Raw genomic sequence first — 142670 nt, forward strand, 5'->3', positions numbered from 1 at the left:
CACGCCTGCACTCTCTTCTCCCCCTCCACTTTTCTCCTCCCTCATCTCTGTCTTCATTCTCTCCTTCCATGTCTCTCTCTCTCTTTCACTTGAACATAAGCGCAAGGTACACAACGCCCGCCCATCTTCCCTTCCCACCCCCAACTTCGACTCCCCCTCCACCCCCCTCCCCCACATACACACACAGCCCTTCACTCCTTGCATTATCTTTCCCGGAAATTGCATTTCCAGCACAGCCAGGGCCCCATTATGAAGAGGGAGCGACATGCTGTAACCTTTTTAAAAAGCCATTAGTGATGCACCTGCCCCTCCCCCTACCCCCCCTCCCTCCTTCACAGAACCCACCCTTTAGACCCCCACCAACCCTCACCCTTCATACATCGCCCCCCCTCTCCTTTTTTCACCCTCCCTGACCCCTCCCCACCCTTATGGCAGCTGTAATGTTATTAGGCCGTTTCTACAGCCATTACCCGGCCAGCTCCGCACTCCCAAGCTGAACGTGGAGCAGATGCAGAGGGAGCAGCGCAGGGCAACGGGTGCAGCGATAAGTGTGCAAAGGGTCGGGTGTAGAGGAGGGTTTGGAGAGAGGGGATGGGTGGATGGGTGGATGGACGGAGGTGAGGGTGAATAAAATTGAGCGCATGCAGTAGAAAAGATAGGAATGTGAGCACGAGAGGCGAAGGGAGTGCAATCGATAGAGGTAAACAATGAACTGTCTACCCCCCCCCCGCCATCCCTGCTCCCTCTTTCAGCCCCCTTATCTAAACACAAACAGCAACTGTACCAGCAGACCTGGGTATCACACTCCGCACGCACAAACATGTAAACAGACACAGCACAACCGACACACAGGAGCAGCAGCTCGATACGATGAAGGAGCACCATTGTTGTTGCACCGTCATGTACTGTTGTAGCTGTGGACCACACTGGTTGCATTATCGTCCAATTAGAATGCAGAGACGAGTCAAGGAGGGCAGTAAAGAGGGAAGTGGAGTGCCATGGAGCGGTGGAGAGACAGAGAGAGAGGCTTGAGACAAGCCAGGCACACAGACAGACACTAAATCCAATTGCATGGGCAGGTTCCAGGAAGCGGATAGTGAGCGATAGAGGAGGAGGTGAAGTCTTTTTTCCCCCTTCCTCTTCTTCCTCTTCTTCTTCTTCTTCTTCTTCTGTGTAACACACAGCAGAGTGTGCGAGTCCCGATGCAGCAGCTGTAGCTTAACTGTACTGTGCGAGCCTACACAATACACTTCAGCAAGGCTCAGCCCACTGACTGACTGTCAATGTGATGGAGGTGCCGCACTACACCGAGGCATCGGAGGGAAACCCAGAGGACACAGATCCATAAAAACAACCCACTATATATTTTATGCTTCTGCCCACTTCATAAAATCCCACTATGACACAGGAGGATGTTCATTAAAGTAATTATTGGCACGGCGACGGCGCAGAGCAGGCCGTTCTTGCGAGGTGACTGCAGTGAATGTTTATTAGAATATCCCATAAGTCTATATATTCACGCTGTTAATGTGATCCTAATGCTTAGCAACATATCGATCAAAACTGCATGAGATGTTGAAGTAGGTTTAAATGATGGCCGGAGCTGGCAGTAAGGTTTGTAATCCTCCCCCATACAAGTCCCCTGTGTCTACTGGATGGTAACAGGGCTTGATTCACCTCACAGTAAGCCACTGAAGGCACCATCCTCCCCACTCTATCTATCTATCTATCTATCTATCTATCTATCTATCTATCTATCTATCTATCTATCTATCTATCTATCTATCTATCTATCTATCTAAACAAGGCAATAATGTAGCATTAAAGCAGTGGTGGAAGAAATACTGTATATCGAGTAAAATCTGTGACCACAGTTTAAAAATGTTTCATGTTTTCCTGCATTCAGTCTTACTCAAAGCAGCAGTCTGGCATTTTGTGAGATGTACTTATTCACTTTGTTGAGGTAGGTGAGAATATTGATACAACTATGAAATATGAAGCTACAGCCAGAAGCTGGTTAGCTTGGTTTAGCATAAAGGCTACAGCTAGCCATGGTTCTGTGTAAAGGTAATAAAATCCACATTTCAGCACCTCTAAAGTTTTCTAATCGTCATAAAAAACGATATGAAGGGCTGATTGAATAATAAGTTACAAAAAGACAATATTATTTAGAAGAATCTGCTGTGTAGTCTGGTGGTACAGATAGCGGATACTTCTGTAGTGCTTGCCAAACGGCAGCAGGATGAACCAGCTGTGGCTGGGACAGGTATTGTATTTTCGCATCCTTTGCTGAAGCTCACTAATTAACATGTTCTAATGTGTTTAATCCAAAGAAAAAGGTGCGTACTTAACGAGAAGTTGTGGTCTTAAGTGGAGGTTATGAGCCGGTAGACGGATTTTGCTACCTTCAGACAGAGCTGGGCTCGCTTTGCCCCCTGCTGATTGTAAGCTACCAGCTAACGCTAACCAGCTCCTGGCTGTTGCTTCATATTTAATGCGCTGACGAGAGAGTGCTATCAATCCTCTCATCTAACTCTCAGCAAGAAAACAAATACATCTATCTATCTATCTATCTATCTATCTATCTATCTATCTATCTATCTATCTATCTATCTATTTTCTGTTGCTTTTTCTGTCTCTCTCCACCTAACCCCATCAACCCCATCCTCCCTTCCTCTCTCTTCTTCTCTCTCCAGACACTGACACCAAATCCCACAACAGACGCCCTGCTGATCGATACCATGACATCATCAGGCGTGGACATCATCAGTGGGCTGTGGGCGAGGTGCTGACCTGAAAAACACACACACACACACACATGCAGTAGGACCCGAGGGGCCGAGCCGAGCTGAGCTTCCCATCCCGGCCCGTATCACCCCCGCCTGCCTGCCAACACCGCTGCTGTAGTAAATCTGACTGATGACAGGCCCAGGACCTCGTTCACACACACGTAAACACACGGACAAACGGCGAGCTAATAGTCAATGAGGACATTCCCCTTGAGTGAGCTGCTGAGAGGAGACCGGGCTGATGGGTGGAAGTGCAGTCAAGACAAAGCACTGCACTCTGGGACAGCTAAACCGCACTGCAGCTGTCATATTTGCACTACTTCACCCCACTTATGAGGATAAATGAAGAACAAGCGTATCGTAATCCTGATTGTGCGTGAAGCATTGAGTAGCACTACAGCACCCTCTCCCCCGGTCCACCTCACTACGAAACCTTTTCGTTCCAGGCTCGACTGACTGACTGAAGAGAGTGATTGACTGACAGACCTGCTTATTGTCTGCCGAGGCCTGGACGATACATGTACATGTGGTTTTATGTCGGTGCTACTCGTCTGAAGCTGCCACCGGCTTTACAGCCAGCTGGGAGGCTCCGGTCTGAAGCTGGACAGCCAGGATCAAAGAGCAGAGGAGGAGTCAATATCCACAAAGCTGAAAACACCTCCCAGTCTGCTTAAGACAGCTGCAAACGGCAAAATCGCTCAGTGTTTATGGCCGTGGGCTCTGCAGTGCGTTTCAGCCTTCAGACAGACAGACGGACTGACAGAGATGGGGCGGAGGTGGTGAGCTGTGATTTCTTTGATGGAATAGAAACATCTGTAAAACGTTGTAAATATTGGTGCATTTGTCTGTCACTGTGAGTTGCCCCTGGCGCTGTGATTGTGTGGAAGCTTGGCCTGTCACGTATCTGAAGGATGAGGCTACAATCTTGGAGCAATATAGTTTGACATCCAGGACTCCTAGAAGAAAATACTGAAAAAATTGGCAATGTTTTAAATTACAGCCCACAAAGGACCATGTAAATATGTTGTACGTACAGGGTACAAATGAGATGCTTACTGGGAACCTATTGGTGGGTAAAAGGCAGTAAGAGGGTATCAAATTTGTGTTTAGGAATACTTTTCTAATTATATAGTACATATTGAGTGATAACAGATAACAGGGGACCAATAGGCTTATATCTCCTTTTACAATATCTGTGTCATGAAAAGGAGCCAAACTATATATGGCACTTTTGTGAAAAAAAAAAAATGATAATATGAATTTTAATACATCACACACCTCAAAGTGGGGATACCTTGCCACACTACTTACTGCATGTTGTCCAATAAACCACAATGCCGTTTGCAGTGAAAGTATACATATTCAGCTCGATACCAGTTCACTTGGATGCACCACAAAAGTATGCTAATGGTCTGCATTACATCACGCTGTAACCACCGCTGAAGAAAGTCTCTTACCCACTCCCCAGCCCACTCTCCCCAGTCCTCCCACTTACCCCACCAACTTTACAGAAGGGCCAAAAATAATACGAAATATTCACGTAATGCACGGATGTGCATCCGTGCAGCTCATAGACAGTATACGTGCATACAGAGCGCCAACACACTCTACACATGTATTCGCCCACATACGCTGTACATCTAAGTGTTTATAGTGTCTATGGAGGAAAAAGTCATCCTTTTTGCATATATCTGCATGCAAGTGCAAATGCACAACAGAAAGCCCCTGTATGAAGCTACAGCGTCTGTATATACTGTACATCCAAAACCATACGTATATTCCTGTTTCTGTTTTTATGTTTTGCATATCATATAGATATAGATATATATTCTATATTCTACCTATTTCAAAGCTACAGCTATGGAAGCGCCCTTCCTTCTAAATTGAGCCTATTGTTGTTCCCCAGCACATATCATTTTAATGTTACCATAACTAATTTCATTGCAATATGATCCTGGTTACCTGGTTTTGACAATTTATCCTGTCTTGCTACTTAATATGACTGAGTTACAGTGATTTAAAAAAACCCTGAGACTGTAATTTACTTCCAGGTCCCTCTTAAATACAAACTTTTTACCTCCTAACTCAAACAAAAAATGATCTTTTCTGTCTTTTCCTCCTGGACTAGAACATTTATTTCCCCGTTGAAACAGAAACAATCTCAGGAGAAGTCAGAGCTGAGGCTGCTCTTGAGGACTGATATACTGTCAGATATACCTTCATACAGTATTTGTGGAAACTCTTTAACTAGTTGAGGGAGGAAATGCTTGATTTATTCAGCAGGTAATTCATCTATTTTCAAAGCTATTTCAGTGAGCAAAATACACAAAGTGTACCTCAGCTCATTTGAAATTATATTCAAATATGTTTCTGCCAACCAGGAAATGTATTCATTACATGTCTGCGCCCTGCCTATTTTTCCAACCACATTTTCGCTCGTCTGAGTGTGAGACGCCACTCGGATGTAATGGACAATTCAAAAACAGTTATGTGAAGATTGTTTTTTTGGTTTTGATTGGATAAGCCCCCTTTTGAATCATGCAATCATTGGTCATGTTTGTTGATATGTCAGTACCCGACTGAGCAGACTGGACACCAACTGTCACTGTTTGCATTCAAAATATTTACCAACCACATGGCCATAAAACTCAGACTTAGATCATAATGCAGTTAGGAAAAATTCTACCTCAAATTAATGTTTATTACAAGACCTTAAGGGAGCTGCGACAAATTCTGTCATAGATATTCTCTTGTTTCTGCTCTTTGTTTCTTGGGGCTGACATGAGGAGCAACTACATTCCTTTCTGGATTTAATTTAATCGTGTAGCACAATTACAGCAACGATTCGATGCTGATTTTTCAGATGTGATGTGACAGACAAGGTGTCAATTCACTCTTTCACTCATTTGATTGCCCAAATTGACTCAACTGACCAATTGATTCAATCAATTACAATTGATCAAAGTGACTCAGGTTAGATGGACTGGAAACCCCAGACGTGAACGTGTGTTGGCGCTGGTTTAAACACATGTCCTGTCGAGGCTGGAACCTGTTCAGTGGGGTAATGGATGGATGGAGGGTGAGGGCTTGTGTTATTAATCATTTTTGAGCCAATCAATACAGCAAACTCTTGAATCAAGTTTTCCAGCATCTGAATTTGTGACGAAAAAAGACCCTTCCTCCAACAACAATCGTCCAATCATAGCCAACGGCATAGCAGACCTCCACATGCTAAAACAATATGCATGGGGCTATAATATAAGTGATACTCTTTATGTAGAGCTTTATGTAAGCATTGTTTTTTTAAGCCTTTCCAAAACCCAAAGTGCAACATAAAGAGAGTGGAGCGGATAAAACTGTGCATTTGTCTACTTTATGAAAAGCTGTAATAATTAGCATCTTTGGCTAACAAGCTTGTTAATTATAGTAGTAACTGAGCATTGCTGCATGCTGTATTATTTTGTGGAGTTCAAAAAGAGCTTCTTCGCAACAAGCAACTGTTACTTACCCGTGCAAGTGTGGATGCTAACAGAGTCCAGCGTAACGTTAGCAGTTACCCTTAGTCCTCATGGTGAAGTGCTTTGGCTTGTAAAAGTAAACCATAGTGTTTGACAGTTATTGTAGGCCTTTCTGAAGTATTCCTGTTTCTTCTGCATGGATCATTAACTGATGCACAGTTTTTGCCGGGGAAATGTAGCTTAGCGTCAGTCCTTTCGCACGATATCATGTACGTAGCCATCATGTGCATATTTAACCCCTGCTTTGTATTCTTGTTTAAAAACCGGTCAGCTGGAAACATTGAAAAGTCAGTCAGAAACCCTTTTCAAGCAACTCTCAGAGCTAACGTTAACATAGCTAGCTGTAGCTAGCTCAATTAGCTGGCTCACAGATGATAAAATCTACTTGCGACATCACCGGCTGGAAGTGGGGACTCAAGGACCCATTGCTAAAATGACTACGAATTTCTATTGTGCACCTGCCACCATTATGATGACAAACTTACACAAGGCATAGCAGCAGTAGCCTAAATAAGGGGGGCCGGACTTAGCAGACTGTCAGCGGAGGCTGGCGTTGCTTCGGTATGCGGAGCGACTGTATCTCTTGATGTAGCGGGGTGCCATTTCAGCATGTCACCCACAGCCTGCTGCCGGACCAGATGAGACCAGGCAGCAGAAGCGAGTGGAAAGCAGCGGGGTGTATCACACCTCTCCTCCAGCTCGAATCCACGGACTCCCCATGTGTCCTTATATGTACAGTAGCGTGTAATGTATGTGCCTTTCACTTTAATCTCCCCTGTCACTTCAGCCTGGGGCAGACTTGGAGGAAAGGGAGATTTCTATTCGCAATTCGTCTCCTGTGAGAGGGCTCCTTTTCTATTTTCCTGTCCCGTCCATCCCTCCTGCCATCCCATATTCATGTCGTCCAGAGAGGAAGGTACAGGGGCGCGACCCCTTCCTTATTCCCCTCTCTTACTCAAACATTGCACATTCAGAGTGTGTGGTGCAACAGAGTGAAGTAGGCCCATTGAGCCGAGTTGCTCCTCCCCGCATGAATGTGTACGTTTGGAGTGAATTGAGCTTGACTTTGAGTCCCCACGACCCAGCGCCCCCACCCCATCCCCACCACCACCTCCTCCTCCTCACCCACCCTCCCCTTCCATAGCAGGTGGCGCCACTGGCAGCGGGGCAGAGAGAGGGCTTTGATTCCTAAGCCAGTGGGCTCAGTGCATATTCAAACTAGGGCCTTTTGTTTGTGTTGCTGCGAGGCCCGAGTCAGACTTGCATGCAGAGAATACAAATCAGACCTTTGACAGGAGCAGTTAACCTGCCGCTAAATATAGCTGCCCTGGGTCTGAAAGAGATGGAGGGAGCACGGGGAGAGGGAGAGAGATGGAGGGAGCACATAGGGCGGGAGCGATGTAGAGAGCGAACAAAGAGAGAGATGAGGTAGGGCGAAGAGAGAAGTGAGCACAGAACATATACAGGAAGCCTTTCTTTCCCTCCGTATCCTTTGGTTTTCAGTACAAAAGAGAATACGGCGGCTATAGACGGAGCTGAAAAGTATCTACAGAAATCGCTGCTGAGCGGCGCGTTGACGCATGCAAAGCCAGCTGTGATGTGTGTGTTGAGTGGGGGGGGGGGGGGGGGGGGGGCAAAAGAGAGAATAAATAAAAAACACAGAGCGCCTGAGAGTGGGGAGCATGGCGGGGGGAGAGTGGCAAATGAAAGATAGGGAGAGTCTGTTTAATAAAGCAGCAATCTTGAGGGAGCGAGGGTGAGGGAGAGAAGGAGAGGGAATGAGAAATGTGCTCATACCACAGGGATCTGAGCAGACTGCAAAAGAGGGGCAGAGACAGACACAAGAAATTAGAGGCCCGAAGAGCCGGGAAGCGGGACGGGGCGCAGGACTTCCAGGCCGGGACCGCCGGGGTCACCTCGGCTCCAGAGTGACCTCAGAGCGCTGCCTCGCGTGGTCAGAAACGGCCGTGTTGTTCCACGTCGCGCACATGCACAGTATGCTCGTGATGAAGAATCGAACAACCGATTGAGTGATTGACAGGCAGCATGCAGCAGTGTTATGTAATGCTACAGCTGTATCAGCCGCAGAGTGATAGATGGTCAGATACAGGGTGTGTGTGTGTGTGTGTGTGTGTGTGTGTGTGTGTGTGTGTGTGCTCTTTCCGCCTGGCCTTTCTAAGATATAAAGTAAATCCGCCTTCAGTGTCAGCCCAGCGAAGCCCTGCATCCTGATACTGTTTGACAAATAATAAAACCATGATGAATGGTGGCGCAGTCTCACAACATGCCCATCTCGTCAGCTATACTCAGCTATTATGCAATGATGGAGCAACACCACCACCACCACTACTACTACTACTACTACTACTACTGGAGTATACTACCTCTACTTCCACTGCTACCCAGGGAGCTGAGCTGTGTAATCCCCGGGCGGATAAGGCGAGGTTTGGGGAGATTTGGGAAGCAGAGATCCCGCTGAAGCTGCCAGTCCTCTTGCTGTGGAAATTCAGCGGCTGGAAATCCCATGGGATTGGATTAGGATGGATATAGAGCCAGTCACTGAGAAGTTGCTGTCAGGGAGCTGCAATGCTCACAGTGGGCCACAGTACACACACACACACACAGATTGTGCTCTTGAATGGGCAGGCGGTGAGACTTCCTTTACTTGTGCATCAGGCAGTAATGCACTTACCGTCTGTCCATCAGCTCCTATTATGCGCTGCTGATGAAAAAAAAAACAGGTTTTTAAGGGAAGAGAAAGAAGCTCGACGGGCCTAAATTTTATGCACAATGATGATTTTTGTAGCGAGGGAGGCGGGGCCCGGAATTAATAACAGAAAATGTCGATCATTCCGCCCAGAATTTAAATGCGGGACCATCTGTAATTTTGAAAAGTTAATTAGCCTAACGCGCAACGCGGTCATGTTCAGGGCAAACGGCTCCGGAGCAGAGCTCTCCAGGCAGCCTGCCACTGCCTAATGAGTGTCTCCCGGTGTGCAGGTTTATCATTTGAACACTTTGGTGAAGGTTACATTTGAATAATTTCCAAGCCTTAGTTAGAGACTATTGTTTAATGTCCTTATTACAGCCTAATGGAATTAAGACACTGAGACAAAGGAGAAAACTGAGGCTGCACAAAGTCCTAGTGACCAAAAAAAAATCCATTTCCATTTAGCCTTACTACTTTTATTATTATTCTTTATTATTATGAGTCTTCCGCCTAATGAATCCCTCAGCATCCGAGCTGTCACCACATCCTGATCAGTGTGCAGCACCATCACCGCGATGCGAGAGCCCGAATCCGCTTCTTCTCCGTGAATCCCGAGCCGTTGAGTCGCCTCCGCCGCGCCCCTTTGACCACGCTTGATTCGCAACAATGGGAGGACAGGAGGGAGAGAGAGAGGGGGGAGACAGTGAGAGGGAGGGAGGGAGGGAGGGAGAGAGAGAGAGAGGAAGAGAGAGATGAGGGCACAAGCAGAGCCAGAGACTCCAGGATCTGAAGGGAGGATAAAGGGTGGAGAGTGTCTGCCTCTCGGATGTTTTTTTCTCCCCGTTTTACCTTCATTTTTTCCTGACGAGGGAGAGGCTTTTTCATGGGGGGGAGGTGGAGGGGAGTGTGCATGGGGGGGAGAAAGAGAAAAAGAGAGAGTTAGAGAGGGGGCGTTTCCACCCCTCAGTGTGATTTCCAGATATTGCCAATACACTGCCGTCGACTTGAGTGCATGAGGAGGAATTGACAGACTTCCAACAAAGGGGTGAGTATGGAATAAATCCTCCAGAGATGCTGCCGCCTCTGCCGCTGCTGCCATTCTTCTCATAATCCGTTTGACTTAAATGCTGTGTAATAGAATTAATGCAGAGCCGCAAGTCACGCAAAAATGTGTGGCCAATATGGCCACAGAGCTCTGTGGGAAGCTGTCAGCGGTGTCAGGTGGGCTCCTTCACATGTTTGACCACCGCGCAGAGCGGAGCGGCGTCTCCGTGCGGGCGGCGCGGCGCGGCGGCGGCGGCGCGGCGGCGGCGCGAGGAGCGCTCGCTGTGTTCGAGTCGCATTGAAAAGCCAGCAGCAGTGTCGAGGCACAACCTCGCCAGACCATGCCTCTCTTTATTCTGGCCCTCGCGTAGTATTTTCCCAACTTGCTCCTAAGCTTTTACTTCCTGTCTTTTTTTTTTAATATCTCCGCAAGACTGAAGTAAGATGAAAGAGTTTGACGTGACTCCGCTTGTTGCTCGCGTTTGCGATCACTTCCCTCCGCGTTCGCAGTGAACGGCCTGCGCTGTGCTGCAGATGTGAGTGACTTTCTTCTCCGTTTCCAGCGAAGCTAAGGAAATTCAAAGCACTTTGAGGAGCAGAGGGCTGCCGGGGGATGCAGTGTGTTTGGGCTGAGGCTGATCTGTCGTCAGAGTTGTGTCTCAATGAAATCCAGCTTTATCTGATGTGGCGAGGCCAGCACGAGGCTGGTGTATTTGTGGACGTGCGTCTACTTCAGGCTCTCGGGCCTTCATTTGACATTCTCTTTTATGTTCCTCAGCAATCTCGTGTAAGTTTTTGCCGTTGGTCTCTATGTGGGCTAAACACTGCACTTCAACTCCTCACATTGGTGAGGCAGAGGAGCTGCTGGCACACAGTCCTCCTATAATGTGATGTCCTCTTCAATTGATTGGCCTCAGCTCACTTCAATGAAATATTCAAGCTCTCTCCTATAGATCCCCCCCTGTGAGTTGTGCAATTCAATAATCAGTGAATTATCATTTCAGGCTGTATCAAAGCAAATTCCGCCCAAAGCTTCTAATCAATTGAATTCATGTGTTGTGTGCTGTATTTAGAGCAGTTCAATTGGGAGCTTTTGGCAGCTTGTGTGTGTGTGTTTGTGAGAGTATGTGGCAGCGTGACGCACCCGTGCATGCTCCTGTGTGTGTGTGCATCTGTGTGCCATAAAGAAAGAACATCAATTTGAATGAGTGTGTGTGTGTGTGTGTGCGCGCACATGAGCCTCCCTGCCTGCCTCTCAGCGTGCATGTGCTCAGCCCCTCAGGCACGTTGGCAAGCATGAACTCCCTGAACTCAATCCTTGTCCATTAAATTCCTATTGATCAAGCAGCAGAGAGAGACATAAAGTTCCATCTCCTCGGTTTCATGTGGGCTCGGCTCGGAGCTAGCTCTCCGTCTTTTAGGCTCTCTACCCCCTGTAAAGAGGCGAGGGGAGGAAAAAAGGAGAGGCAAAGAAGAGATGTCGAGGAGGAGGAAATAGGGGGTGAAAAAAAAAAAGATTGGCTGAAGCCTTGGGAATCCATTAGGGGAGATGGATGAAGAGGGGAAAGAGGAATGAGCTAACAGTTGATTACTAAATTGTACTCAGTGCTTGGGCGCATGTGACTGCACATGTATGTGCATGTGTGTGTGTGTGTGTGTGTGTGTGTGCTTGAATGTGATTGTAAGCGTTTCCTTTTGTGTACATACACGTGTCCATTTGTTTGTGTGTCTGTGCTTTTGCGCAATGCCCATACATGCGTGTGTGAGTATGTACTTTAAGTGTGTGTGTGTGTGTGTGTGTGCGTGTGTGTGTGTGTGTGAACAGGGGAGACTTCCATTTAGTAACGCAGCAAAGCGGCACATATCTCTCCAGTGGGAGCTGTCCTTGGTTCTGATCCGTGGCCCTGCACTCCTCCTCCTGCTACCCACCACCCACTTCCAACACACACATACATGTACACACACGCTCTCACACACGCCCCACTCCATCCCCAATCATTCCCTTCCTGCACCCCCCTCACCTCCCCACTGTTGATTGACATCCACATGCTCTCCATTTGGCTCAGTAAGGGCTGTGTGTGTGTGTGTGTTGTGTGTGTGCGTGTGTGTATACATGCTTGCATTTCAGTTTGTGTGACTGGTGGAGGGTGTTTTTTTTTTCGGGCGGTGCGGGGGAGGGACTGGGCCATCCTCAGAGGGCCTTGAGCAGAGAGGATGCTGGGTAAAAAAAAGAAAGAAGAAGAAGCAAGGAGCGAGAGGAGGAAAAACAAAACATCTGTGTGGTAATTGGGCTCCCCTTAGTATTGTAACGCATACATTGACATCTGTTTGATAATTGGCTACCCTGGCTCCTCGGCGTGTGTCATGCTAAATGCCGGTTTGGTGGAAAAGAGGAGAAAGAAAGGAATGAGGAGGGGTGGCGTGTGTGTGTCGGGGGTGTTGGCGTACACATGCATTTGTGAATTTGTGTGCCTCTATACCAATGGGGGAAGGGATGCTTAGATTTGTTAGTATTGTGAAAGCTCCACAGGTCTCTTGTGCATTTACCGCCATTGTCTCTTTCATAAAAGAAGGCCCTACCTACAGTACGCACGGCTCTGAGCGGAGGTGTGCATGAGTTCACAGCCTGCATTTAGCCCGACAGATCAAAAAATATAAGTGCTAAAGTGTCAAGTGATTGTTTACAGCCTCTTGTGCTCAGCCTCTGGGGTTTGCTAGCGCGGTGATTTGAGCCACAGACCCAGAAGCGATATTAGCTGCTTCCGCAATTTGTTCAGAGCTTTAGAGGGGAGAGGCCGTCAAATTGCATAGATAAATATGTTGAATAATTGATGCGGCGCATAGTGGGGAGCTGTTTGGGAGCACACTAGAGATTGCCGGTGATGCCTGTGCAGCCTCGCAGACAGTCTGTCTGTTTTAGCGTGTTCTATCCTCACAGGATCTCAACATTACAACGCTTACTCTTATCCTGATACCCTGAGATGCTCAGATCTGCACAATCAATCCTCAATGTGCGGGTCCAAGCTGTGGGTTTATAAAGGGTTTGTGATCTGAATTTTTACATCATCCTTTAAGTCTCCTCTCCCCAAGAAAGCACTTGTATCAATAGAATTAATGTTTAAAACTCCTTTCCTGGACCTTTGCGTCATCAGACATGAGGGTTTAAGCTGCTACTTAAAAAAACTAATTCCTAGTAATACCTTATAATACCTACCTATTCCATAATCCTGCAGATCTATACAAGAGTGTCAGAGCTTATAGTAATGGGTGAAGGATTAATTTGGGGATTTCTCTTAGATGACACTCGGGAGGTGGCCGACTGAGTCAGAGGAGACCGACTGGACAGGCCACCAGGACAGTTAAGAGCTGAGATGTTAAGTCCTGCAGGAACTGAGGCGTAGGGGAGTTGCTCTTCCTCGCTCCATCTCCCTCCCTAATGTTGTCTAATGTGAGAGCTTATGGCGAGTGGAAGAGGAAGAAAGAGTTGTTAAGACACAGGGATTTGAGATCTCAGGGCCTCGCAACCACAAGGGTACTATCAGGCTACAACCTCCTGTGAAGAAGCCTAACATTTTCAAACCAGCCGTTTTCTGTCTTCCTGCCTTTTCATCCTTTCCTCCACATCCATCTCTTTGAAAAAGTGTGGTATTTCACATGCAGAGGTGTTTAGAATAATAGCAGGAATCACTCCTTTCATGTAGTCTCTTTTCAGTGCAGAGGAGCGCGCGGCGGTGTTCTCCACCGTTTGATTCCAGGGCCTTGAAGATGCGAGGGCAGAGGGATGTGAAGACTGCTTATCTCTTCCTGACACAGCCAATCATGTCGTAGAGTGACAGTCCGAACCCAGATGATACCCCCCCCGCCCCGTCTCTTTTTCTCCCTCACACACAAACACTCCCTCCTGCTCTCTATCCATTTCTTCTCTTGAAATTACACCCCCCCTCCTCCACCCCCCATTCTGTTCCATGACATTTCCCTTATTTCTGTCTCTCCTCAGCTGCCTTTTCTTCCTCTCACTCGGATGCTGTCACGTCGCCTTCCTCCGTCCTTTTCCATCTCCCTCGTACACATAAAAACACACGCATGCACGCACCGCCTCCGAGTCTGCCTCCTCTTCCCGTTCACTGCCTCCTCCTCTGTATCTTTTTGCTCTGCTTTCTCCTTCCCTTTCTCCTGCGCTCTCTCATGTGTGCAGCATGGGGGCTCGAGCTCGCAGCACTGCGGGGGCAGCCCTCACTCCCTCAGATGTATGCGTGCGACTGTGGCGCTCACTGATAAACACGGGGACGGGGATGGTAAAGCTCACATCTCCCACTTTCTCACTTGCGCTCAGTCAGGGGTTCCAAAGCGTTGGGGCAGAAAAAAAAAAATCTAAAACTTTATTGCACCCTAGTGTGTGATGACAAAATGACTATTCATGTGAGCGCGGCAGTCCATCACATTCGCTCTCGGCTTTTTCTCTCATTGCTCGCCTGCTGCTGACTGCAGATACAGTTGGTGTGGCAGAAGAAATAGTGAGGAGAGAATATTTACAACATCGGAAACGGCAGGTTCATTGTCGCATTGTCGCTGACGAGAGATATTAACACTAATAGGAGAGGACTTCTGTACAATACAGAACACAGCACTTATATAGACGGTTAAAAATGATTTACTCTCCTTTTTATTTATGATTAATGGCTCAGTGTTCGTGAGTCATTTTCCTCTCCTAAAGCAAATGCAACTTTAAATACGTCCACGCAGTGGCTACAGACGGCAGCCTTGCCCCAGTGAAGATGTGGTATTGCTTGGCTTGAAGCTGAATCGATCAGCCGATTGACGGAAAAATTATCAGAAATTACTTTCAGCATCGATTAATTGTTTCAACCCCTTTCAATTCCCCGAACACGTTCCAGTTCCTGCCTCACAAACGAGAGGATTTGCTGCTTTTCTTTGTCATATATCTATATATTCTAAACGTGTTGTCTCTGCATTTTTTGGCCAAACGAAAAATGATGACATTTTTAGGCATCACCTTGGACTCGGGGAGGTTGCAGCGGGCATTTCTGAGTATTTGAAAGAATATTTTCAGAGACAATTAATTGATTAATAGAAAAGGTAATGTGCAGATGAATCAATAATAAAATAATCATTAGTTGCAGCCCTATTTATTTAATGAATCAGTCCCAAAAGAGTTGTGTTCTTTCTCTTTTTCTTGCAGGACCTGGACAGTTTCAGCAGCTTATGAAATCCCCACCCTTCCCTCCAGCTCTCTCCTGCTGTATAGCGTTGAACAGAGAAAGGGGGGGGATGGGAGACGAGAGTGAGCGAGAGAGAGGAGAGAAGGTGGAGGGGAGTGAGGTGGCGTGACCGTTTGCTCCCGTCTCGACCACGGGTATTCTTGGGTTGATAATACAGATGTCGATGTTATTGCTTGAGAATACGCGTAGCTGAGCGGAAGCCATCATCGTCGACGACAAATGGATGTTAGTGTGCACCCTCCTCCGGGCACAAACTTGATGTGAAGAGCATCCATGGTGATGGTAATCCTCTCCTAAAGTCCTGGTCCTGAGACTCGCCCTGTTCCTCCACCCAGCATCCTCTTGGCCTCTGCAGGAAGTAAGATCCTTCCAAGCATGCATCACACACCTTTTTAGCTCTGATTGTTCATCCGCTTGACAGATGCCCTTATCAGAGTGCGTGGTGAGGAGGGGAATCCAATAAGTGCACATGGCGGAGGGGTGGGGAGACGGGGGTGTGCAGGGGGTTTGGTTGAGGGGGGGAGGCTGGGTCCCCGATGGCAGCAAGACATGACTCTGCACGACAGGACAGAAGGTCCAGCAGTCGCACTAGCTCCTGTGGCTCGCCGTGTATAAGGTCACAGTCAAAGAGCAAATCCAATATCCAGACAGGCTGGCGGGCAAACAGGCTTGCAGGCAGGTAGGGGCAGAGGCAGGAACGCATTTAGAAAGTCAGAGATAAATCTCAGTCCACTCTCAGCTGTTCTCCAAGCTGCCTGGAGGAGGGGCGGGAAGAGAAGGAGACAGAATAACAGACAGGGACAATAAGACAGACACACTGGTTGCAGCAGTCAAGTACAGCATCAGTGAGGAGAACGTGAGGAAAGGCTGTCTGCATCCAGCGGTGGAAAGTAACTAAGTACATTTACTCAACGTCTCTACTTAAGATACAGTTTCGGAAGTAAGATATGATAAGATGATCCTGTATGAATCCCACAGAGGGCTAATTTGCAGCGTTACAGCAGCAAAGGGGATAGTGTAATAGTGAGAAGCAACAGTAAGAAAAAAGCAAGATATAATCCATAAAGAAACAATATAATAAGTAAAAATAATTAAAACAAGGCAGTGGTTGAGTTCACATTATTGCACATGGGAAATATTGATATTATAGATATTATATAGTGTACACTGATATTACACATGAGTGAACTTGTCAGTTTTGGTGTGTGTGGTCTGCTGGGAGCGGTGTTGATTGTAAGTCAGACGGCAGACTCCTTCACACACTGTGGGTGAATCCGCCTGTCACCGAAGGGGCTGCCCAGTGCTGTCAGTGTCCCGCATGGTTCGTTTGTTGGTTATTTATTTTCGTTTCCGTTAATTAATTTTCAGACATTCTCCTTGTGATTGTATCAACTGTCAGACAAATACAACCACAGAGGAAAGACATTGCAATTAAAAACAGACATTTAACAACAAAGCGCTGTGCAAAAGCATCACCAAAAATCAAGACCTGCAAGTGACATACACCTCATTTCACCAGGGTTTGTTTATCAGAGCTATACTAGAAGGTATGAAGGCTCTCCAATCTCCAATGTTTTTGGAATAAATATATATCAAATGACAATGTGAAAGCAGTGTGACAATATGGAGGAGTTATTCTGTAGTAAAGAACCAACAGAGAATGAATCTCCCCTCAGCTTTACGGAGCTTTGTAGCAACTTTCAGCTCATTGTTTAGCTGTCTGACCCACAACTTTACTGTTTTAGTTTACTCCCACTGCTCATATAGTGTTGATTTCAAAGGAAAAGCTCTAAAAACCCACTGTGCACTACCTGTCCAACACCAAACACCAAACAGACAATTAGCTGCTGAACACAGTGGAGCATTAAGCAGCTAAAGAGCCACATATTTCCCTCAGGAGTTGGTAGAGACCAAAAACAGAGCTAAAAGAGAGTGAAAATTGGACTAACATTCGCCAGGTGACACAAACACGACACCAAATGAACAATAATATTCCTCCGTAACTGCTTGACGTGTAAATCAACAAGTTCACCATATCAACTTAAACCGTGACAATATGTCAGTGTTGTGTTTACAACGAATATCTGCTGTTCTGAAGGAGCCAAAGAAATCCGTTGTCGCGGGTTTAAAGTTTAAAGTGCAGTGAGATCCGACCTTTCAGTTTTCGTCATTATAGGATTTTTGACAACTAAAAATTCTCTTTTGATACTGATGTATACAACAAACAATTCAAAATATAGGCTATGGAAAACATACAGAGAAATTTAACAAACGCGTGCTAAACTGTCTGTGCTAAAGAGTCTATGTTCTTATTAGATTGCAAAAAAATTCGTTGAAAGGTTTGCAGTACAGTGCTGCAGTAAAATGCCACTTGCACTCTGACACATTAATAATAAACAACCCATAGTGTATTATAATATACGTCACATTTTAAAAGGCACAAGTAGTTTTATTTTTGGTACTTCAAGTATATTTTGCTGATTTAATTCTGTACTTTCAGTCAAATAAAATTTGGAACTTGTTTAGTAAGTGGAGTGTTTTTACACTGTGGTGTTGCTACTTTTACAAAAGTAAAGGATCTGATCACATCTTCCATTACTGTCTGGATCAAATCACCAATCAAGTCGCTGTTTTAAGAGCTGTAATGTTGGTTAAGTACACTAATAAATTCACTATTTCCTTGAAAAGATATTCGTTATTTTTGTGTTTTACTTGCCCCGTCTGTGTCACTCTGTGGGGTGGCCAAAATTGTCAATTTCCCCACACTGGTATAGTTTTCAGGGCACTGGATCATATTAGTGTTATTGTAATGGGGTGTAATAAGATTATTCAAATCCCTCTATTTCACAGTGGGCGAATGGGATGCTGGGGCTCATCCATGTAAAAGGGCCCTTTGACAGAAACTGTGTCTATGTGCTAAACCCTGGAAATTCCCAGCCAAGAGGATTCTCCACGCCACTCCCCAGAGACTGCACTCACATCAGCGCCACTGTCTCTCTGTCACTGTGCATGTGTTTGTGCGTATGTCTGCGCATGGGTGCATGTGCAATTTTTCTGTCTCTTCTTCCACACAGCAATTAAAGATCCAATTGATTTCCCTGCCTACACTGATTACCTGCTTCACTAGTTTGGTTTTTCTATGATAGTATCTGATTAATACTGAGACTATATACAGGGAGCTGACACAGTAGCATGAACACCTCACATTATAATACAACAATGGCCTCAAAAATAGCCATTTATAGAGCTGAAACAATTACTCAATTAATCCATTAGCAATCTACAAAAAATGTGCATCAACTATTTCGATAATCGGTTAACTTTAGTTTAGTAGGAAGTAATTTTCAATGGAAAACATCAAACACGTGCTCGTTCCAGCCTTTCAAAAGTGAGATTTCCTGTTTTATTGTCTTATGTGATAGGAAGCTGAATTTATTTGGTTTTAGAGTTGATGTTTGCACGAACAATACGTTTGAAAGAAGTCGTCTTTCGCTCTTAGAGCTTGAGTCAGACATTTTTCAAACAATTTTTCTGGCATTATATAACAAAATGATCAACAAAGTGTTTGCCAGATTAATCAATAATAAAAATAATCATGAGCTGCAGCCCCAGCCATTTATTACAAAAAAAATGTGTGTTTTTTATTAAATATTGAATTGCATTGTATTCTACAGGTCCAGTGTATATATTGTATCCATTCCTTGTACATTCAGCTGTTCTCAAGACATCTTATTCAAAACCACAAAAGAAAAGTCAGGGGGTCATTCGAGTCAATTGGAGTCATCATCTGGGAACCATGATTTTCTGCACATCATGTTGTGCCAGTCCATTGAGTAGATTTTGAGATATTTCACAGGATGGATGAAAACTGTTGGCACAACAGGAAAAGTCAACTATTGTATGGACTTCCAAACAATCCATACAACAGTTGATGAGCTATTTCAGTAAAAGCCAGTAGTGTCAACCTGCTGGTGGTGATAGAGGAAGTCAGGAGAAAACCGAGAATTCATCCTCTGGTGACCATGAATATTCATACAACATTTCATCTTTATCTGTTTAGTAGTCGTTGCAATATTTCTGTCTGGCCCACAGCAGCCGACCAACAAACCAGTTTAACCATTACTAAATACACACGTGGCTGAAATACATTTCAATTTCTAGTATATCAGTAAAGATCTGAGGAAAGCATTTCTAGCATCTGTTTCCACAGAATATTATGTTGTTCCAATGCACAGCTGACCTGCCTACACTGTATATCTACACTACTGTATAATCAGTAACACTGCCTACATGCCCAACACTGGAATCACCTATATTTCTTCATTCTTCATTTCCCACAGGGCTGACGATGATGAGCATGATTAATCTGCTGTCTTTTCTGTACAATAGCAGGCTGCCTCACAACAGGAATGCAGCAAAACATGGCCGACAAACGGTCCGGCACCTTACATCTAGGAGAGAGCTGACATCAAAGCAACCCCTGTCAGAATCAAGCTGGTCAACTGAAGTCTTTTCTCCTCTGCTCTGACCCACCGTCCTCTTCCTCAACCCTCCTCCTCCCCCTCGCCTCCATCCAAGCTGCCCCCCCCTACACTTCTGTCTGTAATAACCACAGCACTAAAGCAAACAGAGACAATAGACTCTGAATGAATAAGTACGTCTTGGTTTTGGCCACACGGTGATAGCGGTAATTTCCCCCTCGATGGGTCACTCCATTACAATTACCCTGTAATATTTATCCAGACAAACAAAAGGCCTGATGCCTGCGGGAGTGGCTGCAGGGATTGGATGGATAGATGGATGGAGAGAGAAAGGATGCTGCAGGTATAGGAGGGTGGATATGGAGGGGAGGTGGGGAGGTGGAGGGACGAGGGAGGAAATCACAGTGCAATAAGAGCCCTCTCATTAGGGCCTGTCTTTATCACTGTGCAGCTCCTATGAGACGTGGCAGATGAGAGGAGGGAACAGAAGGCCAGGAGGAGAGCGGAGCTCAGATTAGGATCCTTATTGCTACGATAATCACTGTTTGTCATCCAATGCGCACGTTTCACACCTGTGGTAAATGCAGATGGGTTAGTTACTTAGTTAGAGCCAGGGTCGTATCACTCTGTGTGTGTGTGTGTGTGTGTGTGTGTGTGTGTGTGTACGTGTGTACGTGTGTGTCCATGCATTTGTGTGTTTGTGAAGGAAAAAAAAAGATAACAGTTTATGTATGCACTATTTGTGTGCATGTGAGAGCGAGCGAAAGAGTGTGAGAGGAACAGTGATACAATGTGTGTGTGTTTGCATATGTGTGTATTTCTGGTGCATGGAGGGCGCGCACGTGAACGCAAGTGCAGACGCATTTAGAATGAACAAATAGATAAAGATAGAATTAAATAAATAAGTAACAATCACATGCATTGCTCTCGGTGCCTGGCAACCGGATCTCTCGGTTGCCTTGGAAACAGTTGCTACAGAATGTGAGGTGATTGGCAACCGTGACAACGAGGAGGGAATAACATTTGACCCCGCTTGCTGACGAGGGGTGTGTGTGTGGGGGGGGCAGAGGGGAGAAAAAGAGAGATAGAGAGAATAGTAGATAGAAGATGGTATCAGATAGAGCGTATTTAGAAATTCATCCTCTGAAGCCGCTTCACTCTCACTCCTTCCTCAACACACACAATCTCTTCCCCCTGGCTCACACACACACACACACACACACACACACACACGCTCTTATTCGCACTGATACTGTTACACCATGCATTCAGACACGCATGCACGCACACACGCACGCACAGCTCAATGCTTTAACATACCAGTAGTCGTGCCAGCCCAAACTCACACTCTGCCACCCACCACCATAGCACACACACACACACACACACACACACACACACACACAGTCATCTTCAGGACTCCGCACATTACACACTATATATACGCTTTCCCTATCACATGTAAAATCTGCACAGGGCGTGTCTGAAATTGCATGAAGGTGTGTCTGCGTGCAAGCGTGAGTGTGCGTTGGTTTCATGGGTGTTGCTCAACACCACACACACACTTAAGTACAAATATGGCCACACACACAGAAGTGCAGAAACGTATTAATCAGAGAGGCATTGTTTTGCTCCTAAAGCTACACTATGGGAAACAGAAGGCAGTGTGAAATCACAGTCGGCTCCGGCGCCAAGAGGAGAACCTCTCTCTTCCCTCTCTATCTTTCCTCCTCCTCCTCTATTTCCCATCCGATTGCACTTTCCGTCTTTCTATCCCTCTCTTCACTCTTCCCCTCTCTCTGCCTGGCTAAACTAATAAGGGTGTGATTAATGGTCTGCTAATTGCTGTAATCTCAGTTAATTAGAGTGGAGATTCTTCAGTGGTGGAGTGCTTAGGGAGAGATGCATGTTGCACTGATCTGGAGGTACAGAACTGGCAACACTCCACGTAGACAGAAAAAGAGACGTACTCGCTGGCACACTGAATAGTGTAGTACAGTTTTACTATCTCACTCCAAGGCTCCCTTTTACACATCTAGGCACACACACACACAAGTGGTGGCTTTTGAAACATTGGGCAGCGGGATCAGAGATTTAGGCGACTAACATGTGTATACCACTGAACTATGATGTTCTGTGTTGCATTCGACAGTTTGTTGAGTCATCGTAGAAATCATCTTGATTCTCTGAACTCCCTCATGTCTCTAGTAGGGCTACAAGCAACGACTATTTTAATTATTAATGAACCTGCCCATTATTTTCTGTCAATTAATGAATTGTTTACTCCAGGAAATGCCAGAAAAATGCCTGTCACATCGTCTCAGAGCCCAAATGGGACGACTTCAAATTGCTTGTTTTGTCTGTTTGTTGGTCCAACAGTCCAAATCTCAAAAATGTTCAGTTTAAGATGACAGAAGACAAAAAAAAGAACAGAATACTGTCAGTATTTCAGTAGCTTTTGAGACGCTCCATCCAGTGAATTTTAGGCATTCTTGCTTAAAAAATTGCTTGAATGATCAATCAGTGATCAGAATTAATAGCAAATTAATTTTCTGTTCATTGACTAATTGATTACTGGATTAATAGTTTCACCTCTGGTCTCTATTAGTCTTTTTTTATTTTGTTTTTTTAATCAGCATTTTTGACTAATTCATATATGTCTCAAGCCAACATAAGGTGTGACCTTTTTATGTGTTCTTTATGTGAATTAGCAGTTTTATAGTTCAGCTTTTTGTGGCATGTATTTTGTCTCATTCGTCTCATGCTGTGTGTCCGCACCTCTCTCATAGCTTGTACAGTGAGTCTCAATGAGGTTTTGCTCATCAGATGAAGGTTAAGGGATCCTGCACAAATGATTATTCAGGTTTTCGCTGAACCCCTGACTGAGAGACAAACTGCAGTATCTCAAACTGACATAGTTGGTGATGTTAAAAGAAGTCTTGAAAGCAGTCTGGCTGACTATGGACCCCTTTACATATTTTGAAATGCACCTGTATGACTTGTGGCAAAAGAAGAATGAAATAAAACCAGAATATGCTCCTTGGCACATAGAAAAAACACACAACCTTCCTCCTTTTCTGACCACCCTCCCTTCTCCTTCTACTAATTTTCGTACAGTTCCTGACTTCAATAAAATAAATGATGTGATTTATATAACCCATTTGATGTTTTTCCTTGTATATGTGCCTCCTTCTTGGGCAGTCAACTCATTTTTATTTTCCTGGACACGTAGAGAGGAACTCTACCGCAAATTAATAACCTCCTCAGTTGCCATCGTTATAAATGCACGCCTCTTTCAAACAAAAAGACTTAATATTTTAAAACTCTAGTTCCAAGGTAAAATATGACTAATACCATGGAAATATGTCTGAAATGATGCAGAAGACGTCCACAGTTATGGTGCAGCCATGAAACAGTGATGCTTTGGGTTTGCCACTTTAAATATTTCACTCAAATATATTTGGTGGTGTGCTGGAACGAGGAGATCCAGAACGTACAGGATCTGTGAGATTGTGCAGTTTGGAGAAAAGCTCTATATTTACTTAAATTCAATACTGGGAGTATGTGAGTTCAGCTGGATCATATGAGTGAAAGTCATTGCAGGATATCATTTGTGGTAGTGTTTAAAAGGAAGCCACATGTATCTTAAATGGGTATTTCTTTAAATATCTTTGCCGCATTTTGGAAAGGTATACGCTTCAAAATCTTTCTTCTGAAGCGAAGTCTTTGACCCACATACACTGGCTACAGTGCCTGGTGTGTCTTTCTGGGTGTGTTTTTAACTGAGAGGTGTGAAGACTGGAGCCTCAGCCCTGAGGATATACATGTACCCAGTGTCACACACACACACACACACACACACACACACACACACACACAGATTCTCACTTGCACACAGACACACATGCGTACACGCTCTGATAAGCGTAGCCAGTCTCACACATACACACAGGGCAGATGTGGCGGTGTGGATGCACATGTAGCCAGTGTCTCGCCTCTAACAGTGAGGTGGGCTCCAGGTAACCCGGAGTGACAGCTAAGTGTCTGCAGGACGCTGTCCAGACGCGTGAGGAGAGAGACAGCTGGACTGCCTCCCAGATGTGGCAGAATTCGTCAAACGCACACCCACAAACATGCAGGCACACACACACCAGATGTGGCAGCAGGAGTCATAACACAGAGGACCCCAGCTGTTCACATGTCAAGAAAAAGGAGGACCAGCTCTCCTTGTGTGGCGCCCGTCAAACTTCCTGGCACGGAGGACAAGTGGGGTTAAATCATACTGACAATAGTTGCCAGTCTGGGTAAATAATGACAGGTGCATATGAATTTGTGTGTGCGTGCCTCGGCATGTCTGCACATGTTTTGTTTACTCGTGAATAGCTTTCCTCCTGCATTTTCTTACTTGTTACAGTAGTTAGTTTAGTTGTGTGGGTGTAGAGTGGAATAGATTGCGCATGGCTCCGCACAAACTTATGGCACCCTTCTTCCCCCCCTCCCTTTCTGACGCCTCCACACACCCCCACACACATACTGGGACCTGGCATAGGCTGCTCTGCTACCCGTTGGAGTCTAACTGCTTTACATTAGTACTACCAATATTATGTAATGTGGTATAAAGCTGCATGTTGAAATTCAGCCTTGCAGGAGATGGGTTCTGTCCAGTGGGATTTGGAAGTTTCAGTATTATTTGCTCACTCTCTCCTCTCCACTTTCTAATAAATACAGGTCATTGTTTAGAGTATTGTACTGATGCAACAGCCATTGAATGAGAAGGAAAGCTACCCCTCTCTGGGCCCCTGGATTACAGTTCCTGGAAGACAGTAACAAGTGTGCCATCTTGTGTTCATTATCAGAATAACAACAACTTCATATCAATTGATGATGGAAGATTGCAGTCACGCCACCATCACACTGTGTTCTCATCACTTCTTAATGTGTGATTACTGCTCAGTCACGCTGTTGTTCTTAGGGACTGTACAAAAATGATTAGGGGGAAGGGGAGGTCACCAAAGGGGAAGTGTTTTACAGTTTTTATTTTTGCTGAATAGAGTGCAGTTTGTTTGGGGGGTAGGGCATGTTATATTTTAATTAAGCCTTCTCTTGTGAGATGTATCATCTAAAGAGATGAGGTCAAAATAGTCCAGTCCATGGGCGATTTGAACAGCATCACTTTTTTCACAGTTAACACTTTCTTTATTTATATTAAAACTGAATTCCCTAATGAATGAAATGAATCTTTATGCTTTTCCTTTTACATTAACGATTCATGATTGAAGGAACTTAACATATTTATATTCTAAAATGCTGGTGGTAGGCTTGATTTTCCTCAGTGAGGGAGAGCGTCCAAAGAAAATATTAATAATGAGGAGTATTTTCCAGCGAAGTGAAACATAAGATTCAGCCCCTCTTTCCACAGCAATAATTTTTGTACAGTCCCTTATTCTTTTTTGTGCTGGGGCTGATATTTAAACCTCAAAAATCAAAAAAGAATTTGATGCCTATCCCTACTTTTCTGCCAAATCTTAAATTAGCTCGTGCCAAATAGCTTTGTCAATACATGCTCTGAACAGCAGCAGCTGGCAGCGATCACACACATTTTCTCCAGAAAATACACCCTTCAGTTAACGATGAGCTCCTCCACAGAGATATTGTAGCAGGCTGTTCATTCAGAAACTGCTACCTAAACTCTAGTATCATATATAAGGCATTGGAAATACCATAAAACACAAACACCTCTCCCACTGCTGGAACAGAACAATTGAACTTAAGACAAATTTAAATTGCATGTTTATTTGTTTGAATAATAGCTGTTTTGGACTCACTACCTGCATTAAAGTACTAATTAGTCTCCTCCTGAGATAATTAAATATTGTGTGCCTTGGTAAGTTGAAACATTACTCACTGGGCCCAAGGGAGGTTAATAATTACTGTAATTGACTAAAGACGGCAGCATAATGATTTATTCTGCCGAGTGTTTTCTTGGGATTGCAACTCATGTTATTGTTTAATAAAAGCACCATTTTAAACTCTGCCCATAACCTGGTGAGCAGAGGAAGAACACAGCGTTAATATATTAATGCTATACATGAATACGATTTGCATTATACTCTCACACTAATGAAGGTGCGTACGTGTGTCTGCACATGAATGTATACTTGTGCATTTGCAGGTGTGGGCACATGAGAAAATGTGTGTGCATGTATGGTGAGTGTGCATTCTTGTACACTGAATGTCTGTCACATATCCTGAGGCCAAATGCCTGACATACAGACATGCCAATATGGATATGGAAAAAGAAAATAAATATTATTTTTAGGTTCATAGACAGTACAAATACAGCTAATTCAACAGTAGAATATTCAACACTTGGATCTTCCCAGAACAAGTATTTTACAGATATTCAGTATTTTCTCCTTTTTTCACTATATTCCACCATGTCAGATGTAGTTCTTAGTAAACCTTCATCACTTTTTTTCCACTGGTGCTTTATTTGTGCTATCCAGATAATTTCATTATCGTCTGTGGCCTTCTCCCGGTGCCTGATTGTGTTTTATAGGTTATCTGGGAAAAAATCCAATCAAGGCTCCAAATGTCCCTGACCTCGAGGCAGAGCCGCTGACATTTCCTGTGCGTCTGGACCTCTGTCTCATGACTGCGTCCAGTCCAGTGAAAAAAGAACGCGAGTGCTGCTCTGCTTTTGTGTTTCTACTGAGGCAACAAGCAAACTCTTTGCTTATTTAACCCTGCTACATCAGAGCCAGAATCCAAATCATGTAAATTCCCAAGTGCCTTTCTACTGTATACGAGTCTCACAGCGCAGGTTAAAGAGTCGCATACAGAAACAGTTTTTACACAGAAACTATGGTGGATAAACCCACCTCAGGGCCACAGCTACCATTCTGGAAATTCTGAGGTCATGATTTCAGTCCCTCTAATACAACTCCACACTCCCATCCCATAAAACAGTTTGAGAAATTCAAAAAGAAGCTGTACAAAAAGAAAATGTATTATTTAAATTTTTCATATCATCATAGTCTAGTCTTGAAATACAGCGATCAGGCTCTAAAACACTCATCATGTTTTCACTTTTAACAGTACAAAACAGAAGGCAGCTGAGGACAAATCAAATCATTTTTTTTTCTTGTATTCTCGCTGTAAAAAGAAACCACTGTCCAAAACTTTTATCCACAAAGTGTTCTGATGAAAAACTTCACAGGTGTGCTGTACCTGCTGTACCTTAAGCTGTTAAAAATGGAAACCACATCATCACTGTACACCTCCACTGTTTTTTGTTTTTTTTTTTTGCAGTGATGTGAGTACACAAGACTCTGCAGGGTGTTTTGCTCACTGAATCTTCTCCTCCTGCTCAAACAAGTGTTTTACTAGCTTCCCTCACTAAAATCAAACATCAAACTGATCTGATCTGTCATAGGTTCTTGCTGTTTTAACTTTTTGTATATATGTGTGTGTACTTCTGTGCTCAGCATATGGACATCCACTGCAGGGCTACTGTAAACCAATTACCTCTTTGTCCTGGGCTACAAGCCAACCGCCTTTCTCCTTCCAGCGAATGCCCTCAAGGTTAAAATTGAAAAAAAAAATCACTTCACACAGACTTTATGCTTCGTCTAAACAGAACCAACAGACATGGCACTGACCCAAAGACTCAGCTGGCCTGCAGATTTCTACACTGCCCTGCTGTGGCCTGCCCTTCGTTCTGTCTTACACCTTGATGAGAGGCCCTCTGGCCTGCAGTGAGATTAAGTAGCCTGCTGTATTAAATTACTCTCCTAATACAATAAACAGTGTCGTTGTTGTCCTCATTATCATCATCATTACAGGTTAATTACAGTAAGCCATCAGGGACATGAAATTTCCATGCTTGAAAATGTAAATTAAGGATTTGTTTAGTGAGTCTGACTAAATTAATTTAATCAGCCGGGTAACAAAAGCGTTCGAAAACTCTTCAGAGAGTTCAATGGAGGGATTATCTGGTTTTGTTTGTTGAATGTTAACAGTTATTTCAAGGTTCACAGTAGAGCTTTACTGTGATTCTACAATAAAGGATTGCACATTGACGGAAAATTTCAACAAATATTTAGACAAATATTTAAATTAGAACAGAATAAGAAAATGAAACAAGCAATAAAATAGAACAGTCTATAAGGTTTATAGTATATAAAGTAACTCTAAGGGAAGGAGTGAAAAGGAAAACTATATTTACAAGGAAGTTATACAATAATGTATGTTTAGATCAACAGAAATATAGCAGTGTAATATGATTAATATAAGTTATAGAAAATGTTGCTTATAATGGGAATGAGGTCAGTGTAAAACATAGTGGTAAGGTAATGTGCAAAACCAGCATAACAAGTTCCATTTAAAGAAAACGATTAGCAGAGTCATTTATTTACAGAGCGTGTGGAGGATGAGGAGTGTTTGAAAAGTCTGACAGCCTGAGGGAAGAAGCTGCTCTGTAGTCTGGTGGTACAGCAGTGGATACTTTTGTACTGCTTGGCAGACGGCAGCAGGGTCAACAGGCTGTGGCTGGGCTGAGTGTTGTCTGTTAGTGTCCTTTGGCCTCTGTGCGGACATCTCACCTCACCGACACCGCTGATGCCTAAAACGTGGGTACCGTTGATCCTCTGGGTGGCTTTAATCACCTGCTGCAGAGCCTTCCTGTTCTGGGTTGCACACATCACATAGCGGTTTGTGATGTTTCCAGTCAGGATGCTTTCTATTGCTCCTCTGTAAAAGTTGGCACAGGAATTTTGCCTTCTTAAGTTTCCTGAAGAAATACAGTCGTCTCTGAGCTTTCTTTAAAAGGGTGGAGATGTTTGATGTCCAAGACAGATTCTTGTGATGTTTGTGATGATTCAAAGGAACCTAAAACTGTTCACCTGCTCTACCTCAGCTCTACTGATGTACACAGGTGTGTGTACCTGTGTGTCTTCTTCCATTTTGTACCTGCATGTCAATTTGGCATCAAAGTGCACAAAAAAAGTGCATTCCACTCCATTTAACACCCAGTCATGAGTCACCAAACTGTGAAATGCATGTGACATGATGATGCCAAGGAACAGTTCAACATTTTCAGAAATATGTTGACTGCTTTCTGGCCAAGATTTTGATGAGGAGCTTGATACCACGCTGAGATGATTATTTTAGCTTAGCATAAAGACCGGAAACAGGAAAACAGCAGGCCTGCCTCTGTCCAAAGGTAACAAGAAGTAGTCCAGAACATAACCCCCTGTACAAAGATGTCAGTTTTAGATTTTGTACAAATGAAACTAACCAAACATAAACTGATAACTAGTGAGCTATGCAAGTGCTGGTAGGTGCATTTTGTGTGCTAAGCTAAGCTAACCGTCTCTTGGCTTCATCTTCATTTGATGTGAGAGTGGTATCAGTGTTCCTATCTAACTTTTGGCAAGAAAGTGAATTAGTGATAGTGTCGAACTGTTCAACATGGGTCTGTTCATCCAAATTACAGTATTTCCTGTGAAGCAACAGATTCCGTTACAATCCAACCAACCAAGCACGCCAAGCCCTGCATGCACGCCTGCCCCGTCACATTATCTGACATTACTTGAATGAATTATTTTCCCCACCCTTCTTTAGTTCGCTGTGATTGGCATCCGCTCTGCTCTAGTTAGCAGCTGATGTTTAGTAAATGTGTGAGGCTCTGCATTGTTTGAAGAAGGATTTGACACATCCTGCCTCAAAACACTCTTTCAATCGACACAAATGCCATTTATCCACCCCAGCGTGCTTTCTCACACACTCGCTCTCTCAGTCAGTCAGTTTTATTTCCTCTCCAGGCTGGAAAGGAAATATTAAAGAAATCTGAAAAGCTAATTCTCTTTAAACTTGTATTGGACTGTATCACAATCGAACTTTAACAGTGTCTCCCACAGCACGTTTGTTTCTGAGGCTGCATCTGCTTGCATTGCTAGCTTTATATAAAGTATCTGTCTCTAACAATCTCTGCACTCCACTCTTGTGTCTGACTCACTCACTTTTTAAATATACAGTGGGCTATAATCCAGTTCTCACTCTCTCTTTCTTTGTAAAACCAGTATCTATCTTTTCAATGTTTGCCATTGTGTCTGTTTTACCCTTGCACAGTGGGGCTACTGGGCTCTTGGTGCCACACAATGTGAGCCCAAGGCTGCACACCAAACATGCAGAATGCATGAAAACAAACTAGAGATTACTATAAAGGCCGGTGTGGCTGTGAGAAAAACAGTCATCTGTGTGTGTGTGTGTGTGTGTTTGTGTGTGCATCACTCACAGTTATGCTTAGGTTAGGGTTTAGGTTCAGGTTAAGGTTAGGCTTATGGGTAGTGGTTATGGTTAGAGTAAGGGTAAGTCTAAAATGTTCCCAAAAGTGAAAGAAATACGGCTGTGTGTGCGTGTGTGTGTGTGTGTGTGTGTGTGTGTGTCTGTGGTGGAACCAGACAGACAACCTTGACTCAACGTATCACTCTGTGAAGTGACTCAGGAGCTGACAGAACAAAGAGGTCAGACAGCTGCCACGACAGAGAACAACCCTCTCCAGAATAAAAGCAACTTATTAGCAGGCTGTAATGATCCTCGGGTCGGCTTTGTCTGCCTTCTGCCGGTGCAGCAAGTACGGATCTGCGTCTGATTCCTCTTCACTCACTGTGCGGTCACTCATAAACTCGTGTGTTTTCCTCCAGGTGTGCCTGTTTCCTCCTACAGTACATTCCAAAGTCTATTGGCAGCTGCAGGTGTTACCTCTTGTCCGTGTAGCATGCTGTGATTGGCGACATCCAGCTTTATCTATATCCGCCTTTAGAGTCAAGACAAAATGATAACCTCCTCGTAACGCTATAAATCTCTATGATTTCCTGTGTGCTCAGGACGAGAGGGCTGTGCAAAGGGCCGCACCAGTGACGTCTTTAAATTATTTGTTTTGTCTAAATGATGCTCCAAAACTCAGAGATAATCTGATTATGAGAATAACTTTGCGGTGATATAAAAAGGAGAAAAGCAGCAAATCCTCTCATGAGAGATGAACCAGAGAATGTTTATTCATTTTCTGTCCATCAAACACTTGACTAATCTCTCAGCGTTACTTTTTTTGTACATTTTTGAAGATATGCTGTAAAGTTTAAGAATTTGGGATTATATCATGTTTTTGGTTTTTTTTTTACACTCAAGGCTGCTATAGGTTAGCATTCATTGCATTTTGATATGATATCAAGTATTTTTACATTCAGACGTAGGAGAGAGCCCACATCATGTATATATATATTACAACTGTGCAAGTGCAGCTTGATTTTAAAAGACTGGACTGTGTTATAATGATAATCATAATGTGACTCAAGATTTTGACATCATATGTAAATAAACGGAGACCACCGGATGCCTGGACCGGCTGAAGGCTCCTTCAGGCCTCCACTGTCTCACTATCTCTCCTGCTCCAAGTTATCATCAATAATAATGTCATGTGGCCTTTGTTCCTCGTGGGTGTAGCCTCAGTCGCAAGGAGGGGGGGGGGCGTGTGCACGAGGGGGTGGGTACGTGCCAACGTCACCGGTTGGTCCTTACTGTCAACGCCAAAATAAAACGCGTAAAAAAACTTTTCTGCCGGACTCATAAGTGGAAACGCATGGCAGAGAGGAAGCGAGGCTGCGAGAAAAGCCGTTTTCCTCCGAGCTGTAATGGTCGTCGGGACACGACGCTGTCTTTGTAGCAGGGGAGGCTCCTTTTTCCGTCTCTTTCTTTCGGCCAGAGCCAGCGGGCTGTGTCGGTTTAGCCGACCTGCTAGCTAACGTCAAGTTGGAAGAAAGTGGAGAAGACGGCGGCTGAACGGGAGCTCATCCGCCTACACAGACCTATGCGACGGACAGCAGGTAACACGGCTCCCTCTGCTACCCCCACCGCAGCAAAACGCGACGTAGACCGAAGCGAGCTGTGTTTATCTCACACATTTTAGACGTTTTTGACCGGGACCGCTACAGCTCTGCGCCTGCCTTTCCTCGGTAGCGGCGGCGGCGGCAACAGTGTACGTAGCAGTCCGTTCAGTTTTAGCCAACAACTTTGCTCCGGAGAGCCGCGGGGCTGCGCACCGGCCGCCGGGCACGACTGCTAGCCGCGACTCGTTCAACACTCGCCTTGTTTGTGTTGAAAAACTGGGTTTCCGAGTGACAGTTTGGCCGATAGGTACGGCACTGACTCGCCGCTCGCCATTCCCACTAAGTTAACGGTCTGCAGTGCTTCACTATGCATATGCAACCAACTGCAAAGCACAGTCATGAAGGACTTATCATGGAGAGGCAGCCAATTCCTGTTACATATTCCCTTTACTGTGCAATGCCCACGCCAGCTGCTGCTGCGCAGGGTGCACAGCACTCCAAATCACAGAGGGGAGCGTCTGCTTATTGCAAACCTCTCAATGATCTTAAAACGACAAGGATCGCCAGGTATTTATCAGTATTCATGTCGTGCTCCGACCTGCCTGCAGAGATTGGCGTGATCAGGCTGACCAAGGATTGTGCCTCAAGAGCAGCTACAGAGCGACTCAAACCCATTGGTGTTGTGCAGCAATGCGGTAGACAGAGGCCGGTTTAGATTTCCAGAGGAACAGGGGGAAATTGAAGCGCTATTATTTATGTTTGGTCGATATGTCACGGGGTCATGGTTTGCTGACAGCAGCAGGATTGTCCGGCGGAACAAGGTCAAACGTGGACGCCGGAGCACCTCTCCTGTCCGGTCTGTCAGCCGCAGTGAGGCGGCTGGGTTATGCTGCTTCCCTCCCTTGGGACACTGTGAACCAGCCTGTCAGGTGAAGAATGCCAATGAATAATTCAGGCACATGCTGCATATGATCAGCGTGGCACAGGAATGTGCATAGCCGCTTCTGGGGACAATAAGAGGCTCTCAGTGTGTTGTGGCTCCACCAAAAAGACGCGGTTGCCCGCCTCGGCTTCCCTGTTGAACATTTCCTAATGTCAGTGAACGTTGCACCGGGAGGCACAGTGGGACAGGAGCTGCGCTTCTTACAGCTGCTTTGATTTGTTGGAAACGTGTATTTGAAAGTTGTCATCCCATCTGCTTTGATCCATTTTGAAGTTTATTCTGCAGATGTTTGTCAAGCTCAAGTGGAAAATTTCTTCTGAAGTTTGCCTCTGGTGGCTCTGAGCAAAACTGTAATCTTCGTGGCGGTGTTTAAATTGATGGGTCTTGCTTGTGGCACTTTGTCTTGTGGTGCTTTGTTCTCCTCAGTCGCTTGTTCTTGAGCTTTGTTTCCTTGTATTTTATGTAACAGCATGCACACATGACGTGACATTTTTGAGTAAAAATAGAACTTAATGTAGGGAGCATGCCTGACATGTCACGAGCTTCCCAGGAGCTGAAGTACTTTTGTTTACTTTGCAAAGAGAATGCCATCAAAAAAACGAATAGCTAGGTTTCTATCTAGTGTCATGGTAGTCTTTACCTTGCACAATCCTAATTTTCAGATCTCCAGGAATAGGTGCTTTTCGATGGATTGCATCATTTCTGTGGTTTAATCAGAGGTCAGGTGCATTTATCAGGCCAGAGTCCAGACTAGCGTAGACGTGGGATGTTGTAATAGCTGATGTTACTGAAGAACAAATGACAAGTCAGGATGAGGAATCACTTCCGCATCGCGTCTTTCCTATGAACTTTGTGACCTTTTTTAAATTTCTTTTGAATTTCTTTGACTGCAGCTGTAATAGGTGGAAAGGAGGAAGCTGAGAAACAAAGCTAAATGTGGATGTTTTGTATGCAGCAAAACAAATGGAAAAGAGGAACACTCACAAGCTGCTGCCGTTGTCACAATCTCTAGTTTTCAGTCCAAGTTTAGGGCTACAGATTGCTAGGACTACTGTACTTGGTCCTGGGACGGAGGCCAATGAGTTGTTGATGCTACGACCCGACCATGAGACATCCGTTGGCTTAGAACAGGGTCAGAATTTTTTGCTCTGCAATGTAAGCAGCTCAGAAAACCGATAAGATTACAGTCCAGCTGTAAGGTCAATCTACAGTGAATGGAAGAGGGACTTTGTGGACTCAAAGATTACTTTCCCTCTCTTTTTTTTGGGTGAATCGTGCCTGAAAAAGACCATTTGATCAAATGGATTTTGCTGCTTTTGCAAACACGTTGCTGTTTAAGCCCATGTCCACTGATTGCCTGTGAATTGAAAAGACAGGCCTGTAGTTTGTTGACCTGAGTCAAAGTAAACAGATCTCTTCCGTTAGTGTGTGTACACTGTGTATGTGCGTGTGGTTACAGCCAGTAGTTCTCATTATTTAGTTTGTATTGGTCTACCACTACAGCTCCTCTGTCTGCCTCATACTACCACTGATAACACATACATCTGTGAGATAAATCAGAGTGTCAGCAATAAGGAAACAATATACGAATGATTTAAACCTACATATGGGGAACATAAAGAGAATTGTTGAAGTAAAATACAGCCTTAAAACATGTTACGCAGTCTTCTCTGCCTCATGAGCTGAACCTGTTGCTTCACTGTAACAATCCTCTTTTCTTTCCTCACTCAGCCTTTGTTTTCTTCTCAGGGATTTTTGGTGTGTCCTAAACAACTCACTGTAATCCCCTTGCAAAATATGCATAATAATGCAGACCATTATTTTAAATCTTAATGCTATGCACTCTATTCACGACACCCAATGATTTTTTTTTTCTGTTTTTCCCACTGTTGCCCTTAACTTTAGTGCCTCTCTTGTACCTTTCATCTTCTCTTCCCCTCCATGAACTGCCCTGCTTGTCTGAAGCTCTCATGTCACTTGCATTAGGCAGCCTTCAGCTTCTATTTTTTCCCTTCTATCTCTTTCCCTTTCTTCTTTCCTTTGTGGACTGGATGAACCACACAGGGTGCCACTTCACCCTCTCACCACCACCGCCGCCTCAGTTTCTCCTCTGGCGTTGCCCAGGATGACTGACAGTCATCGATTGAACCTTTCCCCATGTGTCACCCTCTCTGTATCCTGCCCCCACCCCTCCCGTTCTGTCTCCCCCCTGGTGCGTTTAGGTGAGTGATGGAGACGAGAGAGTTGACCGTGGTAGCTGGCAGCTTCGTGGGTTTCCAGCTACTCTTCTCGGTGGCCAGCCCGCGGCTCTCCTCTGCCATCACACCAGGTTATGGACGGCTGCCTTCCATCAAGCTCACAGAGTGGAACTCCAGGTGTGTAACAGGAACCCACTGCTCTCCTGCTGTACCTTTTCTCTTATGTGTCTAACCTGTAAGTGCTCTGGCAGGGACCATGTGGAAACCAATGCTGAACTTTTTTTTTTGTTTTGGCAGTTTCCCGGCTCAGGACCTAATACAAGGTCACCATATCTTTCATCTGAGCTATCTACCAAGGGTTATCATGTTTTTATGTGTGATTGGTTGCATCACAATAAAGATAACCAGCCAAGGCATTTAAAGAGTTTATAGTTTGACATTTTGGGATATACTGGCTATGCCTGGAGGTGACAGAATCCACCCAGCAGCACCTCTAAAGCTCAGTAATTAGTACATTATATCTTGTTTGTAGTGCATTGTTTGTTTTATGTTAATAATGAGATATAAAGTGTTAATTAGTGAGCTTCAGAGGTACAGATAGGAGGATTTTGTTGCTTTCAGGCAGAGCCAGGCTTGCTGTTTCCCCATTTGGATTTTAGGGAGTCAAGGTCACAAAGTGTGACTGAATGTCGATGCTCTGTGTCTCTTGGCCTTTTGGGGATCGAGGTGTTGAATCTCTAGAATAAAATAAGATCACACTTTTCCTACAATATCTGAAAATGTACACTGTAATACAGACTTGAGTGAAAGAACTCCTATTGGCATTTAGCTGTTTCACTTAATTGCTTTGTATTTACTATATTTGTGATGCAACTCTGTTAGGTCGGACGTTGATGTGATTCAGGCCAACTCATCAACACACCACTCAAAGAGCCCTTTTCTATACACATGGCGTCAGTCCAGCGCAGCAGGGGTTTGCATTTCCATTACAACAGGGCTGCCTGCTTGAAGGGGTGTCTTTAACTGATGACGTGCTTGTCTGAGTCGTGACGTTTAAAATCAGCACCCTCTTTAGCGCTGTTTACTACTGGACTGTGCAACAGTTTTGGTAGCCAGCTACCTGCCGCTTATTGCTTGAAAAGATGAAGATGGAATGATTGAAACTGATGAAGTGTCTGCTGTGTCTGGTACTTGCAGCAGAGGCTATTTAAAAAGTTGTGGAATCCTCCCTGCATGATGACAAAGCCTGTTTCACATCCCTGCAACCCACTTCGAGAAAACGCTAATCAGTGTAGCATGGTTTGACTCGCCGCAGCTAAAAGTGCCAATGGAAAAACCCTAAACTACAGCTGTGATGTGACCGGCTGGTGGAACACAGAGCAGTTTTAAGTTTCAAGGAGAAACCTCAGGGGTGAAGTTCAGAGGGCAATCACTTGTAGTTATATAACATCTCCACTTCTCACAAGTTATTGGCTGTTATTGGTTGTCTTATTTGCTGTCTGACAGCACTCACAGCTAATCTGTGTTTCATACACCTATAGGTTACATTAGCCTTTGTATCCGAATTTGAAAGTACGTGTTGTACTGACCAAGAAATAGTCCAAAACAAGTCAAAGGCCACGCACTGATGGTTCACTTCAGATTGGCCTACTGTTGCATAACGGCCAGAGCTCAGTGTGTCAGTTTGTTGTTTATGTAACCACGACTTAAGTGCATGGAGAGGAGGGAGAAAGCTTTTCCAAAGAAAAAACAGCATCACATGTCTAGTATTGACCACAGCTGTATAAACTAGAAGCCTGTTATCTGTTGACCTTATTTATTTGTTTGTTTATTTTCTCTATTGTCTGCCCTCTTCTTTTAAATTCTGCCTTTTTTGTTTTTGCAAATATAATTAGGAACATCTCAATACAAACACAAGAACCAAAGAGTGGCTATGAGATTGTTAACACAGACAGCAATATTGACACTGTTGTACCAACTTCCTGTAGCCCAGTTCCTCCATGGATGTCTCATTTTTAGACACTTTAGGCTGATTCAGCAGTAATAATGGACTCATCCTCTCATACAGTAGTTGATCTGTAGAGCCAGTCTTGGCCAGGGTTCAGACCAGCAGCTGCGGCCTGTGAACAGGGACCACTGTATGTGATTCTGGTAGAGGAGAGATAAGGGCCACTGGACCTCTGGAGTATCTCTTCAATGGCCCAGATAACCACTCCAAAGGTCAGGGTTATGCTGTATCAGGCCTGATTAAAAAGGAGGCTTACACTCATGTGGACACAGGGGATAATGTAGATGTAATTACATACTATATGCAAGAATGAACAGACAGCAGAGACATTAGCACCCCCGATTTCCACATTAGCTGCAATTCCTGACTGTAAAGTCCTATTAGTCTGTCATCTTATTTACTAGTTGTTCATCTTGTGTGTCTATCCCCAGGTTGGTGTCGACTGTGCACGCCCTGATTGTGGGGTTGTTTTGTCTGTACATCCTGTGGTACGATGATGCGGTCAACGCCAACCCCGTCTGGTAAGAGGAACAGAAAGAAAAGCTAATTCATAAGTGAAATATCCACCATCACTGCAGTATAACAACATAAGGCAGGAGAATGTGTAACATGCAAATAAATACAATCCCAGGAACCCCCATAAACACAAAAATAAGGATGATGGAAAAGGCAAAAATACTAAAACATCATGCCGTGTCACTTTGGCAGGTGAAAAAAGAAAAAAAGTAGTGTGAATGCTTTGGGCTCTTTTAGGAGAAACCTGTCTTCTCACATCTGCCTTCTCAGACTGGCAGTCATGTCTAGCTCACAAGGGAAGGAGGAAACAGATGAAGGGCTGAAGATGGGAGGTGGGTGGCAGTGAGGCATCGATCGTCAGGGTTGGTAGTTAATACCTTTGGAGAGATGACGATGGCGTTCGCTTCATCCGAATGAAAGGGGGAACGGCAGAGGATGGATCTAATGTGTCAGTGGAGTCTCCAGAGAGCTGTGGATTCAGTGGATTTAGCCTTTGATTATTGTCTTTACTGTCTTCTCTCTGTCTCCCACTCTATCTGTCACTGCTGACTGTGTTATTTGCATCAATGAATCTTGAAAAAGAGAAATGGTAATTTCCTTCACCATTTCTTTCTCCTCTCCAATATCTCAATCATCTTTTAAAGCATTTCAGCTATCTGTCTCTCACTTCTCCCTTATATTCTGACAGCGCTCTTTCCTTCCTCCTCCCCGTCTCGATCTTCTTTCTCTTTCCCTTTTCCCTCTGTTTCGCTTCCTCTTGCTCTCCAGCAGACAGACTAGAATCCCACCAACAAGGCTCCTTTTCATGGCAGACAACAGCAGCCTAGTCATCTGCCCCCCTCTCCCCCCTCGCGCACCACCAGTCCTCCCTGAGCCTCCTCCTGCCTCTAGCTGTCGGTTGTACCCCACGTCTCTGGCTGTCGAATCAATGCAGCACACCTCCCTCGCTCTTATTGTGTGCGTGTCGGCCCCGGCCAGCATCGCTGATGGAGCGAAAAAGGGGAGAGAAAAGAAAGTGGGGGTAGGGGGTCAAGAGGGAGGAGAGAGCGACTGAGGCTGGGGGCTCCCTCCCTCCCTCCTCCTCCTCCTCCTCCTCCTCCTCCTACTACTACTACTACAATCTTCATCTGCTGAGTGTTCAGGTGCTTAGTATCTTAGCCTTCCTCCCCACATTTTTTGGGACAGGATTTGATGCACTTTTGTTTTCTGTCACATAATTTCCCTCAGCTCCCACAAGAAGAAGGTGGTTTTCTTTGTGGAAATCGTTTCTGTGTTAGCATATTAGTGTTCCAGCTTGAGCCTTGCAGTTTTCCATGTCTGGTTATTTCTTCATCTTATCCCCTTCACCCACCAGCACCTAAATATTCCCCTGCAGCGCTCTAATGCCTTAAAGCTCATCTAGTTGCAACACGAGCGAGGCGCAAGCACAAATTCTCCAGTCAATCTGATTGTATTACAGCATCATTAAGACGAGCCACACAGCAGCATTGTTCTCTCTGCTGCTCTCAACAGTGCTCGAGTGGCCGTATGGTTGGAAACCTGTATTGTGTTCAGCCACGGCTTAGACTCTTTCAGTGTGTCGCTCCGGCTGGCAGCATGGCCCCGGCTGCTATCATAATCCATTCAGTTAACAAGCGCCGTATCTGACCGCCTCGCCTCTGCTGTATCTTTTTGATTAGCTTATCTGGATTTAAACTTTACATGTGCGGGGATGTCTGAGGAGACCAATGGAGAAAATTTCAGGGTGGTGCAGAGTGGAGGTCAACCTGGTTTAGAAACAATGTTTTACCTACATTTTTTTCAAAACATTTGATTGATCGATTTTCTCAAAGACAGAACATTTCGTGTTCTTATCCCGAACATTTATTATTTCCTGTCAGGCTTGTTTGTAAGATTATTCCAAGTCAGATTCACCAGACTGTCTTAACAAATTGACTTTGTTTCAATTTGAGTTTATTGTATGTCACTCTGTGTGAGGTGGATCTGATGAGAACTTGGTCTTCTGTGTTTGTGACAATATCAATATGAGGCATGTCAGGTTGTGCGATGAGTGTGTGGTGATTTGTATCTTTACAGTATAAATAGTAATACAGCATACAACCCATCTGCCCATCCACAGCTCTACTAGGTTTTCCCACACACTTCTTTTCTGTTTCACCTACTGTATTTTGGCTTGTTGTATGCGTGCATGTTTGCTTTTTCCCTAAACCTTTCTATAATGGCACTCATAAAATGCCAGTGTATTCTGTGTAATCATGTCAGTCATGTCTTATTCTGATTGGTTTGTAGACTTGGCTCAGTGGTCACATTGTTGGTTTTTGGTTTCTGGCAGTGTCAGAATTTTGTTGGAAGCTATCACTGGTCCCCAAAGCTCCGAATCGATTTTCGAAATCGAAGATTTTATCATGTTTCTCTGATGTCAACCTACATCTACACTATGCACAGTGTAAAGCAGCCTGAAAGCAAAGCGTTCCATAACTTAGATGGGAGACAATAAGGGGAAAGTGAAAGTCACAGAGAATGGAATACAGGACGTTAGAGGTGATATTACTCTGAACAGCCTTCGAAAGACTAAGACGGAGCTGCCCGAGGGTGAGAATATGCCAAGCAACTACTGAAATCCTATTTCCATGTTAAAATACTCAGACTTATAAAATTAAAAGTAAAATTAAGTTTCATTTTTGCTCATTTTTGTAACATTTAAATTTACATTTCATTCAGATTAAAGCTTTATAATTCTTTTAGGATATGTGCTGTTATAATGGTCCCCTTGTGGAGAAAAGCAGACTCAAATGACACTCGTATGTGCCACTTGAGAGCAAAATCTTTTCAGTTCTTACATTAGCTCCACTGAGTCAGCCTTTGTAGCACTTCCTGTGCAAAAGGCTCCACAGTCTATCTCTTCCTAGGCCAAATTCCAGTCAGTTAACCAGACACTGAGAGAGGGCGTAGGCTCACTGTACGCTTAATTAACTGAAGCCGGATCACACTGATGAGATTATCAAGAGGCCTTTGGACTCTGACAGCAGCCTGCAGACTCTCTGGCTATCACACTATCGGTTAGGTTGGGTGTTATCCAAGCTCATATTTGCTGGCTGCATTTCTGTCTAAGTGCAGTGGTAAGGTGATACAGCTGATCAGCTAACAGCAGGAGTGCGCTCTAACGGACATTAGAAACTGACATTAGATTACATAATCGGAGAGAAAGAAATGCGTCATTTACAATGAAATTCACGATCGACGTTGAGTCATGTACAAAGCTGTTTGTTTGAGACACCTGTAGCCGTTGGGGATGTAAGAACAGATGCGTTTATGTCACACAGGCACACAATCACAGTACAACATGGTATGATTATTTTCATATAACTTATATGGACTCAGTCGAAGTTAAAGGATAAAAGGCCAGGGTCGTCTGGTGGGTAAGGTGAGCCGTCACACAGCAGGTGTGTGCGCATGGGGTTTTGAGTGTGTATGTTTATACAGTATGTGTGCTGTGGGGGGGTTCTGTTACAGAAGCGTTCAGCCAGTCACTGGCTATACGATACTCGTGACTGATACCAGGATTGAATGTCTGTTGAAGCAGAGACACCTTCATTGTTACTTTGAACAGATGTTATTTGCAAGGACACCTAACGGTCAACAGAGCACATCATGGGTCTATGAACTGCTGTACTGTTTGTTCGGAGACAAAAAAGACTTTCTGATATGTTGCTCAAACAACATGCTGCTCTTGTTAATGAAGACCTACCAACATCAACATTAGACAGTCATTTAGACAATCAACCTTGAATGACCTTTGTATGGGATTCATGCTTTGTGAGTTAGTTCCATTGATTAGTTTGCAAAATTGCATCATGTTCTCTTTACAGCAGTAGATTATCAATCAGAGGGGCACGGTGTGAGTGGCTTAGATTTTTCTGGAATAGTAAGTAGCTCCCCTTCCTCCCTCCTGCCTTGTTTATCTTGAAGGTTGGGGCGTTACAGCTATGTTGAAAGTACCTTAACAGTGTGTTCTTTGCTGTTCCGCAGGGGTGACCCCGGTCTCGTCAAACTAAATGTAGCCATAACGTGTGGTTACCTCCTCTATGGTGAGCTACTTTTGTTTTTACTTCTGTTGATTATCTTCTAGTGCACAGTCCATGAGGGCAGCCAGTCAGCTTGTAATGTGTGAACACAGAAAGGAAAAGGACTTTAATCTGAAGCAACTTGATTATAGTGAGGAAGGCCAGACTTGTCAGCTATGAAGGACTTCAGACAATCTGCACTTTGAAGGTTATGACCACAGTTTAGATTTATTATAACATTTCAGCCTTAAATGTGTTGCTCATTGTCTTCTACATGTGATCTCTACATTTTCACCAGTGGTGCAGTTGTGTATATAACCATCAGTTTGCCAGCTCTCTGAACAACCTGTCATCCCGTCCTCTAGATCTCGTGCTGCTTGCGTGTAACTGGAGCACAATGGGGGACAGCTTTTTTGTGTGTCACCACTTGGCGGCGCTCTATGCATATGGATATGTGCTGGTGAGTTCATCACTCTTCAAGACCCAGAGTGTACACATTTGAATAGCAATTGGAGACACTGGATTATTCCTTTATCGTAATGTATTAGTGTCATTTTGCTTGAGTGTCTGTTTGGTCATTGCAGACACGTGGCGTGCTTCCCTACTTTGCCAACTTTCGTCTCATATCAGAATTGTCCACACCGTTTGTGAACCAAAGGTGAGTCAGCTCAACAAGTGAATAATCCCATAATCACCCTTTGTTTTACCATATGGCTTACATATATTCCTCTGACATTTCTTAATCACCCTCTCCCTCCAGGTGGTTCTTTGAGGCATTAAAGTACCCACGCTCACACCGGCTGGTGGTGTTAAACGGTGTTGCCATGGCAGTAGTGTTCTTCCTGGTGCGCATCGCCGTCATGCCATCTTACTGGGCCAGTGTATTCGCCACCTTTGGCACTCCAGACTTTGAGCGGCTGGGCTTGGGCGCCCAGGTGGCCTGGATCACCTCCTGCATCGCCCTGGATATCTTAAACACTGTGTGGATGTATAAGATCACCCGCGGCTGCTACAAAGTCCTGACTGGGAGGGGAGGACGAAAGGTCAAGGAAGGAACGGAGGCGTTGTCCTCCTCAGACAAGAAGCATGTCAACAACCACACAGACTAAAGAGATGTAGCGCAAAGGGTATGTAGACAGACATAAGCAGGGAAGGGAGACTGGACATCTAGGAACCTCACAGCCTCTCTCTTTTGCTAAAGCCTCAGCATCCCCCCCCACCTCCACCCTCGAATGCCCCGGTCTCAACCCTCGATCACCTCGTCAGCTCGCGGACCAGGCCAAGAGTCCTCAGGTTCTGACCCCGACAAGGACACTGCTCTTTGACTCACTCAAGCACCAGCCTTTGCAGCCTCAGTGTTTTCACTGACGGATGAGTATCCTGCTGGGTGATAGCTTTCGGTAGCAAACGACAAGGTAGAGCTCACAAGCACACTTTTAACTCCTTCTGTCAGTCGCCTCTTTTGTCCCGACCGTCATTCCTCTGTCATCTCCCCTCAGTCTCCTCTCATGCTCGACTTCAGCCAAAGCCCAATCCTCTGAAGTGCCTGCGAAAGACAGGAAAGCAATAATTGTGGAGGACTAAGATCTCGAAGTCTAACAGAGCTTAGCCCCTTCAGAAGACAACCATGTTTTGCTCAATATTGCTCCTGAACGACTGGAGGCGTCTTCTGTTGTTCATACTCCGTCCACACTTGAGACGTGGCCCACAGAGTGGCGAATTCTCACATCAGACCCACACATTGTTTGTGAAATCTATAGGGCTCTTGTCTCGAACTCATCCGACCTCACAGAAAGAGACAGAAAAACACCATAATGCCTCTTCTACTGTATCACCTGCTGTGGCCTCCTTGTAACAAGTGGCGCCTGCCTATATCACCAGCCATGCCCCTCCACCCTCCGTAGAATTTGGATTATGAGTTTAAAAAAAAAAAAAACTAGGAATATGCATGCAGGAGAGAGGACGACACACTCGCCAACATCCTTAGCCTGTCACAGGACAATATTGCGTTTTCAGTGTTCATCGTGTCTGCATCACGGTGCTGTATTTTGCCCCCTTTATTCTCTGATTTTACACAGCCTGAAATCGTGAGCAGTTACAGTAACATGTCTGTTTCATATTACATCCATAGCAACCCTCTGCCTCACTGGATACTCCACCATCCAGCTTGAACGTTTGGTTTTGTTCTACCTCTCCCCCTGCCTTACAAAGACTCTGTCAATCCCTTAGTCAAGAGATAATCAACATTTTGTTTTCTTTCTTTCTACTGTAGAGTTGTTTTAGCCTTTAAAACATCATCTTTTGTGATATTACTGATTCAGAGGGACTTCTGCATCTCCTTTGCTCTTACTGTCTTCAGCGCTTACCCCAACAAATGCAGTGAAGAGAGCAGCATCACTCACCAAACTGTGTCCAGTCAGTGTGTGTTTCTAGAGAAACACCCCCAGAGGCTTTTATTCTTCCATTTATCTCATTTTGCTCTCAGTGACTCTGAGAACGTAAGTGAGCACTGGGGTAGAAAAAGTTCACACTGTGAACTGCTGCTCCATTCCTCAAGATTGCACATGCATAGCATAGCGTGAAAACCATACACGGTATTTGGTGCCCTTCTGAAACACTGACAGGGTGCTCTTCCTTTGGCAGAATGTCTGCAATAGGAATGCTAGCAATATGACATTTTTCACAAGTTTCTAATATCTGATGAATTTGGATTTACCAGTCTGTCACAGCTAAAAGCAATGTGGCAATCTGCATGTTTTTTTTCTGTATAAACTGTATCATCACTATAGAGCATGGTAAGATTGACATATTTCTGTGATGCCTTAGTGAATAGTTAAGATAGATGAATAGCATCTAAATATTAATTGCATTAATCTAATGCTTTAAAGGGTTTTGTCTTCCAAAACAGTTAATGTTTTTGCCGCTCAGATACTGAATGCATGTATTGTTGATTTTCTCCTCTCCCTGCATGTCTGTACAGCATATACACATGCAGCTTTGCAGGTACCTTCTGCACACTGTTTGGCTAACTCACTAAACATTGCCACAGCCTCTGTATGCCAGTTGGCATTACTTGGTTTTACAAATTCATTGATTCTTCTATTGTACAGTCTGCTGTTAGCAGACACTAATAACTACATAGCTGATAGCATGACAGACAGAGATACAAGAGGGTGTTTCAGATTTGAAATACGAAATTTACAAAGGACAAGGTTGCATGTTTATTCCTGTTTCCCTTTTTGTTTAAAAGAGTACTCCACTGGCTTGCGCTCCTATGACATTGTCAGGCTCATAGTGGACAGTTGTTTTTTTTTTTTTTTTTAAAGAATCATGATCAATACAGCAGACCCAGAGATTTCAGCCAGGTTTCCATCCAAATGTGGTGCAAAAAGAATGCAAATTAATGTGTATTTCCGTCCATGGCTATTATGTAAATATTAGGAGTTGGTGCATCAAGATATACAGGTTTTGGTTTTTTTTTTTTTTTGATAATTAGAAGCTTTTATTTCAGTCAAATTTGAAATTATGCGTAAAAACAACGTAAAAACGTAAAATTCCATGCATTATTTTCCCCTGGCCAAACCTGATGCCTACATCACCCACAATGCAACTTCCCCACTGACAGTTCTGTTGGAGATTTGGGTGTGTTAAGATGGTAGCAGCTAATGTAGCCACAAGCCGCTAACCTCCAGCAGAGACGTGGAGCGGGCTACAGAGGTCTGGAAAGCTCACTTCGACTCACTCTTCTCACTTCTAACTCCATACTGCCAGACTTTTTCCATTTTCAGCCCAATAAACGCTGACTCTTGTAACATCACTCTAGGCAAATTATCAGACTCGACACTGCTCGCTCTGGAGCCACTAAAGGCTTTATACATTTTGTTTTTCCACATACGCAGTGGTGCTCTCCAAGACGTGTCAACAGACTGATTACTAGAGTTGATGGAGTTGCCCTTCAAGTCCTTGTATCTCTAGTTGGATAGATAGTTATGATAGCCTGGTGGTGTTTTCACTGTGGAACTCTAAAGCACACTCCCTGTGGGGCAATAACTCAGCGATCTCCTGTATTTCTGTCTGTCACCACAGAGGAGGGGCTACAGTATCTTGTGCCTTTACACAAATGGTGGATGTGATGCAGCCAGGTTTGGATTAGCATGACCTTTCTGATGTAATATCCAGTGATGATCTCCTCTGTATTCCATACGTGTACTCTCTGTATATATTTTTATAATTGCCTGCACAATGATTAATCCGGCCAAGTATTATAATCCAAAGCTGATCCCTGTCGGGGAGCCTGTTTTGTTGCTCTCCTGAATACGGGGGACTGTCTCTATGAATGTTGCGATGGATTATTTAGTGGCATTAAGATGATCTCACAGTGTCCAAGGTGATGAGAATGGAAATCAAACTATATTTTTGACATATCTTTAAGATATACAGGTAGTTGACAGGAAGGCTAACATCTCGCTTCTTCGGCCTCCTAAACTTAAAGCTGTGAATAGTTGTGGAGTAAAACTGTAGTCATTCGTCACGACACTATGATGGTTACGCTACACTGTGGGAGATTTCCTGAGACTGGCTGAGCAGTGATGCCGATAACACTTGTTATAGCAGCGTCCTGTGCTTTTGGTTGAGTTTAGACTGAGACTACTCTCTGATGCAGGTCTCGTGCACAAAGTAAAAACAACGTGTATAAGAATTACAGCATGTTGCCTGGTTGTCTATGGACTGGACAGAATGAGAGTTTTTTGTATTTGTCAGGGTTTTCTATAGAATCTGTTTCCAGACCTGATATTTGTGCTGTATCTCACAACCTGGGGCTGTTTGAAAATCAACAGAATGAATTAATGATTCGATAAGGCTGCTATTGGAAGGCCATGATGTGTATTGTATCAGGTTAGAAGAACCACATTGCCTTTGTTTCATTGGGGAGGCCAGCATTCATTATATAATGAATATATTTAAATATATATAGCATAAAGGTATATACAAATCTGTATATATCTGTGATCAAGTGTTGAAACCAGATGCACACTGTACTAATTTCTCCTGTGTTTTGGTCACATTTGGTTTCGTTTGGATGACAGGACATCATGTTAGGTACATTCTAACAAAGCTACATCAGAATCTGGTACTTCAGCAGTGTACTCTGCCGGTCTTCTCAAGGTTACACTTGGTACTTAGACAACTAGTATTTTTGCCCCATTTTTGTTCTTCTGAAATACTTGATTTCACGTTCAGTCCTAGGTGTACAATGAAATAGAATGAATTGAATTTCAGTGTGACGAGGATGACAACATTTGTATAATGTTTGAGAATAACTGGAAAATTTGCAGACAAACTGATAATCAAAAAACTTACCTTGTTTTTTTCTTTTGAATGACTTGCCAGTGTGGCTTATGTTCCTTCCCTTGCTATTTTTATTTCGCCTTTTATTGCAATGCAATTTCTTCTTATGATTGTCTTTTGTTTTCTGGAGATTTTAATGTGAAACAGCCTACACTACACACAGGCCTTAGGGTCCTTGTCTGAGCATTACCTTGTGACTGGGATTGTCGTCGTCTACAATGACCACTACTAATGATTATGTAACTGTAGTGCTGAAAGCTGAGACTTACTTGAAAGTGTTGCTCTTCAATAAAGTTGAAGACGAGAGAAGCTAGTTGTTTGTTCTTTGATTTATCCTCATTATACTTTTTACTCTTTGACTAATTCATCAGGTTCTTTGGTGTGTGAAAAATGGCAGCATGGGAATGACTTGCTGTATTCAGCATAAAGCATCCAGACAGCAGCCTACTGAACTGGTCCAGTGTGGGATGGGAGTATGACAGTTCCACCCAGACAAGCTAACACCAGCTACTGGTAGCTGGCACCACTGCGCCATGTTTTTCTTTTCTTTGAAGTTGTGTGTAAAAGATGGACCCATCCAACATAAAGGTAAAACACAGGCTGTGACATTTCAAAATGAGATGAAAAGGAGACGGGAGCAGATTGACTGAAATCAGGGTGAAAGAGAGATATGAAGGAGCATGAAAAGTGGAAGATTTGGGAGGGGGGGTCTGAGCCACAGTAGGTCTATGATTGAAACCATCTCCTTTGTGTGTTTGTGTGTGTGTGTGTGTGTGTGCATGTGTGCACCGATCGGTCAAGGGGCTTGGTCAGAGACCGTGCCTGAGGAGCTTTACCAAACATGGTCACATAACAGAGACTCAATGAAAATTTCCTCCTGCTACCGCAGCACACATTCACAGATCAGACTCTATTCAGCCTCACTCATGCACAGAACGAACATCACCACCTGCGTGTCGCATACACACAGAAACACACCGTCTGTCGGCACCCGATTCAACACAATTACCATCGAGTTGCAGAAGAAGATTGTGCAGTGTTTCGGCTGTTTTCATGGCATGGCTGATTCTGCAAGAAAGCCACCGCCTCTCACGGGTGTTTACCTTCTGTCAGCTGTGTTTGTAAGACTTTTAAACCTAATGAATTCATGTCTATGAATGTCAAGTCTCCTCTTTCCCTCTTTACAAGGTCCAATATCTGTGTTTTGAGTCTGTTCCTTGTGGGCACAAGCAAGTCACTATATTGAGCAAGTTATAGTTATGTAAAAATAAATAGATTATAGGGATATGTCTATTTCAGGAGGAATTTATGCTGAAGACTTTTCCCAGACTTGGCGAAACAAAAGCACATCTAGAAATCAACATTCCAGACTTTGGAGAGGCTATAAACGGAGCCAATTTTACAAGGTACTTATACTCTTGGCCGGAGTCGATTGAAATGGCTTTTACACCAATATGTTAACAATGAGCACCCAGCTATCACCACCTACCTCAGCCAAAGATGTCATGAGCCTGTCCCAGCCTATGAGTCAGGGCCAAGATTAGGACGTGTGAAAGCAGCTGAGAGCAGGGACAGTTCTCGGCTCGTACCGCTCCTCAGGTGGCACAAGGTAGAGGAGTATAGATGAGTGAGATTTACCACATCACCAGGAAGAGGGAAAGGCAACGTTTTGTGAAGAAAATATGCATGTGCTCGCTGCTGACAAATTCAAGCGAATGAAGAAACTTTATTCAAGTTTGAATTAAGTTTGAATGTTGAAGAAGTTGAAAGACAAAAAGTAATAATAATAATAATAAAGGTTAAGGAGAATATGAGTTATGAGAATAATGTCATTTATTATTGACCAAATCCAGGTTTGTTTGAAGCTTCCTGTCCCACCGTAGCGACAGGTTGGAATTATGATGCCATGAACTCAGCCTTCAGAACTGCTCGGAGTTGCGCAGGATCTTGAGGACTTCTACCATAAATAGCCAGACAGAGTGGATGGAGTGAGGAGAGGGGTCGGTGGGTGGAGGGAGAAGCAGCTTACTGTAGAAATGCCCTTCTGGGTTTCTGAGACTGCACTAATCTCCCTCTCTATCTCCTCCTCTCCCTCCCGTTTCTGTGCTTTCACATCTTTCTTCCTAAACAGTTTTAGTCCTTGAAACACTGCCTGCGTTTTGTTATATTTCATGACTCATGACTTGTCCTCAACGCCATGAATCTGTAACACACATGTCCAGCCTGGAGCTCTGCTGCTATCCAAGATGCTTGTCTGCTGATGCATCTCCGCCCTCTCAATGCGCCATTGGCGCACAGCATATTTAGTCCCAGTAGAAATTAGAAATTGTACATCATCAAACAGTTAAACTGCCCCTTTGTTTGGACCCGAGGTTGCTTACGATCCCGCCATCTGAACCGAGCTCTTGAAAAACATACTCTCATAAAACACCAGCGGCTATTTAAAGTAAAAATATTGTAAATACAAAGCACATTATCACAGACATTCTCCCTCCGAGGCCTCTTTACTCATCAGCCACCATCCACATGGCATGTTGCAATAAATGTACCCAGAGGTAGCTTATTAGTGTCAGATGAACTCAGACCCAGCGTAAACAGTGAAGCCCACCGCGCAGTAAATATCTGAGTGTAGTCTGTTATTTTTAGAGTGAGGGATTCCTCTTTCATAAGGCATTACATCCCTGTCCCTCTCGCAGTCCACTCAGGCCCTTCCCTTCTCCCATCATGCCCAAATAAAGTGTCCAAATTCCATGTTTGTGCTTCTTCTTCTCCTCTCTGTGAAATGTTTATAAGACTCTCGCTTGGTGTGTGTGTGTGTGTAGAGAGAGAGAGAAGGAGGTGCAACTGTGCATAAATGAGCATGTCTCTGTGCTTGTGCAGATTTTTCTAAGCAGAATTCTATATTCTAACGGGCTGTTTATGGTAATCTTTCATCTTAGCAACATTACAAGTGACAGAAACAAAACTTTCACCACATTGTATTGATCTGAGGTGGAAGCTCAAGCGGTTTATGAGGTCTACTATGATGTTTCTGGATTCTTTTTTATTGTACTTTGACTGGATTAGTAGCTGGTTGTTGGTGCACTGAGGGCCAAAGCCAGGATTTTATAAAATACTGAGAGTCAGATGTCCAAATTCCACCTTTTCATCAGCATCGACATAAGATTTTTTATTTGATATTTCCAGTAAATATCTAAATACGCCCTCAGATCCCACCATGTCTAATTACAGAATGCAAAATGGCGCCAACTGAAATGTCAACCGCTTGCAGTGCACACACACTTCTGCTCTCTCTAGCCCTTCTGCTTCAACAAAACTTCCAATACTTACATCTGATAAGTCAATAAATCTTTAACAGACAGTTCAGCTACTTTCAGCACTTACACTTTTTTTGTGTAAGTTCAAGTAAGCTGTTTCTTCAATTCAACTGCTTTCAGCTCTCACACAGTAACTGACACGTCCAATCATTTCTGCTCTTCAACTGACACTTGAATTATAAACCCCACGCAGACGTCAACTCTCCGTGGCACTTCAAATTCAATTTCAAGCGCTTTTATCGTTTGCAGTTCAGCGTGCCTTCCAGCTGCTTTCACCTCTCACACATTAGCAGACACGTCAACTGCTTTTAGCTCTTACTCTTCAACTGTTCGTCAAACTGCTTTCAGTGTTCGCATACAAACTGACAAGTCGACTGCCAGCGAGGATTAAACATGAAACGATATTTTCAAATGCTTTCGGGGATCACACGTGACTTACAGTGCTTTAAATTCTATGACTTCAGCTGAAGTTTTAACCAGTTTAAAGTGTTTGCACAAGCAATATTCAGCATGAATGAGCGCCCTTCAATGTTATTCGGAATATTTATTTCTTATGTATGCTTTCTGCAAACTCTGTCTACCTACATGACGGTCAAAAAGCAGTTTCCAAGCCTTCTTAACCCTGCCAGCATATATAATCCAGTGTAAAAATAAATAAAACACGGTGTGATCACTTGCTGATCGTGACATACACTCAATCGAAAACAGTACAAAGACAATATATTTAATATTTGACCTCATCAACTTCATTGAATTTTGTAAATTTATGCGTATTCTGAATTTAATGCAGCAACATGTTTCAAACACGTTGGGACAGGATGAACTAAAGACTGGAAAAGATGTGGAACGCTCCAAAAACACCTGTTTGGATCATTCCTCAGGTAAACAGGTTGACTGGTAACTGGTAACTTGACTGGTGATAGCATCATGGTTGGGTATGAAAGGAGCATCCTGGAAAGGCTCAGTCATTCACAAGCGAGGATGGGGCGAGGTTCACCACTTTGTGAACACATGGTTGTATAAAGGATGTTACTATCGGTAAACACAGTTTGTTTGTAGATTGATTGTATTATCTTTTATCTAGATTTACACAGGATCCCACTTGTTTGGGAATTGGGGTTGTAAGTCTGATGGAGAGATATGAGCTACTTTTAAATTTAAAAAAAAATCAGTCTTCAAATCCCACAATATGTTATTACAGAACATACGCTCACTCTCCGAGCATCAAAGCCCCCAAAGTCCCAGAAACATTACAGAGGATATAACCTTTGAGTTCATCATGCTGTTTTCAGTTTTCCCCTCTCTCAGTAATCACCCTGATGGCCCCCGCTATGAAACACAGGGTTAGGATTTCATGGCTCAGATCTGTTCGTGGAGAAAACCATGAACATCTTGCTATCAGACCCACTGCTCCCCCTTTATCTGATTGAGCCATCATACTACGTGTTCTGCGGCGCATTTGATGCTGTAGGATGGATATCAGTCAGGTGCCGACGCCTGAAACTCAAGTTGAACTTTTCCATATTGGCTGCAGAAAAAGTTCACGTGACGTATGTTTCTATTCCTCATTCACCTGGTATTTCCACTCCAGGAGCACAGTGACACATCACAGCTGCTATATTGTGAACTTAACTGTGGTGTTGTGGCCAGTGAAAGTCTCTCATGCAGACCATTGCTCTGCAGTAATTATTTTCAGCTGTGTGTGTATAAATCCTCCACTGACTGATTGAAGCCCTTTGCATTGTGACTGGGTAACAGTGTATGTCCAGTAATCTTGCATTTGCACTCTTTCATTGTCTATCACCAGCACCGCAGCCACATCCCGTACTCTAACGCTTCTTTCTTTCATCCATCCCTGGCTCGCTTTTCCAGAATATTCCTCTTCGGCTCCATCGGCACGCCTGCCATGTGTCTGCTAGTGACACACGCACAAACACACACACAAAAGAGAAAGCAGGGGGTGAATCATGCCGTCCGGGTAGCCGCCTCCTCTGTCCCCCTCTGACTCGCCGCTCCACAGACCCCCCGAATCTGCTGCATTCCTTTCCTTGTCATCTGCCTGCCTATGGGGGAAGGAGAAGTAACACACTGGAGTAAAACAGGAAAACTACCTCATTGTTCCCAGAGTGACGTCAGGTGTTCTACAGTAGCCTCCACGCACAGTTCAACACATGTCAAATATGCTGCCCCAGTGCTGCTGCAGGGTATGGATATATATGGACAGAACTCTGCATATATTTGGTCACAATAATCTGAGAGCAAAGAAAACCCTCAAAAGATAATAGAATATCTCTCATTTTTAAGGAAGAACATTTTAAATGGATTTTTCTGGATACTACATTGCATTAATTGTGAATTTTGATGAGAAATTTAAATTAAAGAAATCCTGAATGAAATATCCCAATAACTGGATGGATTGCAATTTTGTACAGACATTCATGGTCCTCAGAGGATGAAGCCTACTGACTTTAATGAGCTCTTTAGTTGTTCTTGCTTTTTTTGCACCACCAGCAGGTCAGAGGTTTTATTTCATTCAGTAAATTGGCTTGACATCTACTGGACGTACTGGCACAATATACAGCCATGGTTCGTGGTTCCCACATGATTAATGTTACTCAAAAGCATTGAACACTGAACGTTTTTGTTTGTTTTTTTTGGTTACAACATAAAAATGGATTCTCTGGAACATTGGAACAGATATCCCAGATCCCTCGAGGATAAATAAAAATGACCACAGTGATCCCTTACTTTTCATCTTGTGCCAAATTTTGGCCTAAACTTTGCTTTGCGACATATGACCTGTGTAAATAATAATGATTTCCCCGGCTGGGGATAAATAAAGTTTTATCTTATCTTATCTTAATGCCATTCCCATCAGCCTCAGCAAGTGTCAGCACTGTCACTGTGGCCACATGCTAACACAGTTGCTCACATTTGGTACAAACTACAGCTGTTAACATAGCTGTAGACTCTTGTGTGGTTGTAACAGGTATATATTCTTATGCTATTGTTATTATTATTATAGATTTAGTATTGTGAATTATTACACCTCTACCCATTATTATCAACATCATGTAAGCACAAGCAATAGTATTTCTTATAATTTTCGCATTTCAGGTGTTTTTTTTAACACCTTCCTCTGTATCATTGGAATAATCCAAGTTTTATTATTCATTTATTCTTCACAGAATAATGTGCAATCAAATTAAACGGGCAACTTATTTGCAAGTGATCATGAAATGCATTTTAACACGGTGACTGATAATTCATCCGAACATGACAATGACATAACAGCAGAGAAAAGCATCCCTGATCGGCCCGGAGGTGGAAAAAGTGACACTGATTAAATCTAATACCCGAGCGGTGACATCACTCCCCTCGATGAGGACGCCGCGTCGGGATTGGACGGCGCCCCCGGCCAATCGGAGCGCACGCACAGGGGAAGAGTTTAAAAAAGAATCAGAAAAGTGTCGGAAAGTTGTCCCGAAAGCCTCACGAGCAGGTCCGAGCGCGGCTGCGACCACATAATTCAAAGAGAGAGAGAGAGAGAGAAAAAAAAGAAAGAAAGCCACGGATCTGTTCGGGACTTTTCTGTGTGTTTCCCCTGCCTCGGCCAGAGAGCTGTAACCTGCTTCTCCATTTTTAAAGCCCTCCTCAGCGCCACTGTATATAGACAAAACAACAGGATGACAACACATTTCAGGAGCGGCCCAGCCTTCGGACTCTCAGCCGAGGTCAAGAGCAAGGTAGGTGGAAAGCTTTTATACTGTTATGAATTCATAACAGTCCGTATTCTGGATATAGACACGTTGTTGCTGGAGCATCGACTCCTCCAGCGAGGTCAAGGGTCACTGAAGGCTACCTAGCATGATGGCGAACGCGGTAAACATGGTAAACAAACATGTGGTTCCTCCACACAGAGTCCTGCAATGTGGCCAAAATGCTTGTTGATATGACATAAGTAGGGCCTTGTGTGGAGAAAGTGTAGTATAATGCTGGATAAAACCTTGGTGTAGACTAGTTGGCCAGAGGCTGGGTGCAAAATCTCACCAAAAATGTGCTGAGCGCGTGCAGCTTTGCCCCAAATCAGACATTTTTATCTGCCTGTTAAAGTGAAGTTATTAAAAGGCGGCCTGGGTGTGATCAGGCGTGCCGTTCCAGGTTGTAGGCTTGGGAACCAGCTCTGGTGACACACTCCTGCCTTTTAATAATAGATCACACAGCGAGGGAAGTGTTTGCTTTGGAGGTGAAAGTGGGTCTCAGTGGCCAAATTATTTGTGTGATTATGAGGGGTCAGGGCGTTTAGTCTGTGAGAGTGCAGCACGGGAGGGAGGACGATCACTTGCACTGCGTACACCCTGTTTTTCTTCTGGTATCGGTTCATTGAGCTCCTTGGCAGTAAGAAACCACACTGGCTGAAACATTCAGTCAAGAATCATACAGTATGAAGGTACTATTTCTGATTTTAAGTTATGGTTAAAGCTCGATTTGCAAAGTTAAAGGGGCATGACACAGACCGTTATCAATGAATGAGTAACTGCAAGTTTTTAGTGAAAAGAAGTCAGTGGTGAAAGGAGATACTCCTTTATAGATGTGCCACAATATACAAATACTCCACTGCATTCCAGGTGTTGCTTAAAAGTAAGTCAGTGTTATAATATTTGATTATTATTTTTGATGTATTAAACATGTAAGATGCATTTTGATGTTGCCATGAGTCGAGCTGGCGCTAATTTGAACTACTTTGCATTCTGTTTGTAGTTTTATCCATAAAAGAATCTGATAATTTGTACAAAATATGCATCTGTAAATCATGTAGTTGAGTACAGTATCTCCCCATGCAATGGATGGAAGTAGCAAGTAGCATAAATAGAAATAGAAAGTAGAAATCCCTCAAATTTAGACTGAAGTACTTGAGTATATGTACTTAGTTACACTCCACGAGTGCATGGTGTTGTACCCGGCAAAGCATAAACATGCTTAGATCATTCCAAGCATTTAAGCTGTCATCATCCTGACAGGAAGTGTTTATGCAGTGATTGTAAATACATTTTTTTTCTTCTTTGCTGCCTCCATCATGACAGCAGTGGCTGTACAGTGGGATGAGTCAGAGCTGCTGATAGTCTGTTCAGGATGAGAAAGGTCAACCTGTGAGTGTTCCAACTCCCAGATCATCATCATCATTATTGTCCTGGGGGGATGTCGCCTCTTCCCTGAAAAGTGCCATCTCTCATCAGAGCTTTAATCTCACACAGAGGTGCGCTGCACTGTGTGAAACCCACATTCCTTTCATTGCCGCTATTCAGCAGTCAGCAGGGTCTTAGACAGAATTGAAGGTTTGAGATGTTGGCGCTCGTCCGGCTGTTGTTTTGCCACCATCTCTGTGCCATTTCCAGGTCGATTGTGTACACAAGGGCAAGCGGAGAAGTACAGTCTATTTTCCGCGGAGTAGAACAACGTTAGCCGGGGAAATAAAAAGCTTATTTGAGCTGTCGGGCGTCGTGGGTCATGCGGGGATGGTAAGTTCCAGCAGCATGACATCAGAGAGCCGCAGAGATGCTGCAGGAAGACTGACAGGTACATCAGCATAATCAAATGGCCTTTTAAGGAGTGACCGGGCTCTGACTTGGAACTTGAGAAAGTGTCCTTACTCTAAACAGTTTACATCTGAGTCAAGAGTGACAAAACACTGTCCTGACAGAACACAGGTGAACAGGACGTAGGTGGCGCGGACAAAGACGTCCATGTTTCACCGCACGAGGACACCTAACGAAGAAATGATGTCAATACAGCTAATCTTTTATTTCTGTAACTTATTGGTTACCAACAGCTGGATGGGAGATACGTTTTCTGCTCACGTTCTCTGTTGTTGGACCCCACATGGAAATACGCAATATTGCAACGGACTGTGAGATTATGGTGGACCAGTACTTAAAGTGAGCCTACGTAGCCTTTGAAAGAAGACTTAACACATTCTTTCTCTTTAGCACATTAGCAATAAAACGCACTCTTGCCTGCTTCAGTACACTCAGAGAATTTTCTGTCACAGCCTTACTTGGTCTGGTATGACCACTAGCTCATGGTTGCTAATGGTAGCTAATGTCGGCAGCCTTTAGATAATCCCTTGTAACTGACATTACATGATACTACTGAGTCGGTTCACTGACTTCATGACTTATGTCTGCTGATGCTGCTGTTACGTCACATTTCATCATTCGTCATTATTCTGTAACTGCCACTTTTGGCCACGTTTCAGCCAAAGTTAGTGTGTCATAGCGTGGCTCTAAGACAAGCTATCATTTGAAATGTTTTGATTCTAGTATTGAGTATTGCTGCCAAAGACAATCCCCCTTTTTTAATGACTCACTTCAAGAAATATAGAAATAATTTTTTCATTGAACAAAGAAGCCAAATATGTCAAGTAGCTGTACAATAACTAACATACTGCACTGAACAGTCTAAAAGTGGCAAAAAATCAGGATTTAAAGAATTGAGTGAACTAGTGACTAAGAATTTGACATTCACTGCCAGCTTACAGTGGACTGCTTGCACAGATACACTACTTGAGTGTTTCCTTTTTTAGTACTTTATACTTCTATACTTCATTTCAGATGGAAATACTGCACTTTTTACTCCACCACATTTAGCCAAAAATGTTTTAAAAGAAGAGTTATCTCAAAGAACCCAATGCATCAATCAGTCTTTTAAAATAAAGTCTTTTTGCCTCGTGACCCTTTGCAAAAACAGTGTGTAGTTGGGCCCCCTGTCATTTTTAGATGTCTGTATAGTAAGCAGATCCACCAAAGAGACATCACTCCTTTAAACTTTTTACAGGGTTTGATTTAAATAGAAAATAAACATATTAAATAACTGAGAAAAGCCCAAATGATGATGAATGTAAATTTGTGTCACAGAACAGTGTGTAGGATTTAGGAGGATCTATTGGCATAAATGGAATATGATGTTCATAGTTATGTTTTCATTAGTGTAGAATCACCTGAAAATAAGTGTTGTTGTCTAATTGCCTTTAGAATGAGCTCTTTATATCTACAGAGGGATCAGGTCCTCTCCCACGGAGTCCACCATGTTTCTACAGCAGCCCAGAACAGACAGACACTGAAGAGGGACTTTTGCTCCTTTAATGTTTTTAACGGACCCCATAGGGAAGGGTGAGGCGAGGGGTATTCAGTGGGCCACAATCTGCAACCTCACCACCGGATCCTACAAACTGGACCTTTGATAAAATATCAGCCATGGGGGCTGCTTTTCAGAATGAATACTTCTACTGGAGTAAAGATGCAGCACCTTTGCATCTTTATTTTCAAATTGTTGGTTCTTTTGCTTAAATCTAGACTACTATTTATAAAAGAAGAAATAACACAATCTTCCTGAAACAATTGAAAGTTAAATTCAGTTTTGTCGTGGCAGCCATACTTGGTCTGGTATGACCAGTAGCTTCAGCTGCCTAATGTTAGCTAATGTTGGATAGATTTTGCCCTGTGCTAACTATGTTTTCACATGTACCATTTTTCCATAATTGTGACTTGTGGCCGCAGTGACAGCTCTTTAGCAAAAGTTTTGTTGTCTCACTTAAAGTAAAGAATCCAAGGACTTCCTCCACAGCTGCTTACCTAACAGTTTTTGATACTCTGCTCAAAGGACAGGTTTCATTTGAGGTTTGATGCCCAGCGTTTGCAACACTAGTCCATCAGTCGTCATGAAGGAAAAGGAGAGAAGACTAATAAAGTGCATGGCCTCTTCTGATTTCTTTGTGGGCTGTGCTGTTTGCCGTCATGTGTTTCATTGCTTATGGATCAATAATGGCTTTAAAGCTCAGAAAACAAGCAGTTCCGACTGCATTCCTGAGCTCGGCAATGAGAAGAACAACACAACCAAATCAAACTCTCAGCTAAACTGCCTCGACTGGAAGCGGGACCTGTCGATCTTGGCCCGTCTTTATCAGACGTGGTTTGCCTGAATAGTCAACTCTCTGTAAAAGGGCAGATTCTGGAAAACCCAGAGGGAAAGAGAGTAAGGGAGAAATATGAGCTCGGCCAATCGGAAAAGGGGAGCAGGACAGTCAGAGGGAGAGGGAGGAGTGTCTGGGAAAGCTGTTTCTCCCAAGTTTGGTGTGATGGACTGGAAGCTACGCTATCCCTGCTGCTTTGAAATACTTGTTTGTGTTGGCTGCTGATCCCAGACTGTGAAGACTTATCTGCAGAACATTCAGGAAAAGGGGATGAGGGTGTGTGTGTTTGCATGCACACACAGGGGGGGGGGGCAGTCTTAAACCCTATGCCAGAATTCAAAGTATTAGGGGCAACGTCTTTGTGCCAATAAGGAAATACATGGAGAGAAGAGAGAGAGGCCGATGTGTTTCTCCATGCAGGAATGTCCACAGGCTTTTTTCATTTTCATTTTTCTTCCTGTTCTTTTTATACCCCTCATCTAAAAGTATTTTTTATTATACAGCAAGACTTTCAAAGACAGTGCAGTTATGAGAAAAGAATGGCTGAAACACGAGTTATTTTAGTTTCTGAGAACCTGACATCAGGCCTGAAAGAGACTTGTGTTAAAATGAGTGTGTGCATTTACCTTGTAGCATCTGAGCGCTGTTTGTAGCATTTTAAATGACATTTTCTATGATCTACTGCTACCCCTCTTAGAATTTCACTTTATTTTTTCACCAGTCATGGTGTAAATGATAGCACCATATTCTATGGGTGTGTAATTTGCGACTAATTTCATAGAGGTCTTCCTGGAAATAACCTCTTTTGTCAGTGTGCCGCAGGTCAGCTGAACATGCACAGATGTGAAAAACAAACAGGGAATAAAATGGCCAATAGCTGCGGAGTAAGAAACCATTTCTTTCAGGGAAATTCATGTTTTTCCTTGTAACCAGGACCTTTTTGGATATCATGCGGAAATTAAACAGAAGTAAAATAAAGTGTTAACGTTGAATATTGAAATTGGTAAATTTTAATAATCTGGAATGTAATTTATCTTCTGTGGTTTGGTTCTTACATTAATGTGCTTTGTTCTTGCACAGACGTTCTCTGTTTTCCATCTCTTAGTACCACAGGATATATCATACCAGTCTTCACTTGACTCCACAGTCCTGCTGTAGGACTAAAGACTTGCCACTAGAGAGTGGGCCTCGTCACCAAGAGCTTGATGTGCTGAGATCAGCTGTCATAAAAAGCAAAAGTCCAGACTTATGTTTGACCTCCGACCTTTGTTCCACCCCCTCAGCTTGCAGGGAAGTACGACCCCCAGAAGGAAGAGGAGCTGAGGCTGTGGATCCAGGATGTGACCGGCAAGAGGATCGGGGACAGCTTCATGGAGAGCCTGAAGGATGGAGTCTTGTTGTGCGAGTGAGTGGATAGACAATGAGAGGATGCTCGCACAGAAACGTTCCTGTTATGTTATTGCTGATTGTTATTCAAGCCCCCCCCTCTGAAGACTGACGTTTCTTGAACTTTATGCCTCTTTCTTTGTAGACTCATTAATGTTCTCCAGCCAGGTTCTGTGAAAAAGATCAACAACTCCAGTCAAAACTGGCACCAGGTAACGCACCAGCTCTGTGGAAAGAACAGAAGCTTTATTTGTCCTGCTAGTCTCAAAGTCAGGCTCGTTTTCCGGAGTACGTGGAACTTACTGTTTTGGCATTGACAACGCAGAGTGTATTTACATACCATAAAGTAGTCGCCATGTCAGATGAAGCCCATCCCAGCGTGGCTTTTATTAGCCTTTTACAGGGCTGAAAAAGCAAACAGTGCTTTTAAGACTTGATTCTCCCTGTGAAATGAACACTTGTAAATGATGTTACCCATAGACAGAGCTTCAGACAGAGTCAGACGTTGTAAGGGCAATACACAGATGAACAAAAAGCATTTTTCATTTATTCATTTATACACGTTAGCAGGGATTTATATGTCCACACCAAACTGGAATCACATTGTGAAAGTTTGACATTATGGGAAATGTGTTTCTTTCTGGTGTTCAGATGAAGACATTGATACCACTCTGATGTCCATGTGTTTAAAAAAGAAGCTACCACTATGCAGCCCGTTAGCTTAGCTTAGCACAGAGACTGAAAACCAGGGGAAACAGCTAGCAACCCTGTCCAAAGGGTAAACAAAAAAAAAGACTGCTCAAAGGCTCACTAATTAACACATTATGCCTCAGGGTAGCTGATCCATGTGTTTCCAGTATTTGTGTTAAAATAAACTAACCGGCTGCTAGCAGTAGCTTCATATTTAACGTCCAGATGTGATCACAGGTTTAACTAAAAATCAGCATTGAAGGTGAGACACAAGGCAGCGACTCTGGCTGTTTGCAAGGTGCCAAATAGATGCTCCTCTCAGCTCCTTGCATGTTTCCCTCTGTCTGCCGTTTTTCCTCAGCTGGAAAACATAGGGAATTTTGTCCGTGCGATCACGGAGTACGGCCTGAAGCCACATGACATCTTTGAGGCCAACGATCTGTTCGAGAATGTCAACCACACTCAGGTCCAGAGCACACTCATCGCTCTGGCTGGAATGGTGAGGGCAGCAGCTACACACACACACACACACACACACACACACACACACACACACACACACACACACTGTGTTACTCCAGTGACATCTGTCTGGCTGACGTCTGTGCTTTACTCACTGCTGAATTGAACTGACTAAGAGAATCAGGTGCGATTAAAATCTGTCAATCATTGTAGTCTACAGAAACTATGAGCACCAACGATGATCTACATACATATTGTGATAATTATGCACATGTTGCAGCCGCCAGCCTTCCTGTGTGAGTGCTTTGTGTTGCATAGGCTTGGATGTACAATATGGCAACAGCAGTGGCATGATTAAAAAAAAAAACAATATGAGTGTGAAAAATACACTCTATTACCATCATTTTCCTTCCTGCATCTGCCGCTTCTCTTTCTCAGGCCAAGTCCAAAGGTTTCCACTCCAAGTACGACATCGGAGTGAAGTACGCTGAGAAACAGCAGCGCCGCTTTGCTCCAGAGAAGCTCAGGGAGGGACGAAACATCATCGGCCTGCAGGTCAGAGCAGCAGAAATGCCAAACTTGTAATCTGCTACTTCATCACCATGCTTGCATATGGGATTGTAGATGCATGTTCTGTGGGCCAAGACACCTCCCCGTGGGTCGTCAGTGTGCCCCCTGCTGGACTCGTGCTGAATGAGTCTTCACAGAAACCTCCTCACCGAGTCCTTCCTTGCTTTTTGGATTATTGATTTAGAATAAAATGATTCCCAGAGTGACAACTATGTCTCCAAACTTTGTGTTTTCAGTTATTTACCTCGCTCCATTTTGCTGTGTCTCTAGATGGGCACCAACAAGCTTGCCAGCCAAAAGGGCATGACCTCTTACGGCACACGACGCCATCTGTATGATTCCAAGATGGCCATGGACAACCCAGTGGACCAGTCTACCATCAGCCTACAGATGGGCACCAACAAGGGAGCCAGCCAGGTGAGGAGATCGATGCTTTTATTCAGTCATTTTGCACTGTGATTCAGATGGAAGTTCAGACTTTAAGATGCACACTGAGATAAACTGATGCAAAGGCTAGGGCTGATATTATACTATACTTTCATGTCATCCACCAATCAAGAAAAGACCAAAACTATGGATTAGTTCACGTTTGGGCCCCGAGCCTATCGCTTCTTAAGGCTTAAATTTCTTGACTTATTTCCTAAAACAGTTGGGCACTGTAGTTTTAAGCAAACAGTACTCAAACAGGACTGAAGAATAAGTTCCAAACTCAAACTTTCAGCTGCAGATGAATACATATTTGGTGCTCTAGCATGTTGATTCCCAGCCAGATACTATTCCCCAGGGGGTAATAAAAGGAGCTGCCAGGGGGTATGAGGAAAGCTTGTGGAGTAGCTCAACTATGATGTTGAAACAGTTACTTAAAGGAGCTGGATAAACTGGATTGAGATGGATGAGCTAAAAGAAGTGAGTAAATGGTTAAAATAGATAGTAAAGAATCATTGATTAAACAGTTGAAATATTTAGCAAGCATAGTCTAAACACTGGCTGTTCCGCTGCATGAAAAAAATGATTGTAGCAATATTCACCTTTTTATATGAGTAAACACATCTGGAACATGGCGGGTGGTGCAGATGGAGGGGTGCTGGAGCTCGTCTGAAGGGGCTTTGGGGTTTTATCAGTCAGCTGCTGCTTGAGGGAGCGTTTCTGTCAGCAGGACAGTGTATGTGGCGCTGACAAAAATAAACTCCAGTTCCCAAATCATGATGAAGGGACATGTCGTCCAGCTCTACGATGGGGCTCACTGATGTGGACTGTTTTTTTTTTTTTTTTCAAAAACCCTTCGTCTTGTCCTGTGTCCCCCAGGCTGGCATGACAGCTCCAGGAACCAGGAGGCACATCTTTGACAGGAAGCTGGAGCTGGAGAACTGTGACACTACCACCATCTCTCTGCAGATGGGCACCAACAAAGTGGCCTCCCAGCAGGGCATGACCACCTACGGCCTGCCCCGCCAGGTCTACGACAACAAGTACTGCGCCAACCCCACCGAGGCCTACTACAACAACGGGAGTGAGGTGGAGTTTGATGGCTACAACCAATACTCTGACTGAGGACACCACGGACAGCCTCACCCCCCCCACCCTCCCCCCACCCTCCCTTCCTCTTTGCTTAACTTCAGACAACCAACCACAGCTGTCTCTGTGACGAGCAAACCTTCCAGACTGTTATTTAACACTCATTGACGTCATTGTCGTCTTCATTCCCCAGCTTTGTCTAAACATACTTTTACTCTTAGGGATTTATTGTTTGTCTTTCCATGAGTAAAAGAAAAAAAAAGGTGTTTACACTGACCTTACGTCAAAAATTTCATGCAGTGGCCAACTAGTGTATCTCATTGTTCTGATGAATTTTATTACCGCCTAAAAATACCCACAACACGGATTTAATGACCTGTGCTATTTATAGAGTTTTTTTTCTACAGCTTTTTATACTTGCATTGTGATTAAAGATTTATAACTGTTTTATACCCCTCGCCTCACCTCCCTTCCCTTCCAGTCCAGTTTGAACACTGACCAAGCAGAATTTGAAAGTTCCTTGAAAGGAAGCAGTTGACTGTTGGTGCTATTGAACTTTGACCCAGTTGGAGCTCCGCAGGCTGCAGGATTCAACTCCTCGGGATGACCCAGAAGGTTCATGTCCACAGGCTGACGGGGGCGGACGATGCGGGAGGACTTATAGCTTTGTGCGGGCTTTGCTTTGTTTCGTGAGCACCTGCGCTGGCAAATGGTCATGTTCACAAGCCTGCCAAATTATCCGCGCCGTTTTACGGGGCTAATTTACATGGCTTGTGTGCGGCACGAGTCTTTGGTTTTTGAGGATGTATGCAGAGGAAGAAGAGAGGTCTGTCAGACAGTGCTGACAGTGATGAAGAGCAAATGGAGGTGTTGTGATATCTAGTTTGAAATTGGGGTAAACTTAGTCACCTGTAGTTTTTGTCCTGTTGTTTCTGCTTCCATCCACTTGGGAACATGTTGCCTTCTGCTTCAGTGAACTTCAGCTTTAGTCCTGTTGCTCCACTTGCACTTTACTTCGCCTCACCTTGTGTGCAGTAAACAGTGGTGGAATGTAACTAAGTACTTTTACTCAGATGCGGTACTTAAGTGCAAATTTGAGGTACTTCAATTTAATGCCACTTTACACTTCTACAGCACTGCAATTCTGATGGTAATATTGAACTTTGTACTACATTACTTCACAAAATAACATTTTACATACAAAACAAGTAAGTTTATCGAATATCATGTAAGTATCGATACTAATAGTAAAAATATTTACTTTTCATACTTTAAAGCTGGAGTGTCAGAAGCACGTTGTTTGTGTAATTACTGTCACTGCCAGAAGGGAGAGACAAAAGCTCCACACTGCAGGTTCAAGTACATTTAGCTAGTAATGCCTAACTACTTTAACTTAAGTAACATTTCAAATACTGGACTTTTAATTGTAATGGAGTATTCTTTAACATTGTGGTATTGCTACTTTTACTCAAGTTAAGTATCTGAGTACTTCATCCACCACTGTCAGTAAATGGCAATATCAAAGTAGATCCTGGCACCCACTGATAATTACCAAGTGAATCATGCTAAATATAGAGATGAGACTTTCATCATACTGTTAACCCACCAAATGTCTTGAATGTAATGTTATTGCATGGTCAGAGGTGTCACTAGCTGTTACAGGAGTCATTTTCAACACATTAGAGGGCACAAATGTACATTTACAAAGTTCTAAACAGGACAATCAAGCACTTATAGCCTGGAATTAAACATCTGCACATCTGCACATCTTTGCACAATATTCAGATTTACTGGCTTTGAATTACTGTCAAAATTAGCTCTTCTACGGGCTTCATATTTGTGTTCACGTGCTGAATGAGACAGTAGATTTGAGCTCCTCAACTGGTCATTGTCATTCAACAGCAAAGGCATCACTGCCACAATTTAGAACATGTGGCAGTGATGCCATCTAGTGTTGAAAAAGCACAAGGACATTTACTGCATTTTCAAACCATCAACCGCTTAAACATGAATTTTATTCAATCAAACATGAGAATGTAGTTGTTTAACAGTGCATTTGTTTATTATCATTTCTTGTGATATCCAGAAAAGCAACACTGTTGAGTAAATGTATAGTAACATTCCACCTCAATGTGTTGGCTTTGTTTCAACATTGTTCAAACTTTACATCTTTGCTAACCTCTTGATTTTTTTTCTATATGCCTTTCACTAAACATGACATTTGTGCAATAAAAACACTTGAAAAATATGGTTCATATTTAACTCTCATTACTTGTCATTGCCTAAAAATACTCACATGTGAAATACATGGTAGTGTAATAGAAATTGCATGATTGATGTGATTTAAAAACAGGAAAATAATAAAATCTAACAGTACAAATATATACTGGCCCCAAAAAAGCAAAAGATTCGTAAAGACTTGGCAGTTCAAACAAACTCAACCAACAAAATGTTTCAGTGCAGTAGAGACGGGGTTGAAAACTAAAAAAAACCTACTTCCACAAAAGTAATGCATGTTCGTGTCATAATCTACTAAATACGACTCTACAATAGCATAAAGGAAAGAGATTTCTATTTTCTTCACCCATAAATCACAAAGAATACTGATAAAGGACATGGAATGGTTGACACTAGTGCGAATATCAGATTACATTTTATACTTGATTATATGAAAAATTAGTTCAAAAAAAGGGAAAACATAAAAAAAAAGCTTCTTACTCGCTAATCACTGACATGAAAACATTTCAGTGAGAACTGTGATGTAGACAAAACAACATGGCAACCCCTGGCCCAGCCAGAGGAACGTGTCGTGCTCAGCAAGCCACACTGAGGCAAAGTGAAACACATCACACACGTCAAGTAAAAACATAATGCTGCTAATGTTTGGGAAGATTTTGCTACATTGTGCTAGCTGAACAGGACCTAATTCAGCGGACCAATCAAAGGGGTCAAATGTGAGGGCAGAGAGAAGGTGAGCCACAGGAAAACATCACTACTGATTGGCTGCTTCACAGGCGTCGATCCAATCACTGTAAACGTCCACTGGCTCCGACAGATCTGTTCACAAACGGTTAAGGGACATTCCAGACGGAGACAAGAAACACACACACTACAACAAGGCTAAACTAATTTCTTATTTTAATAATGAGAAGGGATTTTTCCATCTGCATGTGCATCATTTTCCATATGCATATGCATGATTTTGTCTTTTATTGAAGTCAGTGCAGTGATTCAAAAGAACATTAAGAGAATCTTGCAATAATAAAAAAAGTGCATTAAAAACTTGTGGATTCAAACCAAAAATGATTAATTGTTCCTTGGCTTTTAACGTGACTAACTTTTCACATCATTTCATTACACAAGACTATTAGATATCCTTCAACCTCAAAAACAAGCAAACAGGACAAAAAGCAATATCCTTGGCAGGTAGATGTAATTACATTTGGCCACACATGATGCTGAAATGTTTTGTTGGCTGAAAGGATACAGGTTATAGGAGTCTGGAACTCCTCCAAGCAAACGCTGCATGATATAATTCCTGTATTGCGGGTTCGCTCCCTGGAAAACAGTTAGTATTTTAATTGAGTTGTTCATGATGCATTTCTCTGTATTTCTAAAGCACGTTGAGTCACTTACATTTTGACATCGCAGGATTTCTCATGGTTACAGAACGGGCAGGTGAACTGGGTGTCCAGGTTACCTGTCATCTTTTTCTTGGGGGGTGGCTTTCTCTTTGACTTTCTGCGGCCCATTTGTAATGCTGTTTATCTGCTGGAAAAAACAACATCACATCAGCTATGGACATTACCAGACACGCTGACTCTCAGTAAAAACACAGAGATGACACAGTAACCATGTGCATGTACTTGTGTGTTTGTTGTTGAGTTAAAGTGAATTTAAAGATTTTTTAAAACTACTTCATAACTATTTCACTGAGCGGCCGGTTCAGTCGCTTTTCATTGCTTTGCATCCATACCTTACCGAATTAACAACTGAAAGGGCCAACACCTAATCAACCCTAATGTTAACCAAGTAATGCTTAGATAGAAAACAATAGATCACATATTACTATTAACGGCTTGCTTTTAATCGCCGCTCACCTGGCTCACAGGCAGGTAAAAGACCAAACCTAACATCCTCCTGTGATAACATTAAGTTACACCTTTTCTCGTGAATGGTAATTAACGTTGCCGCTCGTACATCCAGCAAAATCTGAACAAAACTTGTATGTAAATGCAGCCACAGTCTCAGTATGCAACTATAGTCTACTGTAGCCAAACAGCAACAATAATGCAAACGGGATGAGAAAAAACACTTGCGCTTAAGCGCCAAAAGGCTACACGCTAGCAGGCTAACTCGCTAACAGCTGCTAGCCTAAGAGAAAAGACTGTATGAGATAAAAAATAAATGCTGATATAAATATGATAGGGAAAAACCGAAGAGCGTGTTTCCGCCGTTAAGAAAAGCATCATTTAACGTTTGCGAAATGATGTGACTGCTACCTCTCTTACCAAAGCGATGCCTTGCAGCGGAGGATGCTGTAAGTACTCAATTTGATCCGGATGCAGCGTCTCTCTGGACCCGCCTCTGATTGGTTCGTTGGGAATTTGTTCCATGTGCGATTTGCTCACAGGCGGAGACTGACAGCCCGTGTATCCAATAGTAAATCCCGTCTTCTACGTTAACTCCCTCCTCTAGTGGAACATGACATCCCTCAAATCATGATAGATAGATAGATAGATAGATAGATAGATAGATAGATAGATAGATAGATAGATAGATATTAAAGCTCATTTCATACAAAAAGCTGCTAAACATCGTTCTTCACAAAGATTAATAAAGGCTAATCCAAGAATTAAAAACATACGGAGAGGATTTGACAAAAAGATTTTTAAAATTAATAATTAGCTGCAGAAATTATTATTATTCTTTAACACTCTTATACTATAGTGTAGTATTCTTATAGTAAGCCATCAAAGGGAATTTTACTACTATGTCTATCTGATGGCTGTGGTCACTGGCTACTTTGCAAAGTGAGATGCATGCAAATAAGATCATAAAATATTATGTATTGTTAGACTTTCAAATGGTTAGAGACCTGGACATAACATTTAAATTTAATTTACAATATTCATAGTAACTTTTGTTCTTGCTTAGGCTGTATTCCTTATACCTAATGTAATATTTTTTTTGAATTTCCACCTTTATGAATGTTTATGAACTTCTCTACTTTCCCACAACTTTTAAATCATTTACAACTCAGTGGTAGTAGTAGTGAAGCACGTGTCCGTGTCTTCTTCTGAACATAGCCTCTGTGACCACAAGTACTAAAACCCCTAAGTGTGTTGAACTGAGCAAGGATGGATTTGATTACTTATAAATCCAACTTTTAATTTGTAAGAGGAGCATTGTGTTATGTCTTCTGTCACATGCTTACCCTTTAAACACTGACAGAGCCTATTTCCACCACAGACTGACTCACTAGTCTATCCTCTGACCTCTTACAATAGAAATGTCTCCCATAATTGAGGTAATGAAAGTCTTAATCGGTATAAACTGACAGGTAGGCAGTATCTTGTACATGTATGACACTTTGATCCTGCAGGGCAAGATCCAGCTTCAGCAGCAAGGGTAAGGGGTCAGCAGCAGTACTGTATTATTATCACACATTACATTATTAGAATATATTTATTTTCAAGAACACCATTGGTCCGTCTCTCCGCGTGGGGCGGGGTTCGTTCGCATGATAACAAGCCAGAGGAAGTGGTTCAGTTGAACCTTGGACCGTAATACCGTTTATAATTTTAAGCATTTTTGAATTTCGAGGTACTCACAGGAGGAAGAAAGCGAGGTGGGTGCGGGTTTGTGTAACGCGGAGTGACTAATTGTACTAATTGTAACGCTGCAGACGGTCGGAACTCTCCCTTAGCTCGGAGGCTAAAGCTAGTTAGCTTGTCTCTTCTATGCTGTGGACAGTAAAGTTAGCTGCTGTGGACAGTTCAGGTCCGCTGCTTCTCTTCTATGCATTTACCTTTATCATCCCGTGTGAGACTGGTTAAATACATTATGACTGTCAGTGAATGTCCTCTGCTCTGCCTCTGCACTGGTGTCTCATTCTGGCGAGTTATCAGTGCTGCTCATGTGTGGAGCAGCAGGCTGAAAAGACAGACAAGACCTTTATCTCTGTGGCCTGGTTTTCAGCCCTAAACTGCAGGCCTTTAACAACTCAAAAACACATAGCCTACCTTAACATTTGTTTTAGCAGCTTGATGTTTACTGACTTTTTGCTTATAACCGTGACTGTGAAGTGATGACGTGTTTCAGAAAATGTAACATTGTAACTGCTATGATCTACAGTATATCTGTGATTGGCAGTTCTTTTGTTTTTACACAGCACTTTGTCTCCAAAATCCCCCAAAATATGCTTTTTCATGCCCATATTAAGATGTTAAACGTGAAATTTCTTCTTAAATAGTAAAATCAATTCGGCCAGTATGGTCTTTTTCTAAATTTTGGGGAGGATTGCCACTTCAAAAATGGTTGATTTTGCAGATATTATTTGTGCACATGCAGCAGTGGGGTCCTTCCTAAGGAGGAAGCAAAGCCAATATCAACTAAACACAAGGGTTAATGTATGCTGTGTATGTAATATACATATATTTTGCAGAGGGACACCATGGTAACAGAGGGGGAGCCCATGGACTTGGTGAAAGTGCTGCACCTTCTGGCGCTCTCTTTCTCCTGGGGTATGCAGGTCTGGGTCTCCTTCATAGCAGGTATGAGCTGCACAAACAGAAGAGTCATGGTCGCATTCATATGCGTTCCTGTTTCAGCGCTATATTTAGATTTCTTGATCTCAATGTCTGTGCCTGCAGGTTTTGCATTGGTGTGGCAGGTAAGTCTGCACACCTTTGGCCTGGTGCAGAGCAAACTCTTCCCTGTATACTTCTACTGTCTGATGGGAAGCAATGTTGTCAGCCTGGCTGTGTATGCTGTGTACCACCCCAGAGAGCTGCTGGACTGGCACGAAAGTGTGCAGGTCAAACATCACACATGCACATACAATATAGCTACTTATTTTAATGTCAGCCTTTGCAGGTAAATCATCACCATGTTGTCTTACAGTTAGTCTCTTCTTGTCTTCTTGTCAGATGGGTCTGTACTTTGTGGCACTGATCATGGCGGGTCTGAACGCTCAGTGGTTTGGCCCAGCGGCCACTGAGGTGATGTTCCAGATGAGGGAGGTGGAAAAGGAACATGGCCTGGGGAACCAGATTGGCCTGGGCAGCCAGAAGGAGGCTTATGCTAAGCTCAAAGAGCAGGACCCCAAGTACAGAGCCTACAAGAGCAAGTTTGGCCGCTACCACGGCTTGTCCAACCTCTGCAACCTGATAGGCTTCATCTGCACTACAACTAATTTGATCTACACAGCTCTGAATTTATCCACCATTTAGAAGAAGGACAGATTTCTGTTCTTAAAATATCTCACTGTCGATGTCTGTTGTAATCACAGTGTTTCTTATGTTCCGGCAGAAATGATAATGTGTGAGTCAACAAAGTTCTCTCTCTTTATTGTGTTAAATATGCCCACACATGAAAGTGTAAGTGACCTTTTGTATTTTAGTAACCACTGGTGGAGCTGCAGCTGTCCCAAGTGTCCTTAAGAGGGAGGATGCCTTTGTTGCTATTGAGCATCCATAAAACTCTCCATTGCTGCTAACGTTTATCAGGCTAAGCACTTTTCATCTTGTCAGTATCTAATTCATGCTGTCGCAGAAAATAGGTTGCATTTTTGATTTTTTTTTGGTTTGTTTTTTAAGATATGGTTATACTACTTATGATCATACCTCCTCTTAAGAATGATATTTCTTTTAAAAACACACTTTTTAAAATTTTATCACCAAACCACAGGTGTTGTGAGGGCAATGTGCTTGCATCCCCAGCAGGGGGCGATGTTTGAACACAAGCGTACTCAAGCCAGGAAAGTTTGTGGCTCCAGCACATCATCGTGACTTTAGTCAGTAAAATATTGTTTTTCCATATATTTTAAAGTAAATTTATATTAGATGTGTCAGCAATGTTTACTTAATACTGCTACTGTGAAATTAAACAGTGTGCTGTGAATATTATTACATCTGCACCCACTATTATTTCTTTACATTTGGTACTACAGATCTGTTGATTATTTCCTCTCATGATCTATATGCTCTAAAACCAGTTGTTTTGTTGGATTATTCTGGAAAGAAACCATCCTTTAATAGATTCATACTGATGAGTGAATCCAGATCCCACATTGCCTGGATTTGGAAGAGGGAGGTTTTAATTAAATTACCAGTGACGCACATCAGGTTTTGCGAAGACTGGCCTTGAATGCAGAGAACACTGCTTTGCTGGCCAGCTACAGGATGAGAGATGCACTGCCCTTGTTCCAGCTACAATATCAGCACTAATGGATTATAATGGAGTCATTTCAATATACAGAGCAGGGAAAGTAAAAGGATGAGATTTTCCCAAATGCAATTAATCTTGCCGTTTTTAAGATGCTTCCTCTATCTGTGATCAGGGATTTAGTGATCTTTTAGTGAGATTTTTAACATTTTCTTCCTTTCTTGTTAATAAAAATACAAACAGAATTAACTGAACACAGTATTATCTTGCTGACATTGTGATAATGTGTCTTGTAATCAGTTTGGAATATACACAAGGAGGTTTGTCCAAGTGTCTCGAGGAAGGAGACCAATTACACATTCTGAAACTCAGAATACACTGGGTCTTCAGCTGTCCTGTCAAGTTGCCAAATGCAGTGGTAACGGGAAATAAACCCTGTTGAGCCAGAGTACAGGTTTATCTGCTCCTCTCTTCACAGCATCACTGCAGAGGGATTTCAAGTGAAATGTCAATTTCTTCAATAGAGCTTGAGAAGTGCCATGTGTTTGGCAATATGTGGGTTATTTGGATCAGTCAAGTGTGGACATGTAGACCATGAAGGAAACGTACAGTGTCAAAAATTCCTTAATTCTGGGTGTGCAAAGTAAAACACAAGGAAGTAGAGAAACAAAAGGAAGTGTTGAGGACTTGCACCAGACAAGTTCCACCATCCTTCCTCATTCCTGACCCACACGAGGAAATGAATTTGTGTGTGTTTATGTCTAAGAAGGAGAGTCACTGCAGCAGTCACACACTCTGAACACTGCTGCTAGTCAGGGACCATTATTTGGAATGCCAGTGATACTGCAGAGCAGCCCTGCAGTAATATGGTGTGTTAAATTAATTATGAGTCTGGGAGTCTCAAGCAGTTTTATCATCTCTAACGTAGAAATGTAGACCTAATTTGCAATTGTCTGATCTCAGTGATGGATATGCACCTCTGCAGCAGAAAACACTGAGATCCTAAAAGAATGTGTGATTCATCAAAGGCTGCTTAGTTTGACACAACCATTAAGTACTACCATTACCACACCACGAGAGACTGTATTTGAAAATGATAGGAGACAAAATAATAGTGCTCATGACTGAGACCCACATACTGCATACTTCAGAGTCCCAAGTTTTTGTCAGAATATTTTAAAAGAGAAGAAGAATACACAAGGCATGCATCAACTAGACATGTTCTCTCCTGATACCAATTCTGAGACCTAAACTCCAAAATAATAACGCTCAAATTCAATTATCAGTCAAATGTGTTACCTTTGGACATAGCCAGGCTAGCTGTTAATGCTAAGCTAAGATAACCAGCTGCAGGTCACCACTACATATTTACTGTAGCTGCAAATGTGAGAGTGACATCAGTCTGCAATCTATGCTGAAGTATTCTTTTAAACATAACATGGTACATACACTATGAGGGATGGGGGGTCAGCAGGGGGGCATAGCTCATTTTTTTCCCCTGGGTCCCCTGATGATAGGATTATTGGAGGAATGATACCTCAGCAGAGAAAAATATCTAATACATAATAAACTGCAACTGAGCCTGCCAAACTCAAGTCCCTTTATAATGTTATGCATAGGAGAGGAAAAGTAGAGGCGTAACAGCTATAGCTTCCTGAAAACACTACATACATACATTGTTTAATAAATATGATGACTATTGTAAACTCCTTAATAGCCTGGATACACTAATTCTCGAGGAGTTAATATTAAAACAGAAAAAAACTACTTCTGTTGATTCTCTAGGGTGTGTTTGTTAGAGCAGTGCCGCGCGCTCACGTGCGCACGCGCCGGGGACAGCCCTGTCCTCGAGCCGCGCTGACTGGCACAGCCTCAGAGCTCTGAACTGCCGCGCCGGCGTCCTCACGAACAGAGGCGGCTCCAGCCCCCCCAGTGTCAGCTCTGAACACTCGGCCGAGATCCGGGAGCTGCCCACGTCCGCGAACGAAGCAACAGGGAGGAGAGCAGGTCCGGCTGCCGGCGCTGACGCTGGAGCAGAGCGGGATATTTCAGGTGTTCGCTCTACTTTTCGCAGGCTGCTTTATCCGACGCCTCAAAACAGCAGCGTGTCACTGAGTCGAGGGGGGAACCGAGCTGGACCTTTGCTTTCTTCCGCAAGAAGGTAAGTTGTTTAAAGTTTCGGAGCTCAGGGGCTTGTCCTGCCTCTTCCGTCTTGCCCTTCCTTCACTCAGTAAAGTTACACGTTACCTTTTTATTCAGACTAACAGGTTTATCCCCGCGGAATGATACCTAATTTTTGGTTTAGGGGTTTTTGGTCGCCGAAGCATTGTTGCGTAAAGTACGGATATTTAGAATAAAACTATTGTCCAAGCCGCCATCGCCCATTTATATTTGCGTTTCATCCTCCCCGGTAATCAATGAACTGATGTGACAGCTGCCAACCAATCAATACTGGTCATTTCCTGCGGGTCAGACAGGCTGCTGGCTCTTGGCTCTGCAAATAGTGCCATCTGAGGAACCTGGCTGCACCATCGTCGGGCTCCAGTCACCATACATGCCTTTATTTGTTTTACCGGAGATAATGCTCCTGCAGTGTGCCATAAAGGAGCTCCCGTTCTCATCCATGCTGCAGCTCAGGAGATGACTTTTCACTGCATGGAGGAAGACTGCTCTGGTATCATCGCAGGTGCTGATGCAGAGCGGGAGACCTGCTGTCCAGTGTTGCTTTACACACTGCATGTTCCCAGATAACCAGCTACTTTCAGCATGTGACATATACTTACATATACAACATACTTAAAGGTAACTTCAGCAAAATTCAGCTACAACACACGGTAGCAAGAAAACCATGAGTAAATATTAACTGTAACTGTAATTTATACAGCATGTTTTATTAAAAGGGGAATATTATTTAATAAATTTCCCAGCAGACTGCATGAGCCTACTTATTTGCCTGCAGACATCCTGAGTTGCACAGCAAACATGCAATACATGTGACGGGGTTTACCTTAGGCTTTAACTCAGCTGAGTTGAAGCATGTGCATTTTTGAGTGGATCCATGCTATGGGATCTGTAAGTACACAAAAAATGTGCCCCCGGGGACCCTCATACAGCACAGGCGTCATGTGATTTTGGGATTTGACAGCCAAGGTTTCGGAAGATTAGAAAAAACCTGGGAGTAATGGCTTGTGTAACACCCAGAGAACACTTTTTGGTCTGGGAGGGTTGTGTTTATAGGGCACGTTCCTGGCTTTAGGTTCAGCCGTGAAGTGAAGTTGTGAAAGAGTGTTGTGTTATTTTCCCACTGTCTGTAAACACAGCGTTTCATTGCAACATTAGCCAGAACACAAGGTTGCTCTGGCTGGTTCGTGTGGAAAGTCTGCTTTATGCTTCAGCGAGCTGGAAGTTAGATATACGTCACTGCAGCGGAATATTTTCTTGTAGCGCATATTAAATAATTAATGAGTAATACATTTAGGGTTAGTGGTGTTTTCATACTCATGCAGTCCTGTACCATCAGTTTTTTTAGACGATTGTTGCAATGGACACACAGCTGTACACAAGCTAAGCTATCAGCATACAAGCGACGAGGACGTCCTGTCATACCCTGGCACTGTGATTACTGTGAGAGCAGATGTGTATACACACAGTAAACAATTTTGCCAGGCTTCTCCAGTTTCTGAGTAATGAGCTTCATCTCCTCTCCTTTTTGCCATAGCCTGTGGTGGTAGTGTGATAGATATCTGTGTCCTGCTCTGGAGACCTCCATCTGGCCAGTTAAAAGCTGAGGGAACTGACTGCTTCCACCACTAATGGGTCTTGTTGGCAGCTGACTCCTAGCCCGGTCTCCACGGAGACGAGTGTCAGCAGAGAGAGAGAGGCGGGGCTGAGCCGCACTGATTGATCAGCTGTGTGTGTGTGTGTGTGTGTGTGTGTGTGTGTGTTCACAGGGGACAGGCATGGCTAAGACCTCTTGTGTCTCTTTCACACCCAAAGCTGTGCGGCTGCTCTCCCTCCCCGCACTGTTTGAATGACTGACGCTAAAAGGCGCTAATGGCAGGTAATCTCATACCTGCCCTCAGGAGAGATTACGCTGAGATGAATGGTTGCAGTGAATGAAACGGACAGATGGCACCATAATTCCCATGATTTAAAAGCAAAAGTGTTTGCTATTCTAAACTTTATCTCACTGTTACGTTTTTCATATCGACTAGAAACCTTTTTAATGGAATCCTAACATCACATTGATCGCAGATGGATTTCACCAACATCTGGCCAAGCTTTGATTCAGTGGTAGATCAACCACACTTTGTAACTTCTGTTATATACCAATGAGCTGGATTCATCGATGAACACAACATTAATCAATGAGCTGTGGGTTGCCCCCCTAGTTGGCTCTGTTGTTCAGACAGTTTCCACCAAATGCTGCATGTTCCCTTCCGTTTTAAGATTGGTTACTCCTTCTTCTCTAGATGGCATCAAATGACTCGCGGCTCCAGCAGCAGCCTTCCCAGAAGGATGCGGCCGACCAGAACTTTGACTACATGTTCAAGCTGCTGATCATTGGCAACAGCAGTGTGGGAAAGACCTCATTCCTGTTCCGCTACGCAGACGACTCCTTTACCTCCGCCTTCGTCAGCACCGTGGGCATCGACTTTAAGGTCAAGACTGTCTTCCGCAATGATAAGAGGATCAAGTTGCAGATCTGGGTGAGTGGATTAAAGATGTGGTACATTGTGGTTTTTATTTGTTGTATTGCCTTGTATTACACACACTGCCATTTGTAATAGACAGTACACAGTACAGCCACAATGAGTGAGGCTTGTGTACTGTAAAGTGGTGTAAAATTCTACACTCCACCTCATTGTGCATCTAAATTTGCAGGTGCTAAGGAAAGTGGGAGCTCCAGTCTCTCAGATTTTATTGCTTTAAATGTGAATACAATAACAGACGAGATATAGAAAAGGAAAGTTAGCCCATGTGGAATGCTTGTTGGCACCAAGAAGTCCCTTTCAAGCAACTTGGAGATAGCAGGCTTACCCAAAGACCTTTAAAGACCAGGTTTGTCTAGAATTGTGGGTTGGCCCTTGTGCAAGTTCAGCCTGTGAATTGTGCAAGTGTAAGAAGCATGACTTCCTCATGGTTTCACACACATTCTTCCTCCCTACCCTTATCTGGTAAGGGTAATTAGGTGTTTACATAAATGTATAAATGAGATGGATAGACCACAGTGAAAGAGTTTCATATTTCCATACTTGGTGCTACAAAGCTCAGTTGGAGGTCAGGGTTAAGAGACAATGGGAACTGTCTTACCTCAGATATGGAGGTATGTTGACTTCCATTAAATCTGCAATAATTGATTTTAGGCCATGTTATGGCAGCAGAAACTAGCTAACTATCACACTTTAAGTTGATGCCGTGAATGTACTGGCATATACAATACTTGCATCTGAAGTTGGGCAAAATTGCATTCATTTGGAGTTGAGTTTTGCTCTGTTTTCGGACTCCACTAACTCCTGAGGGAAATATCAGGCTTTTTAGCAGCTACATGTTCCACTATGTTCAACAGTGGGTTGCTACCTTTGTCTGACTGCTGTTTCCTGGGCAGGTAGAGGCCAGTGGGTGTGCAGAGGGTTTTTGAAGCTTTTTTGTTGCCTGCTGTGGCTGAAGGTAATTCTATGAGGACATTTATGATGACAAGATTGATTACAGCTACACTGGATTTATGGTTTCTGGATTTAGATAACAATTTGCTCATGCAGTTTGTAGTGACAATGAATTTGCTCATAATAAACGTATGATATGTTGTGAGGCTACACAGGAGTAGTCATAATGCTTCTTTTTTGTTGCGACCTTCAGCTGTTGATTCAGCTGCAGTCATTGTTACGCGTGTTACGTGTGTGTTGCAGTGTTAGTGTCGATCTGTGCGCGTGAGACTGTGTCTGACTGTTCCTCTTTGATAATTCAGTTTTTCGTGTGTTTAGCATACGTTGTCATGAGTTTTGAGAATATGTCAGTTTGTGGGTTTTTTGTAGCGATGCTGCAGGAGGGCACACAGCAGTTACTGTAACTCACAATTTAAAAGGCTGCTGTGCAGGTATGGTGAATGCTAATTAGCCATTAGAGTTTAAACAATTACTGTTTAAAGTCATAAAAGTTAGTTTCCTCAGGAAAACAATCACAAATGTGTGTGCATAATGTGTTCAATGGCTCTATTTTTGAAAAATAACCCCAATGATGCCTTCAGGGTTATCTCATATTGGACTTAGAGACTTTTACAAAGCTTTGCAAACCAAGGATGTCACTTTAAAAAAACATGAGTGCAACAGAAAAGAGATGAATTATGGGAGATGTTTTTGACAAGGGACATAAAGTCAGGATTTTGAAGCCTCTGCTGTTTATGTCTAACTTTACAGAAGTGTAATACTAGGTTAGTGGCATTACTCTCTTGTAAGTATGGTAGTTGGTCATTACTGGTTAGCCTGAACACAGGGGGGGGGAAGCTTGGTGAGAAACAGCCTGATCGAGCTGGATCGACACCTCTGACAGTTTGAAAAAAGTGTTTGGTACTCTGGTACTCACTGCAGGGCTTTTACATTTTACTGTAAGGTGCATCCTTAACCTTTCTCCACCACCTGCACATTCCTCACAGTACACTTACAGATCCTATTGATATACATTGTTAAGGCTGTTCAAACAGATGATTCACTTGAACCAACAAAGTGTGAGCCACTGTGTGATACAACTAATGGTGACCAAGATGAATTAGCAGCAGAAGAGTGCACACCAAAACACACACTCACCTACCTGACCAAGCAGGAGTCTCTGTAAAACGACATGCAGTGTAAGTGGTGTGTGATATTCTAACAGCTGAGGAAGAATTGGCCGTAATGACTCTATAATGTGCATTGGGTTGTTGTGTGATTAGTTGGGCTATGAGAAGGTGTGCTCATTGTGTGTGCCTGGCCCTGACGTAACAACTGATGGTGCTGTTGAATGACAAAGGGAGCTGGTATTTCCTAAGCTCAGGAAGCAGAGGAAGTTCCCTGTCAGCCTTTGACAGAGACATAGCAAAGATATACTACAGTGCTGGTGTAGCAGTGTGTGTAAAGGGTGTGGGACCAGCAGGCACGTCTTTATTCAGGTCCTCCCTCATGTGGCGTTAATAATCAACTCTATGAAATGTCACGGCTGTTAAATTCATGTTAGCTCCCGTTGAACACCATCTGTAAGAGATTTCAGCAGGTCCTCACACAAAGAGTATTGTTGATGATTCCACTGTGCCAGCTGCAAGCCTCCCTTTACATATCATGGAAACAGGCCACCCTGATAACATGCCACATGGCCCTTGCGCAGTGATAGGCAGAGCACAAGCTTTCATGTAAACATCTGTGTTCGCACTGTGTACACATAGTGTTTACATCCCTCCTTTTTGGGTCATGGAAATATGCTTTTGATCTTTGAACACACACACACACACCTTTTGCACACTTATCGTAAACACATCCACACATATGTTGCGTGTGGTAGCCCAGGGGATGATCGCCTGTGTGCCACTGCTTTGTGTTGGCAGCTAATGGAAAGGCAGGTGACGCAGGTTTAAAGATCAGGGTCCTCGTGACGTCAGAGCACGCAGAGGCCTGATTTAAACCCCTCCCTGTCTCTCATCATACATATACACATGAGGGAGCAGCTTTTGTTTACTGGCTAGGGTTGATTATAGCAACCCTGGAGACTGTCTATTTGGTTAGGTGTCCCATTACATTGCCAAATATTTGTTCATCTCATCGTGGATGAGATAAAGATGGATCTGGAATATTTCTCAGTTTATTAAAACAAAACTAACCTGTGACAGAAAGCAGACTCTGACTGTGGCACTGGAAAGAATAAAATAATAAACCAAGCGCAAGCAGTGCTTTCCCCCTGCTGTCTCTGATAGAAGGGTTTATACAGCAGGCCGCCCTCTGTCTTGCCCATTTTGTAAAGTGAGAAGGATGATTTGGGCTGACCACCCGGAGCAGCCCTGGCTGTAATGGAACATTCATAACCCTCACTGGTCTCAGGTTACCCGGACAACCCACACCTCCTCCTCCTCCTCCTCACTGTGAGGAAACAAAACATCATACAAACACAGAAACACACACAGGCCCCCCGATGCAAATGAAGGACTCCTACAGGTTACCAAGTAACCATGAGAGTGGGGGGAGGTCGCTCTACTTACTCAGTCTACCTGTTTGATCTTTTTGCTTTGAGCAGATTATTTGGAGCCATTGAATGTGACATCACACATTAACCCAATTTAGTAGACAGTGATAAACTCACTGTGGCTGGGAGCCAGTCCTACTCTGACTCTGTGACGTTCGCATTCCTGTTATCTGTGTGTTTCTTCTTGCTTTCCGGTTATTGATCCAAACCAGAAGTCCTGGTTTGATGAGTGCAGCAAGTGACATTTTGATGTGGCAATGAAGAATGAAGGTTTCACAGAATGCACTCATACCTTTCCCAGTACACATGATCCATAACCATCCTCTTTAGCTTTAATAACTGCAATTACTTATTTCAAGCTTCTCATCATGTTCGAGTGGGTGTTATGATAATCATGGTGAGTTTGAGAGCAAAGTAATAGTTTAGCAGCCCACCATTACCACTGATTACCTACATCACTGATTTCCAACCAGGGGTCTTATCTCAAAGAGTCCTTCTGCAGTTGCCATGTACTCCTACGTGGAAAGATGAGAAAGCATGGAAAATATTTGGAAAAACATGAATTACAATATGATTAAAAAAATAAATCCATATGTTGAGTCAGCTACAAGGAACAAGGAAATTGTAGTAATATCCACTTTCATATAGTTAATAGTGTTAAATAACATCCAATTCAAGTTCAATGAACTGATTTGGAACATGATGGTGATGATGAAGTGGTAGAATTAGACAGTGGTGTTGAAGCAGACCACTCACTCTAATTGCTAAATGATGATCCAGTACTCTGATGCTGGCGGTGGCAGCTCAAAGCTGACTTGCAACAGATAAGTATTGCAGCAGCAGGCTATTGTTTGAACAATATCGCCCCCTTCTGGTGTCAAATCATGCACTGAATGGTTACAGGAAAATTCCTGATTTTTATTGGTTTTGTAGACCTTGATAAATATAAAAATGAACGAAGCATAAATAAATTTATTTTTGCGTGTGTGTGTGTGTGTGTAAATGCAGGATACAGCAGGACAAGAGCGCTACCGCACCATCACCACAGCCTACTACAGAGGAGCCATGGGCTTCCTGCTCATGTATGACATCACTAACCAGGACTCCTTCAATGCAGTTCAGGACTGGTGAGTTGGACATTTTTGAACAGTTTGATCTGTTAATACAAATACCAGGAGATGAAGTGTTTTGACCCATTTGTCATATAGTTTCAGGAGTTGAATGAAATCATGTGTGACCTTTTAATCAAGCAGTCTGTGAAACTAATGTCTGTCCTACAGGGCAACACAGATTAAGACGTACTCATGGGACAATGCTCAGGTGATCCTGGTGGGTAACAAGTGTGACCTGGAGGACGACCGGCTCGTACCCACAGAGGACGGCCAGCGACTGGCGGAGGAGCTTGGTAAAAATCTCTTTTACCTTTTTTAAGCAGTTTTGTCTAATTGTAAAACTTCTACGGATATTGTACACATGCATGCATGGTATCTGTATTTTATTTTATGGATGAAATGAAATCATGGTCTGCTCCCCCTCAGGCTTCCAGTTCTTCGAGGCCAGCGCTAAGGACAACATCAATGTGAAGCAGGTGTTTGAGCGCCTAGTGGACGTCATCTGTGAGAAGATGAATGAGAGCATGGAGGGAGACATCAACCTCATATCCAACCAAGGGAACCAGGGCCTTAAAGACTCGACTTCAGAGAGTCACGGGGGCTGTGCTTGCTAAACCACCTGCCTTCGCACCGAGTCTCCCAACACACACACACACACACACACACACACAAGACCAACTCCTTCTGTTCCTCAGCCATGCAAAGAGCAGCACCTCTTCCTCTCTCGTCACTCCAGCTCCACCCAGCTCTGCCTCGCCCACACAGCGCAGCATGAACCAAAGGAACTGAGGCTGAGATGTTCTTCACCAGTGCTGTCAGACCCCTCGCCTCCCCAGGCATGTTTTTTCTGTCTTTTCCCTTAAAGAGGCCCACTCTGCCTCTGTGGTAATACCTGCCCTGTGTTTTGTCCACCCACAACATCAACCGCCTTGACCGCTGCTGCTCATTAGCATTTTAAATGTTCTGTATCTGAAACATTTGTTCGCTGGCTTTCATCTTCTGAGCCAAATATTTGTGCAGATAGCTTGAAGCTAGTGATGCCAAATAGGGTCTGTTGATTGCTGTATTTTTGGCATTCATTGTTTATTTGAGCAGTTATTTATGCAGTATGTGTACTGAGGTTTGCCTTATTGCTATTACTCAGTTATTGCCAGAGGACATACATACGATCTGATTGTCTCTCCTGACCAAATATTTAAACATATTATACAGAAGATACAAAATTAATCATGTCTTTGCAAATTAAGGGCTTGTTTTTTACCCTCAGATTTATTTAGGAAGTTATTTTTGCTTGATAGATAGTAGAAAATGTCTCAGTAGCTGCCAACTGAGAGTTCGGAGAGTGGTGCGCTTTTCCATTAGGACACTTCATGCTCATGCTGATTGAAGGAGAGAAGTTTTGTACAGTCCTCTTTAAATGATGTATGTCAAACAGGGCTTAAAGGAATGTTTTTTTTTTTGGGAGGGAAATATGCTTATTGGCTTTGCTGTGGAGAGTAAGATGAGAAGATTGATACCATGTTCATGTCTCTTTGCTAAATACAGCAGCCCCTTTTTCATGTTAATGTTTCTTTATTTAAACAGGGACAATGGACAAAAAGCATTAACCTCATATAAAACAAGCTGAGATGGAGTGTACAGGGTTTTAGCAAATTACTATTTTCCACCCACAGTCTTTTGGAAGATGAGGATCAGGTATCCCTGTCAGAATAATATCATTGGTTGTATGTATAAATTAACAAGATATAACATTAGGATATTGCTCCCTTTGGGCAGAGCTAGGCTAGCTGTTTCCCTCTACATTAAAATAAGATCAACTAACCAGCTGCTGATGGTAGCTTAGTATTTTTTACACAGACATGACAATGGTGTCAGTCTTCTCAGCCTTAATCAGATTCCTTCAAATGTTGAATACAATCAGAATTTCCTGTGTCTCTGAATTTTCTCTCGTAAATATTTCAGAAAAGTGCAGCCAAATGAAATCCAGTGGGGACAATAAACATTTGCCTTCATGTTGTTGTTTCTGGGCTTAAAGTTGTCATCAGGTGCTGATAATGTCTAATATACCCTTGGTGATTTCTCTGTAGTGAGATTCTGAGGTATACGTCTGATCATCCATCACTCATTATGGAGTTAAAGCATCTATCATGATGACAAAGTAAACCAACAGAATGTCAAAATGAACCTCATCTTGACCTGAGTCTTAATGCCAGTCTCGTGCTGCCCTCTGTAGCCCTTGCTGCATCTCAGAGGCTGCTGAAGCCTGTTTTTGTGCACTAACACAGAGACGTCTGGTAGGCTGTGGTAATGTACATGTTGAACCGCTTCACAGTGCAAGTGTGCTCGTATGAGGAAGTCGTTTAACACCGGTGACACTTTTTGTCACATGAACTGCCCTGTGACATGTCCTCACTCACCCTTTGTGCCGCTCTTTCTTTAACACCTTCTCTCTCTCTCACACACAAACACACACTTTTCACCATGACACACACAACACACACACACATACATGCTGCTCCCCCAACTGCAGCATGGCAGAACAGTTGGCATGGCAAACCTATATGCTTATGAGTGAGTATTTACAAAGTGCTGAATTATCTTTTTGTTTTGTTTTGTTTTGACATTATGACTGTTTTGTGGGGCAGCACAGTGTGTGTGTGAGTGTGTGTGTACTCAGAAAGGGAAGAACACTGATATCTGAGAAGTCCAGGTCTCAACTGTGCTGTTGCCACCATGAAGAAAAGCAATGAGCTGGTGCAGAATGTTAGTTAAAACAGTGTGTGTCACTTTATATCCCATTATGGTAATATCTCATCTTGACAGTGAAGTGAATAAAATGAGGTTTTATCTTCATTTCACAATATGTTATGTTTGCCATCGGTTAAACTGTACATTTTTTTGGTTCCTTTTATACTATTTGGACATTTCAGTATTGAACGGTCAACCTCCCCTTGCAGAAACCTGTGTCCTGATTGATGAAGCTACAATTGGAAGTGCTTTTGGATTGCAGGAATGAAAAAACAACAACTAAAGGACACATTTTTTGCCATTATCTGTTAGTTGTCATTTACAGTGCCATTTGACCATCACCACCCCCACATGCTGACTACTGACTGTCAGTTAGTATCAACCATAACCCCTGCATCATGATAGCAGCCTCACGTTGCCCTGCCAAAGCCCCTGGTAGCTCCACACAGCTCGGGGGTTGGGTCACAACCGGTGGTCAGCTCACTGCCTGCTATTGTATAAGCCTGTGGTCAGTTATCTCTCCTGCCAGCCTGTGCTGCTGAATAGTGATATAGTTTTGCCGATATCAGATAGCTGATATCATCTCATCTGCACCACGTTGAGTTGTCATGCAGGGTTTAACATGGAAGCTGTGTGCAAGGCTGGCGACTCATAACACTACATTTGTATTTCAACATTTGTGTATAATGCACTGTGCAGGGCGGCAATGTAATTAAATAGAATGCAGAGGCATCAGAGAGCATATAATATCTGTGGTCTTTGCACTAATGGAGCTTACAATGGCGGCTGTTGCTTGAATACATATTGAATGTGCTAAACTGCCCACTGATACTGAATTGTTTAACCACTTTGTCCTGCATCTGCCATATTAAAAAACTACTGACTCTGACGCTTTTGTACAAAAAAGTCTGCAGCATTCAGAGCTGTTAGTCTGGGGTGTTTCTATCTTATGTTTATGATGCATTTGTTTTTATGTCTTGTACTCCTGATTGATCGCTTTCTAAAAGAGGGATGGTCCGATCACTTGAACCCTTTAGCTCTGGATGTGTTGGCTTGGAAGCATTGTGAAAAAATACATCTTATTAAACAAAAATAAACTGAATATGTTGAAATGTGTAATAAAAAAGAAGAATATATTCATTATAAAAAAGGAGAGTGTAATTTCCAATCTATGTCTTCAGTTCCTTTTGCTAATCAGTCACAAATTGCCCAGTGTTACAACATGACTGGGAAGTGTTTGTGGTGACAGCAGCTTCTAAAGTATAACTTCTGGCCATATATCCATCACCCTACGTGCTATCTGACGAACCAGAGAAACCACACTCTGCCATTGTCCTCCACAACAATACAGATTTCCTCATCGTCCTCTTCCGCCCGCCTTGGTCATTGACACACAGCTACCTCTCCTGTGCAGGGCCTCTGCATACTTTCCAAACTGAACTTATCCGGAATTTCATTTTCACGAAACTGGCTTTCGTGGAGCTGAATTTAACGAAGCGAGTTGGAAATGTCATCATCTGTAGCTGAATGTCGTCATATGAACGAAATGCAGCTTTTCTTTGCATCAGTACCTCCTTCACCTCCACCCTTTCACGTGATGCAAAGAAACGCTTCATTGCATTTAAACTGACGGGGATGGGCCGCTACGCCTCCCCAGGCTACTTATCATGGGTGAAGAAACAGGGACGTCTGCAGCTCTGATAATGCTGGTCGAACGAAGAAAACATGTGAGTGCAGCAAGTAGATAAGAAACCGTTTGGGTCTGCTGTTTAGGTGTGTGTGTGCGGTTTCCGTTACTTGGGTACATGCAGGGATTAAAGCGGCCCGGGGCCAGCCAGGGTCTGAGCTCTGCCTCCTCAATTCGCATCATGAAAAGCGTCAGCTTCAGCTTCATCCACCCAGCTTCACCCACGACACAGGTGTTCACGGCATACCGATTAAAAAGAAATAATAAAATAATTATTTTTATCTATTATTTTTAGGAATCTTTCTCCCCTTTCTCATGCTATCTATCTATCTATCTATCTATCTATCTATCTATCTATCTATCTATCTATCTATCTATCTATCTATCTATCTATCTATCTATCTATCGGCTTTCGTGCGCTTTTACGCACGGCACAAGTGGAAAGCTAATGTTGCACAGCGGCAGACACGAGTCGTAAACATCAATGAGCTCCTGATTCCCGCCCATCAACAAGAGAGTAAAGAGTTCTGTAAGGCTGATCTTGCCCCACCTCTCCTTCACTGACTTTGGGAGAAGGTAAACATCTCGGCTCTACACACCTTATCGCTCACAAGCAGGCGCGTAACCACGTCGCGCTATCCATGGTATCTAAACAAAAAACAAGCCTTCCCCGGCGACAACTGCAGCAGACGCGTTTGAGGCAGGTTGCTCTCTAGTTATGCAGGCGGACAACAGAAGGCCAAAGTCTGTCTGTTCACAGAGAAGACCAAAGGATGATATACCATCATCTGAGCAGACTGTTGGCACTTTATGTGATATTCTGCGCCATACGAGCAGATTCCATTCTCCAGGGCGCACGAGATTTGGAAAGAAAAGGTAGGATAACATTTTTGCAAGCACACTGTTATCTTTAAAATAACACCACAACTCTCTCTCAAACAATTTGTTGGATACACCACGTCATTATATTTTACAATATAGATGACTGGATGTCATATCTAAGATGACAATAGCAAGCAAAAACGTGCTCTCACACGTGTCTGTTATGGCTTTATTCAGTGTCTATGATGCTGAAAGAGGAGCCAGAAAACCCCAAGTGCTTTGCTGAAGGCAGGAAAGACTTCACATGCTTCTGGGAGGAAGATGAGGAGAGGGCCAGCTCTGTGGATCAGTACTCCTTCACATACACCTACCAGTAAGTCACATTCAGTAGTATATAACAAGAAGCCATGTGGTGTCCAATATGGTTAATGTATAGTTGTTTAAAGGTGACATTTACATACTACGTTTTTTTCTATTGCAACCAATAGGCTACAAGTATAACTATGTAAGAGTTCATAAACTAGGGTGATTAAAAAAGTAATTTGCTACAGTTTTTACAAACTGCTTGAGAAGCCAGATGTTTAATAAAAAGCCAATATATCTGTCTAGATGCCAAGTCAGTATATTTATCCCATTCAAGAAAAGCCCTCTCTAAGTCCACAGTGTCTTTCTCTGGACCCAACAGGAATGAAAACAGCAGCAGGTGTCCACTCAGAGCCCTCCCTGCAGCAGGTGGAAAGAAGCTGTTCATCTGCCATCTGAACCGAACCCAGATGTTTGTCCAAATGGACATAAAGGTTCATCGAGGGGGAATACTGATCCACAATCGCAGCCTTCTCATCGAGCTTCTCTGTAAGTTGTTTTACTGCAAACTTTGTCACCGCCTCCACTAAACAGTACAGTTAGAATTATCACCCAGCTCTGAAGTTCCCCTCAGCTCCACAGAGTAGAGAAAATGCTCTAAAACCCAACTTCAACCTGCCCAGCACCAAGACAGCAGACAAAGTTAGCGAGTAGCTGGTGAACATAGTGGAGCATTTAGCTGCTAAAAAGCTAATTATCCTCAAATGACGGAGAACAAAAACAGAGCTAAAAGCAGAGTGGATTTGTATTTGTCAGGTGGACACAAACGCAACACTACAAATGAATGTTAATTATGCTCTGTATCTACTGGATGCGTAAACACTCAACTCTATATCAGCTTAAACATGTGCCAAACACACATGCGGCATCAGGGAAAGTAAGTGGCCAAAGCAGTGAAGCTTTCCTCGACTTCCTTTCATTCCTCCCTAACAAGCTGCCTCCCGTTCATCTGTACTGCAGTTCTTCTGGACCCTCCAGCTAACGTGACAGTAAGCAGAACGGGTCAGCGAGGCCAGCTCAATGTCAGCTGGGTGCCTCCCCCTCTCAAGTACATGGACGACAGCATGATGTACGAGGTCAGCTACGCTACGGCGGACAGCCACGTGGGGCAGGTATGGTGCTTATTTTAATGTCCTCCGTGACCTCACTGACATGTTTGAGGTTGGATAAAGCTTTATGCAGCAGGTTTGTGAATAGTAGGCGCACATTCAAACCTGTGTTGATGAGGACTGTTTTGCAGGTAGAGGTGGCACGAGCAAGCTCGGAGCTGATCCTGAGAGGCCTGCAGCCGGGTACAAACTACAAGGTGCGAGTCCGTGTAAAACTGGACGGGATTAGCTACAATGGCTATTGGAGTGCCTGGAGTGATCCAGAGTTCATGGAAACACTGCCCGCAGGTGAGTATTTATTCACAAATGAGTCACATATTGCCATTAGCATAAGTATCTCCTGAAAGGGAACATGTGGTCCCGCATTTTTACTGCATGTAAAGATAAAATATACATTGGTTTTATTCTTTTGCCTTGTTTGTTCCCATGACTGTTTTTTGATCATACTGCGCTTCCACCAGAACTCGATCTACTCATCGTGTCCCTGACTCTCGTCATCTCTTTCATCTTCGTTGGACTGTTTCTCACTATGCTCCTCCTGTCACATCGCAGGTCAGTCAACCTGGAACAAGGAAGTTTTTGATTGCTGTTGTCAGAACCTCACAGTCCTGATTAATGTAAAAAGAACTGCATTTTCAGCATCTGTGCTCTTTTCAGGTTTCTTGTAAAGAAGATTTGGCCGGCTATTCCAACTCCTGACAGCAAGTTCCAAGGCCTTTTTACTGTTTATGGTGGGAATTTTCAGGTAAGAGCAAGACAAGTGTACAGCCTTGCTAGGGGCTGTGCAAGATTGTACTGGTACAAGGCTGTTTTGTGCTATGTGCTAATGTCAGCAAGTTGCATGCTGGCAATGACAATGCTAGCATGCTGGCGATTAGCACATATAATGTTGACCACGTTGTTCACCCTCTTGGTTTAGCAAGTTAGCATAATATTTGTTTGAGAACTGGGCACGATGGTGGTGCTGGTAAAGGGAATTACTAAAGTTGTCACAGTTCATCCATAAGGGGGCATGAATATCTGTACTTATCATGGTAATCCATCCAATTGTTGTCAAGGCATTTCGCTCAATACCAGAAAAAGTCAGGAGAATGACTCCTCTGAAAGCCAGACATGTCAACTGAGATACCAAAATCCTTTGTTCTGTTTTGGTACAGGAGTGGCTGGGACAGACTAACGGAGGCTTATGGCTGACTCCAGCTTTCTTTAGCTCTGAAGAATGCCCCTCTCCTCTGGAAGTCCTGTCAGAGCTCAGCCTTTGTCCCTCACCGCCTTCCCCGCCTCTGCCACCCAAGGCCTCTAGAGTTTTGACCACGAGCAGAAAGGAGGACAAGGATGTAAAGAAAGTGCTCGACGAGAGAGAGCTATTGGAAAGGGGTGATTCAGCTCAGACAGAGGGATGGAGAGCCACACCGCATGGCCATTGGCTGATGGACCGCTTACGGGCGCTTCATCAGAACCCTGTTCCCTGCTCCCAGTCCTCTCTGCTGGAGTCTCAAGATGCCTACGTCACCCTCAATGCCAACAACCGCAGCGACGATGAACACCTGGATGACATTCTCGAGGAGGCCTTACCCCTTGAGGTGCTTTTTGCCTCCAGAAAGACAGTGCTGTGTGAATCTCACTCCGACCTGGGATCTGTGCAGCAGAGCTCTGGGTCTGGTCGACTTTCATCACAGTCCAGCTTTGAGTACCCAAACCATGTCTGGATGCCCAAAGGCCCTGGGTACACCTACATGGCAGTGGCAGACTCTGGGGTCTCTATGGATTACAGCCCCATGAGCAGAGTAGATGACATTGGAAAAGTGGTTATCTATGCCAATGAGTACAAGAACGAGATCCCTGCTCATAGAAGACCCTTCCTGTCAAGGCAGCACCCTGTCCATGGTGACCACTAAGAAGGAGGTCAGCTGAACAGACTGCACATGGACTGAACCTTGAAGCAGGTTCAATGAAGGGTGTTTGGATACTCACCCAAAGCTACATAGCCTCTCTTTAACCGTTAAGAAAGGCCCACCAAGGATTCGGGAGCTGACTGATACCAAAGTGTAAGCTAAAGGACTCAGGAAAAAGAGTCCACTTGATGTACATACATCATTTCTACTACTTCATCCCAATCATCCCTGATCTGTACAGGACAATGCCATTACATGGAAATGACAGCTGTGGTTTACACCAAATACTGATATTCAGTGCAAAGGTCTGCATGCTGATCTGTAAGTATACTATCCAGTAGATCAGATCAGCATTTTCTTTTAATTCACCAAAATTCAAGTTTGTGTGTTTCCATAGTGCTTTATTCATATTTGAGCTTAGTGTACTTATTTTTAAGCTTGAATGACAGAATGGCTAGTTGGTTAAAGTACAGCGTAGACATCCTGAAATGAAAAATTGTGAACAATACAGGCCAAATAGTCCTTTCCTGTTCCTCTGGTATGTCTTAAATGGCGGGGCTGTGAAGTGAAGGCAGTGAACTGACTGATCTACAAATGTTGCATGTGCAGACAAAGCCCGATATGGCTTGTTCCTCTGTGACATACTGTCAACTTGCATTTCTGTCTACAGCCATGCTAGCATCTCTGTATGGCTGCACTGTACGTTGCATTCATGTCATATCAGATTTATTGTTATTTCAAGATTCTGACTTGTAAATAGCGTTCACGTGAACCTCCAGGTTGAAATTTGCGATTAGCAAACGTTTTCCGAAAGCTGATGTATCTGACTTGGTATTTGCTCTGACCAGACGCCTCACACCAGCCGGCATAAGCAGTGCTTTTTGCTAAACTCTAACGTCAACAAGCTGACATGCTCACAGTGGCATTGCTAGATTCACAATCTTTTCACCACCAGTTTATACCATTACAATTTACAATGCTAGCATTTGCTAATTAGCACTGAAGGTGAGGCCAGTGAGAATGTCATTAGTTTCGCAGGTATCTGGCCACAAACCAAAGTATTGGAGTAATTTAAATTTGATGATGGTGGGAGATGAAAAACATGGCTGTTTGTGCAACATTTCATGGCAATCCACCAGTTCTTGGAATACCTGAACCAAAGTGGTAGAGTGACTGACAATCAGGCTCCATCCCTGGTGACAAGCAACAGGCAACATATCAATGAGTGGAGCATGGCACAGTGCGGCATGTTCCTTCATTACAAAGAACATGGGTACAGTGGTTTATCTGAGTCAAATTTACATTTACTCCACATTTACTTCCCGTTTACTCCAGTCTGACTAATGTTTGCTAAAAGATACAATGCCCAGCTGTTTTAGGAAAACACAAAGTGTTGTTTGTTTTTACTATTAAAAAACATATTTCAGACCCATTTTTAAAGAGTTACGTCTTAAGTGGGAATTGTCGGCTTTGAGATTTATCGCCAGCCTTCTACTTTAAAATACCCTCAAATTTAAATCACACAGCTTTCACTTGAACCCGACAGCCATTATGTCAATGTCATTTCGAAATCTGAAGATACTCACTGTATTTTGTAAATAATATTATGATGCTTTTTGTATCTTATCACAGTTGCTTCAGAGGACATTAAAATCAGTCAGTTGTAGCCATTTCAACACAGAATCCTGGAACAAAAGAAGTTAAATAACTACTACTGTAGGCAACGTAGGAAGGTTTTAAGGCAGTATTCACTCTCATGTCACTGTACTTGTTTCTAAGTCTCTAACTTTTCATGTTTCTGTTGTTTTTAGTTTTTTGTGTAAAGAGGAGAGCATGGTCAGCATGCATTAACCTTCATCATTTAAGCCTTCAACATTTAAATTCACTGCAGTTTTGAAATCAAACTGAAAGGTTTGTTTCTCATGCTTGTTTGCATTTGTGTCTTGTAGCTGAAATTCTTTTCCTCTAAAAGTTATATAACTACATTTCTATACAGATTTAAACAGCAGTTAATGACTTCCCAAAGATGATAAAAGCAAATTGTTATTCTTTAATAAGCATTGTTTCACATTTGTGGATCACATATTATTTGGGCTTTTTTTCCTATTATGTAACATTCATTCTATGATTAAGTCTTACATTTGTCACACTCACATGGTGAATATCTCTTTATTAGTATGAATTTTTTAATAAAAATGTCTTCATTAGTAGTTTACTTGGAAGTAGAGCGATATTTTATTAACAGTCAGAATGCTATTCTGAAATTACATTATTTTTCAAAATAATTATTTTCTGTGTTTTTTTTCTGATTTGTAAAATACTTCAACTGTGATATCAGCCACTTGAGTCTGACGTCTCACACATGTCAATCACTCCAGCCGTTCAGTCAGCTGGTTGGTTCCCAACCTGAGGAACGAGACTCCTCAAAGGGTTGCAAGACTAAACTGAGGGGTCGCAAGATGATTCAGGGGATGAGAAAGAAGACATTAATATGCTAGAACAGTACGTTTTTATTTTAATGCATTTTTCTACATTTTCTTTTTTCTTTTAGGGACTGTTAGCTTAATTTCATGAAGTCTTACACCAAAAATGCCAGTAACCACTGTTCAATTATATCATTCCTCAATGTCTTTGTAATTTTGTGTAAGATTGTATTCTTGCGTTTGACAGAGCTTTAAGTCATTTTAAATTTAAACTCATTAAATGTTGTACATCTTCAACCACTGTGGTCTCCTTACCTGATATCTGAAAGGGTGAGCAGCAGATTACATCATGCTGTAACAGTGATAAGGCAACAAAGTTTGGTGAGAGACTGGTTTTATCACAACATTGTACCAGAGGAGTCATGACTATTATTACCCCACCAGTCTTTGACACAGACATTTTTACACCAACCTGAATTCCATTAAACCATCAGGGAAAATGAGAAGTTGCCACTCTTGGGCTACACCTGGCCTGTCCTCATGGTCTTTGGTACTAGAGGCCTCTGTGATGGCTGTCTCAGAAAAGTAAATATGCCACGCCTCCTGTAGTCCAGCTGCTGCAGCCTCATAGCTCCTGTCTCGGTCCAGAGTACAGCGTACCTGGAAATAACGATCAAGAACATCAAGGATGGGATCTGTGGCGGAGGCCTCGTGGCTGGTCTGTCCAGTGTCCCCTTCTGACTGGAAAGAGGCGATGAGACGGCAGGGGGCCGAGCTCGAGGAGCGTTGTTTCAGGAGATGTGTGAGAAAGGCAGCACTGTCGCACAGCAGTGCAGACAGGTGTGCAGCACAGGACTGCTCTCCTGGGTGAAATCCACTGTGGCTGCCATCTCGAGGACCACGCAGGTAGCCCTCCAGCCTGTCGACTATGATCAGCGAAGGAGGTGTGGGAGACGTGTTGGTGGACTCGTGAAGGCTGGCCACCTGTTGCAGCAGCTCCTCCACTGTCCTGGGATAGGAAAACTTGATTTTCTTTGCAAAAAAAGAAAAAAAGAAAGAAAGAAAGAAAGAAAGAAAGACTAAATTAAAGTAACAGAGAGGAGCTAAAAGAGTCAAGGTAGCTGGTCAGAATTTTGATTGTTTTGTGACTGAAATTAGAATGAAAAAACAGGAAAATGTCCATCACAATTTGTCAGAGCCCAATGTCATCTGTCCAAAAATATATTCAGTTTACTATCATACAAGAGAAAGAATCAAACAAGTCAGGCACTACTGCAACCGTACTGTTTAATGTGGTCCGAAGTGACATATTGTGATAGGAGATGTTCTGAAATGTTTGCATAATTAGCTAACTGGCAACATTTTATCAATAGATCAGTTCAAATTAATGATCAAGCAAAATGCAAAGAAATGTGCTTGAACTTGTTATCAGTGCTCTCTGTTAAGCTTCATGAAACTAAGAATTTTCATTAACTTCTTAGACATAAATATATAGTTTCCATCAAAACAAAATACTATGTACAATGTACAGATGGTACTACTTTTTCATAAGGAATCCTTTTTACTGGGTTGAAACTAGAGGCTTTGTTATGTATCAATAAATAATTAGCTGGTCATTAATAAGAATAACTTTTGGGTCGCCAGGTAGTGGAAATGCTCTCTTGCTGGTGATCCATTAATATTCAAGTCCCTAAAAGGTTTTTCCCTTGCTAAGCCATGAAGTCTGCCGTTACAAATGCTGATAAGATGAAGGGAATTTACAATAATCATTAAAGTCTTCAGTTGTAAATATTCACGAACATTTTAAGTCAATTGTGGTGTCCTGCAGCTTAAACTGCTGTAGGAGGACAAACACCAGATTTTCACAATCTGGCAACCCAAACGCTTGTCTTAAAAAATGTTGATTAATATCTAAAGCATTAGTAAATTACGAATCAACCGTAAATGCATCCATTAGTTACTACGTCCTTCCCTTTAAAATAATGAAAAAAAGTGATCTCTACCTTTAGACACTGTGGGCTCAGGCTGGGAACACACTTCTGCAGAGACACTGGAAGGCTCTGAATTTGTGTTTGGGTGAAGAAAATCACTTTCATCCCCATCTCTGAGGCAGCGGTCACGGCCGCCAGCAGCAGCACAGAGCGGCTGATGCTTTGGTCCCCGACTACCAGAGCGCTGCATGCTGTCGGTGATAGAGGAGGGACCTTAACGTCTTTCCTTACATTCCTTTGTGACATAAACGTCTTAAACACAAGCGTTAAAACGTCTGTCATGAATAAAACACACTTTTTCTCTAAATCTGTCGTCTGACAACAACGTTCGTGCAGAACTTTCCCGCGTCTGTTTACATATTGCACGGGGTGCTCGTGCTAATAAGGTGCGTGTGGAAAACACTTCGATTACAGTACCGTTCCGCTGCGGTTCCCAGTGAAAATAGTCGATATTTCCCACAGATTTTTAACAGATGCCTAACCATGTGTTGCACTACTGTGTTCGGAACTGTTTCGACAACGTTTACAAATCCGTGGTGTGTAAATTCAAGTAGAAAATGCGTCTGTAACAGTGCTTCCTGTTCGGTCCGACAACTTCCGGGATGCCGGTCACAACATCAGCTGCTATGGCCAAGATGGCGCACCGCCTAGCAGAGCTGGAACTTCCCCTGGACGTTGACCAAGCTGGGGACCAAGGGAAAGGCGTTTTGAGGCGCTGCAGAGGACGACCCAGGCTCACAGACTCCGACCGAGCTCAGAGGCGCCTTGAATCCCGAAAGAAGTACGATGTGAGGAGAGTATATCTGGGAGAGTCGCACAAGCTGTGGAGTGAGCTCCGCAGGCGGACCAGTCTGAGTGATGCTGGACTGGCACATTATCTGATCCTGCTCAACTCCACCTATGGAGAAAAATACCAGCAGAAATATTGCGGGTGAGTGCCATCAAAACAATAGCCAATTTATTTTTGACTAGCTGACATAACCTAATTAGACCGTGCAAGTTGTCTACTGTAATATTATTAACGTTATCTTTTCCCTCAGCTACATTGAGTAGATGTCTTATTCTGCTTAAACCGAGCAGTCATTGCCCCAATTGACCTGTTTTTACATTTCAGGAAGAAAATTGCTCCAGAAGTCCCTTTAAAACAGAAAAAAGGTGAGCGGAAATCTGAGGAAGGACAAAATAAAATTACTGATAAATTCAAAGGATGAGACACTAAGTCAAAGTTAAAATTTTCCAAAGTAAAATTATGCAATCCTAAATTATACGAATTATGTTTTAAGTCACAATTGTGACACAGTGATTGGATCCTGACTGACAAACTGGCCAGGTGGATATGCTGGCTGCTATTAGCTTACTGCAGATACAGAATATCTGTATCGAGGTTTAGGGTTAGAAGCTGTGTCACCTTATCGGAGTTTGTCCAACAGACAAACACTGACAAGTTGATTTTTGGTTAAATGTCCCGCACAGTATGTATCTTGGTTACAATTCTTAAAAACAGCAAGATTGTTTGTGCTGTCTTTTTAAAAAAGATGTGTATTGGATTTTTCAATTTCCAAACACCAGTGTCAGTAAATGGTCATATATTTATCTTATTTATCTAAGTAAAATGTTCCAATTAAATCAAATATTGAAATAGTAGAATAAAGTATAATAGTGAAATAAGTTGCAATTTTGACTTTTGACCTAAGCTTGGAACCTTAGGTTTACTGCTTATCTCGTCTTATGTGACATTGAATTGAATCTCTTTGGTTTTGGACATAACCTTGGGCTTTAGAAAGTTGTGACATGTATTTTTCACCACTTTCTGGTAAAGTAATCAACAAGTTAATCAGTGATGAAAATGTATTGGAATGGTAAATTGCAGCACAAAGAGATAGACTTTGCATCTTTTAAATGTGACTCAGAGAGTCAAAATTCAGAATTACTATCTCACAAATTTGACTTTAAAAGACAAACTTTTGGCTTATTACCTCATAATTATGACTTTGTGTCTCATTATGTGCACTTCTTAATATTTCGATTTTTTTTTTGCACCAAGAATAGTTGCTCACTCTCTTGTTAATATTCATCTAACAAATCAACAAGGCATTCAAATCTGATAAGTCAGATTTACATGCAGATTCAAAATTTGACAAAATCCTCTGGAATCCAGCTCTTCACTCGCCTGCGATCGTCCTTCGATCGGCTAACTTTTGTTGTTTCCCAGGCAGGAAGGAGCGTGTCTCCAGCCTCCAGAGCCTGGTGTGTTGGTACCAGGAGCACTCCTGCTCCTGCCCTCATGAGCCCCATCTCAGAGCCCTGGAGCCCCAACCCAACTTCTCCACGGCTGCCATCTGGCAGTGTGACTCTAACCACTCATTTGTGCAATACCTTTTCTCACCACCGAGGGAGGCAAGTGACTCTGAGCACGAAGCTGAAGTGAACGGAGAAGGCGATGCAGAGAATGCAGCAAAAACAGATGTGACGGTGGCTAAAGGTGTAGTGAACAGGAGGAGGAGAAAGGAGGCTCACAAACAGTTCAAAGGTGCAGAACTTTATTCTCTTGACTTTATTCTTTGAGTCATTTAGAGGTATTCATTTTATTTGGTGATATTCTGAGTTGTTAAATGTTTTTGAATGAATTCTGTGATGATCAACATATTATATTTGTCCGCTTTTGCGTAGACGTGGAAGAAATAGTGGATGTGTCTGAGGTACAGGATACCACCATGAGCCCGGTAGAACAGGCTGCAGCTCAGAACCACCAACCCATTATAAAGGCCCCTTCCAGGGATGTTCCACTGACAGGACAGCCTGTCTGGGAGATGGAGATGGTTGTGGAGCAACAGCAAGGCTCCCCTGCTGCAGAATTTCACTCTATCCCCTCAGAGGAGGAGGCTGAGGAGGCTGAGGATCTGAGGCGCGGCAGAGATGGGAGAGACGAAGAGATCAGGACTGTACCGCACGGTTACGACTGTGTTACCGTGACAGCGTCCTTAGCCGACAAACTGGAGAAGACGGACGAGGACTCTGTGCTGTCACAGAGCTTGGATTGCTCAGTCCCCCTGAGAGCTCAGCCGGAGCTGTTGGCCCCGCCGCCCATGCAAGAGCAGAGCGAGCTGTTTGACTCTCAGACTCTGCAGACGGTGGTGACCAGCTGTGAGATTCCTGACCAGAGGGCCACGTTAGAAGGCTCACAGGTAGGTGATTGAGCACCTTGCAGAGATGCTGGTATGCGCCATACTATTTATTTTCTCAAATGTTACCATTGTTTTTCCATCCCTAGTTAATTATCATCACTGGCCCCAGCTACGAGGCCCTGGCATCAGAGGGCATCCAGCTCAACATGGGTGGTGGAAACGTGGAGGAAGTCACCTGCACTGTCATCGGGGGTGTCACCTACAACCAGGTTTGCGCATCTGATTCCAAACTCCGAACAGCGGAGGATGAAGACTCCATGACAGGTGCGCATTATTCAGAACTGACACTATGTTGTTTGGACTCTTAAAATGCACACAGGGTGGCTGAATCCAATAATAATAATGATATTAATAATAATGTTGATGCAGGGACTGTTTTTAGGTGTAGGTAGCTAGACCTGCGCCAGTCAGCCTTCATTTTCCTGGGAAATCGTACCTGGTGGCAGACAAAATTGCACAGTGAAAATGAGGCTTATAGACAATAAATCTAATTGCAGACAGTGTCATTTTTCAATAGCAATTACAGTGTGCAATTGGTATTTGCTTCATAATGATACATTAAAGCAAAAAAACTTGTTTATTGCCAGTTTAATGCTTAAATAACCCGCAGCATTAAAACCAGCATTCATCATATCGGACACTAGTGTGCATGTTGGCATGGCACAGAGCAGAAGCTCAGATGAATTATGATAAAATATAATTGCACCATATAGCTATGAAAAGATCAGCCCGCTCAGGGCCACCAGTGGGTGTCTGGCATGGGCACAAAAGCAGCCAAAAACATCTAAATACTATTACTACTAAAGCTACAAGGAGTCCCATATTATAGTGCATATTGTGTGACGCCCATCCAGGCTTGACTAGTGTGACGAAAGTCCTGGAGATCCCTGAAGATTCAGCCAATAACTGCTCAAGTCTTTTTGTAATAAGTCCTTGCACTTTTTCTCTGCAGGTTTGAGTGACAAGCAGCTGCTGCAGCCCAATGTTGACGCTCTGGAGCTGGGAAGCGACAGAGAGCTGCAGCGGAGTCTGAGCAGGTTAGTAGCCGACATGCTCTGCTTGGTGATCCAGTGCATGTGACATTCAGACACACTGAGAAGGATTTGAAGTCTAGGAGACCCGCTCCACTCATTGTCCTCTTGGTTTCGTGAACTGAAGTCTGCAGCGTCTGTTTTTGCAGCGTCAGGTCAAAGAGAAACCGGCGAGGCCCCGTCATTGAGGCGGATGGGATGCTCAAGATGTTCCACTGTCCATATGAGGGCTGCAGTCAAGTCTATGTAGCCATTAGCAGCTTTCAGGTAAAACAGCTTTTTTTCATTCATACTTTACATTTCGGCTTCAGTTTATGTAGCTGAAGATTTACAAGATTTAACCATCTTTTTCCACCTCTGTCGCTGTAGAATCACGTCAACCTCGTTCACAGGAAAGGGAGGACCAAGGTTTGCCCTCATCCAGGCTGTGGGAAAAAGTTCTACCTGTCAAACCACCTGCATCGCCACATGATCATCCATTCAGGTGGGCTCACAAAGACACTCTTGTCATGTCTGAATGTCATCATAATAAACTTCCAGTATGTAACGGAATATGTTCACAGGGGTCAGAGATTTCATCTGTGAGACATGTGGAAAGTCGTTTAAGCGTAAAAATCACCTGGAGGTTCACCGGCGGACACATACAGGGGAAACACCACTCCAGTAAGTTATTACAGCTGAAAACACATCTTAGCATTGAATATGTTTTACACTAAGCACGTTAGACTGTGAAGTGAAGTGAACCTGGATTCATTTCATCTCGTGGATGCAGAAATGAAAACTAAGCAGTATTTTAGAGGATAAAGGTTCTGGCCTGTAATCATCTGCACAATCGTCACTCCTCTTTTCTCTCCTGCTGCTTTTTTCTTGTCCTCTCAACCACATCATCAATCAGATGTGAAATCTGTGGCTACCAGTGTCGCCAGCGCGCGTCCCTGAACTGGCACATGAAGAAACACACTCCGGAGACCCACTACAACTTCACCTGTGAGTTCTGTGAGAAGAGGTTCGAGAAGCTGGACAGTGTTAAATTCCATAAGCTGAAGAGCCACCCAGACAAGCAGGCCACCTGAGGTGTTCGGACACTGCTGATTGGAGCTAAACAAGCACAGGCTGGCCCTTGACATCCGAAGGGAGATATCTAGTGAAGAGACAGTCTCTCCTTTCCTGTGTTTGTCCTGCCTCTCATGTCCAGGAACTTGTGGACACACAAGCAGTGTGGGCCAGTCTAACAGCTGTGTCAGAGCACAGGGCCAAACACGGGCTTCAAACTTATTTGAAAAAGATGAATTCAGTGTTGGTTGATGATGTCCAATTGACCGTTCGCTAAACCCCTCCCCCGAACAGCTCATAGCTCAACAGCCTAACCAGGCACGGCAGTTCAGTCAGGCTTTGGATTTCTCTACATGTTGATTCGATGTGCACGGCTGTCGTAAGAGAGAATTTCCACATGTCGAGATTTTGGCTGGTGGTTTCTTTAAAAAAATTTCCAAAGGCAAACTCATAAGAACAGATGTTTAAGGGATGGATTAAACCTGTGTGTTTATCTGCTCTAATGTAACAAACAAACATTAGCATGGCTGCCTAACTAGCTTACTACCTACAATAGTAACCTGTCGTTACTTCCAAAGGCAGCAACATTTCATCCTCTGTTATTTTTTTCTTGTTACAGGTTATGTTAAAAAAGCCCTGTTCATGATTGCACATTCAATGTGTGGTATTTCCCCACTGTGTGGGAGCCAGTCCAGGATGCTTCTAAATCAGAGTGAGGCTAACATTAGCGGCTCTGTCCTGCTCCAAATTGGATCTGGGAAACATTACATTCCAGCAGCTCCAGCTAAACTTGCTATTCGAGATAGCGTTACGTTCTCCAAACTTAGGTCTCGTCCTAAAAACCTTTTCTGTTATATGTTTAAAGCGGAACATTCAGTTTGAGAATATGAAGACAGATAAAGCATAGATCTAACTTAGTGAACGGTCAATAACAGATTTGATAGAAGATATTTTCCATTAAACCAAAACAAATTGTATGCCTTGTTTGTTTTGCAGTGGTGTAAAGGGCACATTATCTGTATGGGTTAAAACATGGAAAACACTGGTATGGTCCGTTGAAGAAGGTTAGGGATGATTTAAATATGATTGCTTGGTTCATTGTACTTTTCTCAGTGAAGAGTATATATACACCACAAACCAGCGTAGTGGGTAAATATTATATAGAGATATAAGAGCTCACTACACTACTGTTAAATATACTTGAAATTAAGGCTGTGAAATCGACATCTTTGAGGTTAGAGCGTTGTGTGTTGAACCACGCTGCCTGTACTGACACAAATGCAGAGTCCTCCATTTCATTTATTCTGCAATCGAGCATCTGTTGTGTGGACCAGCAGTCGTGAGCTTGCAATTCCTAAAAAGAGTTGACACAATCCCAGTGTCCTGGCTCACAGGCACCAATGAGAAGTCCTGTGAGTTTAATGTGACAATTTCTCAGGAAAGTTCCCCTCTGTCCTCTGCTGTTCCTTTCTTTTGTTGTGTCTGTTTTATTTTCTAAGAAATGCACTTTTATTCTCCCCTGTCAGTTTTGTTAACTGATGAATCACTAAAATATGTGAATTTGACTTGTATTTGTATCTTTTTCTGAAAGACATTTGTTGACACAAATGGTTAATAATATGCAGCGTGTTCATGCCTCTTGCATAATGCACTCAGGGGTGTGTGTGGGCGTGCATAAGTAGAAAGAAAAGACATGAAAAGCATGAGTGACATGACACCTAGTCATGAAATTACTCTGCAGATACTGGACCCTTTCAGTCAGCTGCATGTTGGACATGTCATTTGTTTCTGGATGTTTGTAAAGGAATAAGGTTTAACATGGAGGAACATGAGTTCATCTTCAGGTCACAAGAGTATTTAGTCAGAGATGGAAGTTCAAATTTGGATTTTCAGACTGAAATATTAAGTAATATAAAATGGATTGGATAAAGGATTTAAATCTGTGATGAGTTATTATTATTCATTCATTTATTTCATTAAAGCAGAGTCCACACCCACTCTGATCAGCTGTTAACATGCTGTGATTGATCATCAGCACTCTGCTGCTGTAAATCATCTATTCTTCTCCATTCTTTTGCAGGTGAGTTAGTCATTTCTATCTGTCACGGTGTTATTTGATCTCTGTCATAAAAGGATTGTGAATGAGGCCAAAGTCTGAGGAGCAAAGCATAAACATTTTATATTAGAATTTCACTCCAAGTAAACTCACTGTACAGTACTAAAGTGTGTACAGCAACATGAATAAGAAAATAATGAATAAAACGCTAGAAAGCACAAACAGCAACAAAAGGACAAAGAAATTCGAAGAAAGGACCATCCTTCCTCAAAATGACATTCACAAACCCTGCATCCAGCCCAGCGACACAAACCACACCCAAACACACACATCAGGAAACCAGATCCTGACAGGTCAGACTGGAGCAGGTTAGAAATGACTGAAGGTTATTTGGTCCTGGAGAAATATGTTTGCATGTACACAAGAGGCCTCCGCTGCCTCCTTTATGAGCCGTCCTTTTATTTGTGAGGTCATTATGAAAGAGAGCATTCTGCTCTCAGCACACCTCCAGCATGTCACCAAGGCAAACACACTTACCTTTGCATTCTGTGGAAAAACACACCCTGCTAGCACGAGTGGTCACGAATCATTTTACACTTTGAATAGTTCAGAAAAATAAATGGTCAAGGCGCTTTAAGTGCTGCAATAAATACAAATGTTAACACCTCCAATTTCAAGTAGATGTAGATGTTTCAAGTTATGTGGTCACAGCTAGTTTCAGTAGTTTGCTAAATCACTCATTTTTAAGTTGTGCTTCTGTCCACCTAGTGAATGTTAACCCAATATTCACTCTCCTTTTAGCTCTGTTTGGTCTCATCTGGCTCCGTAACTGCTAAATTCTCCACTATGTTAACCAGCTGCTGTTTGATTCTGGTAGATTGCAGAGGCTTGCCAAAGGTAGCATCAAGGTCAGGGAAAACTACAATAGAAATGATGTTTCAGTCACTGTTGATCTTCAGGTCATTGCTCTGAGAAGAGTTGTTTAACAGCAGTGCTGTGGTTACATCTGAAACCAGAGTGGAACACACTGTATGCTCTGCAGCTGCAAGCATAATGATTATCCAGTTATTGACTATGTATGCGTCTTTTTCAGTAATTTGGGCATAGAGGTTTAAGATTGGCCCGTAGTTACTAATTACAGATGGCTGCAAACATAAATGCTCACATTATTGTGTCATATTTACAAACTGTGTTGAAATTAGCACCTTGAAACAGAGGCTCATGTGTGTGTTTGAAGCGCATACAGGTGTTCTCTCTCCTCGCCTCCCTCCCTCGGGTGACCAGCCTAACTCCATGGTGATGTGTGTTTTTACTCGGCTGCTCTGGTCACACCCACCCGCTCTCCCCTCCCTTCCAAGTGCTTAGAACCGGCCGGCAGCCTTAAAATAAAAGCAGAAACCTGGATAAGGCGCCCGGAGGCTCTTCACATCTAACGGAGCGAGAGAGTGCATCGTGGGTCGTTTTCAGAGGAGAGCAGAATAATACACTACTGTGCGCCTGTTATCTCACAGTCAGTCTGCTCCCACAGCAGCAGCCTCCATCACCACGGTGAAGGACTCTTAGCAGTGACCCAGCCTCAGAGCACGTCCTTGGATATTTCCTGTGAAAGGTAAGCCGAAGAATGACTTAACTTAGGCCGACCCTGATTTAAAGTTAAACACTAGCTTCTCCGTGTGGGTTTTAAGTGTTTTGGTTATTTTTCAAGTGCGGTACCAACACAGGGAGGGACCTATCCAACAATGATCCTTTGTCTCCTGAGACCTGCCTGCAATTATTCCATTCAATGGCGTTCTTTGAGATTTGTCTGTCTTTGTTTATGGTGGAAGTTGGTCAGTCAGAGACCTAACAAATGGTCACCCTGTAATCTGCTCACATTACATGTAAACACATGTAAATAAGTCCCATCAAACGAGAGCGTCTCTTTTTTTGTCACTGTGTGTTCTAAGACACAACGGAAGCGCACACTGCATTTTTTCTGCTTTTTTTAAGACTTGCATGTGATTCTAGCCTGTTAATACATCACCAGGCCGACTCGTGGGTGTCAGAGTGCAATCACTGACCGCGAGGAAGTGGGAGAAGTTTGGAGGAGTGAAATGATAGAGGGGGAGTTTGGGGAGTCAGTGCAACCACTCGTTATTGTTTCTGAGAGCATCCCGGCCCCCGAATGTATGATTAACTTGATGACGAGCAGCTTTGCACTAACAGCTGAGGCAGGCTCAATGAACTGACAAGCCACTTCCTGGTTTGGGTTCATTTGATATATTTGTCTGATATTTGTGGAAGGTGTTAAGCACTGGAAAGAACTGTAAAGACTGTAGTAGAAAGGTGAAATAATAGTGAGAGGATGCCACGAGGGAGATCCCGGTTCTCAGAAAGCAGCCGGCTGCTTCACACAATAGGGTTCTGCTCAGTCATCGTCGTTGGGGATAACAATTTGTCTGTTTTGTCACACCACACAAAGGGCACTGTTCCCCGTCTGGGAGGTCTCCACACACACACACACACACACACGCATTTGGAAGTGACAATCTTGAAGTGGCTCTAGAATAGTAGAGGTTGTAAAAGGGGATGGGAGGAGAAGATTTTAGATAGGATACTGTGTGTGTGTGTGTTTGATGTGTGAAGATGATGAAGAAAGGTAAATGGTATGTATTTGTGTGAGCACACTTTTGAAACACACTGAAGAAAATGTGCTACTTTCGCGTGCGAGGTATTTAATGTTGGTCCCTAGATTCAGCATCGTAGTGTAACTCATCCCCGAGTGCTGGGTGTGACGACTCAGCTGGCTGGCCACAGAGTTTTCAATGCAAATACACACACTAGAGTCTTTGTTCCTTTAATATCTCTTGTTTGTGTCCGTATTGGTTCAACCATATTACTTCTAAGTCGACTTTTTTAGTACTTAGTTTTGGAAATTTGAGCACACAGGGGGAATAAATCAAAAAGGGGAAACATTAATAATAATAGTGTTAGCGTTAATAGTGTTGATATGTGACTCCTGGTTTGGTTCCTCGCTCATTTGCATACCACTGGCTTGAAACAGTTTCCCAGAAAACACAGATAGTCATACTTCCGCAATCGTACTACTTCCATTAACTCTGTAGTTAGCAAAGCCGTCAGCCCAGTTCCATGTAAGGTGATGTGTGTCCGGTGAATGTCCTTAGTGTGGAAATGAAAGGCTAAGGGCGCTCTGAGTGTTTGAGAAAGATAAGTTATTAAGCTTACGAAGGGTAAAAGGTGAGGAGTTGGGAAAGTGGCAGGTGTGTCCCCCTCGCCTGCTCTCTCCCGTCCACCTCACAGAGGAAGCAGCTCAGTCCGACTGTTAATTCACCTCCTAGCTGGCAGTGCGAAATACAAGGTTGAGACACACTGTGTGAAAATCATGATATCAAAAGCTTTGAAAGCTGATGACAGAATGCTGAACAGTATTGTTTGACCGAAACTGAACAGTGTCTTTTTTATCCTTTTGTTCGTCTATAGGTAGAACAATCGGCAGCAAAAAATGGGATGTTTTGGGTTCCTCAAAGGCATGATGTTTGTCTTCAATGGCATCATCTTTGTAAGTTTTCATGTTTAATTTGAAATATTTCCAACTATTAGTTATTTTTACTCGAATGCTGACACTTTTACAGGTTACTTTTGCATTAACTGTGGTTTGTAGTGTGAAAGATGTAAGAAAACCTGGAAAAAACGACATGTTTGTGACACAGAAATGAGTCAATGGGGCGTTTCATGACACACCTGAGAGAATGAATTCAATATGTGTCAAAATGTACAAAATGTGAAGCATCCCCTCTATTTGATTCAGCTGTTGTTCACTTTTGACTTCACGAAAAAACATTTTTAAAAGGGGCACCCAAGCAGCTTAACGCTGCACTTCCATGAAGTCTTTGGACCTGTGAGAGACTGTTTAAAGGAATGAATGTTCATCTTAGAAGCTGCAGAGGGCATTGCTTCCTGAGTTTTAGTCCCTTATGTGGGACAAGCTCCAAAATGCTGGATCCTACAATTCCCATAATGCAACTCATCTTCCATTAGGCCCTCCTTGCTTATTTAACATCCACGCCTCTTTTTGCAGGCTGAGTAATACAGTACTCCTCATGACAAGTAACTGACCTTTATGTGCAAATTTGGAGTTTCCCTTTAATCCTTGATCTTTTCCCCGTCACTCTCCCTCAGTTGGCGGGTGCTGCCATCCTGGGCGTTGGGATCTGGGTGAAGGTGGACAGCGGCTCCGTCCTCAGCTTTCTCGGGAAAATTGAAAATGCACCAGCAGAGCTCAGTCAGGTGCTCAACGTGGGCTACCTGCTGATTGCATTGGGAGCACTCCTGGTCGTCATCGGCTTCCTAGGCTGCTGTGGAGCCGTCAGAGAAAGCAAGTGCATGCTGCTTCTGGTAGGTTGTTGTTGGCTACTTTATGGAGGCTAGAAGGAATAGATCAACATTTTTTTTCCTGTAGTTGAGAATTTAAAAAAAATCCTGTCTACACAAGCAGTGTTTTTAAAGGAAAACTTCATCTTCATCCCCATGAAAATGCAAAACCAAAATTGAAGCGCTGTAAAGACTAAACCAACAGGTGTCAATATAACCCAACCTTGAAGCCATGTTGGACAATCAGAAGCCTGAAAAAAAGCTGTTACTGGCTGAGATGCTGGTAGGCTGGTACCCTTTGGACAGAGCTAGGCTAGCTACATCCCCCTGTTTCAAGTCTTTGTGCTAATCTAAGCTAATGCTGGTTGTAGTATCAGATTTACCATACAGACATGTGACTGGCATCAATCTTCTTATCTTTCGGCAAGAAAGAAGAATAAGTATACTTTTCAAAAGAACTATTGCTTTGAAATGTAAGAACTAATTCTGCAAATTTGTTTCCATAAGCATAATTTCAATAGTTCCCATCCAAATTTGGTGCGAATTTTGCAATTCCACCCACTGCTGTGGTATGAATAAGAGTTATATTGAAATTAACAGATGGTGGTGCTTATTTTCCACAGGCTCCATTAATCGAGAAGAACAAGGCGCAATGAGATAATGTAATTCAAAGAGTAGTCAAAGCTCAGTGGAAAACATGATGGAAATATGGCATTTATGGTTGTTTCATGTATTTAGGAAGGTCACACTCTCCTCATCGGCAACACAGGTCTGGTGTTTTCGTCTGCTGCTACTTTTTGTCTCTGGAGTGATCAAGTCACGAGCTTCACATAGGCCTACATTATGATTTAAGTCGTTTAGGTCTGTTTACATTGTGCATTGCTGCTTTTCTTTTCTTTTCTTTTCTTTTTACTAATAGTCTCATTTTTTTCATTTCATCCTATTGTAAAAATGTCTTTTTTCTACCCTGTTTTTTATGTGCAAATTGAAAAGCACATAAAAACATTCACACAGTATAATGAAATAAAGTTCAGCAAACGTCCCCTTTTGAAAATCCCATTCCACTAAAATGTTCAACATTCTGATCTTGTCCCTAGTTTTTTATCATCATCCTGCTGGTCTTCATAGCAGAGGTTGCAGGAGCAGTGGTGATCTTGGTATTCAGACCCTTGGTGAGTCAACTAAGGAACTTTTTCACACAGAGGATGTCAGTGCCGCCTTTTGGTTCTTGGATGCAAAAGCTGCCGTGTGCTTGTGTTTTAGGCGAATGAGTTGTTTACCAAGCTTGGCACAGCAGCAGTCCAGAACATCAAGGCGGACTATGGGAAAAATCCAGACGTCACAGGACTGTGGAACACTACAATGAGCACAGTATGCCACTCAGTTGAACAAATGACAAAATGTCAGTCACTTCACCGATGCCTTGTGTAACATGCTCTCTTTTTTGTCCACGTCAGTTAAAATGTTGTGGATTCTACAACTCCTCAGACTTCGTGGGCTCTCCGTTTTATGTGGACCACAACCAACAATACCCACCACAGTGCTGTCCAGGCGCTGAACAACCGTGTAATCAAACGGTGGCGGACAGTGCCGCGGTACGGGCTTTGGAAGTAGTAGATGCGACATAAACATCCGTCTGCGTGATTCCAAAGCTTTTTGAACGAATGAGTGTTTACCTCAACTTTTTATTTTCCTCAGACAATCACTGGCTGCTTCCCAAAGATCAAGAAGCTGATTGACGACAACACAGTGGTTATTGTGGGAGTGGCCCTGGGAATTGCAGCACTAGAGGTACGACTTTGCTTCTCATCCTCTTCATTTATAGCGCTCACTTAGCTCATCAGAGACAGAGAGAGTATAAATGACTGTAAATGAAGGATTATCCAGCAACTGATGACTAATATCTGGTGTCAGGCATGAATGTGAGATAATAAATATCTATTATCAGATATTAATACATTTCTAATTCAAATCAACATTTGGTTAGCCGTTGAAAAAACATGCTTTGACTTTTATTCAGCATCATTTTTTTTACTTCGCTTTTTAACTGCATGTTTCACTAATATGTACAATCTCCTCAGATATGTGCCATGGCTGTCTCCATGATCCTCTACTGCAGAATAAAATCCAGGAACGACTAACTGCACCTGGCGAAGGCTTTAGATGGATCATTCTAATCGCTGGAGCCTTTCTGCTTCCTACTTGGCCTTTAGAGGGGGGGCGGGCTGTGCCTTTATCTTGCAAAAATGCCTCAACATTTAGAACAGTTCACATCAGATCTTATGCAATCAGAATTACTGAATGACATAACAAATCTATTTTTACTACACTTAAATCTATCTAATAGATGTCATATATGAATGTATCTCCTTCTTAAGAATACTACGTTTGTAAAACAGGCTACACACACACACACACACACACACACACACACACACACTGTCTGCTTCACCAGGGATTATTTAAAAATGTCAAGCAGAGCTACTACCTGTAACACATGGCCAGTTAATGAGGAATTACATGACAGCAGTGTTCGTTGTGATAATGAAACAAAGGCTGGTGTGTTGGACACAGGAACCACTATTATGAATGTTGTGACTATGATGTAGCTTCTAAAACAGCAAAAGAAATGATGCATTATTTGTATGTATGTTGTAAGGTGATCAATTTTGAAATAAAGTGCAAAGTATTTGTAGACCCTGGTGAGTTTTTTTTTTTTTTTTACGGCGGGGAAGGATAATCTACAAACTGCAGGTAACAAGCAAGCAGGTCTGATAACAAACACATTTGAAGCACATGAGGGTTAAAAGTGCGTTTTCACCGACTAAGTTTGAAAATATTGGGCTGGACATTAGTGCCACTAGGTCCCATTTTGTGCCTGAAACTACTGCGGCAGCAACAGTGGAAACACGAGCTCTGATTCAAAATTTTGTTTAGACAAGATAACATACAACACATGAAGGGTTTATCTGAAACAGGATCAGGCTAACTGTTTTGGTTTATTTAGCTCAATAAAAGTTAAACGGTGGTGGCTAATGTGTAACTTGGAGCAAATGGTATTTACCCTTATTTTTAGATAAGCGGGCTTTTGCATCTGCAGCATGAATTTATCAAGGAGCAGCCACCATTAAGAAAGCCACGAGTCCCAAACCTGCAGTTTGTCAACATGAGTTGGCTGTGAATCACTTTGGACTTTGCACTTTGCTCACACTTTGGGATCAGGCCAGCAGCCGTCACTGTTTCATTTGAATCATCTTAATCGTGTGCTGTCAATCACATCTTTTGTTCAGAATTGCTCAGTTGTGCTTATGTGCTGACACCATTATTATCTTTGAATGAAGACACCTGCTACAGTGTAAATTTCATGGTACACGCCAGTTTGTTGTACAAAGCCTTGTGTGGCTCCAAAGGGAGCTGTGTGAAATCTGACAAATTGCCTCATGTCATGTCATTTGGGGGGTGTGGAGTTAGAAAGAAGCGAGATTAACAGGCATCTGCAACCCGCTCCTCATCTCTGCTTGTGGCTAGCACCTTGAGGCTACATTAGCTGCTACTATCAGAACACACCTGAATCTCTGACTGAAGTGTCAAGGGTTGAGTTGCATTGTGGGTAATAATATTCACAGGCATTATGGGTAATGTAGGCACCAGCACTTGACAAGGAAAAGCTAAACCTGTGGGATTGTTGCACATCCCGGGGTGCAGGTAGAGGCACTTTGTGGCGTGAATAATGTAAAGAGGAGCTGTCTCTGGTCAGTCAGGCCTTGACTCTATACGTAAACCTGCTTCAGCCAGAGAATCAATAGGACGAGGACATTTGTGGTGTTAAGAAAGAAAGTAAAGCATAAACAAAACACTGGCACATTATTTACAATGTGGATACAAAACTCTCCAAAAGTAAGCAATGCAGTCAACATGGCACACAATAAACATAATAATAATAATAATAATAATAGTTTTTATTTATAACACACTTTACATTTGAATACCAATCTCAAAGTGCACAGTACAGGCATCAATAACAATAAAAGCAACAATAACGATAAAAGCAACAATAACAGTAAAAACAAGCAACACAGCAAAACAACAATAAAAAGCAATAAAAAACAGTCAGAAAGGAAGGTTTTGAGTCCTTTTTTGAAAGCATCCACTGACTGTGGAGCCCTGAGGTGGTCGGGGAGGGCGTTCCACAGACGGGGAACAGCAGCATAATATAAGGGAATATTAGCTAAATGTTAGCGTGTGGCACGTCTTCAGCTTTCAGCTATAGTGGTTAGGCTAATCTTGGCATGTGATGCTATAGGTTGCGGACGTAGGCCATATAAATCCAATCTATAAAAACTGTATTACTACCCCAGGATTTTAACCATAGCGTAACAGTTCGAAATGATCATGCTTCAATTTCATTAAACGTAAAGACAGAAATAAACCTGAAATGATTAGCCATCAAAAACAGTCACACTATCATCTTTTTCTCATTAACTCACTTCAATCAATAACACCAGCTATAAACTGAAACTAAGCATGTATAGAGCATAACTTCTTCACAGAAATCATATCAATATTTTCCCCACATAAAGGCACACACATGAAGACAAGGTGAAAAGAATGACCGCATGTGGACTCATATGCTGTTCACATTTCAGTGCAGTATCACAGTCCTGCCAGAGAGAGGCACTACAGGCCTGTGTCAGTACTGTGAGACACTTACAAATATTAAAATAGTCCATTGGTGCACAAAGTACATCGACTAAGGACTGTACTTGAGTACGATTTTAAGGTACTTGCACTCTTATTGAGCATTTCCATTATCTGCTACTTTATACTTCTACTGCACAACATTTGACAGTAAGATATTCACTTTTTACTGCACGTTTGATGACAGAAGCAGCTACTGGTTAATTTGCACACAAAAATTGTACCTGAAACCTGAATGTGATGACCTTATTAAATATAATAAATTGTTGAAGATAAACCAGACGTCCCCAACCTTTTTGAGCTCTAAACCCTCACAAACATACAGTGTGTAGGTGGGGTCCTTTGTCAACTCTAAATTGTTTATGGGAGCCATTTCCCCCTCTAAACTTCTGTGATGGTTTGAAAGAGGTAAAATTATCCAATATTTCACAAAAATGAAACGATTTGAAAAAATGACTATAATCAGCGTTTGGCCCTGCTAGAGTAGTGTAATGCAGCACACGCTGATGTTGTTAAACACCTCCATGTAATCTGTTACCTGATGATTAACAGGAGACAGTTTATGTAAAGTGCCCCTCTTTACCTTGATGGGTTACTTTGTCATTAAAAAATCTGTTTGAACACATCCTGTTGAACATCTGAAAGACTGTGGTGCCTGGACTTACAGCTTCTGTCCAAAAGATGTCACACTATGCTTCAGAGCCAGACACTGAATGGCATGGCAAAAGGAAGGGACCACTTTTTTCTTCTTGCACTTGAATTTTACAATTTTCTCAGAAGACTAATAACAGGTGCAAACCAAAAGTATATTCCACTATAACTACAGAACACACACCTACTGCAAGCATTCATTGTGGCCTGGACCACCCCTTGTAAAGGGCTTATAAACTGGAAATAATGGTTGATGCTAAAGAAAGTTACTTATTGATCTGCTACAAGTGAAAACAAAGTTTGGGTTGCCAGCTTGTGAAAATACTCCAGCATGACACTTGCTCTGTCTGTTAAGCTTGACTCATTTATGAGACACAAAGGAAGTGTTCACATTAAATGAAGAAAAGTACCTGATCAGTATTTACTCTTCCATCAGTATTATCATTCACAAGTCCCATTTGTTGAGCTTTCAGTGGTGTGTATTCATATCCGTTATCCGATCATTGTGTAGTGTGCACATCTGCCGACTGCATCTCTAACTGACCACCAGGCATCAGTCTGTGTGATCTTCCACAGATCCTCTTCTGTGCTTGAATTCAGATGTCTTTCCTTGATTGGTCCTACATTTTCACAGTCACCACACAGTCTCTCCCTTTATCATACTTCGACATTTATTGCTACTTTTACTGAAGTAAAGGATGTGAGTATGACTTCCTCCAGCACGGCCCTTCCGTGTGTGCCGTGTGCATGTTTTGTATTAAGTCTTATAATCAGTGGGCTACAAGCTGTAGTAAACACAAAGTGTAACTATCTAAAATCAATAATGATTTGTTTAAATTGAATTGATAAATAGGTTGCTGTCAGGTTGTCACATATGTTCAGAGGACTCACAGGATGGCAGCAGCTCTGGCACAAGAGATGGCTGCAGCTCTGGCACAAGAGATGGCTGCAGCTGTAGCTAAGGATCTGGCTGCAACTCTGGCGTCAGAGATGGCTGTAGCTCTGGCTCAGGAGATGGCTGTAGCTCTGGCTCAGGAGATGGCTGCAGCTCTGGCACAAGAGATGGCTGCAGCTCTGGCACAAGAGATGGCTGCAGCTGTAGCTAAGGATCTGGCTGCAACTCTGGCTCAGGAGATGGTTGCAGCTCTGGAACAAGAGATGGCTGCAGCTCTGCCTTCAATGATGGCTGCAGCTCTGCCTTCAGAGATGGCTGCAGCCCTGGCACGGGAGATGGCTGCAGTTCTGGCTCAGGAAATCGCTGCAGCACAAGGAACTTGAGACAGCTGCAGCTCTGGCTGATGAGATGGCTGCAGCTCCAGCTTCGGAGATGGCTGCAGCTCTGGTGCAGAAGATGGCTCGAAGAGAAGGACTGTAGACAACTGCAGCTCTGACTGAGGAGATGTCTGCATCTCTGGCGTCGGAGATGGCTGCAGCTTTGGCGTCGGAGATGGCTGCAGCTCTGGCTCAGGAGATGGCTGCAGCTCTGGCACATGAGATGGCTGCAGCTGTAGCTTAGGAACTGGCTGCAGCTCTGGCTCAGGAGATGGTTGCAGCTCTGGAACAAGAGATGGTTGCAGCTATGGAACAAGAGATGGCTGCAGCTCTGCCTTCAATGATGGCTGCAGCTCTGCCTTCAGAGATGGCTGCAGCCCTGGCACAGGAGATGGCTGCAGTTCTGGCTCAGGAAATCGCTGCAGCACAAGGAACTTTAGACAGCTGTAGCTCTGGCTGATGAGATGGCTGCAACTCTGGTACAAGAGATGGCGGCAGTTCTGGCTCAGGAGATGGTTGCAGCTCTGGCACAAGAGATGGCTGCAGCTCTGGCACATGAGATGGCTGCAGCTGTAGCTTAGGATCTGGCTGCAGCTCTGGCTCAGGAGATGGTTGCAGCTCTGGAACAAGAGATGGCTGCAGCTCTGCCTTCAATAATGAATGCAGCTCTGGAACAAGAGATGGCTTCAGTCCTGGCACAGGAGATGGCTGGAAGAGAGGGAAAGTAGACAGCTACAATTCTGGCACAGGAGATGGCTGCTGCTCTGTCTTCAGAGATGGCTGCAGCCCTGGCACAGGAGATGGCTAGAAAAGAGGGACTGTAGACAACTGCAGCTCTGGCTTAGGAAACAGCTGCAGTTCTGGCTCAGGAAATCGCTGCAGCACAGGAACTTGAGACAGCTACAGTTCTAGTTTGGGAGATGGCTGCAACTCTGGCACAAGAGATGGCTGCAGTCCTGGCACAGGAGATGGCTGGAAGACAGGGAAAGTAGACAGCTACAATTCTGGCACAGGATAATGCTGCAGCTCTGGTTTTGAAGATAGCTACAGCTCTGGCTAAGGAGATGGCTGTAGCACAGGAACTGGAGACAGCTGCAGCCCTGGCACAGGAGATGGCTTCAGCTCTGGCATAGGAGATGACTGCAGGCTGGCTAAGGAGATGGCTATAGCACAGGAACTGGAGACAGCTGCAGCTCTGGCTGAGGAGATGGCTGCAGCTCTGGTTTGGGATATGGCTGCAGCTCTGGCATAGGAGATGACTGCACCTCTGGCAAAAGAAATGGCTGCAGGCCTGGCACAGCAGATGGCTGGAAGAGAGGAATTGTAGACAGCTGCAACTCTGGCTGAGGAGATGGCTGCAGCTCTGGCTTAGGGGGTTGCTGAATCACAGGAACTGCAGCTCTGGTTCAGGGGGTGGCTAAAGCTCTGGCTGAGGAGATGGCTTTAGCACAGGAACTGGAGACAGCTGCAGCTCTGGCATAGGAGATGACTTCAGCTCTGGCACAAGAGATGGCTGCAGGCCTGGCACAGGAGATGGAGGGAAGAGAGGGAAAGTAGACAGCTGCAATTCAGGCACAGGAGATGGCTGCAGCTCTGGTTTTGAAGATGACTGCACCTCTGGCACAAGAGATGGCTGCAGCATTGGCACAGGAGAGGGACGCATCTCTGGCTGAAGAGATGGTAGCAGCTCTGGCACAGGAGATGGATGGAAGAGAGGAGCTGCAGAGGCTGCAGCTCTGGCACAAGAGATTGCTGCAGCTGTAGCTTAGGATCTAGCTGCAGCTCTGGCTCAGGAGATGGTTGCAACTCTGGAAAAAGAGATAGCTGCAGCTCTGCCTTCAGAGATGGCTGCAGCCCTGGCACAGGAGATGGCTAGAAAAGAAGGACTGTAGACAATTGCAGCTCTGTCTTAGGAAACAGCTGCAGTTCTGGCTCAGGAAATCGCTGCAGCACAGGAACTCGAGACAGCTGCAGCTCTGGCTCGGGAGATGGCTGCAACTCTGGCACAAGAGATGGCTGCAGGCCTGGCACAGGAGATGGCTGGAAGAGAGGGAAAGTAGACAGCTTCAATTCTGGCACAGGAGATGGCTGCAGCTCTGGTTTTGAAGATGGCTACAGCTCTGGCTAAGGAGATGGCTTTAGCACAGGAACTGGAGACAGCTGCAGCTCTGGGTGAGGAGATGGCTGCAGCTCTGGCTTGGGATGTGGCAGCAGCTCTGGCATAGAAGATGACTGCAGCTCTGGCACATGAGATGGCTGGAAGAGAGGAACTGTAGACAGCTGCATCTCTGGCTGAGGAGATGGCTGCAGCTCTGGCTTAGGAAACAGTTGTTGCTCTGGGCTAGGAGATGGCTGCAGCTGGAGCTCTGGTTTTTGAGATAGTCAAAGCTCTGGCACAAGAGATGGCTGCAGCATTGGCACAGGAGAGGGATGCAGCTCTGGTTTAGGAGATAGTAGCAGCTCTGGCACAGGAGATGGATGGAAGAGAGGAACTGTAGAGGCTGCAGCTCTGGCACAAGAGATTGCCGCAGCTGTAGCTTATGGTCTGGCTGCAGCTCTGGCTCAGGAGATGGTTGCAGCTCTGGAACAAGAGATGGCTGCAGCTCTGGCTCAGGAGATGGTTGGAGCTCTGGCACAGGAGATGGCTAGAAAAGAAGGACTGTAGACAACTGCAGCTCTGGCTTAGGAAACAGCTGCAGGTCTGGCTCAGGAAATCGCTGCAGCACAGGAACTGGAGACAGCTGCAGCTCTGGCTTGGGAGATGGTTGCAACTCTGGCACAAGAGATGGCTGCAGGCCTGGCACAGGAGATGGCTGGAAGAGAGGGGAGTAGACAGCTACAATTCTGGCACAAGAGATGGCGGCAGCTCTGGTTTTGAAGATGGCTACAGCTCTGGCTAAGGAGATGGTTGTAGCACAGGAACTGGAGACAGCTGCAGCTCTGGCACAGGAGATAGCAGCAGCGCTGGCTTGGGATATGGCTGCAGCTCTGGCATAAGAGATGGCTGCAGGCGTGGCAAAGCAGATGGCTGGAAGAGATGAAGTGTGGATAGCTGCATCTCTGGCTGAGGAAACAGTTGTTGCTCTGGCTCAGGGGGTGGCTGCAGCTCTGGCACAGGAGATGGCTGCAGCTCTGTCTTAGAAAACAGCTGCAGCTCGGGCACAGGAGATGGCTGCAACTCTGGCACAAGAGATGGCTGCAGGCCTGGCACAGCAGATGGCTGGTAGAGAGGAACTGTAAACAGCTGCAACTCTGGCTGAGAAGATGGCTGCAGCTCTGGCTTAGGAAACAGCTGTAGCTCTGGCTTTGGGGGTTGCTGCAGCACAGAAACTGGAAAAAGCTGCAGTCGTGGTTCAGGAGATGGCTGCAGCTCTGGCACAGGAGATGGCTGCAACTCTGGCACTCTCTTGAGATGGCTGCAAGTCTGGCTAAGGAATGGCTGTAGCACAGGAACTGGAGACAGCTGCAGCTCTGCCTGAGGAGATGGCTGCAGCTCTGGCTTGGGATGTGGCTGCAGCTCTGGCATAGAAGATGACTGCAGCTCTGGCACATGAGATGGCTGGATGAGAGGACGTATAGACAGCTTCACCTCTGGCACAGGAGATGGCTGCAGCTCTGGCTTAGGAGAGGGCAAGAGCTGGTTTAGGAAATGGCTGCATCGCTGGCTTAAGAGATGGAGATGGCTCTGGTTTCAAAGATGGCTGCAGCTCTGGTTCAGAAGATGGCTGCAACCATGGCTCAGGACATCGCTGCAGCACAGGAACTGGTGACAGCTGCAGCTCTGGGCTAGGAGATGTCTGCATGACAGGAGCAGCAGCTGCACCTCTGGTTTTTGAGATAGCCAAAGCTCTGGCACAAGAGATGGCTGCAGCATTGGTACAGGAGAGGGATGCAGCTCTGGTTTCGGAGATGGTAGCAGCTCTGGCACAGGAGATGGACGGAAGAGAGGAACTGTAGAAGCTGCAGCTCTTGCACAAGAGATGGCTGCAGCTGTAGTTTAGGATCTGGCTGCAGCTCTGGCTGAGGAGATGGATGCAGCTCTGGAACTAGAGATGGCTGCAGCTCTGGAACAAGAGATGGTTGCAGCTCTGGAACAAGAGATGGCTGCAGCTCTGGCTGAGGAGATGGCTGCAGCTCTGGAACAAGAGATGGCTGCAGCTCTGGAACAAGAGATGGTTGCAGCTCTGGAACAAGAGATGGCTGCAGCTCTGGCTGAGGAGATGGCTGCAGCTCTGGCTCAGGAGATGGTTGCAGCTCTGGCACAAGAGATAGCTGCAGCTCTGGCACAAGAGATAGCTGCAGCTCTGCCTGGAACAGGAGATGGCTAGAAGAGTTGAAGTGTAGACAGCTTTAAATCTCGCTGAGGAAATGGCTGCAGCACAGGATCTGGAGGCAGCTGCAGCTCTAGCATAGGAAACAGCGGTAGCTCTGGCTCAGGGGATCACTGAATCACAGGAACTGGAAACAGCTACAGCTCTGGTTCAGGAGAAGGCTGCAGCTCTGACTGAGGAAATGTCTGCAGCTCTGGCTTTGGAGATGGCTGCAGCTTTGGCTCAGGAGATGGCTGCAGCTCTGGCACAAGAGTTGGCTGCAGCTTTGGCACAAGAGATTGCTGCAGCTGGAGCTTAGGATGTGGCTGCAGCTCTGGCTCAGGAGATGGCTGCAGCTCTGGCACAAGAGATAGCTGCAGCTCTGCCTTCAGAGATGGCTGCAGCCCTGGCACAGCAAATGGCTGGAAGAGAGGAACTGTAGACAGCTGCAAATCTCGCTGAGGAAATGGCTGCAGTTCTGGCTTCGGAAACAGCTGCAGCTCTGGCTAGAGGAATCGCTGCAGCACAGAAACTGGAGATAGCTGCAGCTCTGGTTCAGGAGGTGGTTGCAGCTCTGGCAATGAAGATGGCTGCAGGTCTAGCTTAGGAGATGGGTGGGGCTCTGGCTTAGGAAGCAGCTGCAGCTCTGGCTAAGCAAGCAGCTACAGCTCTGGCTCAGGGAATTGCTGTAGCACAGGAACTTGATACAGCTTCAGTTCTGGCTTAGGAAACAGCTACATCTCTGGCTGAGGAGATTGCTGCAGCACAGGAACTGGAAACTGCTGCAGCTCTGGCTGAGGAGATGGCTTCAGCCCTTGCTCAGGAGATGGCTGGATGAGAGGACGTATAGACAGCTTTACCTCTGGCTCAGGAGATGGCTGCAGCTCTGGCTTAGGAGAGGGCGAGAGCCCTGGTTTAGGAAATGGCTGCATCTCTGGCTTAAGGTCTTCACTGTCCTCTGTCTTGCTGTTGTTGTCTTGTCTTGCTTGTTCTTTCTTGTCGACCTGCTCGTCTTTTGTGGATCAGCACATTGTCGGGTCTGACGCTGTTCCTGCTGTTCCTGCCACTATGTCGGACACACAGGCCAGCACAAAGAAATAAAGAAAGGTGCATGATGCACCGGTGCAAGACGCACCTAAACCACTGACCTGTGGACCATAACAAACTATATACAAATGTACAGTATTAACCCCTCAGTCAACCATATTCTTGGTATGGGGCAGTATATGTACATGGGCCTCGGTGCAAGACGCTACCAGAGGCGGTCGCTAGTCCAGCCAGACGCAAAGACCAGCTCTGAGTGGTCATTTTAATCCAGAAGGTTAGATGGAGGCTGTGCTTCTTTAGAGAATTTGTGAAACTGAATTGGCTTTGGATCTCTGAGCGAGTCATCTTAATAAACTATTTGAACTGCTGTTGTAGCTGAACATATTTGATGATTATTATTTCAACTACTTGTTTTTTTCCTGTACTACTGAATTACTACATTTAGTTCCGTTTGGCTTTTTTGCTCGTAGGCTGCAGAGGGGCGGGTTCACATGAGATGTCCACGTCTATGAGTGGTGGATAGACTCCTGCTCCATATGACTCTTTGACTCTCAGAGGTCCAACATCACCGTCTTCTGTGGTGACTCTTGGACGGTTCAGTTTCTCCCACAGGCGCTGTTTTATTTTGCGTCCAAGTTGAAGGCTGTACGGGCGAAGCCGTCCACTTTTGTATCTGTGAAAAATGAAATACACAAAAAATGACATTTAAAAGGTGAACGTGATTAGAAGGATAATCTATTGAAAATTGTTGTTAACATTCCAAGTGAACAAAGAATTAACTTAAACGTACTTCAAGCATATTCAAATATTGCAAAGTGTGTTTTTAGTACATTATATGTTTGAGTGTATTCTCTTTTCATTCAGCGGGGCAGTGTTTTTATTCACTTGATGATGATTTCATTAAAGTAGAAAATAAAGCAGAATTCTACTTCTACAACTAAAACAATGTACATTCAAATTGGGGAATGTCTCTCAGTCAGTGACACATTTCCAAGGCTAACAGATTCATATTTAGCATTTTTCTCATTTTTATGGCGTACAAACATACTTCAGCATTTCGTCCACCACAGAGTGGTAGATCTTCTGGTACTCTTCAACACAGTAGTCATGGATCATCAGCAGCGTCTCAGTGGATGGGACAACATGTTCCTGGACACCAGCAGGGCTCAGCTGAGGGGTGGAGACCGGGAGGTCGGGAGTAGGGCCAGTAGGAATGAAGCCCTGGACCTGTAGAAGGTGGAGACGACATGAATGCTGTCAGAGAGACGTCACACACGACTAACGAACAGTGTATATCTGACACACTTCAGAGCTCCACTGTGTCAAAGTCAAAGACCGCTCACAGTTTCTTTTTTACAGACATTTGTGTGACATTTGTTCCACTCAACAATCACTGTGAGAATATGGAATTGCATTAAATTTGAGATCATTTTTAATTCAGTGGAATTCAATGTGCAATGTGTTGAGGACAGTAAAAGCAAGTACTTACCTGGTTACAGGAACCCTCCGGTTTTTCCTGAGGTACGGTGTCCCTCTTCCTTTTCCTGCAGGTGGTCTTATTTTCCGAGCCAACGGGCCCGCAGCACTGGAACAATACATACACATGTATACCCAGGTCAAAAAGTGTGATACTTTAGTGTATTAGAAATATAGCTGAAGTACAGAAAAGTCATGATAAGTACACTTTTACATTTTGTGCTTTATTTGAAGTGTGTTTGACACAAACTTTTAAAACATGTTCTTCTAACTAGATGTCATTAAATTCCACCTAAATGTATTAAAACTTTATTTAAATGTGTTATGAATTGTATTTATTTTTCATGTGGTAAACTACAAATATGTTTAATAGTAATGAGGGGTACTTATGAAAAGTAGACTTATTTTCAAGTCCTTTGTAACACACTTTTAGCAGCTTAATTAAAGTCGACTTTAATTTCACTTCATTCAAGTATATTTCCAACACATTGCTGATATAATACAATTGTACTGCAAGTGTGTTTTGAAGCTCATGAATCCTGATTTTCACTGGTGTATTTCAGCACACTTTGCAACTATTTACAAGTCAAGCATTACTCAAGTGACACTCAAGGACTACTTGAGTAAACTTAAGTAGACTTGAAGAGTCCAAAAATCCTCTGTACATAAAAGTGTACTCAGTGCATGCTTCAAAAAGTATACTTTAAGTTAAATATGTTTTTCACCTGGGTACACATCGGTACCACTGAAGCAAAGGGTGAATTTAATCCACTATTTCGTGCAAAATATGTTGTGTTTTGTCCTGAACTGCATAAAAATGTCACATGTATATTATGCATCTTCTGGTATCTTAATTCATTTCAAATGATTTTTTTTTTACTGTCTGCACCACTGAAGAACAGTTCAAAGTGAAATGGCCTCTAGACAAGATTTGCACATGATCTTAAGGCACCATTTAGCAGAGGGTCTCTGAGCTAAAAGCAATTTTTATGGCTTCAATATCTCTGTTTATACTGAGGGCACTACACTTAATACCTCTGTACTCAATCAAGTTACCACAAACATGAATGACTAACACTTTCACAATGTGCAGACAGGGGTTAATAGGGGCCCAGTCATTTTAGTCCTGGGGCCCTCTGGTGGGTTAATCCAGTCCCAGGTGTGACCAACAGCAGCATTAAATCAAGGACAGCTCACATGGACCAGCCTCTCACAGGAAAATGGGTGTGCAAAGTTCATTAAACTGGTAAAATTCCTGTAATCCTTTTGCATTTAAATTACAAGTTTTACATATTTTTGCTTAATCTTTTAGCAAATGCTACATTTGTTACAAAGTGTTAAAAACAATACAACACAGATCACAGTATTTCTTTTGGGCAAATCTTAACAGCAGTAAAGTTAGCCATGTTATGATGAAAAGACTCAAATGAATGGGAGTCAAATTGTTCATCTCTATCATACAATAGATATGTTGAGCTGGGGGGCAGCTGAGTCTCTGCACACCCTGTGCACAGTTGATGGTTTCACAGGGGCCAGTTTGGTCAAACGCAGCTACTTTAATGGGACACCAGCAGCGTGAGGCCTGTGGCAGTCTCAATGGCAAAATGCCAGAGTTGGAAAAAACCTTCAAATCTTACATTTTCCATGCTGGAAGTTGTTTGGGCGAAGTCGGAAGACGAACTTAAGTAGAAATCTGGTGAATAGTCGTCACTGGATGTCACTTTCTTTTCAACAAGTCGTGAAAATACGCAAGAAACGAGGCTGTAAAATGGCTGACCGACACTTGTTTCCGTTTGAATATGGAACCTGTTGGAATGATGCACCTGGAGACGGAGCATAGCAACGTGGAAGCAGTTGGAATGATGCACCTGGAGACGGAGCATAGCAACGTGGAACCTGCCAGGTCCCCTTCAAGGACCTCCTGCTGCATCCCGTCAATCACGCCGTCGTGCAGACGTTCGTGTGAAAACGACCCGTTCAAAATGCACAGAAAAGTGAAATCATTCAAGTCAGAGTCCGCACAAAGTGAGCAGGAGAAGTGCTCCAGCGGAGGAGAAGAGCTCCTCACATGGAAAGAAAACAAACACAACTCAAGGCGCAACTTACTTGTCCCTGAAGCTCTCAGCCGCATCTCGTTGCATTCCTCTGCAGACGGCGCTGCTGAAAACGCGGCTTGACTTCGTGGCTGTTTTTATTTGGTGTGCACAACAAATGAGACAAAGCTGGGAACGGATCATGCGTGTTTGCAAGTTTGAGGTTTTTAAAGGCTCCTTCACGCACATGACAATACAACAAATCATATACTTGCATGTATATTACTGAGCAAAATCCACACAGCTGTTTTTCCACGACACAATATGCATTTACTAATAAGTTTAAACCATGACACTAAAATGTGTGAAAATGTGCTCATTATTTGAAAAACCTTTCACAGTGTTTAGACTGTGATTTCTGATGTGTAATTATTATTCTAACTATGATTAACTTTGGCTCATTCTAGATTTTCCTCTCTACACTGTAGGAGAAGAGAAATGAAGAAAAAAAGAAAATGTTGATGTTAGACGAGACGATACAGATATGCGTGTATACTGTTAGTCATGTGTGGTGCGTGTTAATAAACTAATAAACATCATTTTATTTTGAAATATGTCTCATGACTGCTTATATTGTCAACGGAAAAATAAAGGCTCTAAAACTTGATTGTAACTCAGGCTCCTCTGCAAGATGAGGCCTCGAAATCAGGAAATAATGCGGGTGTCATCTTAAAGAAGAGATGATCAAAAAAAAAAAGGTTGAGATTAACATGTGTGCTAATGTGAAAGGTCTCGCTCTCAAAACTTTACTGCCTTCACATTGTGTTGTGAAGTTCACAACACCAAACAGCAGACAGACAAAGTCAACAACCAGCTGAGTTGGCAGAGAACAACAATATTGGACTTCCATTCATCATTTCGACAGAAATATGAATATAAATGAATGTCAGTGATGATTTGTATCTGCAGGATGTTGAAATAGGCAACTGTTTGTGAACAGGTTCCCCATGTCCCCTGAAAAGGTGATCAGTTGTCAGTACGTCTTAATTCAGCTGTCCCCCAATGTTACTGCAAGTTTAATGTCCTCGTCACTTCATCTTATATCGTGCTTTAGCGGTGCATACACTAAACTGCCAAACAAACGTGCAGTCGATCAAATGATCACAAACTGATCTGTCACACAGTGAACCTGAAGCTTTCGGTTCCTCCGAGGGTCAAAGGTGAAGGCCCCTGCAGCAGTTTCCTGCTTGGTCGGTTGGTGATCCAGCCTCGCTAACGACATGCATGAATGTATAACTCTTAAATGTAAACTATTCATTTCTGAAAAATAGAACAACACAACAAGAACATGGGTTGGTTTGCTGTTGCTCTGTGAAATATTTAAGCCACATGCAGAAACCACAGAAATGTTTTAAAAGCAGGTTTCAAATCATAACTGTATCAGACAGCTGTACTCACAGTAAAACCTACCAAACAGCTTTGTCAATTATTAGCTGTGAGAGATGTAAATTATCTCTGTGTTCCTGCAATTCCTCTGGAATATTTCGCATCTTTTCCTGATGTGGCAGGAGAGGGGGTCGGGGTGAATGATTGATTTAATCTAGTCACTATTACGCAAATTTTGATTAGGCCAATCACACCCAAACAGTTAGAGAGATTGATAGTCAAATTGACAATAGTAACCGACAACGCCACCCCAGGAATTTCACCTGGAGAATAGTGCTAACCCTTTTCACAGTAGATATAGCACACAAGTTCGTGTTACTGATGAGGGCTTGAGACTGGGTCCAGTATAAATAATATGTTCTTTTATTTAACAATATATTATAAGTTTAACACAATTCATCAATAAAATTATTACGCACACACACACATTCAAGCACTCCCCCAAGACCAACCCAACAAAATAAACACAAAGGCAAATAACTAATTTGGCAAATAGCTAAACTGGGCTTAACTCATAGTTAAACTAATAAACCACACAAATTAACAAAACCCCACAAAATACACAACAAAAGGAGAAATAATTAAATTGGGTTAAATCAGGGTTAAATTAATTGGACCACACAAATTAACAGAACCAAACCCATGCAAACAAAAGAAAATGGTCAAATAACGGAAAGCAAAGATAATCAGAAATAATCTTGAATTAATCAAAAATAATAAACTCCAATAAACATGCAAAGCAACCAAAGATGATAATAAAGAAGTAAAGCAAACAAACATACAAAGCAATCCAAACGCAAGGCAAAGGACTAAGATAATAACTAACTCAACCCCAATATACATGCGACACAATTAAAAGAGAAACTATTATTTATAAAAAATCAGTCAAGGTGTGCACAGCCCAGGGTAAGAACAGCAACCACCCTAATGAGTGCCAGCAACAGCAACACTGGAGGTGCAGGGCTGGATGAATGGAAACAAATAATTGATCAGCAGGTACACAGATCGGCAAAACAGCAGCCAGCTGATGCGGCGTGCCGAAGGGCGGAGTTAGAGCCGGTAGAGCGGATTGCACACACGTGTACCCGTCAGGAGGACGACCATCACAAGGTGAGGAAGAGGAGAGCTCCGCGCCGCAGCAACCACCCACCTTTATAGACTGCGCCCCAAGCAGAGACAAGCTGAGACCACTGCACCAATTAAGGCAGCACACAGCGACAGCCCTACTGCTACACTGACAAGATAGCCACCATCGATAAGATAACCAAGACAACCAACCATAAGATTACACAGGTACCTATTCAGTCATGACCGGACAGGCATCATGGAGCACGCATGTCTCCAGACGTGTCTCCATTTACCCTCAGTGAATTCATATTAGAACAGACGACACCCAGTCAGGTGAATGAATGCTGGTGTCTTCCGCCCAGCAGAATGAATGTGCATGACGCTCACTGAGAGATCACCTGGCACAACGTCAGCAGATTAGGAAGGTGGGACTTTACTCTGAGTATTTAATGTGCAAGCTCATAGGGGTTTCAGAAACACCTTTCCTAGATGACCATTTAGACTTCAGCTGACATTTCAAAATGTGAATTTATGTCAAAGGAATTGTTTTACAAGGCCTCATATTAATGTCTTTGCAGTTCAAAAGGAATTATCATTCATGCATGATTTATGATAAGATCACTAATGTATATAATGTATAATGTAATAACAGCAACAAAATAAATAGTAGATATTTAATCAGCATATATTGCAAAGCAATGAATAGCTCCAACAATACAAGAATGACAACAGAGCAATGAGAGCAAACATGATTAAACGACAGAGGAAGAGTTTGAGTTGTCTTCATCTCTCAGCGTCGTTTTCTTCTTGTTCTGGTGGAGCCAGTGCGCTCTGTGAGTATAAGCTTTCCCCTCGGCTTCGTACAGTCCAACGCGGTGATCGTTTCCTCATTTCACTCCGCTGAGTCTCGTTTTGAGGAGGCGCGACTGTCAGTCCGCACACACAGAGCGACCGCAGTGATCACACTCTGCTACTCTGCCCGTTCCTGTTCAGCACCGCCATCAGCAGTCTGGAGACGGATATCACAGCGAGTCTCTGCCCGTCAAAGTCGATGGTAACAACCATCCCATGAGGCTCCTCACAACCGAGCCGGACGTCAAACCGAGAGATGACGCGTCGGAGAGTCATCCCTGCCTGCTGCAGCGTCCCGCACACCTTTCCGCTGACTCCACCCATAGTTTGAGTTCAGAGCTGGCTTCTGATAATGACTGGAGAGTGCAGCGTTAATAGAGGAAATCTTCGGTTTGAAATCTCGGGCTACCGAGAAAATCGGGTTAATCGTCGCATTTTCACGAAAGTAAGTGGTGTTTGGACCTGAGCTTTTCTTCTATTTCATGACGATTTTCTGCAGCTATACAACATGAACTGTAGTTTCGAGCCGAAACTTGTACTTTTCCTTCAAGATGACTTTCTCCTGCCAGAGTTATACTTATGGAAATAGACAAATACTTTTTCATTCCCGTCTTTTGGGTCTGTGGATTTGAGACGGGATAGTGTCAGATATTTTCAGATTTTCGAAATCAGCAGCACCTACTTTTACGCACGGTCCACAGGCTGTCTGAGAGGGCGGATTACGAGCTAAGGTCCGAACACAACTTACTTTAGTGAAAATGCGACGACAAAGGAGTAACCCGATTTTCCGAGATTCCAAACCGAAGATTTCCTCTATTAACGCTGCACTCTCCAGTCATTATCAAAAGCCAGCTCTGAACTCAAACTATGGGTGGAGTCAGCGGAAAAGTGTGCGGGACGCTGCAGCAGACTCTCCGACGCGTCATTTCTCGGTTTGACGTCCGGCTCGGTTGTGAGGAGCCTCATGGGATGGTTGTTACCATCGACTTTGACGGGCAGAGACTCGCTGTGATATCCGTCTCCAGACTGCTGATGGCGGTGCTGAACAGGAACGGGCAGAGTAGCAGAGTGTGATCACTGCGGTCGCTCTGTGTGTGCGGACTGACAGCCGCGCCTCCTCAAAACGAGACTCAGCGGAGTGAAATGAGGAAACGATCACCGCGTTGGACTGTGCGAAGCCGAGGGGAAAGCTTATACTCACAGAGCGCACTGGCTCCACCAGGACAAGAAGAAAACGACGCTGAGAGATGAAGACAACTCAAACGCTTCCTCTATCGCTCTGTCACTGACCACATTAAAACAATTTTGCTCACATTGCTCTGTTGTCATTCTTGTATGTATTCTCAAAAACCCCGGCCTCCACCGGAGAGAAGAAAATAAATCATTACGCATTTCTATTTTTATATTAAATATCTGACACCAAGATTTTCTCGACTCACCACAAGACAAACACGTGATCCCGAAAAGACACAGAGAGAAACAGTCGCTCGCACAGTGAGACAGACAGGTCTTTGATTTTATAGATCAGGCTCTCACAATACCATTTCGACTGGGATTCAACATTGGATCAAATTAGATACACAGCTTTTATATTTGTCACAACAGCAAAACCAAATTAAACATCACAGAACAAATAGAGTTCGTCATTACATCTGCCTGTCGCAGCTGGTTTTACGCGCGATCCACGGGCAACTCTCCGGAGGTGATTCACTTTTCCTACATTACAGAACACACAACGAAGCGTGAGAGCGACATCTCAGTGAGCGATGAAGCCATGCAGAGGCGGTCTGACGAGATCAGAACTGTTCACTTGTAGTGAAAACAGCACTCCTTCCGTGCCCTGATGTCGAGCACTAACTGGAGCGGTGCAGCGGGCTGTCTGCTGTGCGCTTCTCCTGAGGACGGCACTGAGTGGGGAGGTGCTCGAGCTCACCACTGACTCCTCTGCATGATTTGATGTGATACTGGGTTGGTTGTGAGCGTGTGAGGGCCTACATAGAGCGATATGGTTGAATAGGGCATCAAAATGGTGTTAAAAAGAATTTGTGTTGCGGACATTTAAGGTTTACTTTGTGATATTTATGGCATCCAGGAGGGCACTCGCTGCGTTTTTTCCACATCTTCCACTATGTTGCGTGTCTCTTCACATCGCAGTCTGATTTCAAACGGGTGAAGGTGATTAAGAAGAGAGCGCAGTGTTTGCTGGAGCACAGCAACAAGACTGCTCTTCACATCAGTCACAACCTCGCTGAAGGCTGTTATGAATGATCGATGTGTTCGTCGATCCGTGACTGTGCTGGAGCTCCACAATGAACCAACCTCCAGTGATCACAGTGAACTCCTGCACTCTTCGTATTGGACAAATTCTGAGTTTGTGACTAGTCCCGGGGGAGGCGCAGTGGGACGAGCAGGTTTTTGCAGCCACGGCTTCGGACAGATCGCCACTCGCCAGATGCAGCCTGCTCGCAGAGACCACTTCAGTCAGCGCCGCAATCACCAGTTCACTACCTGAAGTGCGCGCGGATTCATCTGACATCAAGCGGCTGCTTTCACTCTCTGTGTGTCTGAGCTGAGTTTTGGTCTGAAGACACGGAGGTGGATTGAACACACTACTGAGCGCCGCACCTCCGCGGATGCCAGCTTTCTTCCCCGACCGGCCGTTTTCGGGAGTGAGCGGACCTCGTCGGCCGAAGACACGACACAACACAACGTTTGGTCGACTAGTCGTCGTACAGTTGGTCGGTGAGCCTCTGTGCCAGCTAGAGCGCGCAGACTCTCAGTCCGTCAAGTGCTGGAGAAGCATCAGGAGGAGAGTTTCCTCTGGCACTGCAGCTTTTTACTCTGTTGTTGTGATTTCATTCTGATTGAATGTGGACGATAATGAAGCTCCAGTCGTCATTCTTTCACTACACACCTAATGGATGTAATTACTGTCACACGATGAACCTGGTAAAAGTCTGTTGTATGCTTCCTGTTATGTTCGTAATGTTTTATGTGGTACAACATACAGACAGAGGCATATTATCAGCATTGTGGAATTTTCATGTTTTTATGCACATCTGTCATGAACAGATAAAAAAGGTCGGCACCACATTGTAACATCTTGACATGAATTTTTGTCGGCCAAATAATATTTTTGAACTGTTATAGAAAAGTTATAGAAACTAACATCATTGTGGCACGTGGTGATCATGCGCCTGACCATTGGACACAGAAAAAAATCCAGGCTTTGATTGGTGGAGAGACAACTGATCACGCACTGGTGGGTTGTCAATACTATTATCAAACATATGTGACATTACTCATGTTATTTTGTGAATGAAAGTTATTAAATGGTGTTGATAAATCTAATTTATATTATTATGTGTTTGGAAGCCTTTTGTTTTAAAATAACATTTTATTTTCTTGTTCTGGTCCAGAAATGACTGTATTCCAATGATGATATAGAGTCATTTAAATGCTGATCAAACATCATATGTCATATGTAACGGAGGCATCACAGCTCTTCAAAGCCCATCTCTCTCTGGACCATCCAATCACTTCTGTGGTGTCAGCAGGATTATTCCTGGAAATTCTCAGTTTATGTATCATGTAAGCAGGCAGACTACACACAGTATTTACAGTAAAATGTGCACAGCACCTGAACGTACGTGACAACCTGACAGAAACCTATTCATCAATTCAATTAAAAAAAATCATTATCGATTATAAATAGTCACTCTTTCCGTCCTGGAGGAAGTAGTACTCACATCCTTTACTTTAGTATAAGTAGCAATAAATATAGAAGTATAATAAAGGGGAGAGACTGTGTGGTAACTGTCAAAATGTAGGACAAATCAACACCCTAAAGGAGGCTTCAGAAGGTTAGTTAGTATGACTTTAAAACGTGCTTTTTCAGCATAAAAAATACAATTTGTTGCATGCCCATTGTTTTATTTAGTTGACAACTTATTTCAATAAGTTGATTAAAATTATAAATGAAGAAAGTTGTCTTAACTCAGAAATATATAGATTTTTGCATAAGCATTTATGACTTCTCTTAACAGGGCAAAAGTTTTAAGTTGATGAAACTTAATATTGTCTTATAATATTAATGTTAGGTTAGTGCAGCTTCCTATAACTTGTGCATGTATCAATGCAGAGAATGTGACTGTGGCCATTTGATGCTGCCAGACTGCAACAGCCAGGGAGAGACCGCGAGGAGTGAAGGTCAGGGTTGGATTCATTTTACTTGGTGAGTTAATATATATTTATATATAGGAGCATGACATGGTGGACCTGCCATCATCAGCATCAATCATACAGTTACACAACAGATTTCATATGATGATGTAATTGATGAATTTGCATCAGTGAAGGCTAGAAAAGTCAAATTTTAGATTGCACTTCACACCTGTTGTTAATGTTAATGCCAGTTCTAAACAGGGTGATGACGGATATTTGGGTCATATTAATGATAGTTGGATCCTGATATGTTGATCTTATTCATATTTTCTGCTGATGGATTGTGTGACTGAATAATCAACAGAAATTCTACCTCTCCCAGTTAGGTTTTTCCTTTATTATTCATAGAAGTGATTTAGACGAGGAGTGATTCTTTGTGTGCAAAATATATCTGAGGCCAGTGTGACCTAGAACAGGAGGTTTTGAGATAGAGGCCTTGAGATCTTGGGGCCCTCGACTTAAGATAGAACAGGTTGGTGTCAGGGATAAGAGTGTCTCTCTAGATTTGTCCTTGCAAACAGGTTGCTGGGCCGGTGACGTTGGATTCTCGAAGACGACCAAGCAGCAGAGCGCCCGGAGCCAATGAGAAAGAGCCGACGACTGTCTCAGCATTTCCTCATGTTCTGTCTATAAAATACTGGGTCAGGGAGAGGCAGTGTGTCAGACTTCGTGAACTGACCCAACTCTGTTGTGGATCAGGGAAAGGTTAAGTCGAGACCCAGAGCTCTGTAACCTTGCACATTCTATTGATGTTAAAATAAAACTGAATTTTTGGGACTTTTGGGACTCAGAGCTGTTACAACCACGATACAGCGTTTCAACGGCCTTCATAAAATAACTTCCAAAACCAAAACACTTTATACTTTTCAACATAAATTGGTGACTTATCCTGTCAAATGCTTTGGAAAAATCAACAAATAAACTATCATCCAATATATATTCATTGTAATCAGTCATATCTAATACTAATCTTACATTATTACATATATTTCTTCCAGGCATGAACCCAGATTGTTCTTCGTCGAAAATCTCATCCAGTCCAGACTTTAACCTTTTTGTAAATACCGTGGCAAATATCTTTGCATCATTATTCAATTGGCTAATTGGTCTCCAATTCTCAATACTCAGTTTATCTTTTTTTGGTTTAGGGATCAGTTTAATGAGTCCATGACGAAGCGTTGGTGCAAGATCTGTTTTTCCTCTGGCTTCTTCAAAAACAGCAACCAAAAACGGGGCCAATACCTCACTGAAGTCTTTCTAAAACTCACATATTAGCCCGTCATTACCGGGAGATTTGTTATCTTTTAGTGAGCCCATACATGTTTGTACCTCTGTTAAGTTCACCCTCAGGTCGCACATAGTCCTGAAGCCGTCATCAATATCTTTAATGTCCTTTTCAATATCTTCAAGAAATCAATCGATGTTACTTTCATGTTCAGTATCAGCCGCATATAATTTCTGGTAGAAATCAGCTACATACTGGGAAAGATATTTTTCATCTTCACATACCTGGTTATTCATTTTAAGTTGACAAAGAGAAGATCAGTCAAAGTTCCTTTTTTCCAAATTAAAAAAGTATTTGGTGCACTTCTCCCCTTGTTCTAGCCACTTCCTTCGAGACCTGACAAAGGCTCCTCTGGCCTTTCCCTCATACACTCTGATGAGGCGTCTACGTTTATATGTCTAAAAGACGTACTCGCGGAAAAAAGCTAAACTACTGCTTCCTTACTTGGAAACATGTTTAAAGAAAAGCTATTCCATCATATCAACAAGCCAACAAAAATAAAGATAGCAGATAAAGAAGTGACACTAACAGAAACTTATTGTAGTTATCTTAAATGGCCAATTTCACCCAAAGTAAAAGAAATTCAGTTCAAATTAATACACAATATTTATCCTGCTGTTGAAAGTCTAAGGAAAAGGTTCAGTTTTGAAGTAAGTCCGTGTGTTTTCTGTCGGACAGAACACAAACTTATTCTTCTCTTGTTCGCTCACAATGCTGTTTTGGAAAGATGTTAATTGATGGTTGAGTATTGGGATTAGCAATTCTTTGCTTTACAGATTTCAGGTGATGATTTATATGGTTGATGGTGAAGTGGCTCCAGAAAGGTCAGAGGGAAAATATTAAACCTCTGTAGAACATTGTGCTTTTTCTTTCTGAAGTTTTTCCGAGATCAAAGTCTGATGTAAGTGTGTATATTTTATTATTTCCTGTCAGTATGACAATTAAAAAAAAAAGATGTTTAGAATTGAGAAAAGACTGTTATATGAGAATTAATATATATCTATACTAATTTGTATGTAGTGTGGAATTTGGACACAGCAGGTGACAGTCTGCTTGTGAGAGCAGGATGTGACAGTGCTATCTGCTATTGGCTGATCTTCAGTGCACCAGGTGTTGTCACCTGTTGATCCGGCAGGTGACAGGAGGCAAGGCTAAAGGCAAATACTCACCCCACATACAGTAACATGTGGTTGTATTTTTTCTAAAAAGTTTTACTTTCGGTGGATGAGAAGTTTTAGCTTGGTGCGTTCGTGGCTCTAATATTTGATATTAAATGATGGGACCTGTTCCGTTTATGGTTTACAGGGACATTTTGTATCATAACGTTTTGTCTTTTTTATTGCACATCCAGTTGATTAGCACAGCAGATCACTGATGAAAGAGACTGGAGGAGACTGAAGAGAGACTGCTAATCAGCCACAGCAGACATTTAATATTATTAATACACATGGAACAAATTGTTGTGTAAGTTGTTGGGGATAATTACTCCTTTTTACATGATTTATTCAGATTGTTGAGTGAGGTACACTGAAATAATTCCGGGCTTGCAATTTTATAATACAGTCTTCAATAAAGGTATAGATTTTTATTTCCATAACCACAGAATGAGAGTTTTGACAAAATGTAAATATTTTATTTTGATAGCCAAATGAGAATAAATTATAATTCAATGAAAGCCCCAATACAGGGTTAAAGGAACATACTGTTGTTCCTTAGATGTAGGCCTGTAATCAGGATTTGAAAAATATGTCTTGTACTCTTGTAAATTTAAATGTTCAGTTTGTTTTGCTTTTGCTCTCAGGTGCTCACTGTGAACAAGACACTTAGTGGAATGATGCACAGTGACACTGAGAAATCTGTGATGTAGATTTATAGACATTGAAACTGTTTGAAACTCTGAAATCTTTATCTTAACATTTTTATTTATTTATAACTGTCACAGAGTTTTTCCTTTTGTCGTCGTCTTTGCTCAACAGCATTTGTCTCTTCTGGAGTCTTAACGGTGTCATTCGTGATCTGAGAAATGTCATCTGCAACGGCTTCAATCTCCAGAGAGGCTTCAGATTGCATCCAATCATAATCAGTGTCTGGCACGTCACTCACAAGAGGTTCTACCACATCACTTAGCTGCTCCTGAATTATTTCCTGGGCAGATTTACTCGATGCTGTGGCAGGGCTGTCCTGCGATTCTGCTGCTGTGCTGGTTGCCTGCAGGTCAACGTCAGTGGCTTTGCTCGATGACCTGGCAGGGCTCTCCTCTGATGAGACATCCTCTAGGTCTCCCTGCCTCTGTCTACGTGGTCGACATGAGCAGAGAGTGTCCATGTTAATCTTGCATTTCTCGAACATTTTGCAGGCATGCTCGACCATAGCATTGAGTCTATGTGTGGGAGTGAGGCGCTGATATACAGGCGATGTGGACTGCGATGTGGACTGCGAAGCAGCGGAGAGGACAGAGTTGACATTTTCTGCCACCTCTTTACTTATGAGGGACGACAAGCGTCCCGGGCTGTCACTCCGGTCTCCATCCTCCACAGACACTGCAAAACTCTGGGGGAGCGTTCGGTCCAGACTGGACTGAACATGCTTCTCAGACACGGCTACTTTCTTGCTTCGAATAGCCTCCGAGAATATTTTGCACACCACAGAAATAATTTCCAGCATCAATTCGGCCATCATCATTTTAGTGGCATGATCAGGGGAACCTTCTTTCAACAGTTGTCACTGGCTTGGTGTTAACCCTTTCAAAAAGGATTCAACCAGCTGGCGAACTGTCTCCCCTTTAATCTCCGGTATCTTCTCCATTGGTGATTCTGTTTTATCCATCAGAACTGGTTCTGTATGACCCTTTTTTAAAATTAATTAATTAAATTTTTTTATTATTATTTAGCATTATTTTGAATGCATATTTTATTTTGCCAGATTAATTGAATTAGTTTATAGCTGCAGTAGTTTGTAGCAGCTTTAATTTATCCTCTGGGAACATTCCCAGATCAACAGTGGTTTCCCACCAGCCCGAGCTCTCTAAGAAGACGAGGAAAAACTCCCGGTGGGCCAGAATTGGAAGAAACCTGGGGAAGAGCAATTCTAAGAGAGGTCCTCCTCTCCACGGACGGCTGGCTGTTCTTTGGAAACCAGAGTCCCCTACTGTTCTGTGCCTGATCCAAAAACGCATGGAAACAACCTCTGGAGCCACTTCATCCACCTGGGCCTGCTGTCCGTCTCCACCCGCACTCTATCTCCACCTGCACTCTCTAGTGGCACCTTGTCCACCATCACGGCTTTCTGGAGCTTGCTAAGCTCTGCCGCCCGGCTGTCCAGCACACGCTTGTACGAATCACAGAGCTCAGTGAGTGCGTTGTCCACGATCGTCTGGACCTGACTGACCTTGAGGCAAATCAGTTGCTCACCGGGCTGAATGCTGGAATCCTGCTCCTCCTGCTCCCTTGTGGATTGCGTGTTTGCCTCTTCCAGTTGGCGGCTCCGATCCATATTGACGGCAGATGCCAGTGCCAAACTTAAAACAGACTGCTGGGCCTCCTTCAACCGACAGGAGGGGTCTGTCTTCTTCCTCTCTGCCATCACTGAGTTAATGGCCCGCGCATAGCGGTTTTTAAGCGTCGTATCTGCCTTTATTAGGGCACGACAGCTTTCCACATCCTCTTTCTTCTTGGCGCTGGTCTTCTCCAGCTCCATCTTGAGAGCTTTGATTTCTCTCCTCAGCCCTTTTGAATTGTAGGTGTTCACTATCTGATCACCATGGAGCCGATCAAGGACCGCGAGCTGGGCCGCAATTTTGGCTTTCAGTGGGCCTCTTTCACGTGGCTTACACCACATGAGGCTCATCTTGGTGCGCTGTATGTCCTGGTGGATGCTCGCCTCCCAGTCTTCGACATAGGCACGCACACCAGAGGCCAATGTTGCTGTGTTTGTGTTTGCCATTTGTCTTCTTTGTTGTGCTTCCTGATGGTGAGGTGTCACTTTAGATTTGTTTTCTGTCATAGATTCCATCATATGTTTTCTCACACTTGTCAAATGAAATGAGTAAATACGTTGAATAGTAATGGTATGTGTAGTCTGTATAAGTTCAGGTTTATTCATACATCTCAGCCCTTTGATAAGTGACGTCACAGAGGAACAAAGGAATCACAGCCCGACGTCAGAGATCAAAGCAATTCTGATCGCTGAGCCCCGCCCCCGAGCGCGTCTTCAGCATAGCAACCGTTGCTAGGCACTGACTCTTTTGCCGGTTTTCTATTGTAAATGCGATTTCTATAATTCTAAATGAGGATGCGATTTACAGAACATAAAAATGAAAAAATCAACATTTGATATATGGTCTTTGTGCTTTTTGAATTCATTGCGTGGGTTTCAGGGTCCGCGTACCTTCCAATCATTCTATTTCCAATTCTGAAACGCAAATCAAACGAAAAAAAAAATTAAAAAAAACCTATGCATTTTTAGTTGTCCAATATATGTAGCAGATTTTAAAACAAACACACAAGAGCCGTTTTCCATTAAAATATCGCCATAAAATAAACAGAGCACAGAATCAAAACAAAAGAGAAAGTAGAAGATACCCAGGATACTCAAGAATATATTGATCATAAGTCTTTGTAGTACTTGTCCAAAACAGAGTCAGTTTTCAGAGCTTTCTTGCTCTTCAGGCCGTTGACAGTCGACCAATAAAGCTTCAGCTCCTGTAGAAAATGATCAAAGCTGGGTTTGGAGTCAGTCCCTTTCTTCTTGTGAATATGACATTTTCCTGGAAGGAGAAGTAGTTTTACAACAAAGATAAAGTCTTTTCCCCTCTCATTTTCTTCGAAACAGATCAAAAAGTATTTTTCTTTTATACGGGCTGTTCAGTTTTCCTGTTGATGTAAATTTGAACATTTGTCCAAAATATTCTAGTGTACACACAGTGATAAAACAGATGGCAAATAGTTTCTTCCTCAGTTCCACAGAAAGCACAAGAATAATCAATATCAGTCTTAAATCTCTCTAAGGTTTTCTTCGCTGTATATATTTTACACGTTATTTTATACGAATATTGAAAAAGTCAGTAAAAATTCTAAAAGCAGTTCATTTTATTTTGGAATAAATAATTCATTTTATTTTGAAATATATTGGTATGTCATTGAAATTGATTTATATGCACCAAGGACTGTTAAAAATGGTTAAATGGAGAAAAGGATAAATAGAAAAAAAAGAGTTGCTGCACAGGGCTTCGTAGAAGGAGCCAATCAGTGAACCCCTGTGGGCTCAGGTGATCATCCCCGCAGGGTCACGTCTGGTTTCCTCTTCCGGTTCTGCAGTCAAGTTTACCTCTGCTCAAACCTCGTATGCTATCTGCTCCAAACCGCGAGTAAAACTGCTGCCATCCACGGGGTAAGACATGAAAATAATGTTCCAAACTGAGTTGTAGTATTTTTTGATGTTGAGCACTGGTTGACCGGTATACTGTTAACATTTCAACTTTGTAGAGCTCCGTGAGATCGTATGATTTCCGCCGACCTGGCGAGAGTAAATGGTGAAACTGCTCCTAGCTTGATAACTTGGTGAGTGAAAATGCCCTCTAACCTGTTCGGTTAACCTGGAATGCATTTTATATTCATGTATGACCTGTTTAGTTGTGTGTAAAGCAGCTAAAAGTCGCGTTATATAGCCATGAAAAAAGGGCTGCTAATGGTGCTATAGACGCTATAGACTGTGTGTTGTGATGCTAATGGCCATCGACTGAAGCATGACCACTTAGCTCATTTGGTGTCATATGCAAAGTATCGTATTATTGTTCTTAATTACTGTTTACTTCAGAATATCTTTCTGAACTGTCGTTCACTACATGTGTTGAAAAAAAATAAGATGATGTTGAGACTATTGCTGTGTGTATGTGCTTGTGGTAAATGCAGAGGTGAATGTTTGGTGCAGTTTCTCGCTGTTAGTGATGCAAGGGGAGACATATAAGCACAGTAGGCCTTAATGCCTTTAAATTATCATGAATTTCTCTGAATTTAATGCAGCTTTCTACAAAAATGAGAGGGTACTATGCAATCTTTTTATTTTTGTTTTTGTAAAATGCTGTTTTCTGTGTTAATTAGGACTGTTTCAGATCTTTAAACTGTTATTAATGTAGTTACAGTACTCGAACTTAATTATAAAATGCACTTTAAATGTATTTATAGTTTCACAACTGTAAATTAATATTTAAACTGAAGTTTTTTGTTGTACACCTGAACCTTTTGAGAGCTTGATTTAATCCAATTAATGTGAAGGATTGTTATTGATTGGTGATAATCAACACGCTATCTGGATCTCCTCTGACCTCTTTGTAGGTCAGGTTTTTGTTTTGTTTTTTTTTCCCCTGTGACATCAGTAAATGACGTCCCATCCACATCCCACCGTCCAGTGGAGAGCTGCCAGCTGGGTTTTCGTGTGAAGTTTCAGAGATCCAGAGATACCCAGCGTGAGCTGGGTGGCGAGCCGCATCGAAACTACTGATACTGAACTCAGAGTGGAGAAGGATTCTTTCATTCCCCCTTCCTCACGGACTGTGTGGTTGGACAGAACAAACATACACTGATACACTTGACAAGGATCAGAAGGAAAAGAAGGGCCCCAACAGTAACTTTGGGACACAAAGGGTTTTATTTTGTTATTAGTTATTTTTCATTGAATGCCTTGCAACTATCTGTATTTTCATTGTGTTATTGGTTATTAATAACAAGTGGCCACACAAAAAACTCAAACCATTGTCTGTGTCTTTTAATTTCAACAACAACAAGGGCTCTAAGTAGCGTATAGCCTTCAATTGCTGGTCCATGTCTTAGCATTGACTATTACTTACCTGTGCTGTTATAACATGGTAATAAGGGTTACATAAAGAACATGTTTGTTTAAATGGAAACGTGTCTCCTGCCTTGAGTAAAGTGAACTGTGTGCCTTAAAGGTGAACTTGGTTGAAACTTACTTCCTGGGGTGAAATCCCCCAGGTGGCGTTGTCGGCTTAGTGTATAATCTGACCAGAAACTCTTACACTTCATCACCCCCGTCTCGCCACATATGGATGAGAGAAATTACAAAGTTTTTGCCAGATTTGAGGAGTCAGACTGATTAATCACTGTGGACCCATGCAGCGGTCTTAACAAAATCTTGCTGTGAAGATACATTTAAGTGCAAAGCTTCACAGTAAACTGGGTTTGAAATTATTTATACTTTAAATATTTTATTATTTGGGTTTAAAGAGAGAACATGCAACATTGTTTGTGGCCTGTAATAAAGGTTAATAAAAAAGCACCACCACCATGCCTTGCTCCTTCAGATCATCGATGAGATATGAAATGTGCATTTCTTCAGATGGTTGGTGGATGGATGCAGACAGACAGACTTGATGAAGGAATAGCTGATGTCGGTTTTGGTGATGGTCACAGCCACAGGTGCTTTGTACAGCTATTTCAGAAACACATGGTTAAATTATATTTACTTGGACCTAGTATAATAGACTGAAGCCATGAAATGGGAAAGAGAAGCAAGAATATGGCTCCTTCTTCAGCGTGAGAAGCGAGCAACATAACGTTTCATCAATTGTTGATTTTGTTTTTTACCCTGATAGAGCTGAGTGTATTCTGTGTCGTATTTACATCATGCTAGTGGTTCAGAACAACGCGTGTCAATTGTCAACTCAAAGCAGATGTGGCTGTTAAATATACTGGTATATTAGTTCAACTATGAGAACCCTTTTGTTTTTCCAGTTAATGAAGAGCCAGCAGTAAATAATCTGCGTCTCCCTTGTCTTGTGCCAGTGTGTCTTTGTCCTTCGGTCGATTCACCCGAGCCTGTCTTCTCCCTAGTCCTTGCCACAGCCACAGCTTTGTTCGTAAGCCATTGTTTCCTCTTCGTGAGTGTTTTTTATTTCTAATTTTGATATCCTAGGTTCTTTTTTTCTTTTCCCTGTTTAGACCTTAGCCCAGTGGTCCCCAACCTTTTCTGTACCATGGCCCAGTTTAATGTCTGACAATATTTTTACGACCCAGTCCAAAGGTGTAGCAGATAAAAACAAAATAAAATGATAAGATCGGCATTAAAAACTGTGGTATTTTCTCCTTAATAATAATAATAATAACAATAATAATGAACGTAAATCCACTTTTAATCATGTCAAGAGGACCTGGCTGCAGACTGGCACCTGTTTTTCAAATTATGTGAAAAAACAAAATAATGGAAATTATTTTTTCTTTCTGTGCGGCCCAGTACCAAATGGGCCGTGGCCCACGGGTTGGGGATCAATGCCTTAGCCGATTTGTTCTCCTCGTTATTGAGTGATTTTCTGTTTGGTTATTTTGGTTATTTAGATTTTTGTTCCTCCGTTTTCTAGGAGTGTATTTTGAGTTGTTAGTTTTCTTATCTAGCTTTTCAGTAGTGTGTTTTCCTTTGTGTTTTCCTCCTCCAGGAGCGTTTTTGGTTTCTAATTTCATAGCCGTAGTGATTTAGTTCTTATCCTCATTGTTGAGCGTTTTCTGTTACTTTATTATTTTCATTATTGGTATATATTGTGATTGCATTTTGCCCTAGTGTACTTTCATAGCCTGTTTAACACTCAGCGAAGGGGTTCTTGGGTTACGCAATAAAGTTCTGTGTGAGTAAATCTCTGCGTCTGAGTCCTGGCCAAGATGATTATTCAGAAATACCTTTCACACACACTACTGAAATGGTCTCATACACATTACAGAGATTTCAGTGTAACAGGAACATGTGCAAAGAATAATGAAACATTATCTGACATTAAACCTTTTGTGTTTTAGATTGGTCAAGATGTTGTTGATGTGAAGTTCCTTGAAGATAAGCACTCTATGTATATTCCACAATATGGAGACCGTTAAGAAAGAGAGTTAATCATTACCTTAAGAGAGAAGATGAAACTTCCATCAGCCGCCTCAGTCACTGCAACCACCAGCAGTCAATCAAGGTTTGCACTGTGTGGAAACTGGAATGCTTTAAAAAAGACAAGGAAAGTTGAATTTGGTTGGTTGAACTATCAAGACACTGTGTATAAACAAGTCAGAAGGGCTACTGGGGGTGGAACATGAAAAATTTGGATGGCGGCGTCTTCAGTTCTTACCAGTCCAGCTCGCCCCTCCATTCCTTTCAGAGGCTCTGTCACTCACCTGTTCAGACAGCAATCTACTGGAGGCTTTCTTCAACTACATCAGCACAACTGAGAAAGATGTGCTGACTGAGGCATTTGATAACTTTAAAGAGGCAGATATGGACGAACTTCTCAGCATACTGAGCAGTCACAACTGCTCTGTACTGCCGTCTGAAGAAAATCTGCACAGCCTGGTGGAGGAAATAGCCCACAAAGAAATGGAACAAGACCCAGCATTTATCATAAAATGTTGGAAGCCAATTCTTAACGTAAGTAACGTTCTTGTTGTATTTTGTTCCAAGGTTTGGCATAAAAATGTTGATTTTTTGGGTGTGTTGTATTCTCTTGTAGCTCTTAATGTCTGGCTGCTTGCAAGTTCCTATTGCATTTTGTTCCAAACATGATTTGTAGTAAAAACTTGAAACTAAACTTGAAAAACGTTTTCTCATTTTAACACTTTTTTTTGACTCATGTAAACTGATTTCTGCTTCTGGTTATAAGAAATTACAGTCAAACCAGACAGACAGTGGCTTTTTTTTTCTCTACAGTCGGCACATTGACTGAGCAACAAATGACTTTTGTTTTGAAAGTAGTGTCATCTGGTTGGAGTGAGAGTAATGTGTATGAGCGGGGAAAAGAAACAATGTAATAGCTAAGAACAAAGCAAATGAAGCCATGTCTTGTTTGTAAGAGTCTGTCAGTTTTTTTATGCACATTTGGGCCAAAAACACAGACACAACTGAGCACAACAGGACCCTCAGTCTTTGAGTCTGTGTGTAAGACAGGATAATAACAGTGTTTGTCACACACACACACACACTGTACTGTGTGTACTTTGTGACAGTGTGTGACTCAAGCAGTTGGAAAGCTTGAAGCGACTGTTCAGAGCAGAGGTGAAGTCCTTGAACTGGGCAGGAGAGACTAAAGAGGAACATTTAAAATCCAGCCAGTGGTCGTCAACAGCTCCTCCAACACAAGACACGTCTGATATTTATTAAACGATTCATGAAGGTGGCCTGTGGTTATTTCAGAGTTTCCAGATGAATAGGAAGCACAGAGCGACCTCTGAGACCTTCTTTACTCGAGTTCACCCTGAGAAGCTCATGTTCACACACACGTATATGGTTTGTACTCCACAAGGAGCAGCAGGTCAGGTCCTCCATCTGTGACTGCTTTCCATGACGTTTGTTCGACTCACGGTTCACGGTTGGATGTGTGAACAGTTCTACAGGTCCTGGTCTGAAGAAGCTGAAGAAACAATCAGTGAATACTGAGATTAGTCTGAGAGTTTCACCTTCAAGCACAAAGCACGTGTTCAAGAAGTGTGAGGAAAAAAAATCCTTCCAGTCAAACAGAAAGCAAACCGCTCTGATTGACAGGTGAGATATATCTGAGGTAGGTACAGTGCTTGAAGCTGTTAGACTGGAAACCAGTGAATCCAGTAAGAAATGCCTCACTGAGGTCAAACAGTGTTTGTGAGAACAGGAAGTGGGAGTGCAGAGGGAGCAGAGGGGCTCGATTATTTCTGGGATGTTTCCTGAAAGTTGTCACAATCCCATGAGCATTCAGAGCTCTCAGGTGAACATTAAACTTCTGTTTTCACGTTTTTGGTAAAAATTGAAAACTGAGTGAGAGCAAAAATCGCTGCCACTCAGTCCACAGACACTTCTCAGGCAGCAAGAACACTCTGCATTCAGCTTCAGTGGATTCATCCGAACATCATTTCCAACCTTGATGATGGAAGTTTTTTTGAGGAGAAATTTCAGACAGACAGATGAACAATTTGGCCGAGAATACCTCAAGACCAGAATCACATCAGCTCATGAGACAGTCATGAAACTGAATCTACAGATTCATGTTCATGGACACAAATGCTCCATTTTTAAACATGTTAAAACAAATAAAGAGGAAAGGAAAGACGGACCGCTTCTGAACAAACAGAAGATGCTGACAGGGCAGAACTTCTCTACTTTAATTGCTTTGGTTTATTTAGCTCAATAAAAGTTAAACGGTGGTGGCTAATGTGTAACTTGGAGCAAATGGTATTTACCCTTATTTTTAGATAAGCGGGCTTTTGCATCTGCAGCATGAATTTATCAAGGAGCAGCCACCATTAAGAAAGCCATGAGTCCCAAACCTGCAGTTTGTCAACATGAGTTGGCTGTGAATCACTTTGGACTTTGCACTTTGCTCACACTTTGGGATCAGGCCAGCAGCCGTCACTGTTTCATTTGAATCATCTTAATCGTGTGCTGTCAATCACATCTTTTGTTCAGAATTGCTCAGTTGTGCTTATGTGCTGACACCATTATTATCTTTGAATGAAGACACCTGCTACAGTGTAAATTTCATGGTACACGCCAGTTTGTTGTACAAAGCCTTGTGTGGCTCCAAAGGGAGCTGTGTGAAATCTGACAAATTGCCTCATGTCATGTCATTTGGGGGGTGTGGAGTTAGAAAGAAGCGAGATTAACAGGCATCTGCAACCCGCTCCTCATCTCTGCTTGTGGCTAGCACCTTGAGGCTACATTAGCTGCTACTATCAGAACACATCTGAATCTCTGACTGAAGTGTCAAGGGTTGAGTTGCATTGTGGGTAATAATATTCACAGGCATTATGGGTAATGTAGGCACCAGCACTTGACAAGGAAAAGCTAAACCTGTGGGATTGTTGCACATCCCGGGGTGCAGGTAGAGGCACTTTGTGGAGTGAATAATGTAAAGAGGAGCTGTCTCTGGTCTGGTCTGATCATAAACAAAACACTGGCACATTATTTACAATGTGGATACAAAACTCTCCAAAAGTAAGCAATGCAGTCAACATGGCACACAATAAACATAATAATAATAATAATAATAATAGTTTTTATTTATAACACACTTTACATTTGAATACCAATCTCAAAGTGCACAGTACAGGCATCAATAACAATAAAAGCAACAATAACGATAAAAGCAACAATAACAGTAAAAACAAGCAACACAGCAAAACAACAATAAAAAGCAATAAAAAACAGTCAGAAAGGAAGGTTTTGAGTCCTTTTTTGAAAGCATCCACTGACTGTGGAGCCCTGAGGTGGTCGGGGAGGGCGTTCCACAGACGGGGAACAGCAGCATAATATAAGGGAATATTAGCTAAATGTTAGCGTGTGGCACGTCTTCAGCTTTCAGCTATAGTGGTTAGGCTAATCTTGGCATGTGATGCTATAGGTTGCGGACGTAGGCCATATAAATCCAATCTATAAAAACTGTATTACTACCCCAGGATTTTAACCATAGCGTAACAGTTCGAAATGATCATGCTTCAATTTCATTAAACGTAAAGACAGAAATAAACCTGAAATGATTAGCCATCAAAAACAGTCACACTATCATCTTTTTCTCATTAACTCACTTCAATCAATAACACCAGCTATAAACTGAAACTAAGCATGTATAGAGCATAACTTCTTCACAGAAATCATATCAATATTTTCCCCACATAAAGGCACACACATGAAGACAAGGTGAAAAGAATGACCGCATGTGGACTCATATGCTGTTCACATTTCAGTGCAGTATCACAGTCCTGCCAGAGAGAGGCACTACAGGCCTGTGTCAGTACTGTGAGACACTTACAAATATTAAAATAGTCCATTGGTGCACAAAGTACATCGACTAAGGACTGTACTTGAGTACGATTTTAAGGTACTTGCACTCTTATTGAGCATTTCCATTATCTGCTACTTTATACTTCTACTGCACAACATTTGACAGTAAGATATTCACTTTTTACTGCACGTTTGATGACAGAAGCAGCTACTGGTTAATTTGCACACAAAAATTGTACCTGAAACCTGAATGTGATGACCTTATTAAATATAATAAATTGTTGAAGATAAACCAGACGTCCCCAACCTTTTTGAGCTCTAAACCCTCACAAACATACAGTGTGTAGGTGGGGTCCTTTGTCAACTCTAAATTGTTTATGGGAGCCATTTCCCCCTCTAAACTTCTGTGATGGTTTGAAAGAGGTAAAATTATCCAATATTTCACAAAAATGAAACGATTTGAAAAAATGACTATAATCA

The 142670-nt window shown here is 43.2% G+C and overlaps 8 protein-coding genes and 1 long non-coding RNA gene across 13 annotated transcripts; 7 read left to right on the forward strand and 2 right to left on the reverse strand.

Moving 5' to 3' along the window:
* The first annotated feature begins 31413 nt into the window (after positions 1-31413).
* tlcd4b (TLC domain containing 4b) lies at positions 31414-47047 on the forward strand. 2 transcript variants are annotated; one of them, XM_041956837.1, is made up of 7 exons: positions 31414-31667; positions 34836-34988; positions 37251-37340; positions 41365-41423; positions 41765-41859; positions 41984-42057; positions 42160-47047. In XM_041956837.1, exons 2-7 carry the CDS (start codon positions 34843-34845, stop codon positions 42506-42508), a joined length of 813 nt encoding a protein of 270 aa, XP_041812771.1. In that variant the 5' UTR covers positions 31414-31667; positions 34836-34842; the 3' UTR covers positions 42509-47047. The 2 variants fall into 2 exon arrangements, with proteins under 2 accessions (XP_041812771.1, XP_041812772.1); XM_041956838.1 differs by lacking the exon at positions 31414-31667 and adding an exon at positions 32158-32237.
* Positions 47048-53555: 6508 nt separating this feature from the next.
* On the forward strand, positions 53556-64908 carry cnn1b (calponin 1, basic, smooth muscle, b). Its single transcript, XM_041956672.1, has 7 exons — positions 53556-53811; positions 59318-59439; positions 59566-59632; positions 60472-60609; positions 61011-61127; positions 61413-61559; positions 62448-64908. The coding sequence occupies exons 1-7, from the start codon at positions 53752-53754 to the stop codon at positions 62691-62693; spliced, it is 897 nt and encodes a 298-aa protein (XP_041812606.1). The 5' UTR covers positions 53556-53751; the 3' UTR covers positions 62694-64908.
* Positions 64661-68727, reverse strand: elof1 (ELF1 homolog, elongation factor 1). Of its 2 annotated transcripts, XM_041956677.1 has the most exons (5): positions 68492-68727; positions 67169-67351; positions 66294-66428; positions 66145-66215; positions 64661-65714 (listed from the first exon to the last, which is right to left on the reverse strand). In XM_041956677.1, exons 3-5 carry the CDS (start codon positions 66407-66409, stop codon positions 65650-65652), a joined length of 252 nt encoding a protein of 83 aa, XP_041812611.1. In that variant the 5' UTR covers positions 66410-66428; positions 67169-67351; positions 68492-68727; the 3' UTR covers positions 64661-65649. The 2 variants fall into 2 exon arrangements, with proteins under 2 accessions (XP_041812611.1, XP_041812612.1); XM_041956678.1 differs by lacking the exon at positions 68492-68727 and having other exon boundaries at positions 66294-66425; positions 67169-67230.
* Positions 68387-84243, forward strand: LOC121620575 (transmembrane protein 205-like). 2 transcript variants are annotated; one of them, XM_041956675.1, is made up of 6 exons: positions 68460-68508; positions 72831-73206; positions 75518-75754; positions 80259-80377; positions 80531-80655; positions 80789-84243. In XM_041956675.1, the coding sequence occupies exons 3-6, from the start codon at positions 75518-75520 to the stop codon at positions 80974-80976; spliced, it is 669 nt and encodes a 222-aa protein (XP_041812609.1). In that variant the 5' UTR covers positions 68460-68508; positions 72831-73206; the 3' UTR covers positions 80977-84243. The 2 variants fall into 2 exon arrangements, with proteins under 2 accessions (XP_041812610.1, XP_041812609.1); XM_041956676.1 differs by lacking the exons at positions 72831-73206; positions 75518-75754; positions 80259-80377; positions 80531-80655; positions 80789-84243 and adding exons at positions 69325-69433; positions 69533-69696; positions 69809-71467 and having other exon boundaries at positions 68387-68508.
* Positions 84244-85383: 1140 nt separating this feature from the next.
* epor (erythropoietin receptor) lies at positions 85384-91706 on the forward strand. Its single transcript, XM_041956671.1, has 8 exons — positions 85384-85673; positions 85857-85992; positions 86305-86471; positions 86943-87094; positions 87223-87379; positions 87553-87643; positions 87749-87836; positions 88249-91706. Exons 1-8 carry the CDS (start codon positions 85571-85573, stop codon positions 88987-88989), a joined length of 1635 nt encoding a protein of 544 aa, XP_041812605.1. The 5' UTR covers positions 85384-85570; the 3' UTR covers positions 88990-91706.
* swsap1 (SWIM-type zinc finger 7 associated protein 1) lies at positions 91050-93928 on the reverse strand. 2 transcript variants are annotated; one of them, XM_041956674.1, is made up of 3 exons: positions 93818-93916; positions 93413-93591; positions 91050-92441 (listed from the first exon to the last, which is right to left on the reverse strand). In XM_041956674.1, exons 2-3 carry the CDS (start codon positions 93509-93511, stop codon positions 91872-91874), a joined length of 669 nt encoding a protein of 222 aa, XP_041812608.1. In that variant the 5' UTR covers positions 93512-93591; positions 93818-93916; the 3' UTR covers positions 91050-91871. The 2 variants fall into 2 exon arrangements, with proteins under 2 accessions (XP_041812608.1, XP_041812607.1); XM_041956673.1 differs by having other exon boundaries at positions 93413-93928.
* Positions 93929-94026: 98 nt separating this feature from the next.
* Positions 94027-100234, forward strand: znf653 (zinc finger protein 653). The gene is made up of 10 exons (XM_041957405.1): positions 94027-94331; positions 94515-94555; positions 95613-95930; positions 96071-96585; positions 96672-96849; positions 97538-97622; positions 97766-97883; positions 97986-98100; positions 98180-98279; positions 98512-100234. The coding sequence occupies exons 1-10, from the start codon at positions 94027-94029 to the stop codon at positions 98687-98689; spliced, it is 1953 nt and encodes a 650-aa protein (XP_041813339.1). The 3' UTR covers positions 98690-100234.
* Positions 100235-102138: 1904 nt separating this feature from the next.
* On the forward strand, positions 102139-107773 carry tspan35 (tetraspanin 35). The gene is made up of 8 exons (XM_041957592.1): positions 102139-102334; positions 104206-104284; positions 104905-105120; positions 106194-106268; positions 106360-106467; positions 106554-106691; positions 106795-106887; positions 107178-107773. The coding sequence occupies exons 2-8, from the start codon at positions 104228-104230 to the stop codon at positions 107235-107237; spliced, it is 747 nt and encodes a 248-aa protein (XP_041813526.1). The 5' UTR covers positions 102139-102334; positions 104206-104227; the 3' UTR covers positions 107238-107773.
* A 16532-nt stretch (positions 107774-124305) lies between these two features.
* Positions 124306-128992, forward strand: LOC121621519. Its single transcript, XR_006007631.1, has 3 exons — positions 124306-127211; positions 128091-128183; positions 128695-128992. It is a non-coding gene; the product is annotated as an uncharacterized LOC121621519 (long non-coding RNA).
* Positions 128993-142670: the final 13678 nt, after the last annotated feature.

This window comes from Chelmon rostratus, chromosome 17 (assembly GCF_017976325.1).
Source record: "Chelmon rostratus isolate fCheRos1 chromosome 17, fCheRos1.pri, whole genome shotgun sequence".
NCBI lineage: Eukaryota > Metazoa > Chordata > Actinopteri > Chaetodontiformes > Chaetodontidae > Chelmon > Chelmon rostratus.

Coding starts and splice junctions, on each gene's coding strand:
- tlcd4b (XM_041956837.1), top strand. CDS start 34,843: ATGGAGACGAGAGAGTTGACCGTGGTAGCTGGCAGCTTCGTGGGTTTC. Junction 37,341..41,364: donor GTCAACGCCAACCCCGTCTG/GTAAGAGGAACA, acceptor GCTGTTCCGCAG/GGGTGACCCCGGTCTCGTCA. Junction 41,860..41,983: donor ATGCATATGGATATGTGCTG/GTGAGTTCATCA, acceptor TGGTCATTGCAG/ACACGTGGCGTGCTTCCCTA.
- cnn1b (XM_041956672.1), top strand. CDS start 53,752: ATGACAACACATTTCAGGAGCGGCCCAGCCTTCGGACTCTCAGCCGAG. Junction 60,610..61,010: donor TCATCGCTCTGGCTGGAATG/GTGAGGGCAGCA, acceptor TCTCTTTCTCAG/GCCAAGTCCAAAGGTTTCCA. Junction 61,128..61,412: donor GAAACATCATCGGCCTGCAG/GTCAGAGCAGCA, acceptor CTGTGTCTCTAG/ATGGGCACCAACAAGCTTGC.
- elof1 (XM_041956677.1), bottom strand. CDS start 66,409: ATGGGCCGCAGAAAGTCAAAGAGAAAGCCACCCCCCAAGAAAAAGATG. Junction 66,216..66,293: donor AAATCCTGCGATGTCAAAAT/GTAAGTGACTCA, acceptor ACTGTTTTCCAG/GGAGCGAACCCGCAATACAG. Junction 65,715..66,144: donor GTTCCAGACTCCTATAACCT/GTATCCTTTCAG, acceptor GTTTGTGAACAG/ATCTGTCGGAGCCAGTGGAC.
- LOC121620575 (XM_041956675.1), top strand. CDS start 75,518: ATGGCATCAAATGACTCGCGGCTCCAGCAGCAGCCTTCCCAGAAGGAT. Junction 80,378..80,530: donor TTCAATGCAGTTCAGGACTG/GTGAGTTGGACA, acceptor TCTGTCCTACAG/GGCAACACAGATTAAGACGT. Junction 80,656..80,788: donor GCGACTGGCGGAGGAGCTTG/GTAAAAATCTCT, acceptor GCTCCCCCTCAG/GCTTCCAGTTCTTCGAGGCC.
- epor (XM_041956671.1), top strand. CDS start 85,571: ATGATATACCATCATCTGAGCAGACTGTTGGCACTTTATGTGATATTC. Junction 85,993..86,304: donor TCCTTCACATACACCTACCA/GTAAGTCACATT, acceptor TGGACCCAACAG/GAATGAAAACAGCAGCAGGT. Junction 87,644..87,748: donor CTCCTCCTGTCACATCGCAG/GTCAGTCAACCT, acceptor TGCTCTTTTCAG/GTTTCTTGTAAAGAAGATTT.
- swsap1 (XM_041956673.1), bottom strand. CDS start 93,682: ATGACAGACGTTTTAACGCTTGTGTTTAAGACGTTTATGTCACAAAGG. Junction 92,442..93,412: donor TGAGCCCACAGTGTCTAAAG/GTAGAGATCACT, acceptor TTTTTTGCAAAG/AAAATCAAGTTTTCCTATCC.
- znf653 (XM_041957405.1), top strand. CDS start 94,027: ATGGCCAAGATGGCGCACCGCCTAGCAGAGCTGGAACTTCCCCTGGAC. Junction 97,623..97,765: donor CTGCAGCGGAGTCTGAGCAG/GTTAGTAGCCGA, acceptor CTGTTTTTGCAG/CGTCAGGTCAAAGAGAAACC. Junction 98,280..98,511: donor ACAGGGGAAACACCACTCCA/GTAAGTTATTAC, acceptor ATCATCAATCAG/ATGTGAAATCTGTGGCTACC.
- tspan35 (XM_041957592.1), top strand. CDS start 104,228: ATGGGATGTTTTGGGTTCCTCAAAGGCATGATGTTTGTCTTCAATGGC. Junction 104,285..104,904: donor TCTTCAATGGCATCATCTTT/GTAAGTTTTCAT, acceptor ACTCTCCCTCAG/TTGGCGGGTGCTGCCATCCT. Junction 106,692..106,794: donor CGGTGGCGGACAGTGCCGCG/GTACGGGCTTTG, acceptor TATTTTCCTCAG/ACAATCACTGGCTGCTTCCC.